The 138,058-nt window shown below is 41.0% G+C and overlaps 2 protein-coding genes across 2 annotated transcripts; both read right to left on the minus strand.

Annotated features, from left to right (window-relative positions):
* Positions 1–311: 311 nt before the first annotated feature.
* Positions 312–82,119, minus strand: LOC124148817. The gene is made up of 4 exons (XM_046520126.2): positions 81,697–82,119; positions 14,788–14,902; positions 5,599–5,879; positions 312–4,757 (listed from the first exon to the last, which is right to left on the minus strand). The coding sequence occupies exons 1-4, from the start codon at positions 81,806–81,808 to the stop codon at positions 4,663–4,665; spliced, it is 603 nt and encodes a 200-aa protein (XP_046376082.2). The 5' UTR covers positions 81,809–82,119; the 3' UTR covers positions 312–4,662.
* Positions 82,120–102,868: 20,749 nt separating this feature from the next.
* LOC124148784 (probable glutamate receptor) lies at positions 102,869–113,319 on the minus strand. The gene is made up of 10 exons (XM_046520071.2): positions 113,114–113,319; positions 112,576–112,775; positions 111,447–111,605; positions 110,935–111,066; positions 110,132–110,232; positions 109,378–109,468; positions 108,368–108,689; positions 107,248–107,465; positions 104,126–104,394; positions 102,869–103,181 (listed from the first exon to the last, which is right to left on the minus strand). Exons 1-10 carry the CDS (start codon positions 113,310–113,312, stop codon positions 102,968–102,970), a joined length of 1,905 nt encoding a protein of 634 aa, XP_046376027.2. The 5' UTR covers positions 113,313–113,319; the 3' UTR covers positions 102,869–102,967.
* Positions 113,320–138,058: the final 24,739 nt, after the last annotated feature.

Genomic DNA, 138,058 nt, shown 5'->3' on the forward strand with positions numbered 1-138,058 from the left:
TAACCACTAGGCTACCCCTCTGTCCCCATTCTTCTCATGTAATCCTGTTCATGTACCCTGGTGGTAAAAGCTTTTACTCGTCTTGCCAAACACCCGAGTTTGATTCCCGAAATGGGTACATAGTGTGAAGCCCATTCTTGGTACCCCCTCGTCCAGGAATAGTGCTCCAGGCGACGTAAAACCACACTCACTCACTCACTCACTCAGATACTGATAACCTAAGCTCTTTGGACCTTGTTGTACCGCAAACAGAGCTCGGATGATGCCTTCTGGTTCGTTCTTCGCAATATTAAAAAGTCAAACACAAAATATGCAAATTCTGATTTTATTGATTCTTGTCAACTGTAAAAAATAAATTTAATCGTGAGGAAACAAATACAACTCATAGCTGTTGTCTCAAGCACACCGATGTCGAGAACGAAGTCTGGTTATACAATCACAATTTGTACAACCCTTAACTTTATACCCATCCTCGGTGTTCAAGGTTAATTTACTATCTAGTGCAAATACCCAGGTTTTGCCATTGTCGGATAAGTGATTACACTCTTGACACAGACGTTCCTGACACCACTTAAACATTAACATGCCAATGGACGATAATTCACACAAACAAGGGCTATCGATTAATCCGCTGATGGTACGTAACAAATATCATATAGCATACAATTAAATCAAGGTTGCGTTGCCCGATATCCAAGAGATTTGGAAACAGATATGAATATATCAACCCAAGACACCGAGGATGGTTCATATCTACATTAGTAGATAAACACTCACAAAATGTACATGTACACGGACACAGGCCGAACTGTGATTCTCATAAATTGTACAACTCCGCAGTTGAGGTGTTTGTCACACGTCACCGATTGACGCAGCCCTACACCTAGTTCCATCACTTGCCGCCAGGATGGGACGTAAGGGGAGGTAAGTCATATGCCTTCTGTTCTGCGACAGGTTCATGGATTACATTTTCACGATGTCTTTCTAACACCAGTTAATATACGCATTTGAAAATATACTTGATCTGTTCAACTTTAATATGATTGATTTCCTTAGTGGTTGCCTATGGCAACTGGGGCAACTTTTCTGATTGGAAAATACTTTTTTCAGATATCTTGTAGTTGATTGTGACTATTGTCATGTTACTTTTGATATGGACATGGACGTAAACTGACCAACTCTGAAGGTGGATTACTGGGCGTAGGGTAGTCGTGAACATTATCAATGAACCGGTCACAAACTTGTATACCACAAATGTTAGTCGTGACTTGTGAACAATATGTTCTATCTACAAATACCCTTCCACCATGAACAAATATACACCAGCAGCCTCCAAGAGGCGAAGGTTTCTAGCAAAATTGTACATACCAGAGCACAAACAACAAAGGTAGATAATGTGTAGACCTACAAGTTCACAACCATTTACGATCAGCAGGTATAGGTACTACTGAACAAAATCAGGATCGCGGCAAAACAATGTTTGAAAATCATTACTGAGGAAGTTCGACAAGCAGAGATTGCATTTTCTCACGGGGCTGCGATTGTTGCAAAAGTAGTGGTGTACCGTCGTGGTTGAAGGCAGGCAGAAACGAACTGACACTCAAAAGAAACAGGAAGATAATAAAGCTGGGTGTGTATCAACACACATTAAAGTTGCTAAGGAGTAGTAGACATCAGCTTTCTCGGTGGGATTTGGTCATGACATGACGAACAATCAAGTGTTCCTTACATCTAAACGTTTTCACCAGTCTGTTTGTACGTCCCATGTAATATTCTGGGGATGGGATTTCTGTTTGAAAAAGATTCATTCTGAAAGGACAAGCCAAAGACTTTGTTTTGGGCCAGTAACATATTATATTTCACAACATCGACCATGTCCAGCGAGAATGTTATCTTGGGTAAGACCTTTTCCTCCAGGTTTCGAATAAAATCCGAGGCCCCTCCCCCAGAATACCAAATAGTCGATCACTTAATGCCATGGGACGTGAATTGCTAGAGCTATGTAAGTGTATCAGGGGGGAAAGGCGACTATGCCCGGGCCAAATAGCAGTTATACCAACCTTTTTTTAATTTTGTCACTTTTCATTTACTCAAAACCCTCGTTCTTTATGGCAATCATGTATATCAAACCCCGCTGTATTTGTCTGCTAACTCAAATGTAATGTTGTATATAAAAATGCAGCTAAAGATGGCCTAAATCACGCAGACAATGTGAACAATGTCAACAGACCTAGAATTTGAAATGGACGCAAGGCCGTCGGGCAGAGCCCCCCTTTAACACTGATTGTGACTCTTCTTTTGTGTTTCAGTACAGGAGCAGCTTAAACTACGTACATTTGCGTAATCAACGTCTTGAATAAATCAATACAACAATACATAAGTATACCAAATGAAACATGGTGAAAGCATTTGTGCAAATTGGCTGGTTTACCATAATATTCATATAAAACCAGAATTTTACGAATGAATTACATCGTCAGGTCCAATAATAACGGTTAATTGACAAACAAAATATACAAAAATATACCACAAAGCATTTAAACAATCTAACGAGATATATATATATATATATCCTTAATGGGCGGCACATACTTTGTACTCAATTATATACAGACGAAGTACCAGTAACTGGGAAATTCACTGCGTGCCATATGATAAGCGCCCATTGTCTTCATTTGTTCATCATCATAATAATCATCCTCAACATCTTCATCATCATGACCACCGTGATGTTCAACACGTAGACGGTGAAGGAACATAAAATATTAAATTAGCAATTTCAACACTCAAAGCATGTGTTACGCCGGCCACTCTTTAATCTGACTGCCCAGAATGAACAGGTTGGATCAAGCAAAAGGGATTTTCAATGCGTACAGGTATTCTAAATATTTAGAAGTAACTCAACATGTTCTTTACCTATCTGCAACAAAAAAAAATACATTTCTGATATGATATATCATTCCATATTCTCTACAAAGCCAGTAACCTTTCTCTTGATAACTGTTACTGTTTTGAACTCCTGTATTTGAGTCCGCTTTCATCTCCGACCCGTGAAGATCCGGGGTAGAATAGATCTTCAGCAACCCATGCTTGCCGTAAAACGCGACTATGCGTGTCGTAAAAGGCGACTAACGGGATCGGGTGGTCAGGCTCGCTGACTTGGTTGATGCATGTCATCGATCCCACATTGCGAGGATCGATGTTCATGATATCAATCACTGGATTGTCTGGTCCAGACCCAATTATTTACAGAGCGCCGTCATATAGCTGGAATATTGCTGAGTGCGGCGTTAAACAACAAACCAACCAACCAACCTCTTTCATCTCCACTGTGGTTACACAATCAAAGCGACAAAACCCTTCCCATATTCATAAGCAGGGGCGATTGTAATCAAATCTTATCGTCCAAAAAGGAATTCCGTCCCCGATCAAATGACTTTGATACCTCGATACACTTTCTGCAGTACAATCAAAGCATTTCTGTTGTGTTCATATTATATAAGCATTATATTCTCGGATCCCCTTAAAATTGTGCGTTTGATTTTATGTAAGTGATAATTGTTTTAGTTGAATTAATTCACACCAAGCATAGCTTAATCGAACAGTTCTTAGTATAAATAATACATCTGTTTGGTAACAATCATAAACATATGAAAACAAAACATGAATATATTGGCAATTACGACATAGTACGTTACTGCATTCATGCATACACACGCATATATATTAACCCTTGCAAACATACATTTGTTAATTGGTCCCCAATCAATCTGGAATTACAATGTTAGTAAACAAAATGACCTCGAACTGAAACAGGGTGGAGCTCTCTACTGGGTGAGTCAATAAGGTCCCAACAGAATTAAGATATAATATGGTAAGAAATGAAGAGAAAAAGTTCCAGTTTTCGTAAGCCGTTTCACTTCCTGGTGAAGACACACAGGCGCAACACTACCATGTGCACATCTGCAAATGTTATCCAGCTTTATTTAAAACCTTTTGATGGTTGTAGCAGAAATGTATATCACGAGCAGATTTTACAGCGCCGGAGGCTTTTTACTTTCTTTATAAAGGTCTTCATGATCATGGCTGATCCCATGGTTTTATAGGCGCGAGATGTTTAGTACCCTCTCTAAGGGTTGAATGATTTGTCAGTGAGAGAGAAAAACGTGAAAAAAAACTTTGTTACAAGTTGTCGACATCAGCTTGAACGTTTTTCGCACGAGGTCTACAAAGGAATGTTTAAACAAGGCTAGGAAACTCGATTAATTCATGAGAAATGCTAATAACATTCTTTTGCATGCCAAAATGTGTAAACGTTGGTTTACGTCAGGTATATTTGACCCCACCCTGATAACTGAGTGATATGTATGAAATGATAGATAATCTAATTACACAATCGTGACTGAGTCTGTTTGATTAACACACGAATGAAAAGCGATATTAAATTACTCAAGGCTGAAGTCGCAAAGCCAGACAGTTCTTGTGTTGACCTTTAGGTCAAGGACACACCTCCGACATGGCAATTGGTCAGTTGCAAAATAAACCACCAAAGTAAATGTCCGGTCGTATGGAACATACACGTAATGAGGTCCTGTTCATGTTTTCTCCAAATCCAACAGTCAGACCATATCCTGAAGACATTCAAAGTATATCCACGGATAGTTATAGCACCGGAAGTGTTACCGGAAGTGTATGCACCAATATTAGCAAGCTCAGCAGCAAATATGTCACGTGATCACAGCTCTTCACCACAGAACCTGAAATAGAAATGAAATGTTATATGAAAAATATCAGAAAGTAGAACCTCAAAGTGGTACCAGTCTCAGCGGGCGTCTACGCAAAGTTCATATTAGTACATTAAGGTCTCACGTTCTTGTGGCTAGTTTAGTGTACTGAATTGGATTAATCTTCTAATTTACAGGCTCTGGAGTTATCGATATCCCTTTTCATTGAATCACACAGGCTGGGACAATAATCTTTAAAATCCAGAAACAGATTTCAATGATATATCATTTATATATGGGCAGTCATACACAGACACACGTATAAAGACCATTTAAGCTAACATATTAGTCGGACACAGTGATTCTTTGACATATACTCAATGCTACAATGCTCTAGAGCCCAAAGAATATCCCGTAAACAATAGACATCCCCTCACTGATTTGCCGACATTATAGTATGACTAAGCTAAAGGGAATGCCTCGAGTAATATACACACAATGTTAGCAGAGAGAGCATCCATGAACAGAATAAAGTACAAGAGGCTGGTGCATTGCCTTGTCACACCGAAGATCCGGTTTCGAGTCCCACATGGTTACAATGTATGAAGAAGATTCTTCGCGTCTCCGTCAAGCTCGAGCTGGAATTTTGCTAAAAGCGGCGTCAAACCACTCAATCTATTCCATATAAAGTCGTCTTGATCTACTAACATTCCCCGGACCTAAACTATTCAACTGATTCAATCTATTCGAGAAACAGATCCCAAAGTCTTTCAATACATTGGCAAGTTTTGGAAATGAAGAGATTCTCTGGACTCTATTTTATATTAAAAGACAATTTTAAAAATCGCTTCAAAGACAATATGTCAGAGCTTACCCCCACTGTTGGGTTGTCCTCCCTGGTGCCCCACGGTGTAGCCAGGGTCGTCCTCGTTACCCCCTTTAGGTGGGGGTGATGGGGTGGCGGTGGTGGTGGGCGTCGGGGAGGTACCCCCATTCTTCTCGTTCTCTCTGATGATCTCCTGTATCTTCAGGAAGTCATCCCTGCCCATGCGGCAGTTGTGGGGCGAGTGGGTGAACGCCTGGTGGATGGCGGTCATGTTGTGGAAACAACGGGGCACGTTCTTGGCCACGCAGAACCACAGTTTGTGCAAAGCGCTGAAAGGTAAAAGGAACAAACTTATCAAAATGTCAGTCAAAACTTCAGTTCACATTACGTCCAAGCGACATTAAAACAAATCCGATGTTATTCAGACTTGATTCTTAAGCGGAACCTTAGGTCTGGAAAAGAGTGGGTGAGTGAGTGAGGTTTTACGCCGCTTTTAGCAATATTCCAGCAATTTCACGGCGGGGGACACCAGAAATGGGCTTCACACATTGTACCCATGTCGGGAATCGAACCCGGGTCTTCGGCGTGACGAGCTAACGCTTTAACCACTAGGCTCCCCGACCGCCCCGTCTGGATAAGACGTCTCTACAAGCTTATGAGTTATTGAAAACACGTTCTCACATAGTCTCCTTCATACGGTTACTCCGCGTATAGACCACCATGTATATATCAGTCCGATATTATTCAGAAATAATCGTCTCTACAAGTTGGTGTCGCAAAGCCCCAGTGTTAAAATTCAATCTTTGGCTTTCTACAGACCCATCTCAGACTCGTATAATTGCATGTTATTGTACTGTACATTTTTTACGGCATGTTAACAGGTCATTCATTCTGTTTAGCTATAATTCACACGTAATAGTATGGTAGCCAATATTGGCCATTTTCATCAACAGCGAATATCTTGTCACTTTGAAATCTGAAATAATATTATGCTACCTGGTTGTGTGTTTGGTTCCAATGCAGTCAGGGGTGTCGGGTAGCCTAGTGGTTAAAGCGTTCGCTCGTTACGCCGAAGACCCGGGTTCGATTCCCGACATGGGTACAATGTGTGAAGACCATTTCTGGTGTCCCCCGCCGTGATATTGCTGGAATATTGCTAAAAGCGGCGTAAAATCAAACTCACTCACTCACTCCAATGCAGTCTGCATTGAAAGTACTTTACTTAATACATGTAAATTATTAAGGGGGTACGACACATCCTTCGTAGTGTGGCTCAGCACATTTCAGCCAACCCTCGTACATAAACAGGCTATAGCCCATTGACTGATATTGATTAATGATACCTCACAGGTAGCCTCATCAAAGACTACACACATATGCCTCATCTCTGCAGACTCACGATATGAATATGATTCCTGTGACATGCAAGGTGCATATAAACAGAAACTCAGTATAAACGGCACTGCATCAAATCATATCTATACTCAGATGCCACTAACTCAAGAACTCAGATGAGGACCCCGACTCCATGCTTCCCGTACGCATCGTGGTTACGATGTATAACCCGTCAAGATCCAGGGTAGAATCTGTCTTCAGCAGCCCATGCTTTTCGTAAGAGGCGACCAACGGAATGGGTTGGTCAGACTCGCTGACTTGGTTGATGCTTAGATCCATGCTCATTATGTCAATCACTGGATTGTATGGTCCAGACTTGATTATTTACAGGCCGCCGTCATGTAGCTAGACTTATGCTGAGTGTGGCATTAAAACAAAACATCAAATTATATCCGTGGGAATGTTCATGCTTGTCTACACTAAGATACCAGTGAACTTCGTGGGGAATCCTGGTCTGATTGGGACCCCAACCCCATGCCTGCCATAAGCCGGTTACAATGTGTTACCTGGCCGAATGTGTGTCGTCATGACCTGACGTCATGAATCAATGCTCGTGTTGTCAACCACTGGGTCACCTTGCCCAGATTCTATTATTTACAGACCGCTAGGACATATATAGCTGACCTAGGTGCAAAACAACATTCACTGACTCACTCCAAATCTAAATCTTAGGTACCAACGGAGGAAGCTGGATGGAGATATTTCCTGACATTATACCCCTCGGGGGTATTAGTCAGCGATGAGGGACAAGCTGGTCAGACCGCCGTCATGCCCAGGAATCAATGGTCAGTTCACGAGATCCAATACCACTCGGATCAATTGTCTGGACTTTGATGGATTGTCGATCTCTGCATCTCATACAGAGTCTAGACCTGGTGCGGTTATGGCTGGAATCACATTGCGTCTGTCTGGTCATCCGCAAGTCCTGCCGAAACCAGGGAGATCTCATGGCCTTCATTTTGTATATCTGATATTGACCAGCTTCTGTTTGAGTAATACTTGTCCTTTTATAGTAATGAATCCATGATATGTAACACGTCCCTATCTGCGTGGTACTGGATGTCTTTGACAATATGCTGTTTATGGTAACAGAAGCAGAGAGGATACGACGAAGTAATGAAGATCACATTTCTGAATTACCTCAAAGGGCGATCGATTGAAATATACGTTCACATAATGTAGGACTTGCCTTTACAGTCATCATGTTTTACTTCGATTGTTAACCATAGTGAAGGTAAATATATAAATATATATGAAAATAAATCATATTAGTGTCAAAGTGTTATCGCATATCCCCAGTGCTGACCAAGGAGCGAAATCTACCCATCCCTATCCCCATCCCTCACGGTAGTTAGAAACACCAAACTGAGTGGCTCAAGGCTCATGTCACAGGTATGTCAGGATCCTATTACACCTTTGCTACCCGTGCCCGTGGCTTCCACCAAAAGAGGTGGAAAACAATACCTGTATAGTAACACAATTTCATGGCCAACCAATACGTGACCAGTTGGGTGACTGACATGTCATTTCTCAATGACAGATTCCAGTTTCCAAAGATTTTGTACTTCAATGTTACCACAAGTGATAAAGAACTTTGTATCTTCATATGTGACAGCAACATGGCGGTCATCGACATCCAATCGTAGCTTGACGTTCCTGGCTTGTGTCATAACTGGCCATAATGATATTTACCGAACTCATGTACTTATCCTTTTGGTAGTAAAAGGCAATGTCTAACAAATACGATCATAAGCTACTTACAACAAATACAAAAGCATTATCAAAATCCTTATCACATTCCGTATCAGTCAATGTTACACACACGCAAACACGCAAACACGCAAACACGCAAACAAGCAAGCACACGCAGGCATACACACAGATACAGCTTACACACCTGATAAAATGATACAAAGTTTTTCATCATCCTCGAATGCCAGTCGGAATTTGCCTTAGGAGATAAGAGCAATTGTTGTGACAAACGTTAAAAAGCTTAAAAGTATTGACACAACATTCTCTATAAACATGCATATGAACACTTTTGGTATGTTACCAAGGATACACATTTATTTCAGCTAGTAAATATTCAAACTGTGTATGTAGTTTACACATGAACATACCAACATGCAAGTAAAGCTATTAAATGGCACTAAGCGAGCCATAGATAGCAGGGTGTTACACTCCTGGTCGAAGCAAGGATACATTTCCACAAGGTCGTTAAAATCTCGATGTTCCATCTATGTGATTCTTAACAGGCTGCATGTAACCCAACATATATGTTGTTATTTACTTTTCTGTGTATTTTGTTTTCTCTTAAAACCTGCTGTAACAGCTCAACATGATGGGGTAGGTCGACGAGCTAAAAAGCACTCGACAACCTTCAAGTTGTAGATACAGTGGCAAACTTCCAAAGTAGATTTGAAAAAAAATTCAAAATTATCTTCGGCTTGATGCAGAATCGGTAGTTTTGCTTATGGTTAGGCGGAAAAGGTGTCCTATTGTTCAAAGGCTGCAATATGCTGCACAGATTCGCATCCCTTTGTCGTGTCAGGATTCGCTGGATGTGGGTTCGAATCCCAGATTGGCCTTGAGTATGTGTCCAATAGTAATGTTCCAGGAACTCAACAAGAGTTTAGAGCAATAGATTTGATGAGTTAAGTTGTGAATAAAAACACATTGTTTACTTCGATCTTTTCAAAAGGCAACCGCATCTAGAAATATTCTGATATATTTCCAGTAACAGTTAACAGAAGGGTTGCTACACTGTACAAAGCTAATAATAATAATAATAATAATAATAATAATAATAATAATAATAATAATTGTGCATTTATAATGCGCCAGATTCCATTCACCAAGTGGATGTTCATAGCGCTACACTATTATTACCCCGGTCAATGGATCAATTTTCATTCTCAGCTCCCTGGGGAGTATGCAACCCAAAGCTAACCAATTATAGGGCATTTAGCACAACGGCCATGTCCACAGGATTATACAAGCAAAGTTCTATAAACACACATTCTGTAGGAGGGTGACTGCAGTCCTGTCACAAGCTCTAGAAATACACCATGAAGCCAAGCAGAAATCACTGTCTCCTGATACAGTGTCTTATAACCCAAACCATAGGGACCTGTGTTAATACTTAGTTTCCTTTTTCTTGAGCTTTTACAATCAAACTGAGAAAATAAGAAACAATTCTTGCATTGTTTTAAATATCCTTTGCATAAATAACATCCCTGATTACAGTTCAGAGAGTTGGTTTTACTCTTAGTCTGAAAGCATAAATTAGAAATAGCTACTAACGCACACAATCAACGCGTCAACATTTTCTCATCGCATCAGAGCGTTGATGGCGACACCATTATTGGTCATCCGGGGACATGACTGTCGGCTAGACGTGCCACGTATTCCCGCCATATGGATGAATGGTCCAACAGACGACAAAGGTTTTCCGTATTCACCACGAAATATTGCTTGTTGGGCCGTGAGCGATCAAACAAATGACTGAATCATTGCAGTTCCTTATAGTTCCTTAGTTACCTCAGCACGTTTTGTTGTAAATGAGGGAGTGATGTCATCAATGAAGAGTCAACATATGGTTGTGGTGATTCATAGCAATTCATTACGGATATTAACCTTCGTCCTTATAAATGATCCTGACAAAGACATGGCACATACATTTCAACATCCAGTTCTGACATTTTCACCTATTTGAGTCATTGGGATAACTGTTATCTGTTTAGCATCGACAATATGGAGCTCTAAACGTAAGGTTCAAGAAAATCGATTACAGAATCTTTTCGTGAGTAATAACGTTGCATGAAAACAATGGCAAGTTCTGCGAACTATAATTTAGGGTTCTATTTCTATTTCCAATTTGCAAAGATGTAGCATAACAGCATTTCTTGAAAATCAATATCACTGAATTATACATATTTGATTATTTTCACGTGAATGTTGAACTAATGAAATAAAAAAGTTTGGGTGCAACGAACCGAATCAGTGAACACAAAATGTAATCAGTTAAAATGGATTCAGCGGGAATGAAGTTAATGAAAGAGTGCTATCATATGAACGTTGCAGCAGATTAATACAGCACTGGACCAAGATGAAGACACCAGTATCAACAAGAGACCACCCAAGACTGAACATACAGAAATGAACCACGACGGTTGTATAGCTTTATGGCGTATAGACGCTGTCATTCTGAAAAAAAGTGTACACCTTCATTCGAAACTGTATTTGATCTACTTATCTAATGATGCCCTTTTTGTCTAGCTACTGAACGGGTTCAAATTAATAAAAGCGACAAAATCCTATTTGCATTTAGCCAAAGTAATTTGACATATGAGCTGACAAGAAGCCTTTACCATCAGGGCATAGAGATGCTATCATTTGTTCATCCGAGCCTTCTGCTCAATGACTGTCACAGTCTTGTACTCTGATCTTTTATCCGGAATCGGTCAATAAAAGAATATCCGACAAACGTGCGTTTTTGTGCAGATGGCTCACCATAAACTTAAAGATCAGTTACGAGAAGGACCATATCTGGGTACTTGCATGAATTCGTAATCACTTATTCGGCTGTATTTCATTACATCTCCCATGCCGACATAAGATGTTTACTACAAACATTTAATGTTTTGCTCCTAAAGGAATGAAAAACGTATATTTATCAGCAAATGTTCAACGTAATTGTAGAAAGTGTTGCAAAGTGATTCAAGACAAATATCTTTGTGTAATGTTCGATGCAAAGATAAGTCGGAGATTAAACTGCAGACCCAAGATAAGGGATACAACTGAGACAAGCATCTTACTACTATTTGAAAAACACCCACAGAAACTGTACATAGAAACAAAATCTTATCTCCCCCCCCCCCCCCTTGTGGATCCGGGTCAGAATAGGTCCCCGATAACATGGTACTGGTTCAAGCTTCATTGTCTACAGGCCACCAGGGATGGGCTTCACATATGGACTCGAACCCACAAGGCTGCCATACCACCCCTAGTCAGTACTTAATTACTGTAGTACTGATCCAGTCATCATTATAACCTTGTAGGATACTAGTTACTATTGCACTGCAATAACATATCTCTGCTATTTCTGTATCTGAAAGACATCTTTGGGATTTGGGAGAGTAAAATAATTCGGTAAAGACAGACTGTCCACAGTTTTCCAGAATATTTGCAGTAATGACATGCAGATCAATAGCTTCTGAATGTCAAGGCTATGTTTTATTTATTGAGATTAGTATCTTCCTTTGTCGTTGCCACGTGAGGCTGATAGAAGCTTGTGGACTCATTGATTCAGTGAAGCTCGTCATACATGGGCGGACCGAGACACGTCATAGACACGGATTTAGTAGCACACGTGACCCTCATCTGCAGATTCTGGGTTCTCCTTGATAGTGAGACAAGAATGTGATTCTGAGTATTAGACGTCATTGTCAACGGTAACAAATTACAAATGATAAATCTCCGTATAATGTATCACCGCGTGCCAGCTTGGTGTGGGAAGTGATGCTCGTCTTAGACTTTTACCACGTGGTGAAGCCCACGAGCACGGGTATGGTGCTGACAACAGATAATCATAATCAGGGCGAATATGGGATTTAAATCCACGATCATAGTGAAATGTTCAAGTTGTTAAAAAAAAGATAAAATCAAGGTTGGGGGCATAAAACAAGACATGAACAAGCCTAACCAACAATTCTTTGTATTTTCAAAACTGTAGTGAATAACTGAATCGAGTGGAATTCTCTGTCTGGGGAGGCTTCAACCTATAGTTACAGTTGCATTGTGGACACGCTAACTGGATTGAATTATGATTGAGATGTATTTTATATATTTAGTGATTGTATGAATATTTTGTGTTAAAACAAAGAGATTTATTATTTTTGTCAATTGTTTTCAGAACTCCTTCATCAGAGTAAATAAAAAGGTGTTCGGAAGCCCTCCCGTTTTCCCATTCTTCTTTGTCCAAACCACTAACATTCTTACTGCTATTCCAAATGCCTTATGATGCTGCTGAAATGTCTGGCCTCCCTGCAACTCCTCGCATTCAATGACATGGCGGAAGTACAAAACGTGGATCAATATTTAATGGTTTAGGCACGTTCCTCTTTATGAAGCATTCAGCACTTGTTTGCAAACATCGACCAATACTGTCTGTTGCAAGAATTCATTCTCCAGGGGGAAATTTGCGTTTTCTGATTATTTGACCATGTGTTATTATCATGCAAAAAAGCATTAACATTAATTATCAGTGATATGAATGAGCACCAATTTCAAATGAAAAGTATAAGTTTATACGTATTCAGTTAATTCCCGCATGTACAACTCAAAAATAGACATCTGTCGTCTTTTACACTGGCAGAATTATTTGAGAAAAAAATGTCAGTACATGCCGATCATGAAAACAACAAAAAACAATGTCAATAACATATCAGGGAGGACAAACGATACATAATGAAAAGTGGAATTTGTGTTCTCTGGCAAACAAATAAGGTCGACTATTTCAGCTGTTGATGCAATCGACAAGGGGATGCGGTACTTTCGCGCAGAGCTTAACCTCTACTGGGAGCCATGTAAATGGTGTTAATAGTTTAATGATGACCTTCGAGCACACACAGCTGACAGGATGGCGTGTTTGATTGACAGGAGGTGGGTTTGTGTCTGTCCATCAGGTATCATACACTCAGAAAAATAAACAACTGTCAGTCAGTTATTAGTTATTATATTTTGGTGCTTAGAAGCACACAACTCAATTACTCTGATGAAGCTAAACCCCAAAGTGAGGGAATGATTGAGTATGGTTTTACGCCGATTTTAAGCAATATTCCAACAATAACACGATGGGAGAAATCTCACTTTAAAGCACATATTGATTTTTAAGAAGTTGTGTTCAAAGCATCTGGTTCTGACACAAGTTATAATTTAAAGAAGGAAAGAAACGTTTTAAAGGAAACGCATTTATGAAAAAGAAAAGAACACTTTAAAAGAGTACATGGATTGTTATCACATCTGTTAAATATCCCCGGTCTATGCTCTTGTTAAGTTAGACTAAGCCTCGCTGTTACACATCACTAAAACAGTAATAGATGATTAGTTATATGTCATGAGTTCGAGTTTTACGAGATGATATGCAAATTGTGTGGATGGCGGGTTGGCAGGAGGGCATGCTCACCCTTTTCGGAAGCACCTGTTGTCGTCACTGAGTTTGGTGGTGCATGCATATAGTTTTCACATCTTGTTCGGCCTTTGCACCAAATTGTAATCTGTTTCGGTGGATAATCTAGACTGGTTATTTTCATGCACCACGAGACCGAATGTAGAAGGAGGTAAACGAATGAATTATATTAAAATGTTTGTGTCTGACAATAACATTTATCCTGTGACCACCATCGGACACAAAATGAAGTGCGATCAATTGTGACGTGACAAGCAAATGACGTCATATTCAAACTTAATGACGTCATGATTTCCGTACAGGCCGTCATGTAAAGAAAATCAGATAGCTAGATTCGTTAACGTGTAATGGTAACTTGTGTTCTATTAGATAATAAATATTATGCATGTTTGAATTTCTGCAAGTGAAACAGCCTTCGAGGAACAGGAACTGAACTCTTATACCTCGAAACATATCAGGGGCGGTCGGGTAGCCTAGTGGTTAAAGCGTTCGCTCGCCACGCCGAAGACCCGGGTTCGGTTCCCGACATGGGTACAATGTGTGAAGCCCATTTCTGGTGTCCCCCGCCGTGATATTGCTGGAATATTGCTAAAAGCGGCGTAAAACCATACTCACTCACTCACTCGAAACATATCAAAATGAAAAACACTCACTTGCACAACTGGCTGCTATGGTTGGTCCCGATGTGTTTAACGAGTTCATCGTTCTCCGCCCGACAGGGTTCCTGGATACTCATCAGGTCACTGGACGTGCAGGTCAGACATGCCACTGGAATAGAAATAACACATAGTCAGGGTGGTAACATGTACAGTACAGGTGAGGGGAGGTTTAACGTCGCTTTCCGGTTTATATCACGTATATAGCCACGTGCATGCATGTGCGCGTGCGTGCGTGTGTGGCTGCTCGTACTCGTCCGGACCAATGCCGATTTTTTAGTGCTTGTTCACAAAGATAACATGCCGCAGTTTAACCGATAATACCTACACATAGTACTGATTCCATGTCGACCAGTCCTTGTTTTAGCCCAACGCAGGGTATCAACAACTGCGATCTTTTAACGTCTTTTGGTATGATGCGGCCAGGGATCGAACCCTCGACCTTCCGCTCTCCGGGCAGACGCTCTACCACTAGACCACGGAGGCGGTCTTGTACGGTACAGGTAATCAAAATTGAATAACTGAGTACATGACGTTTTATGCCGTAGTCAGCATCATTTACCATTATCCATCAGCATGATATTTCTCAACGGCCTGTAAACAGCGGACTCTAGGCCAGGTCAATATCATTAAAATCAGTTCGTTCTGACGTGGAGGTGCGGATGGCCTCAAGTCTTTCATCAGCGGTAGCGAGAACCAAGATCTGATTTTGATGAGATTGAGGCCAGGCAAACCAGTGGTTTACTGCATGAGAACGTCCCACCTCGGGTCATGGTGCCACACAATCGAGTTTCCCATTGTCCCCACCCGATCCACATCAGGCGGTTCCTACAAGAAGCCGTTAACGCGCTATCGTGTCACTGGATTGTCTGGTCAAGACTCGATTGTTTACAGGCCGTCGTCGTATTGAGGGAGTACTGCTGTGCCGCGTCAGGCAAGAAACATACACTTGCTTTGTTGTACAAGTTGTGTGGGTGGCGGGTACTACCGGTGGGTCAGGACATGCTTACCCTTTTCGCAAAAACCTGCAGTCGTCACCGGGGGCACGGGTGGCCCAGTCGTCTAAGGCGCCGCGATTCGCTGTGCAGAGTTGCGTCCCTTGGGCACGCCAGAAACCTATGATTGAGGGTTCGAATACCGGTTCGCCCCGATTATGTTTCTAGGTTTGTCAGCACCATACCCGTGCTCGTGGGTTTCACCGAAGTGGTAAACGTCTGAGACCTGCATCACTTCGGGCTTTCCTCCCACATTAAGCTGACACGCCGTGATATAACTGAAATACTGTTAAAAGCGGCGTAAAACCCAACTCACTCACTCACTGTCGTCACCGATATGTTATCTGTTCATATGACTTTCGCCACTATTTGCCTTTTGCGCCCGATGGAAACTTTTTCGGCAGATGATCTTGACTGGTTGCTGTGTGGCGTTGACGTGTTATATTGACATGTCGCCACGATATAGCTGAAATAATGCTGACATGACGTAAAATAACACTCACCCACTCTATTGATACAGACACAAGGTAGCTTCTTTAAATATAGTCGATATAACGCCTAGCCAATGAAGTCAATTAAGGTTGTATGCAATGTATGCAATAGCGTATGCAGAGCCTTATTTAACACATGCACGTCTCACGTTGAGGAAACCAAACGAAAGAACTTTGCCTTGAAAATCTATATTCCTTTCTTCCGCTAAGTCTGAACATAACTGGGTCAAGGATACTTCAAATAGCTGCAGTCACAAAATCTACATCTGCCATAACAGGAAATGCAGCATATGCATTGCATGGTGGGGTACCCAATTACATAACATTGGCATCCCTCAGCCAGCAGGGTTACCAGATACAGACAGTATAATGGCGGTCTACGGAACTCAGGATGCTTGTCTCTGTGGTGATTGACAGGCATAATATCAAGAAACAAAGACGGTCTGTTTTTCTTACAAACATAAAAGACATTTTTTGCAGGATTGCGTGATGGATGATTGCAATTATCCACATTTTGAAACGTCTTCCGTTGTTTCTGATAATGATCCAACTCAACGACAGACACAACCAACAGCACTGGGAGAGGCATCCACACCATGTCTTAAACGGACAATCCTCGTGTATTCATAGGCCATTTAGCCTTGCACCAAACGAAATAATTGTGACGTAAATACAACAAGTTCAAGTGCCAAACTGATATGGACAGGCATGCAACAGACCTGGGAAGTTTAAACAAAAATACATTAAAACTACTTGGCTTTCCGTCCTGACTTTGTTTAGCCAACACATCACACGATCCAGATTCACAATTCTTAATGCTCAAAATACATGCTTCATTCTAAATCAAGACGATTCTTGCCCTGCCAAGTGTATGTACTGTTATAAAGGGATGTAGAATACGAGTGAAGAGATTTCAGCGTACACAATGAGATCCAGACTACATGATAGCGGAACACATTATTATCTGAAAAACTGTGAAGAAACAACGTAAACACGAATTCTTTAAGCATCGAGCATTTCCTCTCCACAAGGTGGTAGGGAGGGAGGAAAACAATTCACTAATTGGGCAAAGTCAGCCGAACGTTTTTACCAATTCATGATGAATGGTTTAAAAAGGGTTTTAACATATTCTGAGTTCCCAGATAGAAGTTGTTGATGACGCTAAACGTAAATAACACAATGAAAGTTTACAATGATCATGACCGTGCCTCGTTAACGCATTTGGGTCATCGTAGATTGCAACTGAGACTGATACGTGTTTACGCCAATATTCTTCTCCAAACGTCATTATGTTTTATGATTTAGGACCGTCTCCGTGGTCTAGTGGTAGAGCGTCCGCCCGGAGAGCGGAAGGTCCGGGGTTCGATCGTCATACCAAAAGACTTTTAAAGATGGTACTTGTTGTTACCCTGTCTGGCGCTCGGCATTAAAGGGCTAAAACAAGGACTGGTCGGCTCGGAATCAGTATACTGTGTCTGAGTGGGGTATTCATGTTAAACTGTGGCATGGTATCTCAGTGTGCTAGCAGTATAAATCGGCATCAGTCCGGACTAGTACAAGCAGCCACACACACGTGCATGCACGTCGCTATATAAGTGCAATAATCTTGGACGCGACGTTAAACCCCATTTAGCCTCACCTTTTACGATTTAGCATGGTTAATGTGACGAGGAACCACTTCAAATCATGGCTACCCATGTATGTGTCTGGCAGATCATTTCATATTTCTTTTACACTGGATGAAAATGTGATTTTTCACGTCATGATTTCATTAACGCCGGTCTTCCGTGTGCTCTGATCACCCTTGTTATAAACCTTGAGTGTGCAGCAATGCAGGTCTTGGGTAGTATTTCGTACTAGACACACACCATGTTTGCGTTGCAAAAAAACACATGTATCTGGTTTGTAGCAAACACCGGGTTCACTCGTATGCTTGAGTGTCACACGCGTGAGAAAGCCAAAAATGGAAATTTCAACAAACTGTAACTTATCCAATTAGTGCCAATGTCCTATGTGGAACAGGTGCGTTAGACTCCAATTTGTTTTCAATAAGGTTTAATTCAGTCTTTCACGGGCGAGAACACCATGAACTCAGCCTCCGTCGATAAGATATGAAATATCCCCTTTCCTGGAAACGCGCACTTCATCTCGGGACGTCATGAGAAACAAATACGTGCCACTTGTGTCAAATACATTCACATGATGGAGAGGGGTACTGATCTCGCTGCTTCATTAGCTCCGTTACAGTCAGTTGGTTAACGTTACCCAGTCGCCTGGAAATATGCACCCGCGAGGTTCGGAAATATTCACAATATTAGCTTAAGATATTGTTTAGAGAGCCTGCCATAACAGATGTGTTCCAGGGAAGCGTTCCAATGAAACAGGAGATTCCAGACGTTTATTTTTTAACTTACGCCTAATGTAGCAACATATGTGTCGCAAATAAACAATGGACCCACCGCTTAGAAATTTAAGATAACAACGATTTGTTTTGTACAATGACACACAGTGATCGTGAATCAGTGATTGATTTCACATTGCGGGGGTTATAACCGCAGGTCATATTCCGAAGTGGTGGTAGGTACTAGATATTTACCAGTTTGATGAACACCCGAGTAGGTGCTGACAGACCAAGGATAATACTAAGGGCGAATCAGGAAGTCGGATCCACGATCAGAAGATCCTGACGTGGTCAAGGGACGCAACTCCTCATAACGTATTACGGTTTCTAGGCCACCCGTCGCGCCCCGAACTTGACTTAAAACCTAATCTTGAATTTTGCATTTTGAATGTTATTCTTATGTTCGAAGGTGGGCGGTGGAGTCGGACTGACGAAGGTGTAGACCTGGCATGCAGACCATATCGCCCAATCTGGGCTTCACATTAAACTACCATGGAACCTGTAGAATCCCACGACAAGTCGGGACGGATGATGGTTGAGTAAAGATAACTAACTCAGTCAAGGAACATGATCCTCTGTTGACATAATTGTTTAAAAGCGAAACGTCCTAAATGAACGCTGAAACTGCGTATCTCGTAAACGTTATAGAAGCAATTATTCTGAAAATTTTGCTGAACAGTTGAGTATTATGTAAGTGAACGTAGAAAAAAATTATTAGGAAAATATGCACGATTTGGTTTAATTTTCTATTTAAAGTTTACGAACGTGTTAATAATAATTTGATATTTTAATCGTGCTTTGTACATTAATCCCTGCACTTAAAGCACGGTGACATCGCCATACCTTTTCACACCGCAGTCAAGTTCCCAATTATATCACAGTGTGTGTGTGTGTGTGTGTGTGCGGTTGTGTGTGTGTGTGTGTGGGAAGAAAGTGTGAAGCCTATTTCTGGTGTCCCCCGCCGTCATATTGAGTGAGTATTGCTTAAAGTGGCGTAACACCATACTCACTCACTCACTCACGACCAGCACACGCTGCTGGGGACCAATTCTAACGCAGAATCACCATGGGGATATGTTTTGTTTCTTTGTTGTTTAACGCCACACTCAGCAATATTCCAGCTATATGACGGTGGTCTGTAAAATAATCGAATCTGGACCAGACAATCCAGTGATTGACATCATGAGCATCGACCCATGCAATTGGGATCGATGGCATGTATCAACCAAGTCAGCGAGCCTGACCACCCTATCCCGTTAGTCGCCTTTTACGACAAGCATAGTCGCCTTTTACTGCAAGTATGGGTTGCTGAAGACCTATTCTACCCCGGAATCCTCACGGGTCTGGGGATGTGTGACAGCGACCTGTGAATACTGGAGTGCGTGCTGGGCAAAGCAGGGTTTGAGTGCATGAGCACGACCTCCATCCCCGACTGGTTGTTGAAATTACCACAGAATCCACACAAGGAAAAAGATCCGCCAGGGCAAATAATATATTTGGATTACCCCGACGCAATTGAGTTAAAACATACCGATATATCGTATTGTTGTATACACTTTCAAAAGTGAGTCTAAAATATATAACGAACAGCCCAGATTAAATCGCAATGCAGCACAACTTGATTAGCTTTTAATGCAACCCAAAACCGCTTGTAAGCCAACACAGCTATCATTGTTTCGTTGCCTTCATTCATTCATTAAAGAACATGCCCCTGTTAATGGTAACCCAATATCCTTGTATGGCCAGCCTGCTGTTCTATTTGTGTTATAAGCATCTGGTGCCGCCCAGTGGGTTCCTCAATTGAAGTCCAGGGCTTGACAACGGGATGGTACCTCTGGTTGCTGCCTGCCATGGTCTTTAGCAAAACTATTAATTTCAGGAAATGGATGAAGTTTTCTATAGATGATTTTACACTTTCGGCGTTTCGTAAAAAATCCTTCAGAGGGAGTTAAATTAACGTTGCCATGTTACACATCTTGCGCGGGAAAGTGCACGAGACTGTTACTATATATAAACGTCAAGCATGAAATACAAATTATACGCTTAATTTCAGGTTATAATATCCGATACATTAACATCTGTCCTTCGGGACCCACCATTTTTTCATATTAAAAACTACGAGCCTGTCAATTTTGTGGCAGGCAATTTCCTTGAATTTCAAAGGTCTGTAGAATATAATATTTTTCCAGAATTTTCAGAGACTATATATTTTCGATTAAATCCCAGTCATAGACCCCTGGCTGAACCTGGCACATGTGTATACACTATAGTCCCGTCAATACACACTGTAACAACACTCTGGCTGAACCTGGAGCATATGTATATACTATAGTCCCGTCAATACACACTATAACAACACTCTGGCTGAACCTGGCACATATGTATAGACTATAGACCCGTCAATACACACTATAACAACGCCCTGGCTGAACCTGGCGCATATGTATATACTATAGTCCCGTCAATACACACTGTAACAACACTCTGGCTGAACCTGGCGCATATGTATAGACTATAGTCCCGTCAATACACACTATAACAACACCCTGGCTGAACCTGGCGCATGTGTATAGACAATAGACCCGTCAATACACACTATAACAACACACTGGCTGAACCTGGCGCATGTGTATAGACAATAGACCCGTCAATACACACTATAACAACGCCCTGGCTGAACCTGGCGCATGTGTATAGACAATAGACCCGTCAATACACACTATAACAACGCCCTGGCTGAACCTGGCGCATGTGTATAGACAATAGACCCGTCAATACACACTATAACAACGCCCTGGCTGAACCTGGCGCATGTGTATAGACAATAGTCCCGTCAATACACACTATAACAACGCCCTGGCTGAACCTGGCGCATGTGTATATACTATAGTCCCGTCAATACACACTATAACAACACCCTGGCTGAACCTGTCAATACACACTATAACAACACCCTAGCTGAACCTGGCGAATGTGTATAGGCAATAGACCCGTCAATACACACTATAACAACACCCTGGCTGAACCTGTCAATACACACTATAACAACACCCTGGCTGAACCTGGCGAATGTGTATAGGCAATAGACCCGTCAATACACACTATAACAACACCCTGGCTGAACCTGTCAATACACACTATAACAACACCCTAGCTGAACCTTGCGAATGTGTATAGGCAATAGACCCGTCAATACACACTATAACAACACCCTGGCTGAACCTGGCGAATGTGTAAAGGCAATAGACCCGTCAATACACACTATAACAACACCCTGGCTGAACCTGTCAATACACACTATAACAACACCCTGGCTGAACCTGGCGAATGTGTAAAGGCAATAGACCCGTCAATACACACTATAACAACACCCTGGCTGAACCCGTCAATACACACTATAACAACACCCTGGACGTGGGAGCAGACAGCATCAGGAGATGGAGGTTGCACCCCGACTGCAGCGTATCCTGTATATAATGTCTTTCATCTTCACAGCTGGTGATTTACAGAATATTCGGGAAGGACTCAACTTTCATTCTTCAAAATCCATCATCTGTTTTCATTCTAGCAGTGTACACGAGGAGTCACACACCAAATCATAATTACAGAATCGTGTGGAATGACAGCAAGCTGATTAAAGTCGTAGATTTATTGATACGATCTTTGTTTGAGTTTATTTGTTAAACAAGTTTCCATGGATACCGAATCATGTTTAATACAGAGACGAGTGGCCTGCCAATAGCGCGACAATGTCATAGCACACCAAACACAGCAGTCATGGGCGTTAAACGTAGGCAGTAGTTAATCTGATGTAACACAAATCCAATAGATGCTGTGTAGACTATTGGGCATTTCATATACATAAACAACCTGAAGTTAAGCCCATCCCAGAAAGTAACCCAAGGGCTTCCAGTTGGTGTCATCTTCGTGTTCAAGGGTGCTGACCTTTGCCACAAGATAAGGATTTATTACATATGAAACGTCAATGCCAGAGTATAACCAGTCTCGATTATCCGACGAAACAGACTCTATTGGGCAAGAAAGGAAAAAGAGGTGACAATTAGATTGCAATCAGTCATTGACTTCTTTTGGATATATGAAACGTACGCCATTGTACCAGTCTCGATTATCTGCCGTAACAAATTCAATCGGGCGAAAAAGGTAAAATTGCGGTGAAATTTATGAATGGATTACTGAAAATGAGTGATGACACCAGGTGTTCGCGAATAAAAGGTAGGGTGAGCAATATTTGCCAGTGTGCAAGCACACAAACTACTCAACTATTAACCACGAACTTTGCCCTTTGCACACATGAACTACTTTCAGTTTATCAGAGGAATGTTCCTGGTTAAAATAAGAACTAAAAACATGTTTGTGGAAATACTGTCCTGATATAAAACTCCATCATACACTTGACGTTACTGATTAATAGAATCTTTCCGAACAGATACTCTAGGGTTATTGGAAAAGCCGTAAATGCCAATGTAGTGAATAGGTGATGAAGTTGCGTTTAATGTCACTTGCAAAGTATTTCAGTTATATCCCGGAAAGCCCAAAGTGATGCAGGCCTCAGACGTTGACCACGAGGACGGGTATGGTGCTAACAACCAATGATAATACTCCGGGTGAATACGGACATCAACCCAGGATCAAGATTTCTGACATGCGTTAGGAGTGAAAAATATGCACTGCGAAATACTGCGCCTTAGACAACAGGGCCTTATTTCTATTTAGAATACTGTCCATCCTGCAACACAGTAAAACTAGAAAAGAGTGCACTAGCTGTTAGCACATACATGCTAACGAGAACTCAGTGCAAGCGCATGGCAGGGGTCTCGTATGCTGGCTTCAGTTTGACTCTGTGCCTCCATCGCACACACGAGGTGTGATAATCACTGGCATGTTAATTATTTATTTGGAAACTGCACTTTCCATCGGGGTGAGCTAAAACTCCTTCAACATCCACTGCATGTCAGGGTGGTGCCTCTTCAGATCCCGGGGGATACAGTGGACCAAGTGGGTAATAGAACATCAAGTCTTTCATCTTATGCCATTACTTCTCTGTCTTGGGTGTTCTCGTGGTGGTGTGCGTGGCATTAATGCAACATGTTGCAAATACTTGAATTGTGTTTCAACATTTAGGACATTACACCAGATCCGAAAAAAATAATTTGTTTACCAACGTCTTCTGGAACCCATTCATGATCGCCTTTGAAGTGCTTCGGGGAATTAATATTAGATTCCCTTGCCGCCTAATTGGAAATTAATCGTGGTTATAGAGTTCTCAAATAAATGCTGATCTTGAAACCAGGTAGTTCCTTGTGACGTTCATTGACAGACTCACCATAGCCTCGAATATATCCGTCGTTATTGCATACTTGCTAAAGCATTATTTATGGCATAACCAATGACATAAACGTGGCACTTAATATGAGGGGACCCCGGTTTCCATAAGAATGGGCGATGCATGCATGTTAGACGGATCCTCTGGTTCAACCTATGAGCGAGATATAGGAACTCAACATTGTTTTCGAAACAATAGGTACTCATTGTAAGAATACTTAACATGCAACTTAATAATGTCGTGATCATGTATGTGGTATGTCATCTTACACTAGCCTATTAGTTCGAAGGTGTCCGAGTATCGTGGAGTGGCGTGAATATGTAAGAAAACGTACAACTTTATGGATAACAACTTCTGGTTTATTGCATGTAGCGACGTTTTGTTGTAGATTCTTACACCATTATCAAGCTGAAGCGATAACGGTGTAAGATTCTGCATCGAAATGAGGCTACATGTAATAAACCAGACATTGTTATCTATAAAATTGTATGTTTTCTTACTTACTCACCAACTTCTAGAATGCCAATCAAACTGTTAGTGACGTCACAAGAATTGACTTGGTTGCGAGGTGAAGTTAGGTGGAGTGATATGAATAGTTACATCAGCTGTCTATGGTTGTGATGAACTATCACTGCAGATGAGACCAATTTGTATCTCTCTCCATCTCACCACGCTGACTGAATGTAGATCTGTCCCAGGGAGGTAATCAGGTAGGATCTCGATGACAAGGTAGTCTCAAATGCTACTTTTCATCCCAGCTCACCGCCCACTTAAACCCTCCCATCTGTTTTGACGCGGTCTTGTAAGATTGTTTTCCTACTTATTACATCCCGCTAGGTTCATAACGTGATGAACCTGGTTTACTTACGCTCCAATTACCTGGTTAGGGAAATATGGTATTTCACCTCACAACAAAATTAACCTCACCCGGTGATTTAATGCACATTTGCATGCTCAAAAGAACCATTGCACTGTTGTCAATATGTGATTAGCTCCTATGACACCCAACACGAAGATGGAGAGGCTGCTGGCTGTCTCAAACGTTACAAGTACCCGTGGTACTCAGTTGATGGTTATTACACCGTGCACGATGTTAAATGGTTTCTGAAAGGAAGGAGAGTTTATTATCTCACATTACGGGGCTGTGTAAGTTCATATCTTCACTTAGTCTAAGTAACTTCTTTAGAAGATGAATAGGAACGAGCGCAAGTGAGAGGTCTTATAGTCGAGATGTGTTTTTCATTGCGTAGCCATAAAGGAATGCATGATCTAGAATAGTAATCTAATAACACGAAAGCTCGGTGTGTCTCATTAGAAACATGTTGAGACAGTAGAGTGCGTGGTATGTCGTAATGGCAGTTTATGCCTTAATGTTTTAAACTGTTGGTCTCCGGAGGGACTCTTTCCCACGTGACATGTAATCTGTTCGAGGACACTCTTCCTAAGAAGGTTTTAAGATTCAACAACGTACATATATCATCGCAAGAGGTGAGTACTAACTGACAAGATATAGGAGCGTGTACGTTTTCAACAAAGGATAAAAATATACTTTCCTGATTAAGCTGATTTATGGTTTTAATCAGGTGCATCTCGACTCACATATATTTTCATAGAGCAACGTCAACACTCCAGGAATGCAACATGATAGTAGGCAGAAATATTAACTGAATCTGTGAAAATGAACTTTTATATCGTGTTGCTGGAAGCTGGTAAATTGATGTTTCCGAGTTCGTTTGTAAAATATAGCGTGTGTTATGGTTTAACGCCGCACTCAGCAGTATTCCACATATGACGGCGGACTGTATCCAGTGATCCAGACAATCCAGTGATCGATATTGTGAGCATCGATCCCAAAAATCCCTTCTTTCAGCAAATTATAATCCAGTACAGTAGGGGCATTCTACATTTAACGAGCCCCAAATATTGTGCAACGTGGGTCATCATAAGCATGCATGAGGTCAAAGTTCAGATAACACTCAATAAATTATTTAACTTATCTACCAATGTTGACTAGTTATAGAAGGTTAGACAATAACCAAATATTATTCAAGAAAATTGTTCGTGTAAGGCCACACTGTCGGCCTGGACCTGTGATATGCAGTAACTATCGTCGTGAAGGAAGTGTCTGGTGGCTCGTCCCTGGGCACACAACCGTACGCGTGAACGTGTGATAATGTCCTCCTCGTTATGGAGATTATACGCTGCATTGGACGGAATATGACATGAAGCGTACACCGGCTTACCCACGATAACGAAGTCCAAAAGCAAATCAAGGTGAATTACATTAATAAGCGCAATTTGAAGCACGCACATGCAACTATAACAGGGCACTATACCAGAGTACCAACATTTATCACACACACACACACACACACACACACACACACACACACACACACACACACACACACACACACACACACACACACACACACTGGCATATAAAGCGGGAGATATAGTCATCATCTGGTCTCTCCGTCTGTGCGTCCATATTTCGTTTCCGGAGCATAGCTTGTTAAGCGTGATTTTTCATCCAAACTTGGTACATTTATTTACCAGGGGCTGAAGTGGTGCCTTTTGCTCTTGTGGGGGTCAGGGGGATTTGTCATCTTTTGGTGCCTCTTGTATCAATGGGTACTTTGTTTTAAGTACAATGAAGGCTTTTCGCCGAACACGATTGTCCTGTACTATAAATGTATCTACAATTACGTGAAGTCATACAATTCACACATAGGTTTAAACTGTTATTTGTCCCGAGCCTTTAGTCAAACCACATTTCTATTCCTTTAACACAAATAATTTACGAAAGGAATAAGATCAAAGAGTTTCAGTATGAATATTGAATCGAAACAAATTTCATGAAACTAGGGAAAAAGCAGAACACCAAGTAGCCTTATTAGTAATTTGGTTTTCAATCTGATAAGGATCAAACTGAAAACGTTTTATGACAAGTAGAGTAATTAGTGATACATTTCAAATCTCAAGTGTTCCTGTGCGTGGTGCCTACTGGCATATCAAATTGCCATATCTTACACAAAGATTATGCTATAATTTATCTTTTAAAACCAGTAATTGCTCCACACGATCATGACAAGTTAGTAGTATTTTTTGTAAATCGTAGTGTATGCTTAAACACCTTGTACTCCCATAGAAAAGGTTATTAGACAAGTAGGCCTTATCAAAACTTACTACATTTACCGTGCACCTATACAAAAATCAGGTATTGCAAATCCTGTGCCATAACCTTAACCTTGACAACTGCTTAACTCATGTAGTCCATACTGAGCTATTCACATGCTATATTCCTGTAGGCAAATCGGTATTGTTACAGGTTGGCTCATTTATTTCTCGTATCGTTTCTCATACTTTTGCAAGTCCCTCCCGGGCAAAATCACATCCATAAATATGTGAACCTTTGTTCGTTATGAACATGCATTTTATCAAGCTTACTGTTTGGTCAGAATGAAGTGATTCTGGCCGTCAAGTTTGTGAGAACCATACGTATTTATATTAGATCAATACGACCAATATACGCTATCCGGCAGGTTGTTTGGATAGTATGTTTTGTGTTTTAAAATTATCATTGTTCGTTTAACGACCAGTCCAGTGACGATGTTAATGCACATTGGTGGACGCTGAATGTCCAGCGAGGTCGTGACCAGCGCCCAGCCTGTAATCCACATGTATTCACGATGCCTAGTTGGCCATCTGAAGTGGCCAGCTGGGAATTATACGACACTGCTGCCACGAGGCATGCACGCATGTGTATTCTAGTAATGACATTAGCCTAATGTACACGTCTTTGTCCTCTCGGTGATACTGCGGATGGCAGCGTAGTTAGTGGGTGAAATATACGAGTATTGTCTATTAGCGGCTGTGATGACCGGAGATTGAACTAATTGGGCAGAACGAGGACTATACTTACCTATTACAGCCCTCGTTACATATAACTGCCAGACATGTGGATAAATAAAGAGCTGCTATGTCAGGGGGGAGTACACGATGAAGAGAACGGCCATGTGAACACTAACTACAACGCTAATGCACTGGGAAGTGATACTAAATTAAGTCAGATAGTCACATATTAATAATAGCTGATGACCATTGCAATATTTCATACACGTGCACATTGGAACCAATTTAATCATGTTCCGTTTTGCCCATTGTCCACATAAACAAGAGGCCTGTGGTGACAAATTGTAAAATCAGCTGAATCTATTAAACGAGGATCTCAAAGCAACGACATTGTAGAGTGCAAATTCCATTTTTTCTAGGTTTACATAACCTACACTATACCATATACATCATTAAGTAATCTAATAGATACAGAGTATACGTGATTCTGTTTCCATCGCAAACACAGTAACGTCATGGTAATATCATTCATGCACCCTCAAACACTTGGCTTTGTTATGTTTTCATGCAAAGAAAATAGCTACCAAATTAAGAAATCTAGGATATGACCAAAAAGATAGACATGGTAATGTTATTTGTAGAATGTGTTCACTTAAAGACCATATACATCGAATGTCATTGGAAGGCCTGGAGAAGTTTTATTGTTCTGATCATCCCAATGGAATGTGTTGCGCCGACCTTAACATGCTAAATACAATGCCATTTTTCAAGACATACACTAAATCATTTGTCATGAATATACACTATAACATATACTCTATTGTAGCCATCTTGGATATCTGGACGTCCAAGTTCATCGGTTGATATCCATAGGTATGATCCTACTTACCTGTACATCAGAGGTCGGGTACATAAAACACACGGTAGAATCAACTCTCTATCTGACAAGGGCTCGCTTGCACAGAACAATCTTAGCGCTACGACTAGTATTATAAATCCTATACTTTAATATAGACTTACAATAGTTTAAGTGTAATGATCGTATTGTACATGTCGGACCTACACAGTTAAAAATAACCTGAAGTAGCCTTGACAAAACGTGTTGATACATATGTGATTCGTGCATGACACTACTGGTTGTCGACCGCAGGTACTGTTCATCTGTAAACCGGTTGCTCAAGTAATTACCTGCTTGTCTGTGGATCTTTATAGCTTAAGTAATTTACATTCTCATGCATGAGCTACAGCACGGCAACAGTTCCAGTGAAAAAAACATCCTCACTATTTCTGTCTAACTCAAAATACCTTTGTGTTTTAATAGCGTAAATTAAGAAAGCATCATGCTGCCTGTTTAACTTGTTCTTTCAGTTTTGTTGCGTTCTCTACACAAAACGAAGATGCAGTTCCAGCGGCCATAACCGTTTTACAAGAACATGAGTAAAACTCTCCCAGTACAATACATCTGCATCCATGTTTCAAAACGGGTTTTCCAGAATACATTGCAGCCACTGCTTGTTGATCTTCCCTTCGCACAAACCATACAATTGGTTTTGGCAGACGGCAAAGCTTCAGATAAGCATCAAAGGACGGAACTTTAACATGGCGTAAAGACAGTTGGTAGAACAAGTCGTGGTCTCTTGTAGTAAAGTTAATGGAGACTTTTTATTTTTTCTAGAAGCATGTAAACATGTTGCAGAACTTGAGAGAACGTCACTGTTGTGAGGATACTGTCAGAGCAATTACATCCTCCACATGTTGTAGTGGAACCATTGTGTGTACTCTGACTTCGGTCGACATGTCTAACATAGTTCATGTGTGGAAGTAGATTTCATGTTAGGCTATATAATGACATAGCTTATCGTTTGCAGTTCATATCTAATGCGTTTTACAAACTATGACATGGGTACATCCATGTCACAGAGGACAGAATTTATTGCAAACATGAAATGACAAATGTAAATATAAAAATAATTTAGAGACTAATTTAATTAATTCAGAGACTGTATGGCATGTAAACAAGTGCAAAAATGACATGCGAGGACGTGGCTATTCCAAAGCCAAAGTGCAGCCACAGAAACGTTTGTTTCATCATTGGAAGAAGCTGTAGTCATTAGAACGTTTCAAACTGCACGTTTCCATGAAATTCTTAGTCTCTGAAGTCAAATGATACTTGAAAACTAAATTGAATACATCGTTTACCCGTCAAAGTACCATTCCTCTCACTTATCCTGTTTGTTTCTACTAGGCTGATTTTTTAGAAGGGAGTTTTGTGAAAGAATACTTTCAGTTCACACATAATATTGCTTTAGCAGAATACATCAGTGAAACGCCCACGTTATCTAGGCATATATCAACTCGGGTATTTATAGATGTGATATGGATTTTCTCTTGTGATCTATATCCTGTAAACTCTCCCACAAAATGATGCCATCTTTGTGTCTAGATCACGCCAACCTAGACAGGACATAAATACATAACCTTTACTCCGATCCTTTACGGCAATTAGCAAATAGATAACGATTATCCGCCGAAACAGATTCCACTGGGGGTAAAAAGAAACAGGTGAAAATTATATGAATGGATCACTGAACATCAGAGATGACACCAGGTGTCTGCGAAAAAGGCAAGCACCTGTTCTGTTTACACCATTTAACCATAGTATATCGGACACCAACTGACTACACTGGTACTTAGTGAGCATGAAAGACGACGTGGGTACAAGAGAGTCGATATCACAGTACATATAGATTTCGCGATGGTCTCAAAGCAGTTTACATCAGTGACACATCACTGAATAGCTACCTGCATTAAGCCTCCAATAAACTTATTTACATCATAACACCACAGAACATAACACCCTGTGGCAGTAATAAGTCCAAAGAGTTAGTGCATATATCGCACATACACACATAAACATGAAACGCAAAGTAGTTAAATTATCAGGGCGTACTCATTGGCTAAACGTCAAAGTAGATGAAAACGAGAACATTTAATATTTAACTTTGACATGGAGGAATATGACCATGGATCACACATACAGACACTGGTTGTGAAACGAGAAGTGGATTCGGAGCCGTGCATGCAGGAATATAGTCATACCTTACTGAATAGTCAGGTGTCCACCGATATGGAATTGTGGTTTAAAATAATGACAACCTAAGAAAACATACAACTTTGTGGATGACAACTTATTTCTTGCTTTAGACTATAGAATCTTACATCGTTCTCACGCTGGAAATTGGTTTCCATTAGTTCCCAGTTATTATGAGGGATACATGATCAACCCTTAGTTGTGTCAACACTGTTCTCAAACACTTCATGTTCATGAGTCATTGGGGGGGGGGGGGGGGGGGGGGGGGCGGTCGGGTAGCCTAGTGGTTAAAGCGTTAACTCATCACGCCGAAGACCCGGGTTCGATTCCCGACATGGGTATAATGTGTGAAGCCCATTTCTGGTGTCCCCCGCCGTGATATTGCTGGAATATTGCTAAAAGCGGCGTAAAACATACTCACTCACTCACTCACTCACTCATGAGTCATGGAAGCGAGTCACAAAAAACGTCCGGTTACACATCGTTTCCCTGTACCAATTTTTGAAAGCTTTGTTAGGTCTTGACTATTGTAATAAGACATGAATCAGTGAAGGGCACTCACTAATATAAGCATACGAGTTTTGGGCATGAGTGGAACATGCGTATAAAACACATTGATCAGTGTTTTCGCTAAATCCTGATGTCATCACTGATCTTTGATCCATTCACACAATTTTCATCACTATTTTTCCGTGTATGTAGATTGAAATCTGCGATGACGTCTCATATTTAAAAACCCATCATTGCTATAAGGCATTACCTTGCAAACATATTATTTAAAATACTGCTACCACATTTCACCTTAAGTTTCAAAGAACAGTTGCCTTGACATAAACCTAATTGTACTGAGGCGCTATCCCAGAAATTACGCATTGGTTCTAGCCTACCTGTCTTTGGTATTTTCCAAACACATTCTTTGACGAGCGCATACCAAAACAGGTGGAACATATTCAACGGCAAAGGGAAAATTGCACTCCTGAAGTATTAACAATGTTCCACAAATATACCTGTCTGTTTTCTTCAGTATTGTTGTGAACTAAATACACAACATAACACAAGTTTAAAAATATATATGCCGTGAAAGAGTTTGAACAGTTTTTCTCCAAAGTATATCTTGGCCGACGGACAGAGCTTGTTTGTATACCCGTAGCCAACGTCGCTGTGCTGGTTGAGACAGATAAACAGAATGCATTTCTGTATCAGAAACACAAATTGCATTTTCCTGTCAAAGATATAAGACGTAAGTAGCAAAACAAAACCCCATTGATAGCGTCGTCAAAACTTTTATATCCTTGAAAGATATCATTTATCTTATCCTAAGTACCGGTATATAACGCCACACACAACAACACACCTTGCATCACTGTTTTATATCTTTGACAAACCCACAATCGTGTTTTCGGATTATTAACTCTATTTTAGACTTTCTCTGACAACATAAAAGTGTGCTTCTTATGTACCGATGTTGCACAGCCCCATAACTTCTAATTAGGGGGGCGGTCGGGTAGCCTAGTGGTTAAAGCGTTGGCTCGTCACGCCGGAGACCCGGGTTTGATTCCCGACATGGGTACAATGTGTGAAGCCCATTTCTGGTGTCCCCCGCCGTGATATTGCTGGAATATTGCTAAAAGCGGCGTAAAACCATACTCACTCACTCACTCTAATTAGATAATGACCGAAGAAATACAAAGCACATGTGCTGACATGTCGAGACGGCATCACAGTAACAGCACACGGTACTGTTAGTCGCTAGGTACATCAGTGAAGTGAAGTGTGTCAGAATCTGGGTTCTTATTCACATTGGATTTCGTAAAAGAGAAATCAGATTCCCGAAGGGGAAAGTTGATTCTACTCGGGGGATAAACAGATTTCAGTGATTTCTTCGACGTAAACCATATCAAGGTTGATATATAATCTCTCTATAATACTGCATAATGGACTATAGTAGCGCCAGATTTACTTCATAAAATATACAAAGCGTCAACTCCAGAGAATAACTAGTCTCGGTTATCCACCGAAACAGATTCCAGTGGGCGTAAAGGCAAAACAGGGGTGAACATTATATGAATGGATCACTGAAAATCGAGGATGACATGAGGTGTTACACAAAAAGGCACGTCAAGAATGGACAGTGAATTCCTGGATCATAAGCAACTGCAACAACAATAGCGTGACGTCATGGTTTAATAATGATTATGAATCGTAATGGTTTAATTATGATAATGGAAAGTGTTTTTTGTCGCTTTTATTTATGAAATTACTGCTCTGAAACAGTAAACACATGGCTGTGTCTTATGTGTTAAGAATGGCTGACAAGGTCACTGTGTCTTCCCAAAGATTTCTAATGTTAAGGAAGTTGAAACATGAGATATTTAATTTATTTCTTTTACCATGATCCGCAAAAAGGTGACCTGTTACCTAACAAATTGTCACTTTGCTATTTCAAGCATCTCGACATGCATGTGCATACATATAACATACGTTCATAAAAACAATCGGGTCTCAACTTGGCGAACCGACGGTTGAACCAATGTGTCAGAACCAAGCCACACATTGTAACTCATCTGTACAAGTCAGTCGGCTCTTGCGACATGTGTCGACATTGGATGCTTGGGACCTATTCTGTCCTGGAATCCCAACAGATGAATTTGCAAGTGTGAGGATTTGACCTCATGCTTACATTAGTGCATTGCCAATACGACATATAACTGATACATTATACCAAAACAACATGTATGAAAACATAGTGTTGACACATCATGTCTACATTCCCCCGACACAGGATTGTAAAATAAACAAACGCAACTAGGTGATAAAGTAAGTTCAACCGGTTCAGCACGAGTGGATGTAAAGTGCCAAGTCCGGTTATACCACTTGCAGCTGCATCTGATAGCTACTATGTCAATCGTCCACTCAGACATGGATGATATCGTGGTTCTGTTTCCTTATTAACTCTAATTATCTTTGTTATGCTTTTATATCTTACTCATACACACGTGTCTACTTTGACATTAGACCTCCGTTTTTAAGCACGGCTTGCTATCGTAAATCATCGCTCTTTCAAGCATCCTATTTGGATGTGAAGAGTACTTCTCTGTTAATTGGTGGTTGATTAGTTCTGACCCCATGGTAATGTCATATTCTCCAATACTAATTATAACCTTATGTAAGAGTGAGTGAGTTTGGTTTTACGCCGCTTTTAGCAATATTCCAGCAATATCACGGCGGGGGACACCAGAAATGGGCTTCACACATTGTACCCATGTCGGGAATCGAACCCGGGTCTTCGGCGTGACGAGCGAACGCTTTAACCACTAGGCTACCCGACCGCCCCCTTATGTAAGACCAAATAGACTCACGTGGTTGGAACAAGGCATGTGCGAGTGAGTGAGTGAGTCTTGTTCTATCACTGCTTTGACACGATATTTCAATATTCTGTCATAATGTTCGGAAATTCCCTTTGTTGGTTGTCTCGAATCCGGATAACTTGAACCGTTGTCAAGTCCCCGAGTGTTCGATACAACGAGGTTCGACTGTATACCACCTATCTGGTTCATAGCGTCAAGGAAAGCCCGAAGTGATGCAGGTCCTATTCACGAGCACGGGCATGATGTTGACAAACCTAAAAACATGATCAGGGCGACACTGGGATTCGAACCCGCAGTCATTGGATTCTGGCACTGACAAGTGACGCGACTCCAGCCAGGGCTGGAACCAGGAAGTCACTGTGTTGGAATGAAGGATAATGCTGCACACAGAAACAGGTGCGTGGAATTGAAAACTGCATGAGATAAGCAGAGGAGGAGAAGACGACGTACAGGAAGTAGTACATATTCAATCTAACATCCAAGACATTCCCTCGGGGAAAAAACACGAACATATCTGACAAAACCGATACCAAAAACAAAACACGTTTCTTTTATTCTACTGCAGACTCAACACACCGCTGGTCCTACGGGGAAATAGGTTTAGCAGGAATGACAGTTGTACCAACGCTTGGTGGAAAATACTTAGTTTTGTGAAAATATTGATAGAACCCTTAGGTAGATTACACACTAAACAAGGCTGCTTGGATGTTGTTGTAAATCAAACTGTGATTACGGAGTGATGATATGTACACACATTAGCGCCATAAAACAGAGACGCGTCTTTCACGATTGTCCTGATAACACTATAGTTACCTCCTCGTATGCTCATTATCTCAATACAGACGTTGCATACGTGTTGGTAAACCTGTCCTTTTTAAACTGGCATGTACATCGCATACTGCTCATTATCTTAATACAGACGTTGCATACGTGTTGGTAAACCTGTCCTTTTTAAACTGGCATGTACATCGCATACTGCTCATTATCTTAATACAGACGTTGTATAAGTGTTGGTAAACCTGTCTTTTTGAACTGTCATGTACATCGCATACTGCTCATTATCTCAATACAGACGTTGTATACGTGTTGGTAAACCTGTCCTTTTTAAACTGTCATGAACATCGTATACTGCTCATTATCTCAATACAGACGTTGTATACGTGTTGGTAAACCTGTCTTTTTGAACTGTCATGTACATCGTATACTGCTCATTATCTCAATAGGGGCGGTCGGGTAGCCTAGTGGTTAAAGCGTTCGCTCGTCACGCAGAAGACCCGGGTTCGATTCCCGACATGGGTACAATGTGTGAAGCCCATTTCTGGTGTCCCCCGCCGTGATATTGCTGGAATATTGCTAAAAGCGGCGTAAAACCAAACTCACTCACTGACTCATTATCTCAATACAGACGTTGCATAAGTGTTGGTAAACCTGTCTTTTTGAACTGTCATTATCATACTTCGCTAGTAATTTAAATACTTACTGTGAGTACATATCCGCATGTGTTTGTTATATATGTAGTGCCACATAGGCCGCGTCTACCTGATTTTCTTATTCGTCTCGACCGAAAATGATATTTCGAGAATAACGAGCGAGCTACGAGAACTGACGGATTGTCTGTCCCAAGTGAAAGAATGGTCCCAATCCTTGGCGAGGTGTTTACAGCATTTAGTAACGAGAGACGGATAATTCCGAATATCAAGTAGCTTTTTCTATGTATATTACTTACTGACATTTTAAGAAAGAACATGATCAAAAAGGTACGAAATTAAAACCCTACAGGGAAACGTTAGTCAATAATAAAGATGACGTAATCAATTCATGATATCATGGACAATGGATGACGTCATATCCTATTGTTCTCAACAGTGCAACACCCTCATGTCATATCGCTTCAACTGACCAATCAGCATTGAGAATCGCTTAAATGCACGCATGCAAATATCAGAAAGTTATTACACACGAGATTTCTAATCTTATGGGAAATATTGAAAGGTACTCAAAACGGAGAGTTTCGTGCAGATTTGCGTCCCTTAGCCATGCCAGGATACGACTATAGTGAGTTTGAATCCCAGTTTCACACCGATTATTATGACACTCGGTTTGTCAGCACAATCACCGTGCTCTTACATTATCAACTGCGCCACTTCGGGATTTCCTCCAACACCACGCCCTGATACTGTACAAAGCGGCGTTAAAACCAAGTAACCCACTGCATAAATCTTGTTGTGTTTGTGTGACAGTACACCGTTAACTCATATTTAACATACATTAACTGGTGAAAGTATGTCCACATAATCGACCATTGTATACTCTACACAATGTAGGTCGACGTGATTTGACTACAGGGTAGAACACAAACATCCAATAACTCATCTTCACCAAAGCAGTGAGCCTCTACAAACAGCGTCACCATGGACTCTCCGCCCATCTTAAGCTGACACGTCAGTTAATCCTAGTTTTTCAAGACTATCCCACACTGCCAACTATTGAGACACGTTCACATAATGAGCGAGAACACGGGGGGTGAGTTTATATTACAGGGCGAACTAGTATATCAGCATATTTCCACTACAGGAAAGAACAAACAAACCTTGCTGGCTTAATTACCCATGAGACAGCACAAGGCAACAGTGAAAAATAGAAGCGAAAAGACCGCTCCTGCGTACACTTCCAAAAAAAGGCATTTGAATGATAGAATATCTTACCTTTGATCTACGAGGCAGGTGTAGAAAAAAGTGTCCGGACTACTTCATTAATTTCCTTGTTTGCTACGTGGAAGGCTTGGTGAATTACTACACATCGTATCAGACAACTGAGTAAGGCGCGATGTCTTTTTCTAATTTGAAATTACACATAAATAGCTATGACTGCAAAACGAATTGAGGTGAAGAGATGCGAGGGCGATGAAATCTCGGTTGAAAGATAAAACTCATTGATCCTAACTAATTTAGATTTGATGACAACAGGAACTATATTAAATCCCCCTTTACCGCCAGCCATTAAAGCTGACCACATGTTATGTAGTATGAAATTTCAGAGGCATTATCTTTAAATGGTCAGACCCGTGCGCGTACTATGCAGCCAGGATTCAGGTGGAGATTTCCATACTATGTCCCAGCAATATTATTGTCTCTGCACCAAGATTATGTTTAACATAGAGTTACATGTGAGAGGATTTCTAGACTTACACTTTGTCTGTGAAAACATTTCTTTACAATAATTGTATTTTTTCTTTTTAAAAGAACTTTTTCTCTTCTGCTGTTTTGTGAAAACATGTCTTTAAAATGACTGTACTTCCTGGAAACAAACATGTCTCTCGTTTGTGTGTACTATGAACTGCCCTCAGTACCCTTCCACTTTCCTAATTAAAAAAACAACAAAATAAAAATATTTATAGCTAACGACTTCGCGGTCATAGTACCCACTTAGTACAACAAGAATATTGAGTTTCTCAGAGGATTAGAGCTGAGAACGCTGATGTGAATAATTTAAAGCTCGTACGCCCCTTTTAAAGCTTAGAGACGATTTATTTGAAAGTGTCACAAGTCTCTAGAGTGCTTCGGAAAACGATGGAATAATACACCCAATTCACTCGAAACAGTTAAATCTTTTCCCCTTTTCACTCTGAACAACAAACAGTAATAACACGTTGACATTTGGATCAAAGCGGGAAGCGTGACCTGGCAGTTACCCTAATCATTCAGAGTTCACGAACAATGCGCCCGAACGCAGCACATCCAAGACGACTTGAACCGAGTCCTGCATTCTTAACCTGTGTCGATTGCGGAATGTTCTGTCGGTTTACTCAATGAAACAGGGATATGTTTGTTTCTGGTGTGGAGTGGGAGGCGTGCGTTCCAACGTTTGTAAATGCTAGGGCAACCAAATCCAAGGATCTTAAAACATTTTACATATGCTGATCAAACAAAATAAATGATACCATTTGAAACTGATACAACACGTGCATACCGTGAATATCTACAGGCGGATGGAGGACAGAAGGATTGAATGAGGGTATGTGTCATGAAAGAATACAACACTACTTCGCTACTACCCAAGGTATTGTCACATTCTTGTATATACAGATATATGCACTTACAACACGTACTTCATTACTACCCAAGGCATTGTCACATATTGTATATACAGATATATACACTTACAACACGTACTTCATTACTACCCAAGGCATTGTCACATACTTGTATATACAGATATATGCACTTACAACACGTACTTCATTACTACCCACGGCATTGTCACATACTTGTATATACAGATATATGCACATACAACACGTACTTCATTACTACCCACGTCATTGTCACATACTTGTATATACAGATATATGCACTTACAACACGTACTTCATTTCTACCAACGACATTGTCACATACTTGTTTATACAGATATATGCACTTACAGCACGTACTTCATTACTACTCATGGCTTTGTCACATTCTTGTATATACAGATAAATGCACATACAACACGTACTTCATTACTACCCACGGCATTGTCACATACTTGTATATACAGATATATGCACATACAACACGTACTTCATTACTACCCAAGGTATTGTCACATACTTGTATATACAGATATATGTACATAGAGGGTTGAACAAGTACAAAACAAATATCAGACCAAAATAATATACACTCAAACGTCATACTGTAAATAAACAGATAAAAACGTGCATGAACTGAAAGAAACAGAAACCTACAATACATCATTTGCACTTGATGCCCTTTCAACATCCATGTATAAATGTCACCCTGGCTCGACAGTATTGTGCTCCGTTCTAACAATCAGAGACCTGTTTGGTACCCATGTCTTCTGTAATTTTTCTAACAATCATAGACCTGTGCGTTACCCATGTCTTCTGTAATTTTTCTAACAATCATAGACCTGTTGGGTACCCATGTCTTCTGCAATTGTTCTAACAATCAGAGACCTGTTTGGTATCCACGTCTTCTGTAATTGACTTCTGTCGCCAGGCTAACCACGGAACAGCCATGATTACCTTCGTTAACAAGATGACTAGTCGATGAATAATTCATTAGTAACGTTTAATTAGGTTTACCTCTGTGACTCCTTAATCAATGAAGGGCCGAGAAGGGGTCACATTACTGGGTAACAATGAAGTATCTCTAGTTGAAACGGGTATCATAGTAGTGTTTTGTACCTAATGTTTGCAGTGTTTCGGGAAATGCTTTCATCCTAGTAACGTTTTGATAACGTTTGTAATGTTTGGGTGCAATCCCATTTCCAAGTGTATACGGTCATTTGCCCGGCAGTACATTACATGAAGACCCACCATGTCCTCAAAGTGTGAATGGACGTACACTTATTTATACCTTACAAAAGCATTTCATCAAGTAAACACAAAGACATTAATTCTCTCTTCTCTGTTGGTATAAAGAGTAAGGGTTTACGTCAGTATGTAAGTATTAAGATATGGAAAAGAATGGTTTTAACAAGTTTTTTATGCATATGAATTACTACCCTCTCTACATGGTAAATGCCTTGAATCAGTTGAAAGCACCCAGCGTAACTTTGCAAGGTTTGTACAAGGTTTTGACAAACGTTCTCCCGCTGCCACTCTTGCTAATCTAGGACTTTGGAGCATGGTTTGCTATACACATAAATGAAGACTACAGCTGCTGGGGCGTCTCTGCAATAACTCATGTGTCTCAATCTGTAAAACTGTTTCCTACGCGTCTACGTCACTCTATTATTTTCATAACAACAATTTAAACAGTTTATGTGGAGTGTTGCTTCCAACAGCTAAGAAATATCACCTACTTCGTCATGTATTTCACTATGTTTGCACAGGGGAATTCACCGCGAAGAATAAGTGGAGAACGATTGTATTAAATGAAATAACTACCCACGAGGAAGAAGTGGAAATATATATTATCATGTAGGACTGACCTGTTTCGATATTCTAAATTTCACACAACGCTTACTCCTCATGTGTTATACAGCATTGTAATTTTATATCCAGAATTGAGAGAAGAAATACAGCGTGTAATAAGGATTGGATCCAGAAGCAAACTATCTAAGGAATGTACAAAGTACAATACTTTTGCTAATGATTATCATCACCATGTCATGTTAAACTGTGATTGTATACTTTCAGAGAGAGATGCATTCTTTTCCACTCTAATTGATAATCTTGATGTTGAAATGTATGTTAAAATGGAGATGATGGAAGACCATGATATGCAAGCATTCTTTCTTGGTGGAGATAAAAATGACATTGATGAAATAACGTGGCATTTCACTATTATAGAATTGTCAAAGTATTTATATCTAATTAAAAATATCCTAAACAACGTGTGGTAATATCAAAAATATTTCTCACTGTTTATGGCCTGTTTATATGCGGGACATTGATATACATATATATGTTTGATTATTTTGTTATTAAATAACAAAATGTTGATGTTTTGAGCATCTTTGGATTTATTTGGATGACATATAGCCATTCATTCATTCATTCATTCATTCATTCATTCATTCATTCATTCATTCATTCACTCACTCACTAAAACTACATGTACACATATATCATAAGCACCTCATACTATTTCTTCGAAATATTCCATATCTGCTTTAACAACTGAATACACTGACAAAACATGTCACGAATGAAACCAGCTTACTTACTCAATAATAATTGTTGGAAGTTGTTGTAGTCAACAATTAACTCTTCCCGTGTCTGAACCTGTTGTACGGGAGGTCATTATCAACATGACGTTTCTAAACCAGAGCACACTTGTGAAGACGTCTAGATATTTATGGATGTAACATGCCACAAAACCTCACTAACAGCCCAGTAAACTGCAAACCATTTGCAAATTCAGCTAATCTCAGGAATAGATGGGAATAAACGTGGCTAGTTCTTGTATAATTTCTCATCTACTATGTCGAGGGAAACTGGTTGAGAGATAGTTAGTTGACGGGACGTAGTTTTTATTTCAAATTGAGTTCACAAAACAACTACACTACTTTCGGTTCTTGGTATTCCTGACAATAGCTGACCATCAAACCTTCCCCTGACCACACAGGCTCGGAACCAAACACATCCAGCCGCAGACGAGGAACAATATGCAGCTGACATTTAACCCGAGGTGGGTTCGATAAGATTAGCCTTCTATCAGCGGTGTGTGGCAATGGATATACATGACTGTTTGCAAATATTTGTTGGCGTGATTAATCTATAGCTCAGTCAGGGCTAGCAGGGATTGTGTGCACTGATACAAATGGTCAAAAGAAACTGTCTGGACATCGTCTATCCCTCCGACCAATACCCAACCCACGGAGCTACCAAGATCCACATTAATGACCCTTTGTTTCAATAACCGAGACACATTCTTACATATAACAAATACATACTGACAGACGAAAGCTTTTATTAAAAACTTCATGGATGAACGTTATATGAACTTACAACTAATTACAAACACATAACTAGATATCTGTACGATATATTCGACTTGCCCAACTGGTCCCGGGCACAGGAAACATTTATCTGGCAAAATGTAACTGAATTAAAACAAAAACAACCAACAACATTCTTATGTCAAGATGGCGTTATCTAAGTTTGGATGAAAGCCATGCACCCGTCGCCGAGGGACAGACATTGCTGTTTATTTGAATGCACCTACATGTGAGTGAGTGAGTTAAAATTTAACGTCACATCGGCAATATTTCAGCCATATCATGACGAGAACATTTATAATACTGACATTAAAATTTTAAAAAACTGTCATCGACGGACAGTATAACAACTAGCATATCGCAGTTTATAAATAAAACTAGTTTAGAACAATTTAAAGAATAACCTATTAATATTATTCGACAATACATTATAACCAAAGTTAGGCTACCTTACTGGGGACCGTGGGGACTTACGATACTTCTGCTACCTGCACGGCTCCCCATCAGGATTTACACCATCCCTTCAGCTGCTGGCGATGGTACGCAATTAAGCCATAATTAAAACGAAACAAATCTACTACGTTTAAAAACTGTGGTAGGAATAAACATACTTTCAGGATGTGGCCGAGAAAGAGTTTTCGTTGTCACTAATTACTAAATTTAAAAACAGTAACTCTATAATCCTGCGCTAACAAATATGAATCGTTGGTTCATAGATAATCAGACAGGGCTAAATCTGAGGAAGACACACATGCACAGGGCCACAGTGGGCGCACTCACTTCAAATATGAATGAATGATTTCATTTTAAATAACACAATTCCAATATCTCCCATTTCAAAGTGTAGTTCAAACATGACATACACGCGAAGAGGAATTACGGAATAAATGCTTTTAAATCTCCAGCCTTGATGATGGACTTTCAACACAAATTGCTTCATTTCAGTGTCTACGTACGCTGTTTATGAGTAAATACGACTCAGTATTCATTGCCCGGGGATTATATACTTAAGCTTTACCACATCATAAACGGGGATTTATAGAACACGGTTCAGTAAAGACCTTCGTGTAATTGTTAAGGTTAGTTTTTAACACATGATCAGGAACATATATTAATTTAGTAGTGAAAGTGCAGACCTTTGAAGATGTAATAACACCTATAACTTGACTACAATTACACCTGAAAGTACCTCCTTAAGATTAAGATTTGTAATGGGACATACCAATTTTATTTAATATATAGATTTGGCACATGTAGTTTGTTATTTTTGTATGTATTCGCCCGTATCGTGTATACTGATGTTTAGGTTACACAACACTCGATATGACCATAGCCTATTTAGTGCTCCCATTGTGGTGTCTCCCGTCGTGCCATTGCTGCAATGTTAGTACAAGCGGTAAAAACCTAACTCAGTCACTGATATCTAAAACTGTTTTTACCTGTCAGGGCTCGATTTAACACTATAAAAGTTGCACCAATAGACGAGGCCCTGTCAGGTAATAGAGTTTCTGTACTTAGAGGGTTTTTCTGTTTAATTAATACTCCCAAACAGAGAATTACACCATCGCAATTAACTAGAATATACGCGATATCAAAACCATCACCCCCAATTTAAAATGTATATACCCTAGTGGAAGCGGTCATTAAAGTGATATATTGTTTGAAACAATGTAGATCTTACCCGATAACACTCCTAGTTTAGAACATGTATTTTATTTATTTGACATGCAATGCTCCAATCATGATAGGCCATTCTAAGAACCCCCAAAACATGTGTGTTGGCTCGTAGATACAGAAACAACTGTCATCTGTTTTCTCCAGGATTCAAAAGAGTTGTTTGCCAAGGATAGGCCGATAACGAGCTCGCCAATACTGTGATTACAATGTTAAGGATTTGTTCATATTCAACGGCGTATCCACTAAGGAAAATGTTTATACAAGCTTCAGTCAATATTGACACAGTATTGTTATGTTCGCCGACAGTTTGCAAGGAACAAACATTGGCATATATACACCTGTTAAGACTTTTATCCCTTGCCTGCTCAGTTGACCATGGTCGATGAATTAGGTCAGACTGGACAACAGCCGCTAGGGAACTGAGTCATTATACATGCCCTGTACAGGAATCGGCGTGTCCGTGACAGACAACCATTGATAACACGCATAGGGGACGGGTGGGTGAAGCGAATGTGAGAGGTTCAACCCCCAATAATTACAGAGGCACTGGCTCAGTCAAATTTGATTAATGCGACAAAAACGGCTGTCGGCAGTGTTTCCACAACAGCACGCCGCTACCATTATAAGAATGTACTTTTTAACATGTGTTTTAGGCTATTGCCACGACGCACTGGACTTGCACAAGGCAATAATTATTAGTTTAAATTATAATTTCAAGATTATGTAAATAATAACAAGCTGTCCCTATAAGAGACTGGAGTACTGTCCACATATCTAGACTTGCCTATTAGGAGGATAGAATTACTACATATCCATGAACTTTTCTTTCAGTACAACCTTGGAGCAAGGCTAACAGCATACTTATAATTGCCCCGACTTAACTTCTACTAGTTCTAAAGACATTTCATCACGCGTTGCACTAGGGAATGAAAAGGTAAGGGGAAGACGTAACCTTATCGCAGCTAAAGAGTGAGTGAGTCTGGATTTACTTTTAGCAATATTCCAGCATAAGACCGCGGGGGACAGCAGAACGCAACTAAAGTAATCCTTCACATAAAACAGCACGTAAGTCCTGGGCGCCTATATGTCAATCACGTGACTCAATGTGTACAATAGCATACAGTTTGAAGTAAATTCTAAATGTTAACGACCACGGACACCTGCGCACCTGCTGCAGAAAGTTGTAGATTGCCATGTGCATGACGACCTCACGTGACATTGCTTATGTTCAGGTGAGCTCATTTCCCCTCAACGTCTTGTTATGGTGTGCATAAATATATCCGGGAACGTATTAACTCAGGTGCTGGCACATTAGGTGTGTACTGAACGCCTCGTCGTTAGAAGTACAGATTACTGGGCTGTAAGCTGGAGGACCTACACTGGTAATTATTACTACGTTTTCAATACACTCCCTGCAATGTATACACTCCTATTTATATCCCATATGTTCAGGAGACCAGCGAACCAGTCGTCTAAGGCGCTGCAATTCGCTGTGCGTCTTGGACACGCCAGAAACCTATGATTGTGGATTCGAATCCAGGTTCCAGGTTTCTAGTGTTGTCAGCACCATACCCGTGCTCGTGGGCTTCACCAAATAAGTAAACGTCTAAGACCTGAATCACTCCCGACTTTCCTCCCCCATCAAGCTGACACGCTGATCTAGAATACTGTTCAAAGCGGCGTTAAACCCAATTCACTCACTCATCCGTGTTTGAGCGCATGCTGTGGTTGCCTACTGTGCCTAGCATGTTGGGAACGTCCCTGTTCCTATAATGACCTGTGTCAATCTTTAGTTTAAATGCATTCTCCAAAACAACCTCCACTATTTCAATACAAACATGTACAAGTACTGCACCCTGCACAAGGTGCAGTCTTTAATTAACAATTAATAAGAAATTTGTTTTCCAATCTGTAGGAGAGACCACATTAAACAATCGTTGAGTTGGCAGCCAGTGAACTGTGATATCAAGTACATGATGTATACAAACACAGTATAACACAGCGGTTCTCTGACATCGATGGAAACGCCAACAGGAGGACGTTGTAAACAAATTAATTCTAAAGGATAAAGGACTTCCATGGCTGAAGTGGTGTCGGCGCTGTCCACTAAATCATTCGGTGACGGCTGCGGTGGACTGACCTTGCACGACTACCAGCCGATTTAGCCTCCCTGTTGCCTTACAGACCACCACCAGTACAGAAACGACACATTAAGCCATTCTGATCTCAGTGTAATGTCTGACGAACTTGTAATTAAAGGGGCTGTCCACAAGAAAGCATGTAACTTTGATACAGAGGCAATGAATCTAACCAGCAACTATCAAAGGCAGGAGTAAAGGTTCCAAACATAATTTCTTTCACGGGCGATTTCCTTTGTAACTCAACACTCCAAGTAGCGAAATAGTATAAACGAATGAGGGTAGGGTTTCAGATCAGTTCATTGTATGAGAGAGTGACTGAATCTGCTCCAAAATGTCTGTTGATGAAGTTCTTGTACAAATTTGGTAATTATTTACATGAAGTCCTATCAAAGATGATAAAATAATGCCACTGTCTCATGCCATTTGTCTCCTGAAAAATAAATTATTAGAGCGATTGAACTTCCCAACTGTCTGGCTACTAATATCACGTCCAGAGCCAAAGTTAAGGCATATATTGGTTGGTCGCTTTTTAGGACAAGCATAGTCGCCTTTTACGACAAGCATGGGTTGCTGAAGACCTGTTCTACCCCGGATCTTCACGGGTCGTATACGTTAAGAACGCAACTTCATCATATATTCGCGTCACGGTCAGGCGGACCAGATATTGAAAGCACTACCTACAATCAGCCAGGACAAAAACTGTAACCATCCGATCCTCTTACGACGTTTACGGGCATGGGGAACTGAGGTAGTACTCTGTCCCAGAATCACCAGGCTCAAGACTCAAGGTTGTACAGACAATTATGCAGTATTGACGAACTAAGAGGATGTACACACAATAAGTTTACATTGTACATCTTACTGTTGTCGGGGGCACGGGTGGCCCAGTCGTCTAAGACGCCGCGATTCGCAGTACAGAGTTGCGTCCCTTGGGCACGCCAGAAACCTATGATTGTGGGTTCGAATCCCGGTTCGCTCCGATTATGTTTCTAGGTTTGTCAACACCATACCCGTGCTCGTGGGTTTCACCGAAGTGGTAAACGTCTGACACCTGCATCACTTCGGGCTTTCCTCCCACATTAAGCTGACACGCCGTGATATAACTGTAATACTGTTAAAAGCGGCGTTTAACCCAACTCACTCACTCACTCTTACTGTTGTCAATTGCAATTTGCACTTCTTAGAATCTGACACAAGACACGCCGTTTCACACAGACAGAAAAACCGACATCGTGCACTTAACAGTGTCTAAACAACTCCAAAACGTGTCTTTACACGCTACGAAACTACCGGATGAAGGTGCAAGTAACAAGGGATATCGAGATTAGTTATCATTTATTTAGAACCTTGAGACTGAAGTTTTTGCAACAATCTTAAGTTCACTGAGAAATCAATATGCGAAATGCTGAACTTACTCATTGATATCCCACACCACCCCATCCCCAACCTGAATATCAAATATCAAATAGTCGGCCCCTTAACACGAGTCTGGTAGTTCTAAAAGGCCACACTTTTGTACGATTTGTTGTTTGACGCCGCCGCACTCAGCAATACTCCAGCTATATGTTGGCGGTCTGTATATGTCGAGGCTGGGCCAGACAATCAAGTGATCGATATCATGAGCAACGATTCACTCTTTTGGGGTACGATGACACTCAGTAAACCAGTCATGGAACCAATCCACCAGCTCCATTTACTCGTCTCATACGACGATGTGTGAAGCCTGTTCCTGGTGTCCCCCGCCACGACGTTACTGGGATATTGCTCAAAGTGGCGTAAAACCATACATACTCACTCATACTCAACCATACCGCAATAAAAAACACCAGGCACATTAGCGCCATACAACTAATTACAATACACGATTAAGCACTTAGTGTTTTACGAAGCGTGAGAATGACCCCAGCGATATGTTCACTCCGATCATATCCTTATACTAAAACATAGTATCAATTCTATGGGGCATCCTTCAGCTGCACTTGCGTGTGTGGTTTTGGTTACTGGGCAATGCCTTAAAAAGATGTTAAACACGTAGATGAAATATGGATGTCAACACCGCATCTCAAACTACCTTAATCTCAGTTATACGATCCTATTTCCCTCGACACTGTAGACTCAATTGCTTCATCAGTTCATTTACTGCCCCATTTGAAAGGCTTCCCGTGAGTGGATATTCCTTTCTTTGAACTAAGTTTCATTAATGAGATTTAAACATATACAATGATTAATTATCACAGACAGACGCCGCCTGACTCCCTTAAGATAAACGCTAAAACATCTATAACACTTACCGTGTTTAAAAAATGTGTTGTTGCTTTTTAAAGCTACGGATTCTCTTCGCAGCATTGAAAACATAAAGGTTGATATGTTGGGCGAAATTGATGATGAATAATGACATTTCAGCATAAAAAAGCGTTCATTCTCAACACCCAGGAATGCCCCCTGGTACACAAACGATTTTCAAAGCTTTTTTCTCAACAGGCTATGTCGATATATGATTATTATCACATAAGGCACATCTTGTTCTAATGCAAAAGAGATTTTTATGCTGTCAGATAAGCTGTGCCATAGGATAACAAATTTACATCCTTATCATAATCCCATTAAGATGCTTAGTAGCTTGAACGTCAACATTCCTGTGAAAGAAAACGTTTGGTACCAACTCGTGCGTCAAATGTACAGCTGTTCACAGACTATCATCTGCGAGTGACTACTTGGTTGATCGCTACGAAAAACCGAAGTGGTCATATCAATATTTGGCGACAAAAAAATAAAAATAAACATGTTTTCTGAAGGGTTTGGGAAATCCTACTGGTAGACTTAGTGCTGTCATGTCATAGAAAAGGTCTGTGATCTAGGTTCAATAACCGGAACAAAAGAAGCTGTTTTATAACAAGACAGTTATTATAATATGTATACACACACGAAACCCCAACATTTTGTCAGGGTAAAGTTCTGTTACAAAATAAGAACATTCACTCTGAACGAAGTAAGTTGGTTCTCATCATTTTACGTCATTGGAATGTCGCTTAGATCAACAAGGGCAATGGCGCGATTTCGAATAATAAGCTTCACACATTCTCCTCTTTCTCAAGGAAAACATACGGAGCACGCAGCTCTCCATCTGTGCGCGAGAGGTCCTGGCATCAACAATGTTCCTGTTTTCTTTGTAAACAATGAGGATTGGTTCCACCTATACAGAGATGTCTCAATGAAGTGTGGTACCAAGGCCGTGACCGGTGCAGAGGAACAGCTGTGTAACACTTGAAGGACGTTGTCGTCGCACTTGTTGTGGGCACATGGGCTCATGTACCATATGCAGAAAGCATAGGAAACTACCCGTGGATTGGTAACATCAGAATAGAAAAGGAATAACAGAAGTATCACTAAATTACAGAACGTCGCCATCGCCACCATTTATATACCCTCAACAACCATCATTAATGGCAGTTGATCATTGCCAGCACTGCCAACCTCCACCTACCATCATCATCGTCGTCGTCGTCGTCGTTGTTGTTGTTGTTTTCGTCGTCGTCCTACTATTTGTTTCGCTCGTACAGACACAACCTTTCATTACTATCATTGTCATATACAGTATTTTCACAACCACGATCACATTATCATCATTTTCACTAGTGCCCTATATAATAATCCCGAACAACATTTGATCTGACCACTAACGTGTCCAACCCGTCCTCATTATCAACAGGGGCGGTCAGGTAGTCTAGTGGTTAAAGCGTTCGCTCGTCACGCCGAAGACCCGGGTTCGATTCCCGACATGGGTACAATGTGTGAAGCCCATTTCTTGTGTCCCCCGCCGTGATATTGCTGGAATATTGCTAAAAGCGGCGTAAAACCATACTCACTCACTCACTCACTCATCATCAACAAAGCCAGCATAGCACCAACCGTCTTTCACCGTCGAAAACTGTAATTGTATTTATACAGTTTTCATAATCTCCGACCCCGAGGATCCGGGTTGGAAATGGATTTCAGCAACTCATGCTTGTCTTAAGAGACGAATATGCGTGTCGTAAGGGATCGGGGATCAGGCTCGCTAACTTGGTTGATGAATGTCATTGTCTCCCAATTGTGTAGATCGATGCTCATGAGGTCTGTCGGGCCCAGACTCGATTATTAACAGACCGCAGTCATATAGCAGAAGTATCGCTAAGTGCCGCGTTAAAGAACAAATAAACAAACATAATCGCCCTTATACTGATATATGCATTGACCTTTGCGACACAGCATCAGCTGATCATAGTGGTACGTCGTGATCCAGACAGTGAAACGAAGCAGTAAAAGCCTACTGCCAGTCTCGTCCTGTAGAAGCAATGCAATCTCCGTTTATCGATACCGAAATGGAATTTTAGAAATGTCAGGACAAATTGTTTAAAGGTCGCTGTGACAAATGTACACGATCCAAGTAAACGAAAGGCATCTTATCTATGTCTTGGGTTACTAGGTTAACAATGGACTGGCAAGTGTGTTTATCTACCTGTCATTTTACATAACGTGGCAGATATAGAATAGCGACTGATATCACTGAAATACCGTCCCCTTGATCTCACATTACAAGTTTTACTTTTGAAATCGCTATTTGCCCTGGCTGATTGTAATGCATAAAGAGCGCTACATACCAATGAACAAAACTACGCTTCACGTTAATTTACGCAAATTAAGTTGTGCAATGATGAGCTGTGCAGACTTCGGTATTTCAGCAACCTATGATCGTGGTTTCGATTCCCAGATTCACCCTGATTATGTTCGAGGTTTGTCAGCACCATATCTCTGCTCGTGGGTTTCACCAAAGATTTAAACGTCAAAGAACTGCATAACTTTGGGGCTTCCTTCCTCATCCCATGCTAGAACTGGAACACTTTTAAAAAGGCTTACATGCAAATCACTCTCATTCTTATTAATAGAATTTTGTGACGAGTGTTAAATTGGTTCCCACTTGAAATGGATTCTTCTTCCTGAAGTATACGTATGCTACTACAACTACAGTGTGAGCCCATGAATATTGGGCGAGTATTTCAACAGCGTTAACCGTCACCAGGTATTGGCCCGCTCGAGGACTCCGGCACATTGATTTTCAATTATCCATGATTAATATCATTTTAAAGATGCCCCTGGAGGTCGCTGAGCCTGGGCGCCAATTTTTCCACGTTATTTCCACCAGAGTTGACATATTGCTCAATTCAAGAAGAAAACCCACTCAGGCCAATTGATGAAAAAAACACGTACCGATCCCACAACATTCCTGGGTCACATGACGTCAAACCCATTTGACGTTACACATAATTAAAGCAGTCGTTATTTGAACTTCACTACACCAACGTCAAGCATCGCTATAAGACCATATATAGACATAAATGTAACACACCATGAGAACAAAAGTATGTGCAAACCATTCAAATGTTGAACAAACACGTCAGGCTGTCACCTTTGGAATTCCCACCGCACTATATGCGGTGAAAACACACGAGACCACACGTATCGTGTTCCTGTCTTGATAGAATGTACTTTGGCTATCCTGTACAATGATAAAAACATTCGTGACAATGGGTGTCTGTTTCCTGACTAAATCGCAACACGCGAGTTTGTGTTCCGACTTCAACGTTGTCGTCATGTTATGTCATGCAAGGCTCTACCTATACAACTGACATGTTTTCTAGCAATCTGAAACTAAATGCTCTGGGATGATAATTATACATATAAACCGGTCCAGGCGTGACTACAGATTCTCTTCGGGAAACTCGGTAGTAGGATTCATTGTCAAGCAAATACCTTGAATAATTGGCACGATTGACAAAGCCCGTAGGACCGTAAGAAATCAAGTTATTAATGGATAATTAAGTCCTGCATCAAAGCTCCGATTTCTAACCCGTCATTCCTCAAGTTCACCCGGCTAACACACACCTGCTTTCGTGGGCAAATTGACAGATCATAGAGAGTATAAAAACAAATGTGAAGATTAATCCCTGTAGTCTTGATGTCCCCCTTTCAATATTACCATTGCAAAAATAGCCCAATTAATCACGATCCTGTTGTGCTCTGGTCCCAGCGTGGTGGCTTGTGTTGTTGGAATTGATTTTCGTGTCTGTCTATTCTAAGGGTCATCACGAACACACATCTTCAAGCGGAACGTGGTATATATCTAACCACTATCACGCCCCTTTATCTATCGATGTAAGACTAATGTATTTCACCATTCTGTTTGAACTTGATACTTGGTGGCAATCCGAGCGCTCGATCCAGCCAGGTTTATGGTGATAGGAGATTATAATATTGTTGAATACGGTGTTTCATTGTTGTTTAACGCCGCACTCAGCAACATTCCGCGGTGGTCTGGATCGAGTCTGGACCAGACAATCCAGTGATTAACATCATGAGCATCGATTTGCGCAATTGGGGTACGATGGTATGCATCAAGTCAGCGAACCTGACCAGCCGGTCCCCATAGTCGCCTGTTGTGATAAGCATGAGTTGCAAAAGACCAGGGCCCACTTGCACAAAGCGATCTTAGCGCCAAGATTATCGTAACACCCATACTTTAACATATGCTTACGATAGCCTTAGCGCTAAGATCGCTCTGTGCAACGGGGCCCAGTATTAAATAACTCGCATCTTCATGGGTGGAGAGAAAGACTAATTTGAAGTATACAACGGACCTTGTTATCAATGCGAAGACCCAATCCGATAAAATTTGTATCAAGTTCCGATCTATATGTAAATACTGTTAATCCTACTTCACTGATCCTATGTAACCGTCAGGGTAAGAGGGGTTTAATAATTATGTTTAGTGAGTGAGTGAGTTTGGTTTAACGCCGCTTTGAACAATATTTCAGCCATAATCACGGCATGTCTGCTTGATGTGAGCGGAAAGCCCGAAGTGTTGCAGGTACTTTGGTAACACCCTCGACCAGGGGTATGGAGCTGAAAACCCTAGAGCGTGATCAGGGTGAATCTGGGATTCGACACCACGATCACAGGTTCCTGATGTACCTAAGGGACGCAACTGTGCAAACCGAATTACCGACCGGGCCAACCGTGTCCCCTGTACTTTTTTTAAACTGCAGTGATGTAACATAACGACGATCACAAGGTGACGGCCTTAATGGAGCAGAATGTCATAGATTACACATGTGGCAACCAGCGATTCGTTAACCGACCGAATTTGACAGACATTTTCAATTACATTTTTATTGATTTTGCAAAACAGAATAACGCGATATGACAACACAGCCCTTCCTGTTTCAACTATTCATCGATGCAAATTATAAGCATTGATAGCACGGTCTCAGAAGAGTTCTGCATTGCCACCATCACGAAATGCATTCCATTTGGCATGAAATATTGATGTTCTTTCCCGAATGACAACAGGTGTCTGGGTCAAACGATAGATTTATAAAACTGGCGCAACACATTGTTCTCCGTCCTCAAGAGTGCGCTATCATTATACAGCCATATGCAGATTACAAACAGATGTCGAGCGTATATGTATTACGCGAATAACGATGTGCCCATCTACTGTCTGCTTCAGGATGGACGAATGAGTGGGGGTTGAAAAACACAGCGCCTTCTCTACAACACTGCATATAGTGCCATATACACATATGACATGATTCTGTGTTGTTTAACGATTGCCTGTTAATAATCGAGTCTGGGACAGAAAAAAACAGTGATTGATATAATGAGCAACGATTTAAGACGTCGTGGCATGTCGACACGCTATCGACCAAGTCACCGAGCCAGACCACCCGATCCGTTAAATTGCATGATACGACCAGCATAGGTTGTGGGGACCTATGCTAACACGGAATCCCCATGGGATGCACATAAGAGTGAACTTAACGCCTAGGTGAGTCAGTAAATAGACGCTAACCAAACATTCCAACACATGCACACACACTTAACCAAGGCCACATTGCTAAACGCTGGTCACTTATGAACTATACAAGAAGGTATCTGGAACCTAAGGTTAAGGGTAAAAAATGCATGTGTTTCCTGGGAAAAGATCATGAACCAGATATATCTGTTTTGAAATATTGTTGTTATATTTGTACAGACCCCATTGCTGACATTGCCATGATGTACCCACATGTTTCGCGATGGTTCTTTATGATGTGGTAAGTACGAATACCTGTACAGGAAAGGTGGGTATGGCTAAGTACACATGCAAGCACCTCCCATGTGCACATAAAGGTGGGGCAGAACAGGTCCTGTACAGAGGACCCTCGTTACTCCGGACCGTACAGTGACATGTGCAATCCGGTTAAAACCGTCGTACTGAAATCAATTTGTCGTAGGGCCAACTAATGTTCGAGGGTCATACAGAATCATAGACCAATATATAATCTTTGAAAGCTTTTATTACACAATTCATTTCTCTCCTCTAAAATTAAAACAATTATCTTTCCTGATGCCGATTTCGTATGTGCTGGCTAAAGCTGGCTAGAGCTGGCAAAACTTGCTTTTTTAAAGTTTCTATTTTTGTTTTCAGTATATAGATATAATCTACAGTCATGTTACAGAGCAACAAACATTCGTATTAGCTAGTTCAGTCATCCACAGAATACAAACTCTACCAACGCCAAATCTCTGCCTTTGTATCCTATTCAAACGCGCAGGGTCGGCGAGGCAATCTAATCGTTAATGAGATCGATTCCCAACATGGGTACATGGCGTGAATGGGGATAAAAGCGGCATACATCTTACTTCACTAACTACATTACTACATCATTCTCACGCACTATTTATTTTCGGGTTTATATTTCATTTTGCAGATGAACAAGGATTCATAAGATGTATCTAAAATGTTGATAGCATAAATTGTCGCAAAACAACTAGACAAATTGTGTATGTCGACTGTCGCCTGCTCTTGGCATTGACGAGTTTGATAATGATTGCAGGAATCATTTCTTACTACACCTCCTTGGACATCAATATTTCATTTTTTCGCGAAACGCGGTCATTGATCGTATAGGTATAGCATGTGCAAGACGCCATTCCCAACCCTCCTAACATGGCACGGGCATGTACGGCGCGTCTGGCACACACTGTTGCACTGTCAGCGCCTGTAGTTTCGCTGATAACGATCAATCGTATCTCATAATAGACATCTGAAAACAGACAGGAACTGTGCCGTTGATCCATGCACTGGCATCCTGCTGTCCTCGTCGCTAGAACCAGATGCATTCGTTCATTCACAGCTGAACGTGCTCATAGCATTGATTGGCATCGGACGGGCTCCAGTTGTGTTCGGAGTTCGGGCAACTGAGGGACGTGCAAAGAGCCGAGGTGAGCCCCCCACGTGACATATTGAGTTATGGCCACCACTTAGCCTCGTGATGAACGCCTACTGGTTAAAGAGAGCGGTTAAGCTGAGTCCTTGCTTTTCGTGACTGTTACAACGAATAAATTCGATACGTTTCACGACAAACAAACATGTATTACGTTTATACATAGTGGCTTTTTCACGTTCATCGTCATGTAACATCACAATGTGGCAATGTTACACAGGAAAGAACACGACTTCTTTCAAATGTACGTGTTGTATACATCTAATATTCATTTTCTGTAGCGTTCAACTCTTTCCGTCTAACATTCGCTCAGACCTTTCCTGATGCACGTTTTTGCTAGTTTTTATTGAAGTTCATTTCCTGGCAACCAAGAAGGCTAAATAAATATTACAATATCCTGAGTTGTTTATGAGCTGATGTTAGGAGCAGCTATTTATGAGCGTTCACTGTCGCTATTTTCCAGGAGAGGCAATGAATGTATATATTCAAACCAAATGTTCCAATCTTGGATACTGGAAAATGTCGTATACAGATCGCCCCATCCTTTATCACATTGCATGTTCGCGGCTATAAATACCGAACATTTAAATAATGCAATCGATGCACGTTATTTTGTATTATCGGCAGTTCTCTAAGTATTGATTACAGCGTAAGCACTGACGGGAATGCTGACTCGTAAAAAAATGAAGACACTTGTATGATTAAATGACGTACATAAACTATTGGTTTCCATCGAGTGAAATAATTCAATCCTGGAAGAGGTCTCTGAAACGTAACTGTCAAGCAAGTGAACGCACGCGACACCAGTCTTGGTGAATTGATCGAGTTCTGTTTTCAAAGATGCAATGAAAGCTGTCACCTTAGCTGGTGATTGTCGCACTCAACGGCACTGCATATACAGGGGTTAGTCCGTCTTACAGTCCCTGAACCATGTCTCCTTTTCAATTTGAATGTAGTTGCTTGTGTCTATCAACATTATATATTTTCAGATACTAAGTGTTAGTCTAATATAAGGGTAGAAACCATTGTTCATATCCAAACAGCGTCCGCCCGGAGAGCGGGAGGTCCGGGGTTCGATCCCCGGCCGCGTCATAGAGAAAGACGATAAAAGATGGACGGTACTTGTAGTCAGCCTGTCATTAAGGGCTAAAACAAGGACTGGTCGGCTCGGAGTCAGTATACTGTGTCTGAGAGGGGTATTAATGTGAAACTGGCGGCATGGTATCTCAGTGGGCTAGCACTAAATCGGCATCAGTCCGGACTAGTACAAGCAGCCACACCCACACGTGCATGCACGTCGCTATATAAGTGCAATAAACTTGGACGCGACGTTAAACCCACTTCACCTCACCTCATATCCAAACAGTCTCGTTTCGGAGAAGTGAGTTATGTACAATAACAAGATTTTAGGATGAAGCGATGATCTAGTCCCTCTCGTGGACGTGTGGATCCCTGGTGTATGTAATGAACAGTACATCCCCGTTCATCCTGACTGAAGTTCAAGTGTATTTTGTCCTGTTATTTAAGCATTAACCCGTGAATTCCGGATTAGAATAGGTCTTCAGTAATCTATTAGGAGTGAAACGATATCCAGGGACACCGATGCATCGCGATTCACTCAATACGATACGGTGCACGATTTGGGAGGGGCTGTATCTCGATTTTTTACGATAGCGGCTGTGCTAGCTTTATATATCAGTAGCAGTAGCAGTAGCAGTTGCAGAAGCAGACGCTCGTCCTTTGCTAGAGAAGCCACTGGGGACTTACTGTGAAAATGGCAAGTTACTTGTACTTATCTGGTCCATGTAGGACTGTTATTTTTGTGTTTGCTAGCCATTACATGGAAATGGCAGATTATTCATTGAGTTAAAATACTCATTACAGTATATTTTTTATGACTCATTAACATTCATTCACTTTCATTTAATTTTTCATTTTAATAAACAGAGTTTAGACCTAGGTGCATCATTGCAGTCCTATAATATATGCTTGCCGTCAAAGGCGATTATGCTTGTGAGTGCCTGAGTGGCGACAAACGGGATCGGGTGGTCAGACTCGCTGACTTGATGCATGTCATCGTATCCCAGTTGCGTAGAACGATGATCATGGTGTCAATCACCGGATTGTTTGGTAAAGAATCGATTATTTACAGACCGCCATTATATAGCTGTAAACAACAAAGACAAAATAATGAGCATTAATTCATCCAAAGTACCTCACTTTGGGTAACAAACAAGTACAACAAAAGTAAATGTGTTGTCTTCAAGCTGTATGATTTCTACAGAGTTGCATATGCGTCCATAAAGGATGACGTCTCCACGTGTGGAACAGATCATCATCGAGCAGGGCACCACATACCTGGCTATATCATCAGAAAATTATAACACTCACACTTCCAAGGAGCCTCTTTGACTATATGCAGTAGCGTGGCATTCCGTCTACACCGCGTGAAGCCGATTGTTTGATTGTCAGGTGCGTGTGAGGTTTCTGTGACGCCTAACAACATGCGCCAAGCTGACGGCGATAAAGGTGAGAAAACAATGTCTTGAATTTGTTGTTAATCTCAGACACAATCTGTTCCGAATTTGACAGGGCTTTCGGTTATGCATGCTTTTCTTTATTGCTTTGCCACATACGTGCCTGCATCGCTGCAGAGAGATAGCATCTACAGGTGTTACGGCGAGTGATACAATGTACAGTAAGATCTAGATTTGGAGACATGCATATTGGCGGTGTATTCTTCACGAAACAACGATCCATTAAAAAATATAAGATACTAATATAAAACACACGCACACACACACACACACACACACACACATACATATATATATATATATATATATGCAAATATCGGGCAATGATTGGAGACGATTTTTGAACCATGACTAATTAATGAAATGTTAGTACTTGACAATGCTTCACCTTTCAGTTTCAGGAATTTCAGTTACGACTACAACCACGACGTCTGACAGTTGCCTACAACTACGACTACAATCTGACAGTTGCCATTTCGTTTACTACTAATACGTCTACTACTGTGGTCCCACTGCTACTACTACCACTACCACTACCCCTACCACCACCACCACCACTACTACTACTACCGTTACTCCTGCTACTGAAGTCATCTACTGAGACAGCGCTTATGACAGTGATGCTATCACATTACGCCGACATATGTGTACTCGATACACACCACTGCATGCTGATAAATCTCATCGTTTAAGCCTTAATGCGTATTTTACGACATACCCTTGCCTGTCATCGACCATAACGTAACACACCAGTCCCCTTAACGTGGGACACCTGGGGCTAATATACATTCCTTGTAATAACATATTACCATAGCCTATGCAATGACCGTTAGCGCAATTAGTTTAACGTAATACTTCTGTTGACTTCCTAAAAGCAGATGACGCTAGCTAAATGCCAACCGTAGAGTCAGCCAGTAGGATAATCTATTGTAGCTGAACGCTAGTTCAGGAAATTGACGTACATGTATTGACAACTGCCAGAGAATGTCAAGACCTGTTATACGATCCGAGCTTGCTTGGAATTGACAACTTTCACTGCTGTGCTATAAATAAGTTTAATATTAATGGCCTCTTTTAACTTTTCAGTCTGGCTGCGTTGAGAGTAAATGGAGGTTTTATCACGGGAAAAGATTTGCAGTTTTAATGCAATTACCCCATCGCGTGTCGAACTAACCCGAGTCAGTCAAATCATAGGGTCATCTCACTCACAAAGAGCAGGGGTTGCCCTGTAACACTGCAGAACACGTAATAAGAAAGCACGAAGACGCGATGACGTCGTATGCTATGAAGGCGTGATTAGTTTCGAGGAAAAGTATCCGATGACGTCTATTTTGTGACCTTTTCATTTTGCGTTGATAATCAGTAAGTGAATTCTGCTTGTACGAAGACGGAGACATATTTACCCTCAACGTCAGAGCCACGTTATAAGCGGACACGTACAATGTTATTTTCACAGGGATACCTATCCTTCTGTTTGATTATTAACGCCGCATTCTCGTATCACTTGCGTTTGCTTCACACAAAGTGGTGGCGCCCAGTCAGGACCATCTGATCGATAATCAAGATCTATATTGTGATAAAACGAGTCTTACATCGCGAAATGCATCAAATCACGTGAGCACTTTAATTAAAAACATGAAATGATTTGGAAAATATCTGCTGACACCGAGTTGGCGGTGCACATGCTTTGCAAATCCTGCAATCTATCGAAATCTGCACGACAGTTTACGAACCGGATTTTGATTTCGGTGCGCGATTTTGATTTGACTATGCATAGACTCGTTAGTCCAGACAAAATGTAACGAAAGGGTGGAAACTGGACTTTTATAGTCAGTTTACTCTATTGCATCGGGGAATGACGACAAGCATAGTCGACTCTTAAGATAAGCATGGTCGACTTTTACGACAAGCATGGTCGACACTTACGACAAGCATGGTTGACTTTTACGACAAGCACGGTCGACTCTTACGACAAGCATGGTTGACTTTTACGACAAGCATTGTCGACTCTTACGACAAGCATGGTCGACTTTCACGACAAGCATGGTTGACTCTTACGACAAGCATGGTCGACTCTTACGACAAGCATGGTCGACGTTTACGACAAGCATGGTCGACGTTTACGACAAGCATGGTCGACTTTTACGACAAGCATGGTCGACCCTTACGAGTGCGTAGTGTAGGTACTGGAGGACTGCTGCCTAGAGGACTAGAGGGCCTGTTTTCATCACGTTTAGATGTGGATTCATAAACTCAAGCTCATAATTAGTCGGAATCGTTCATGTAGAGATTTCTTAAGGTTGTGTCAAGTTTTATGAGGGAGGAAAGCCAGAAGAATTGTGAAACTAGATTCACCATTAACTGTTACATTGATACACGAACTGACCCAGCAGAAGGACACGTGGTTTTTGAGATATGTTAAACCCAATTTGCTGGCACTGACACATAGATCTAGCCTAGTACCCCATTAATATTAATAAAAGGTGGAAAATCCCATTTCGATATGACACGTCTCTTACCCACTCTAGTTACTGACGGAAATGAGAATGTGCCCTCCTTAGAAATGAAATCGTTACTTAGCTACCATGGGCCTGTGACCCTTCAGTAATGAATCAAATCACTTATTTATGAACTCTGACTTGATCGGGAAGACTATTTCAACTGTGTTCTTCGACAAAGTACGAATCTTTAGATTATAACCTGTCAATCTAACAATCATCCTTATTGTGATATGCCTGCCTTTGGGATGTGCTCTGATTTCATGCTATAAAACGCAATTAAAACGCCCAGTATTGCCATGCATAACGGAAAACGTAGTCAAACACATATTGGTGGCATTCCCCTATCCACTATATATTGAAAGTGAGAACCACAGTTACATGATTGTCAACCTTTTCTTTAATAAGCATACTTGTTTGAAGGAATTGCATTCTTCTACAAGCTCGTAGGCGTTATAACCAATACAAACATAGTCATAAGTGGGATAAGAGCGCGTGGGCTTCCGGAAAGTGATGGCGGCGCTGGCTGTAGGTCCCAAGTTCTTCTTCCTATATTACGTCCGGCGTGGAAGCTAGCCCTCGTCCCACACACAGGTCACCGAGTACACCAGGAACGTGCAAGACGTGTATGTGGGTCAGAAATAAGTGTCACGGTCGGGGATCAATAACATAGGCTTTGTCTTGTCATTCATTATTAAGTCGCCACATATTCAAATTGTGGTCGAACGAGGGGGCGGAACCTTTAACATTCAATCCTTATGAGTTAGTGGCACGTGTCGAACATGCTAGTGGTCAGTTGTGGGGATTCCGGACATACATGTCATCACAGTAATGTCTTGTGGTGTATAATTAGACTACGCATTCTCTGAAGTCCTTCATTCCATGAAACAGGTTTAGCTTGTATAACGAAACGAGCGAGCGAGTATGGTTTTACGCCGCTTTTATGTAATATTCACGCAAAATCAGAAATGGGCTTCACACATTGTACCCATGTGGGGAATCGAACCCGGGTCTTCAGCGTGACGTGCGAACGCGTTAACTACTAGGCTACCCCACCGCTCCCAGCATTTAAAGAGGGACAGCACATTCAAGAAGGTTTACTGATACATCTGCATTTACAATATTGGGAATATTTGCGAACATGTGGTTTGTTATGACGCCCAAGTGCGCATAAATAAGGAATAAGTAGAGGTAATTAGCCGAAGAATAACAGGAGAATAACATGTTTTTGTGAGCATGACACATATTGTATATTCCTAGCATATGATATATAAGAAAGGAAACATGGGAGGGCAATAATCTCTTTGAAAATTCTTCTGAAATTACCCTTAATTTAAGACGTATTTTCAAACTGAGAAGTAACTTCAAACTCAGTGTATGAATACAATGTTTGAGTGACCCGCCTTATTTATCATCAAGTGCCAAATGATTTGCAGCCATGGTTGTCTACAGAAACCACCATCTGAACTTATTGGAACGATAGTCAATAATGTATTGATCAAGGGCCATTGCATCGATGTATGAGGCTTAAGTTTAGTTCCTGTTCGGTGACTTCATTTGCATATTTATACATCGGATCGTGCTCAATTTTATCGGATTGGTTCATCGAATCGATAACACAATCCATTATCTGATAATGTTTTAAAAAACCTTATATTAGTTTCTCTCGCAACACGTGCAGAGCGGGTTAGAATTTGCCTTCAGTGATCCATGCTTGTCGTAAAAGGCGACTAGCGGGATCGGTTTGTCAGGCTTGTCGACTTGGTTGATGCATGTCATCGTATCTCGATTGCGAGGATCGATGCTCATGATGTCAATCACTTGACTGTCTGGCCCAGACTCGATTATTTACAGACCGCCTTCTTATAAATGGAATATTACTGGAGTTAGTCGCCTCTTACCACATGCGTATTCTAACCCGGATCTTCACGGGTAATGAATCAGAGTGAGTTAGTTGGGTCTAATGTTGCTTTGGGCAGTATTTCAGTTAAATCAGGGCTTGGTGTGGGAGGAAAGCCCGAAGTAATGCAAGTCATAGACGTTTATCACAAAGGTGAAACCCACGAGCAGGAGTAGCGTGCTGACAAAACATGAAAAACTATCAGGGCAAACCTGAATTCGAACCCACAATCTCTGGATTCTGGAACGCCTAAGGGACGTAACTCTGCACCTTAGACGACAGCTTGGACCAGCCGTGACCCCCCACCCCCACATCAGTTGGAACAATGGAAACAGGAATGCAAGAATTATGCACAACATCCTACTGTTCATTCTTTAATGGGGTCGTTTTCTCACCACACTGTGGGGCGGCCCACCTGTGTATGTTATTTACAATTCCAATCAAGTGACATGGCGCAACGTTGAGAGAAACCCAAGTCAATGTTTGACCCTCTCTCCTTTGTGGACACTGTGAAACTCCTTCATGCAGTGTGTCGAAATCTTCCCTCAAAATAAACGTTTTCTCGCAGTGGCACAAACATGTAGTGATGGGTGTGTTGCGGGACAACGGGAAGCCATGATGTCGTCCCCGACGTTGTAACTCGTTGACATGGTCAGACAACATACAAACACGACACATGGTCGCTGTTAACATAATGTCGGTACACTTCAATATCTAGTGCCAGGAGGTTGCGAACCAGCGAACCACGTTCCTGTAAACATAATTTGTCAATGCAAGAAAATAACCAGCCTCATTTTCTGCCGAAACAGATTCCATTTCACGTAAAGGGAAAAATAGCTGTGGAAATTTTATGAATGGAAAAATCAGTGATGACACCAGGTGTTCGCGAAAAGCAAGGCAAACCCTGAACTCAGGACCTTTTCCTCTGTATAGTGTTTCAGATGAAGAGATATTTCACTATTTGTACACAAAACATTACTGTTAGATTTATTCTTGTGGTTTTTCAAGAATATAACATGAAACAAAATGATGAGTATACTGTGAAGAAAGGGGTAAAAGGGTAAAAGAGGATCGTGTGAGTGAATATTGCATTTGTGGATATCTGTATTGCATAGACAAAACCATACAGTATCGGGGCTTCGAGTCCCACGAAAACAACGGTTATCCATCCGAATCTCACCCTTGCTCGTAAAGAATGTGATAAATGTGTAATTAATGTTATGATATCTTTCGTAATCACTTATCATAATCTAACTTATATTAAATCATATTATACAGATTGCAAAATATAGCCGATTCAAATAAAACAGGCCAAGGGAAAACAACAGCTAAATCAACATCCCCCTTTTAAACACAGACATTTAAAAACCATTTCCTCTAAAGTTTGAATCCGTGAAGCATGCACACGCCCACAACGCGAAATGGCACCTGTCTTCTCCCTGCAGAGGCACGCGGGTCTGAGAACGGGGTTAAACACGCGCCGTAACCTTTCTTTCTTATATATCTCGTTTTGACACGAGTGAATTAACCTTGGCGAGCGTTAGGTACAACACACGACCCTTACGTATTCTTTAGGTGTATAATACCCACAGCGAGTCTATACAATGCGTGCATGTGGTGTAAGTGCGCACCCAGGTGCACGTTTAAAGTTATAATCACCCCAATCCTTGTTAATGTTCAGACAAACCAAGTAAGTATTGTATTTTCTTGTCTACAACTGACCTACTTTCAGCTACACTAAAAACAGTTACCGAACTGTTGTGGTTGGAGATCTGTGTCCTACAGGTAGAGGTGAAATGGTGTTCAACGTCGCGTTCCAGATAATTACACTAATATAGCGACGTACATGCACGTGTGTGTGTGTGTGTGTGTGTGTGTACTAGTCCGAACTAAGGCCGATTTTATAGTACTAATACCATTGGTATTAACATGAATACCGCACAGTAGACGGACTCCGAGCTGACTGACTCAGAGGTCCTTGTTTTAGGGCCTTTAAGTTGAGTGCCAGACATTGTAAGAACAAATACCATCTTGAAACGTCTTTTGGTAGAGCGCGGACGGGGATCGAACCACGAACCTTCCGCTCTTTGGGCAGACGCTCTACCACTAGACCACGGAAGCGGGCGGACGGTCTACTTCTAAACCACGGAGGAGGTCTGCGTCCTCCAGCTAATCCAAGGCTATAAATCCCCAGGTCGTTTCACCTTCGGCGAGATCGCATTGAATACTCCCGTCCTTGGCCTGGTTTCCATGTTGACTGAAATGCAAGCTTGTACTTAAACTGGCGTTAAAATTCTCACACACAAGTTGAGGTACTGTAAGACCCCTGTTCGCTAAAATGCTCTGTTTTCCACTCTGCCGCCCAATCTCCATGTCAGGGTGACCATCTCTAGCTTCCCCCACCCTCACCCCCCCCCCCCCCCCCCCACACACACACACACCCTCCACACACACACACACACACACACACACACACACACACAAGCTATGTCCCTTCTCCCCGATTCGCCCGTCCTCTTTTTTCTATTTGTATCACACCCACTACTCCTCGCCCACTGTCAACGGTTCTATGTCTCTAATTCACTAGTTCTAGCTCACTATCTCCATCCTTCGATCTAGTCTCTCCCTAAAGCCTTAATATACTCGGAAATATACTTGAAAATATACATATGTTTAGTGACTATTATATATCACCCGACGGAAATTATCCCCGAGTCTCGCACAACTTCATTCATCCTGTGCACCCATGCCCGTCGCCCGCTAATCCTACTGAAACACGAACATTAGCTGAAACTCTCTTTACGAAAAGCACATTCATTACAATCGCCGTAAAAGGCGACTATGCTTGTGGTAAGAGGCGACTAACGGGATTGGGTAGTCAAGGCTCGCTGACTTAATGATGAATTGTTTATTTGAGTGTAACGCATAAAATACAGATTAATAGCCATATAGATAAAATACATCATATTTTTTATGCAAGGCCTGGGCAGGCCGAGGAGACACTATTACTAGTATATACAATACAATGATTCTATATTAGTTATTGCATGTCATCATATCCCAACTGTGTGGATCGATGTGTTAATGATGTCAATCACTGGATTATCGGGTCCAGACCCGCAGAATGCGGCATTACACAACAAACAAACAAACAAACAAACAATCAACATTAAATGAAGACAATGCAACATAGGAGATGTGTACGCCATACCTAGTGGCAAGAGTCATGGCATTTTAATTCCTGTGATGCACAACGATCAAAGTTACAGTTTCAAGCCAGAGACCAACAAGCTGCCTCATAACACTCAAAGCTGGGGGTTTTTTTTATCTCGCAGCGATTTCCATTTGAATATGTTAATCCCTAAGACACACTGCACTCAAAAGTTCCACACGCTCCAACAGCTGCTCAACGTGTAGCTGAAATAAAACTGGTTGAAAATACACCCCCTAGTGCCGAGTTAAATTCTTGTCTGGAGAGCGTATCCCGCTTTCCACTTGCAGGGGAGAAACACATGTAACATTAAACAGCTGTAGGTGCGTTAGCTAATGTCACATAATGTTAATGTTTGTCTTCTTTCAAACTAACCCATATATCCCTGGTGTATTTCCAAGTTGTGCCCAAGTTACGAAAAACGGTTGCGTCAGTGTCAAGGTCTGAAAGCTTTCAAACGTCACTTTTCTACTTTCGAGACGACAATCTGGAGCCCCTACCCTTGACCTGCTGGAATCTTTTTCTCTCGAATTTCACCAAGCTTTTTCACCATCCCGGTATTGTCCGCATTGTATGCCACAATCGTAAATTGGTTGCGCTTTATTACAGCTAAACCAGTCATTATCTTCATTTGGGTATATGAAACGTCAACGCCAATGATTGTACCAGTCTCGAGTATCCGCCGAAACAGATTCAAATGCGCGGAAAAGGCAAAATTGCTTTGAAGTTTTGAATCAGTGATGACACCAAGTATTCGCAAAAAGGGTAAGCATGTCCCGTGTTATCGGTAGCACACGCCATTCATAGAATTTGAATTAAAAAGTGTGTGATGTTGCCTGACGCCACTCAGCAGTACTCCTGCCATGCGACATCGGCCTATAAACAAACCAGTCAATCAAGTGATGGATCAGAAAATCAAGAGACACGATAGCGCATTTATGGATTTTGTCGAAACTAAAACGATATGTTAAATTTGAATCACGCGAAGAAGACTTCTACTGACATACTGACAATAACCGTTTTAAAATTTTAACAACTAAACAAAACCAACAACAACTCGAACTTCCTACCCTCTATACGGAGGGCAGAAACCGAAAACACGCACATTTTGTGGTCCAAATTAAAAATAATTAACGGGGAGAATGTGAGATGAAGACATAGTATCAACTCAATACAACAAGATTCTAGAAAAGCGAACATTAGAAACCTACTCTCAGACGTTCGACCTTCTGAATCGCCATGCCTGTGTCATGAGAATAAAGACGCCACCGTGGCCTGTTTACGAACCTAAATCTCGTATCTGTTCGTAAACGTTCGCTGGATTTACTGTTAAACCTTCTGAATAGAGTAAACAGGCATTTACCGAAGGACGAGTAACAGATTAGAGTCACATCTTTATGGCCCTTCAGCTTGAACCGGGGAGTCTGGTAAAGCCATACCGAGTTGGCAGCGCAGGTTCGCCCGATCTGATCCACAGGTAGGCTCCCTACTTGTTACAGGTAATTAAACACCTAACTACTCGCGGCAGGCCCCGGCACGCTCTGGTGGTCAGATATTAGATCGGAAGCCATGCCCTCTTCTTGTCTGACGTCTTAGTTATCTCTTGCAGTTCATTCATTGGAGGTGGTGTTACAGGCTGCAGTGTCAAGGGGGCGGTCGGGTAGCCTAGTGGTTAAAGCGTTCGCTCGTCACGCAGAAGATCCGGGTTCGATTCCCGACATGGGTACAATGTGTGAAGCCCATTTCTGGTGTCCCCCGCCGTGATATTGCTGGAATATTGCTAAAAGCGGCGTATATCCATCCACAACAGCGACACAGGACACCGTCAATCAAGTCAACACTGATAGGTGTGTTATAGCGTAAAAACAAGCGTACACGTATCTAAAACAAGTGTGCACAATGTCCTTTGTGTGTTATATAAGGATCACTACATGTTCGTTACATGTAGTAACTGGAACTGTATTATTTGATATAAATACTAGCCTACGAATTTTCATATATGAAGCTAGTACTTTCCTATACCACCGGAAGGGGTGGAGTGGAAGGGCTATCGCTCGTCACACCGAAGACGCGGGTTCGATTCCCCACATGTGTACAATGTGTGAAGCCAGTTTCTAGTATCCCCTGTCGTGATATTGCTGGAATATCGCTAAAGGCGGTGTAAAACTATACTCACTCACTTACTAGACCACCGGGAGGGCATTGCCCGATATAGCTGCAATCATGCCATAAACGGCATGAAACCAAACACACGCACCCCAACACCTTCCCCGTGTACAGGTAGAGCGTATGGGTGATTTGTATTTTACGTGATAGTCAATGACATTCGAGGGTCCAGAGCGTCTGGGTCGAGGCAAATCAAGAGCAAAGATCCACGTGGACTGCATCGGAGTTCAATAACACAGCCAGATCACACACTGCAACCACCCGATCCACACTAGTCGGCCCATTCGACAAAGCTATAGCAGTGGGGTACACAAGGTCAATTCTACCCGAAATATCCACGGGCGTTCACCCCGGCACAGGATCACTCCCAATACACGAAACCGAACAGGAGGTTAGCGTTGTCCCATGAAACTTAGTATCTCCACACTTCCACTGTCACGAGCATGATGGTGTGAGTGAGTGACAGAGTTAGTGGGTGGGTAAGTGGGCGAGTGAGTGCGTCAGTGACTATATTTCAGTAAGGGGGCCACCAGCACATTATACAATCGTTGCTACCAGCGAGTATGGTCTGACAACGTGTTAGCTGTATTCCAGCATTATCACAGCGGGGGACACCTAAAATGGGCTTCACACGTTTTGAACCCGGGACTTCGGCGTGACGATTTGCCAAAAGAAATTTTACTAAAAATATGTATTACACATGTGGACCAGCGAGAGTTGTAGGCAGTTTAACAGAATGCAATAAACGCATGTAGGTCGTATCATTGAAACATTACATAAACAATTACCAAGATGTTCTGTCTTAACTCAGTCGGTTGGACTCACTATTGCATTGGTAAACCCAACACCATGACTGATGTTTTAATTAAATACTCACCTCTCCCTGAACAATACGCGCACTACATGCACATATGTATTATGCTGATAACCAATGAGGCCTTCAGGCTCCTGTATATGATAAATCCAAGAAGTTGGTTTCACATAAACATCCAATGAAGAAAATACCTCGCCTAGAATACCAGGTCCAACTGAGTCTACACAATGCATACATAGCCACACAGAATGTTTACCTAAAGGCAATCTGCATCTACGTATCGTAGCCGTGGGGATCTGCCGTTTTTGCACACATGTGCACATAATATCAGTTCAAATTCCCAGACCATGGGTTGCAGAGTCAGGTTTATGTGATGCGCTGTCATGTTTAACGGAGGACACTTACGTACGTCTCAGGGGTGTTCTAGGGGAGTGATTGTTGTGAATGAAGGGACTGAATGAGTGGCGAAAGTCAGCAGGATGTCAGCGGAGAACTACAGTCATAGAGAACACTTTATGGGTGTCACGTATGTCTCAGGGGTGTTCTAGGGGAGTGATTGTTGTGAATGAAGAGACTGAATGAACGCCGAAAGTCAGCAAGATGTCAGCGGAGAACTACAGTCATAGAGAACACTTTATGGGTGTCATGTACGCCTCTGAGGTGTTCTAGGGGAGTGATTGTTGTGAATGAAGAGACTGAATGAACGCCGAAAGTCAGCAAGATGTCAGCGGAGAACTACAGTCATAGAGAACACTTTATGGGTGTCACGTACGCCTCTGAGGTGTTCTAGGGGAGTGATTGTTGTGAATGAAGAGACTGAATGAGTGCCGAAAGTCAGCAAGATGTCAGCGGAGAACTACAGTCATAGAGAACACTTTATGGGTGTCACGTACGCCTCTGAGGTATTCTAGGGGAGTGATTGTTGTGAATGAAGAGACTGAATGAGTGCCGAAAGTCAGCAAGATGTCAGCGGAGAACTACAGTCATAGAGAACACTTTATGGGTGTCATGTATGTCTCAGGGGTGTTCTAGTGAAGTAAGTACTTGTTAAGGCCGAAAGTCAGCTATAAAACATTCAGAAAAATCACCCCGAAATAATATTTCCATCTGAACCATCGCACACATGAGAATTCAGTCATTTCATATACAAGATATCACCCAGTGGACCTAATGTCCAGCCTCCCCTATCATGAAACGTTGACCACAAGAGATAATCAAGGGGCTATCGGCGGAACATTCATCAAACAAGCACCACCACTATAGTACTCAACGATGTCCCAAAGTGCCTAACTAACTCGCTGCCACTACAAATCAATATGTTCCCCGTCCAGGCAAAGGAAACTGGCAGATGGTATTCGAGAGACCTATAAGTGACCTGGGAATCGTATGTACTAAAGCATATCCTCAGGGCGATTACTTAAATGCAACTCCAGTTATTACCATAGCGACACATTAAATGCATTTCTGGTGGTATTCAAGGCATCAAAGAGAAATGTCATGGACTCTATTGAACAGGTCTTTAAACCAGTTCATTGTAATCAGAAAGTTTGAGAGGCGGAACTTATTTGATCTGTTATCGACGTGTAAGGATATGAAGATTTGCATGACTGTGATAGCGCGATGTCCATTTATAGGGTCATGACAAATAAATAGATCACTTGGAATTCCCGGACAGGGGGAATTTGCATTAATACCATTTCTAGATTGAGGGTGGCAAGGGGGAATAATGTGTACGACAGACAAGCGTTAAAAGACTCACGTTTCAGTAGGGGCACAATTAAGTAATTTATACGATGGGAGAACTTTGACACGCGTAAAAACGGCATAGACCTTTCTCAGTAGCGTTTAATACAAGCACAAGTATATACTGCTCAACACTTGATAGAGATACCGAAATACTTCTCAAGAATCTTAGTGGGACAAGGAATATGAATATATGTTGATACGTAAGAAACTGGTTTGTACATAGTTGAGAATTTGATCCACGGATGTGAAGGTATAGCAAAGTTATGGGTCAAATCATAGCAATGAAGTCATTTTCGGGGATTTTGCAAACCGGGTGTACATGCTAAATTCTGAAGGTGTATTGTTATCATGCATTTTACAGAATACGATCTACGTACATGTGTACTATATGAACTATATAGATATCCATCTTTCCTGACCCAACTTTTACAAACCTACAAAAAAGATAGTGACATTATACTACATTTCAAGTGTTAACGATATAACTAGATTATTGAGGCGTGGAGACAAGGTCGGTACTTTATGAAAACCAAATCGTTAACACACACTTTTGATTAAGAAGCGTATCGTAAATTAGGTCAAACGAAGGGTGCAAGCTATTTACGTTCACGATTAAAGTTATTGCTGTTAACCCTACATAAGCTACCGAGGAAGGATATCTGTAATTCAATTAGTAAGGATCCGTTATTTAGACGCAGAGTATATATATTTGTGTATGGTCCTGTGTGTGGAGTGTGTGAGGGGGTTGTGGACTACGTTCTTGTCTGTGGTATGATACAGTATCGATGTGCTCATATCATGATATGACACATCTTCCCTAGGCAAGAGAGTATACTGACTATAACAGTCCAGTTTCCACCCTTGCCGAACTAGGCTGGTATTATGGCGTTACACTTTGTCTGGACTAACGAACCTATGCATAGTCAAATCAAAATCGCGCACCGAAATCGAAATCCGGTTCGTAAACTGTCTTGCAGATTTCGATCGATTGCAGGATTTGCAAAGCATGTGCACCGCCAACTCGGTGTCAGCAGATATTTTCCAAATCCTTTCATGTTTTTAATCAAGGTGCTCACGTGATTTGATGCATTTCGCGATGTAAGACTCGTTTAATCACAATATAGAGATCTTGATTATCGATCAGATCGTCTTGATTTGAAGCAAATGCAAGTGATACGAGAAGTGGAATCTGATTGGTCCATAGGAGAGGCATAGAAGAGACATAACTTGTAATAGCCACTTGTGGCCCTACGATCGAGCCCAGGAATTCCATCCTAGTTCGGCAAGGGTGGAAACTGGACTTTTATAGTCAGTTAACTCACTTGCCTCCGTAAGATGGGTATGACATGATATGGTGTATTGCAGGGCTCGATTTAACTATATAAAACGTGTACCAGTGTCATCTATTTCTGAAAATGCAACTTACCATTTATGTCTACACGCACCAAGTGCAAGTTGATTAAATTCGGGTTTTTTGTCTGACTTAGCCTTACTGTTCCACTCAACAACCTGGTCTAGTCTGGTGCAACAAAGTTTTCATATTAACAAGCTCTTGTTACAAGTTAAATCAAGTTTCTTAAGTCAAACCCTTTATTGGCTTGGTGAGAAAGCTCTTACGTTGTGAACACTTTCATATGAAAGGGGGGTTAACGTCTTTTTGAACGGAATACCTTATTGGAGAATGTGTAAAGGGAGTCACGTTATTGACATTAAACAGTTTTGCAAACTCACCCGAACAGATCTGGTCAGTCACATCAAGGATCAGTTGCAGAGATTTGGATTCGAACCCACCGAATGCTTAGAAGTGTCAGCGAGTTGGGACAACTTTGACCAATGAGTCTCCATTACATAACCTTGTAGGTGAGATTCCAATGCCTAGGTAATCAAAACGTGTCTTCTTTTACAGCATCGTGATTGAAGACATGAAACCTTAGCCAATAACATAAAATCCACCAACTCCGTGGGTGTTTGACTTGTATGAAGTCGATCAGATCTCAACTGATTGATTTTTCAAGATTGTCTTCCCGAGAACTGACACCCATCGTGGCTTACTGATTCATATTATCGTTATATTTGAATGGGATTATTTGTCATGGGAAAGCCTATGGCTTAAGCTTATCTGACAGAATGGTTCTGTTCGGAAGTTGAAATCTATTTCAACAGAATATATCTCTCCACTGAGAATATTATGTTAATTAAACGTCTTGGATATGTTCGAAAAATTAATTCGGGGGTGTTGGGTGGGGTTGAGAGAGAAAACAGACAAGTGAACTCCAGCCATCACACATATTAGACACAGATGACCTTCCGAAAAATATTGTGTCCTTGGTCATGCCTTTACAGTAGAATATCCCAAGGCCATGTAGGCGTTCAGTTAATTATCCCGAGGCCAAGAAGGCGTTTACAGTCAAATATCCCAAGGCCAAGTGAACAGTTTCTAGATATCCACACCCCTGGTTTTCTACCCCGAGAGAATTCCTGATGTTGATAAGGCCCATGAGAGATTTACTCATAACGACCTTATGAAAGATGTAATGCTCACCAAACCACGTTTATAGGAGCAATAAACCCATAAAACAATATACCCGCTGTGGCAGGACATCGGCGTCACTTGACATAGTTGCGGATGACAGAGTGAGCAGGGACCTGGTATACGATCCGATATGACATGACAGCTGGATTCTGATAGTCGCTTGCGATATCTGGGGGATTACATGGATATCGTACAGAAACAGGATTCAGTTACAGATCGTATGTTGCCCTCATTCGTAATACAGGGCGCGGCTGTAACATGATATTGTTTAAGTGCGTTTGTGGTACATTGAGAACGAACGAAAAACGCCGGTGAGAGGGTGGGTGGGTGAAAGCAGGTATTCTGTACATATACGGTCTTAGGGGAAGCAACGCCGGTGAGGGGGTGGGTGGTAGTCCTGCACCATGACCGTGGAATATATTTATTTTATGAAAAACAATAATCTAGAAACGCATACAAAAGCAAGTCTAGCCAGCTCAAGCTAGCTCTATTCCACATCTGAAATCAACATAGGGAAATATTTTTTTTTATTTTTAGAGTCAAGAAGGATATTGTATTGTGTAATATAAGATTTCAGAGACTAAATGTTAGTCTAGGTGGGTGGGTGAAAGCGGGTATTCTGTACATGTACGGTCTTAGGGGATGCAAATAAACGTATATTTTCTAAGGCACAACTTCGTATGTCAACATTCAAATATCTTTGGTATGAACTTTATAAGAGGCCATTGTATCGTAGTGTGATAATTGGGCAGTGGGTTAATCGAAACGTCGAGGTGTTCGCTCGTCACGCCTTAGGCCTTAGGATTCTCAACTTCGGTACAATATGTGTGAAACCCATTTTGTGTCATTCCCACCGAGTTAAGTTGGGAATATTGGTAAAAACAGCATATTCGTTTTGCCGTGCGTATTGCATCGCGGACTAGCTACGTGACGTGCACGTGGCATCTATCGTCATAATCTCATATCAACTGCGGAACGCCGGCCTAAACTGCCCACCCCTATGATCTTCCTGTCCTACACACAGCTGGTCTGACAGTGTACTCTTACTTGATACATGCTACGTGCCATCATGAACCGTATGATACTAAAACTGCTTGAATATAAAATATTTTCATTGCCATAAGACGTTTTGGCATGACCCATTTTATCATCATGTCATCATGTGAAACAAAAGTCCGAGTCAGAACGTTGTCACTACATGTGACAGGAAATATCCATTAATATGTACTTACTCTTATCTCCCATATCTCGCTCACCGTAAAAAGGAATTGTCTCATTGTTCGTGTTTAACTATTCTTGTACATTACGACATATGACATCTGTTGGTCAGTGGTTGACAATGGGCACCTGTTTCGGATCCTAAAAATAACGCACCCAGCTACTCCAGGAGCAGCGCAACACAGTGCATGAACGTGCTACTGCTTTACTGAATGTGCAAACGTGTCAAGACGCATATATACATACGATTAAACACAGATGTTCACAATTACTTCAAAACATGTCGAATATCGCGTAACTCTGTAAATAACACGTCATGATAAGGACCAGTTACATGAATGTAGTTGTGCATTAAGAACTGATTTGATAAAACAAATGCAATGGATGTTGATAAAACATAAGATGTTTAAATAAATATTTATTTCTTAGGAATCAGTGTATGCCAGATTGAATTTTAAAATATCAGTGTCACATCAAAACTGTATTTCGTTGAAATAAATAATAGATGGATAAAACATTAATTTAGAAAATTCTTATGATAGATTTCGAACTGTGGGTGTGTGTGTCTGTTAAACATCTTCATAAGGAAGTAGATGGAGCTACACATGCACCATCTGACATGCCGTCTACTCTCTGCATTCCTGTCTTCACGTGCATGGAATGCCAGCCTGTCAGGCACGGAATGTAAAAGATATTATGGACTGAAATGGGCATTTCGGAGCCACTCCTAGGTGTGAGCTTCCTCCATTCAATCCCTCTTCATTCTGCTACTTCCAAAGAAGAAATCTTTTCAGTTTGGAAAATCCTTCATCGAGAAGATAAACATGCCCAAGGGTTGTCAATACACGACCATTGAGACGATGTTGCTTTTTCTACACGTGGATCACGTAAATCAGCCGTGATGGTGACAGGGCTATTGATGTCACTGTGGTGGTCAGCGTATAATGATCTTCTACTGGCCCCGCCTGAGTAATAACTCACTGGCGTTGACAGGATACAGAGGCCAGAAGCTGTGGTTCTCCGGGGATCTATTCTGATACCAGTGTTCTTGATGTACATGGGATTAATACTGCTGGAGCTAATCCCCCCTTCACTTCAGTAGGCTACCATGAAGTATTGAGGCGATTTGAGTTTACGCAAAAATTGTACGACGAAGATTCGATGAACTCCCAATCCGAGCTTTTTACCACAGAACGATTTTAACGTTATCAAATACTGGGGTCGAGTAAAGTGCCTCAGATATGATTCCGTTTATATATAAGTATGCATCGGTGTGAATATATATGGTACATAACGTATTGCCTCCATTAACAGCAATTTTCGGCAAATTTTAAGAGTTCAAAGTGAGGAGGATATTACTTATTTAGTGCATCCGTATGGAAACAGGGTTATTACTTCATCTTAACCTTGCTCAGGTAAACAGGATTACTTCCGAAAAGTGTTAAAGGGGTATATCATGTTAAGATTCTCTTAAATATTGTTTCCATATTAAGGATCCTCACTCACGAAGATTAGCTATTTTATATTACTGTTTTATAAAGATATATACATTTAACCGTTCTTTGCCGTTCTCGTTTTATAGTGGGTACACTTAATGACACATCATGAAATACGACCCTTAGATAAAGGATAGGAAAGTATGGCTTACTTTGACTTCGCAGCATAGATATTTATGAACCCTTGTGAATGTGTGATTTGGGGGTTTTGGCAATATTCCAGTCACGCCCGGAGACACCAATAATGTGCCTCAAACCTGGGGTATCAAACCCAGGCCTTTGGCGTGACAAGTGAACGCTTTAACCCCTAAGCTAACCCACCGCCCCTGTCTACCATGTATCTTGTCTATCTTAATGTGTTGGAACAACAACATGTAGTTTGGTGATAGGGATGAAAGCCCTTGACTCCCAACTAATGGGCAGGATGTTATAAGCTTGCCTCTCCGCGAACACCAGGTATCAACAGCAATTGGCATAGTGAATCGTAAACATACGCTTATCATATAGTCGGAATCGTACAACAGACTTAACATTTATCAGAGATTTTTCAGATGATGGAATGGGTTTTTTCGCTTTTATTTCGTGATAGTAACAGATATATAGCCACAATTGAGATACCAAGTTAATTTAGTCAACTCCGAATCTCACATACACATCAAGACGTTACACGGTCACGATACAGACATGAAAGGTGCTTCTTAAGATTGTCAACAGGAAATGCGCTGACATGCACTGAATGCGTGATAACAATACTCCAGGCTAAGTGTCTACTTATGCATATAAAAAGCAGGCCCATACCTCGATGAGATTGGGTTATGCATTGCAGCATGGGTGGTCTTGACAATATCGTCTTTATACCGTCACTAATTACTGTTATAGCTATCGGAACAGTATACCAACGACAGTTCACTTGCAAAAGTGTTCCATTATGCATACACAGTGACACACTAGCGTCATAGAATATGTCCCTTTCAACCTGAAATATGAGCGTGAAATAACGACACATATTACTAAACCCATTTACCCAGTGTGCTATCTTCATAGGGTAGGTGAGGAGGGGTTTAACGTCGCGTTTAACATTATTGCACTTACGTATTGCACTGCTGGATGCGTTTTATCAGTGGTTTAACTGACGATTTTAGTGATTTGAGATTTCAAAGAATAATGAATAGGCATGCATGTTCAAGAGTTTTAGTGTGTTAATATGATTTCAAGAAACCGTTTGCAGTTATACAGCAATATCACGGCAGGGGATAGTGGGGAGATGCCGATTATGCCGATTTTACCCTGGGCAGCAATAACATACCTCAATCAGACAGTATACTGACTCCGAGCCCGACCAGTCCTTGTTTTAGCTTTAATGCCGAGCGACAGACAGGGTAACAACAAGTACCATCTTTTAACGTCGCTTGGTATGAGTTGCCGGGGATCGATCCCCGCACCTTCCGCACTTCGGGCGGACGCACTACCACTAGACCACGGAGGCGGTCCACTAGAAATGGGCGTCATTCATTATACATATACAACGTCAACGCCAGAGCATATACATAACCAGTCTCGAGTAGCCGCCGAAACCGATCCCAAAAGGCTAAAAAGGTTAAATAGCGGAGAAAACTATATCAATGATCACTGAAAATCAGTGATGACACCCGGTGACCCACAAGCGGAATCAAACACGAACCTAGGGCGTAAAGAGCGAGCGCTTTAACAACTGGGCTACCCTAGCGCCACCAACGTCTATTGGGATACGTAATTCCTAATATAGAAAGATACGGGGCTCGGTTCTGGAACTGGCAATCGGAGGTTGACATTAATTTCCATGAAAGATCCGTCTCATCCTGAGTTTTCGATGACTCATAGTGGCACCATATATACGTAATTTCCAGTGGCGATCTACGATGTGGCTAATATCAGTGTGTCGTAATGATCTATCACTTTCCACTTCCTTTACGTGGCCAGTAACATTGAGATCCTGATCATCCCATCACGTCTTTAAATGATTGTGACGGATATTCATGACATTGCGACAAGCTATCTATTCATAGATTAGGTACATATCACTCCACACCTCATGCTACATAAATGTAACAGAATATTTAATCATTTTACCCTGAGCAACGGATGTTGTGTCTTGAAGTGATTATGGGTAGCATAGTTATCTAAGCATTCACTCTGTACGTGGAAGACCCGCTTTAGATTCCTAACAAAGGCTAGACAATAAATATAAGCAAGTCAAGAAATATATGCACATCGCAAATAGGGAAATGTCATTAAAGAATATTCTTTTTCATATTTTGAGAGTATGAGCGAGTTAGTACGCCGCTTTTAGCGATATTCGAGCAATATCACTGCGGGGGACACCAGAAATGCGCTTTCATGTTTTGAAACAGACAACATTTATGTAGATTAAAATATGTTCTGGGCTCGTCTAACCGTTTCTATCTAAGCCCTTGGTCAAGACTGTAGTCACGGTGTCAGAGAAACGATCATTTCGGAATATTACACAAAAAAGTAAATATGACATAACAAAAAGACATAACTTAAGTCTTAGATAAAAAGAAATATAAATGTATCTCACAACACACAGTATATAACTGCGGTTCTAATTGAGGCACTACGGTGTAATCGGCGTGACCGTTATGCATATTTATGAAGGATCTAACAAGTGCATTGTAATCAACTGTGACATTTGGGATAATTCTTAGTTAAACTTGTCACTTAACCTGTGGTTAACTTCATAATCATAAGGGGGCACAGATGGCCAAGGTGTCTGGGGCGCCTCCATTCTCTGTGCAGAGTTGCGCCCCTTCGGCACGCCAGAAACCTATGATTGTGGGTTCAAATCCTGATTCGCCCTGATTATGTTTCTGGGTTTGTCAGCACCATACCGTGCTCGTGGGTTTCACCAAAGTGGTAAACGTCTGAGACCTGTATCGCTTCAGGCTGATATAACTGGAGTACTGTTCAAGGGGGCGTTACATCCATTTCGCTCACTCATGGTTGTCAAACTAAATGTGCTTAGGACTTAAGACTCATTAACACCCCAACAGTTCACACTGATCCACGATGGTACAGTGATAGAGCAGTCTGGGGTAGTCTTATTCATTCGAACTCGGTTGTATCGAAATGGGATGTGTCGAACACTCTATCGAAGTGATTTTCCGGGAATACCTTCCAAGTTGATCTTTATCTTTGTAGAGTGTATATTGCGACATATCTGAAGTTACAGAATTAATCAGAAACTGTACAGAACCAGTTGTTGGGTTGGCAGGGTAACTAAATAGCCGGAGATATTTTCTACTTGAGGGCGGACAGATATGGTCAAGTGGTATTGGTGTATAGCGTAAAATCAATGCTTGAGCGAAAACACGGTGAAAAATGGCATTAAAATCTTGTTTTTTGGTTCACATTTTCTGCAGACATAATATTTGGTCAATAAAACAACAACTGTCCTTAACACTGTGACGCGATGTGAAATAGCTCTAATTCTGAAGACATCATAGTTGCTCGACAGTCGCAACGAGAGTGCGGGTATAACTTAACAGTCTGTAGCCATGATGGTATATTTATATGTCCTATTGCCGATACACAACTGCTTCGCCAATCGATTGATCGAGTGAAAACTTGAAACGTTTGCACACTTTTTTCATAATGTTATTGGGCATACGAAACAAATATGCAATTACACTGATATGGAACAATATCACTTCACTGGAAAAACACCATAATAAAAACATGATCTCTTTTGTCTGTTCGATGTATCTGAATCTATGAATTAACAGTTAACGAGCACTAACCGTTTTCTCATATCACACTGCACGATGCGTATCATAAACAGGTGATGACAAGACGAGCTGCTAAACATACCTCGCTGGCTATGAACACTGATAAAGAGAACATTCCTACCTGAAACACGAGCAAAACCACCATCGTGTCACGTCCTGAGATGTAAGTCTGTGGCAGATGGCTGATCACAGATTTGTACAGGGTATTATCCTCTTGTCAGCTTAAAGAAACCTAATGGAAACGATCTGTGTCTGTGTGTGTGTGTCTGTGTGTATGATATGTGTCTGTGTGTATGTGTGTGAGTATGGATTTGCGTTTGTGTGAATATATGAGTGTGTATAGATATGTGTTTATATATGGGTATGTATATGTGTGTGTATGTGTCTGTGTGAGTGTGTCACTGAGTATGTGGGTGCTTTTGTGTGTTTATATATATATATATGTATGTGTTTATGTGTGTGTGTGTATATATTTATATATATATGTATGTGTGTTTATAGGTATGTGTCTGTGTATGTGTGTGTATGAGTATGGACCTCACCGCCCCTGTCCACTGAACCTGAAACTAGTCCACGTACCCTATAAAAGCAGTAACAAAAGGTGAGGTATGTTAAAAATGCTGATACAGCTGTTTGAAGGGTCGTTGGACAGAAGATCTATTTTGATGAACACTCCAAATTACCCACTGCAGATAATATATTCAAAAGTACACTTCTCACTTAAGACCCCTTACTTGCGTGTACGTCAGTTCCCTGGAAAATCATAAATGGAAGCAGCTGGGACGTTGACAACTGACAATTTGACCTTACTGAAGAACCGACCCTGTTCCCAACCGTGACGAGATAGCGTATTCCGAACATGGGCACTAAATCTCCCAATAAATAAAATAAGGGCTGACACAGTCTCCTGTATTCGTTATGTCAGGAAGATGGAGCTGCAACAGCCACACAGATGGGCAATAGTAAACAGAGCGTGTGTGTTGTACGTTCGCCGCCACTGAAACACTATTATTAGCAGTGGGGAAGGGTGTTGTGGTTGGTTTGTGTAGAAACACGTGTACACTGATGTAACACTAACACGCATGATTCACACACAAATTCCATTGATAACATCCACAGTCCATTCCCGTCCGCCGCCGGTGATGTCATCCCTGTAACGCTACATTCATTGAAGGTGTATCCCTAACCTCAAAATAGACACACGTCTCGGTAATTATTACATCCAAATAAGGAACAAAGAACACACAGTGTTAAAAGGAAGAACTCATTACAGGCTCTGACAAAGTGATGGGATATGTATTCTGCATGGTATTCCTGTAATTATCCTATAGGATATTGCAATATATGTTTAATATCACGGCGTGTCTTAATATACTGCATGTATAATAAATGTTTATACGTGACACGACCGTTATGTGTTATTACTTTACATGCCATGTATGACCAGATGTTGCAGCCATGTGTTCTGCTTTGTCTATACAATAATCCGGAATATATAAAAAAATGACTGCTGAGTGGAATCGGATTCCAATATCATGTATATCTTAAGAAAACATTCACATATTTATACACCAGTTATAAATCACTTCATTAGGGTCAGTGACCACTTATACTGGCCCTTACGATACTTCAGTAGCTTTTCAACTGCCAAACAGAAATATTACATAAGAATCGTACAATTATGTTTTAATGAGGTAATGAAACTAACTTTGAATATTCTCGATGAGAATTGTCATGTACAGAATATAATCAGTGATAAACAATTGCTAACAAAGAATCGGGATAGTGTCCAACAACATTTGACAAGTCAAAGTCTTTATTTTACGATGTAATAGATCCTTATACTGGCGGGCAGGTCACTCTAGCTTGACAACACTATAAGGATCAGTACCGAAACGTCGCTATTACAGAAAAATAAAGAGGTTGTTATCCCTGCATTGTATTTTTTTTGTTATTTTGTCGTCTTCAGCATCAAAGAAATGGTTATCAAACGATTCATTTGACAAGTCCTTAAGCCTCTTTACTAGTCTCGGACTAACAGGCCAGCGTTGGTGCACGTGTCGCGTGCTGCTTAAAATACACGTGTAACACTTTTTTCATGTTTTAGAAATTCAATCATAACCCCACTGCTTGCCTGTAACACTGTAGGATCCTGTTTATACAGTAAAATGTCACATTACATTCAGATGATTATTGAACTGTTATCGAACATACAAACTCGCATGAGTGCATGTGGCTCGACAATTAATGCATGCGCATGATCGTTACAATAACTATATAGTGTCGTTGTCATGTACATTATTGTAACACATGTGTTCCAAACAAAAGGTCGTGCCATTCACCGTAAAAGTCAAATACGCAACCAGTGGTTTAGCGTACAGCAACACTTAGCACTATCAAATCTCTGCAAGCATGTGCTTATCGCCTGTTGGAGGAACCAGATAACCGCAATAGGTTAACTGATAAATATATACCATACAAATAACAAAAGGTATTTCTGCTGAGATCATCTTCAACATATATTAAATATGAAGGAAATATATCAGATATATAATATTCTTCTTCACACACAGAAATAAATAACGTTGTTGAAAGCTCAGAATAAGGCTTCTAAAAATTCTACATGTGGAACGAATGTATTTTTCATCCCATTCAAACATTTCAGATAACCTGTTTGGCTAAGCTACGTCGTAACCTTGCTATTGAATTAAAAGCAGACGACACCATTGACATGTCATCCGGCGACGAAACGAAAGGCGCGGTGTACCAACAGCTATTTGTTCGATAGTGTATGGATATACCCGCCTGGGGTGAGACATGTATCGCGGACATTATCTAGTTCATGCCTGTCATGGGTTAAAAGATAAAGCGGATCGACTCACCTGAATTAAATCCAACAATCGCGGCCACGACTCCCCACAGTACAGTTTGTATCCAATTCGGTTTAACCGGCGTCCGTAAAACACAGTGTGTCTTCCCCGGGTTTGTCATCATTCCGAAGTACCATCCAATATATGTAATGTGTCGTCTGCTCACAAGACAGGATTGTCTACCTGCTTCGCCTTCTGTGTGGGTAGATATACAGACTGCGTTCGGGTCATAACTGACAACTGACTCAGAAAGCAACTCCCGTCCGACGAGAGGTTTGGTCCTATATTGATAAGGGAAGTATTCACAGGTAAAGATCGGCGTTCCCAGCGCACAGGGATATTTACTGAGCTAACATCACGGGGACGATACACTGCGAGGGATTTCCCCGCTGTCAGGCTCCGCGCTCCATCAGCCTCGGTATAACACTGTGCGAATCACCGGCTTATGAATATTCATGAGTTCGTGCTCCAGTTCCGCTTCGTCGCTGTCTGCGGAATCGAGGCATGTCAACGCGCGGGGCATGTTATTCAAACACTGCAGGCATTCCGTACGCTAATTATATTCACAGAGCTTTACCAAAGAAAATATATATCTCACATTTCTGGGATATTTTACTTTTCAGTGTATTACGATAGTGTCACGTCCTTACGCTAAGTAGGCCGTCCTCCAGTCAAGGAGCTCATCGATCTTCCCAGGACGCGTACTCAGGGAAATGCAGCCTTTCATCGGCTCGTTATTGTCAATCCATATTGATCAACCGGTTGTTTAAAACCATTTACTATGAAAACACGTGCTTACATTCATATGCATAAATCGTATTGTTTAAAGAGTCATACATTCAAGTATGAAATTCCTTACTGAAACAATTTAGCCGTTATGTATGGAATGAGGATGTTGTTTGAAATGGGTAAAGGATTGTCACTCTATATGTTGATAAAGTTCTATGATGCGTTTGGAAATGCGAAATCAACAATGACGAACATCGCAGTTATTGATCCAAGGGGTGCGTGTGAGAAAAAAAAGAAGTTCAGTTCAACAACGCATGCACCCAATCTCAACCGAACCCAACCCAAACCCAACCCAACCCCCACCACCCCACTCCTCCCCCGTAGAAATTCAGCAACTGGTCGTAAGAGGCGGGAAATGGATCGGGTGCTCAGGTTCAGTGACTTGGATGAATGCATGGCATCGTACCCCACTGCTCACAATATCGATCAGTGGTTTGTCTGGTCCAGACTCGAATACTTACAGGTCGCCGTCATATAGCCGGGACAAACGATATAGATGTACTGTATTAGTATATACTAATACAGTATATATATTAGCTTGATGAGACTCGTACGTGGTACGAGTTGAAAGCGCTAGCCTATTAAAACTGTGTTCAATCTTACTCCACTTCTTTAAATATTACTATATATACTAATATATATATATGCCTTATTTATACTAATATATATATATACAATATATAAATGCCTTTCACTTTCATTTGTATATATATATATGCCTTTCACTTTCATTTGTATATATATATATATGCCTTTCATCTGTGTTCATCCGCGATATACAGTGTAGTATATCTCCATACCATGCCGATGTACTTAATTAAGATATAAACCACTAGTGGGAGTTGTTTATCGTTCAATAAAACACTCCCGGGAGAATAAACCACGAGCTCGAGGCCCTGCAGTGGAATGGATATATATTTCTTATATGAGATATCAACAGTGAGTATTAGCCTCTTGAAGGTTGTTGATAAAATGTACAAGCTTTTAAAATAGATACCTTAATTTTAATAATGATGACTCCCTGAATAGAAGCAGGCCTCGGCAGTGTCGGGCAAGTCCATTTTATGAACAGGTGAGTAAAGTGTTGCATTTCCCGTATATTCTCACAGTCCTCTCATCGATTACCTGTACCTTTTCTCCTAATACCGCTTGTCATATCTCTCCCAGCTTTGGATGCGATCGTTTGGCCATCTGCGTACCCCAACTAAATCTATGGGGAACAACTCACAAATAACGTCGTCCAATATGTGACGCCATCAAATTGCGAGCTCATGTTCGAATCTCCAGAACTGACGTCAAGAGAGAACAATGTAAAAAAAAACACGCTCATTCTTCATTATTTTATGCGATTAGCTATCTTATATTGAAATATAATTGAGATGTAATACATGGTATATAATCTAAAACCTGAACATTACTTGCTTAATAACGATTCCATGTACAAGAGGATATATTTAGCTCCATAGGGGGGGGTGTGTGTGTGTGTGTGTGTGGGGGGGGGGGGGGGGGGGGGGGGGGGGAATCTATGTACATGGTTGGCAAAATGTTCACAAAGAAGACAGAAAGTGCACATTTGGTAATTTAAAAATGGTTGAAGATGAATTTCATTAAAAAGCGACAAGAAACTATTATATACCACAAATGAATAGTTGACTGAACATTAAACTCATTTCGTAATTTAATGTGTGAAAACAGAAGCTGTGTTTTGTTAACCTCATGAAGTTATGTAAACTAGCAATACTGTTATCATGAAAATTACTTATTTAACAATTTCATTTCAATATATACTTACGCGACACGCGAATACCATATTTTACTCACATTCAAGAGGTATGAGATTGGACTGATTCACAAACGAACATACTCGGATGATGTGTGAACCGACGTTCATGAACGCATCACATGTGACGTCATAGATCCATGACTCGAGATGCACCATTTGACTCGGACAGGATGAGGTGTAAAGTTTGTCAATCACCTGCATCGTATAAAGACACTGTGGTTACACTTGACTGGTTGTTAGTTTTGACATTAAGTGGTACACATTGGAAACATCTCTTCTTAACGCACACACTTCTCTATATGTTTCTATGTTTAGCGGTGAGTATATGTACATCCTTTGTATGAAGGCCAATGGTTTCAGCAGCGTTCGGTTTCAAATGTCAATGTTTTCTCTAAATATCAGCTTCCATGGTGATGCCGTCGTCAAATCACATATTTCAATCAGAGGTGCTTATTGTTATTTGAAACCTCTTATTGACCAATCACAATTGAGTGTTTTTCAAATTCATGGTAAAAATGGTCACTATGTCAACGACATAGTCAATACAGTGAAATCATAAATAAATGTGGATTTTCATACACACATATTTTACACAGCATAGATGATAGCCAGTTTAATTGTCTTGACTCGCTAATCACAATCAATCAATTTCCAAATTCATTGTAGAGTTATGTATTAAACAGTCAGTGAGTGAGGGCCGCGTTGGACAGTATTATATAATTAGTTATATCTAGCGTATTTTCTTAGAGATTCACATTGTCATTAATACCTGTAAGAGTGAGTGAGTGAGTTGGGTTTAACGCCGCTTTTAAAAGTATTCCAGGTATATCGCGGCGTGTCAGTTTAATGTGGGAGGAAAGCCCGAAGTGATGCAGGTCTTAGACGTTTACCGCTTCGGTGAAACCCACGAGCACGGGTATGGTGCTGACAAACCTAGAAACATAATCGGGGCAAACCGGGATTCGAACCCACAATCATAGGTTTCTGGCGTGCCCAAGGAACGCAACTCTGCACAGCGAATCGCGGCGCCTAAGACGACTGGGCCACCCGTGCCCCCGATACCTGTAAGAAGACCCTCGAGACAATTTATTATTGGTGTCAAAAGTACCTGTATCTGTTAATAGAGGTTCCTGCCTGAGTGTATAAGTTCCTGAGTTGCAGTCATATGGCGACGGACATGACTGAACAATATCTCACAAACGGTGTGTAAAGGATATTTCAATGTAAAGGACCGCTTGTTCAATGCTTTACAAGGTAAAGAAAGCTGAGAAGGACCCGCCAATGTCATACGCTGCCACTTAAATGTAGCGGAAGCAGCTGATACTGTTGTAAGAGACTATTTTTCACTCACTGTCACAGGACATATAATTAAACCCGAGGCCAATGTGTTAAGTATTTCACGAAATTCCCAACCATAGAATATGTCCCCAGGAGGCACGTATAAGCCTCGGTACCCCAGCCTTCCTTGAGACGCATCTGTAGACGCTAACCAGTTTCTCTCTCTTCTGTGGCGTAACTGATTGCGTCATCGCAACCATACGGCGTGAGGCGTTGATCATGATATCAACCACTGGTTTGCCTGGTCCAGACTCGATATTTTACAAATCGCCGTGAAATATTCTGTCTGGCAAAGGGAAGCATACACCTGTATTGATGGTGGCTGGAAATGAAATAAATCAAGAAATGGTTATTTGATGGTGATGTGTTTCATACGGGTATCATAGTTATGTTTTGGACCTTAGGTTTGAGTTGTTTGGCGACTGTTTTCAGCCTAGTAACGTTTTGATAGCGTTATGTTTTTGCCAAATCCAATTTTCAAGTGTCATTTCTTTTGCCGACAGTTTAGATGGAATACCCTGTGTCTTGACTGATTGAGTGACGTCATACCTGCAGGACGGATGACGTCGACGATGATACAAGCTTGTGGTTCGCCTGGTCAAGACTGATTTTTTTCACTTTTTAGAAATAGATAGTGAGTGAGTGAGTGAGTATGGTTTTACGCCGCTTTTAGCAATATTCCAGCAATATCACGGCGGGGGACTCCAGAAATCGGCTTCACACATTGTACCCATGTCGGGAATCGAACCCGGGTCTTCGGCGTGACGAGCGAACGCTTTAACCACTAGGCTACCCACCGCCCAGAAATAGATAGAATACTGTAATACTTTTCATAGATTTTCATTCTCTCAAATTTGTATTGTTGATAAACACAATATCTGTTTTACAATCAAGTGAAAGACACGATTAGTAACTAACAAATTCATGGCTTTCATGTGTTAATGCATCCAAAACAAATGGCTCTGTTCAGCCACGTTTCTGTTCAGTATAATGTCTGATAATAAACACCAAATTAGCGTAACTCGGGATAATCAAGACTAATACATATTCCAAAACAATATTTTGAGTAGCAGGAAGCACAAATCTAGGATTGGCATTCGATAGTATGTGTTGCATGCTGCTCAGCGCTAACTGCCATTACTTTCCTTCCCCGTGACACGCGTAAAGCGGAAGTGCCTTGGCGTCCATTCCACCAGGTCGATACGTTGTGTGTATCCAGTCTGTCCTGTCGTCACACGTGTGACAGCGGTAGTATATGGCCACGTGTTGCCACTGTCAGACTCCTGTCATGTACATCTGTGTTGTGTTAGATAAAATAACCGGTTACAGAAGGGAACATGTGCTTATTGACAGTATTGTTTGAGGTAAACAATTCTGGTGCATATTCTGAAGGGTAAGAGTGAGTGAGTGAGTTGGGTTTAACGCCGCTTTTAACAGTATTCCAGTTATATCACGGCGTGTCAGCTTAATGTGGGAGGAAAGCCCGAAGTGATGCAGGTCTTAGACGTTTACCACTTCCGTGAAACCTACGAGCACGGGTATGGTGCTGACAAACCTAGAAACATAATCGGGGCGAACCGGGATTCGAACCCACAATCATAGGTTTCTGGCGTGCCCAAAGGACGCAACTCTGCACAGCAAATCGCGGCGCCTTAGACGACTGGGCCACCCGTGCCACCCTGAAGGGTAAGAAGTTGATATTAACTTATATTATAGGGTTCAAAACAAGCGCATTTATGAACATCCGTATAAAACATGCATTGTGTAATTTTCCCACGTGAACAACAAGCACACACACACATACGCACGCACGCAGGCACACACGCGCATATTTCATACATCCCTGAAATTTAAAAATGTTTCCTATTCCCTGGAATATTCCGTAACGTGGGTCTATATTTCTATATATTTCAACCAATATTGCAGAATGTTTGTTCACTTTAAAATATTCATATTTCTTTCTGTATTATGCCATGTGCATCTACTGTAAATACTATTATCCATGGACCTGTATTTATATCTAAAACGCAAATCGGGATGTGACAGTTCTCTACCCAGTTCGCCCTGCTGTACATCAGCTGACGAGTGCAAACCGTCATTAGTGAGGTCTTTGCATCTCTGTAGTATTCACGTTGTGCACACGCTGTTTGCCGTATCTCCCTACGTGTGTTAAATGGGGGCTTATCAGTGTGAACCACTGATTATACTGAATAACATAGATATTTTTTAATGTTCATCTTTGCGAGTAGCAGGTGCAAGTCAAACGAATGAACCAATTTGGACAGCTATAGGTCAATTCGAAAATGTCAGTTCATATTTTTGTTTGAGTTATAGATATTTTGATAATTTGTATGTTTGGAGTGGGTTGTCAATCTGAGCTAGGGTAACACCGATAACAGCCTCTAATCTAAATAGGGTGCCCTTTTAATATTACAAAGTACACTATAGACAACGTTTCAGGATGAAGTCCTTTTCTATAATTATTAGCTTCTAAGATGATGCTGTGGTAAATTCAGCTGTTTCAATCAGAGATTGTTAACGTGATTTGAAACCTCTAACTGACCAATCAGAATGGAGTTCTGTTATAATCTGCTGTCACGGTGAGCAGTAGGGAAGAAGTAGTGTCTTTTCATGTCTTTTCATGTTGGAACAGATACCTATCATAGTTGTTCATTATTCCTTGATTATTCTTTACATATGTATGGGTGCGTGCATGCGGGCGTGCATGCGGGCGTGTATGTGTGCGTGTGCGTGTGACTGTGTGTGTATCGGCCTGAATGAAGGCCGCAATACGGCGTGCCTTGTGGCGTTGTATTGATGGAGGCTAGGGCTGGTCGTCAATGCCGCACTCAGCAACATTCCAGCTATATGACGGCGGTCTGTAAATAATCGAATCTTGACAAGACAAACCACTGAGTGACATCATGAGCATCGATCCATGCAATAGGGAACGATCACATGCATCAACTAAGTCAGCGAGTCTGATCACCCAATCCCGTTAGTCACCTCTTACGACAAGCAAAGGCTGCTGAGTATGCTTCTCTGTTGGTTAACTCCTACCGGGTTTCACTGACGCTGTATAATCGTGTACAATCTGCGTCAATTTGGGCTTTGCTCACACGTTAAGCCTGTTAAAACGACGTGTTATAACTAGAAAATATTGTCATACCGATATAGAGTCCAATCACTCTTACGGATATACTGATGCTTTGAAAATATTGAAAAAGCCCCCTTCATTAATTTTATTTTTATTTTTAAGCACTTTTAAGATAAGACTTTTTTAAAGAACAACTCAAATATCTTTTGGCACCTGATACTAATTTAATCATAAAATATTAAACCCGTGCTTGGAGTGAAATATCTTGCACACAAGAAAACATCAGGAGTTATGGCCATTTCACCCAGTGAACATTTAACTTCAATAATCCTAGGTAATCCAGAATGAAATCCATCAGTATACAGACATCAATATCCAGAATGTTGCTACAAACAACGCAAAGAAATGTAATACATAATTATAAAGTGCACATGTACAATCACCACAAACAAATTAGATACAGGCGGGAAAGAGTTACGATGTCCAATTGCCTTAGTAAACATATGATAGAATGCTGAAAGTATTGTTCCCTGAGTGTGAACTATAGCATTTCTTACACCAATAACAGAGAGTTAAAAGGATGCACGGGTGGCCCAGTAGTCTATGTGCTGTGCGAAAAATTATCCCTTTGACGTACCAGGATCCACTTCTCACAGGTTCAAATCCATATTAATCCTGATTTTGATCAGTTGTCTATATCAACACAAGTTTTAGGGTTTCACTAAAGTGTCACAGAGATTCAGTGCGCAGTTGGCGTGCCATAAAGTTTACCTTTATAGATTTATACCCTACTGGACAAAAGAATACTCTCCCTGTTTATCCTTCAGTTTGGAAAAAAAACGTAACGTGAAGCAAGACTGTCTTTGAACTGGCCTTATTTGATGAACAAATATCATTATACAGAAACCATCGAACAATAACCATCGTATCTAAAATAAACATAACGATAGCCACAAAAACATCTTGCACTCATGATCAGACGGTGATTCTTTTCAGATCTGAGCCCAAACAAAGCGGATACAAGATCTTCGATTTGTGCAGCCTATGCGGGCACATGCGATGTAAATGTAGATTTATGGAGTGGTCGGAACACAATCAGTGTTTTAATCGAAGGGAAATGTACAGACTGATATAATATAAAGGATCTTTATAGCATCATTCTCATGTCTGGCTCTTTTTTGTTTCGGGTTAGGTTTCCCATAGCGTCGTGTTACCGTTATCTTGGACGCGTACATCCTCCATTATAGCCAGTGTATATTTCTATTATTGTAATTACTATGATCCCGTTCGCTATAATGGCTACATTTTGATCCCGATTCAAATTACATTATGCTTCAAAGAGACATCCAGTCACATTACAATCATTAGAGAGAGAAAGTCTAAGCTGGGTTAGTGATAGGCGAGACTGACGTCCGAACTAAAGCAATGGTGGCGAATGGGTCCAGGGTGTTTATCATTTTTGAATGGAGATATAGTACCCTGGCTACTCGAGGATGGGATGAGTACCGTCATACAAACTCATTTGTATTCACATGTCTCGTTAAATAAGGTTAATCAATTGACATTCACCACCTACATAATGATTTTACGAAAATAGAGCCACAAATATTGAAGGCTACATTCATCCCCATTTCACCTTAATCTTATAAGGATATAGTTTTTCTAATGGCATACAATGTTTCCAATCGTGTCACAAACAACACACTACAATCCCAATGATTTGAACAAAATATGATGTTATCATAAATGCCAACGTTAAGGTATCATAGTCTGGCAATATCAGAGATGATGTTTATGGAACTGTATATCCATTTTGAGAGAATTTAAAAGTATTTCATTTTGAGCAGAAATGGCTGAGTGGTGACTCGCAATAGTTATTTTATAAGCCTGTTGTAGCAGAATTTGTTGGTTTGTAGTTTAACGAGCCACTCACCAATATTCCAGCTATATGACGGCGGTCTGTGAATAATCGAGTAATATCATGAGCAATGATCCACGCAATTGGGACACGATGACATGCATCAACCAAGTCAGCGAGCCTGACCACCCGATCCCGTGAGTCGCCTCTTACGACAAGCATAGTCGCCTTTTACGGCAAGTATGGGTTGCTGAAGACCAATTCTATTCCGGATCTTTGTAGCAAAATTGAGACAATTTTGGAGCATTGTCGAAGTGCAAAGTTCTAGTCAATTGCAAAGTTCAACGTTAAAAATATAAATATTACTCAGAATGGCCATAAATAGTTGTTCTTGTCAAATATGGCTGTCTGTGTTGCTTGTTTAACGATAGCACAATTGCAAAGTGCAAAGGTAACAATTCGAAATATCGCGAAGAATGGAACATATGTGATGCGTCCCACGACTAACTATACCAATTATTTACCAAATTTTAAAGAATCATTTTCACCCTGACTATACGACTGAAACATGTTGAAGAGCATATTCCGCGATGTGTTTACGTTTAAACAATATACTAACGTGAAAAAAATAACCGTTTAAATTAACAACATTTCATTTAGACATTCGTCTGACCACTGTTTTATCATGTACATGCACGTGCAAGTTGTGAATCTTCATAAGATGTCTTGAAAGATGCATTATTTAATTTCAGAATTAATTGAATTTGACTTTCATTGAACTTTATATGAAGCACAGTTACTTTTTTCCCTTACTGTAAATTTTCCGTAGTATAGCGTTGAAGTACTGTTCAAAGCAGCATAATACCGACTCACTCACTCTCATAAATATTCTCTCTATGCGAAAGTAGTTGATCTTTACCATTGCGGGTAACTCTCGCGAGTAAACAAGCCTGTTCCTGTTCGTGACACTTGATTTGTCGCATCCCAACAATTGCGTAGGTGTAGTGAAACTTAAGCCAAAAAACAAAAGACAATTGTTTGACCCAATGTACATTTTACATCCTCGTCATCACACGGACACAACTCCCACAACAAGGGACAAGCGTAGGTAGGGCCGCCGGATAGGAGATCACCTGACCTTGGGGGCATCCATATTGTCTGTTATCCAAAGGTTACATGCACAGGGTAAATAAAATACACGATTGTATTCAAGGATGGCCTCCGCCCTTCCGACTTTCCATTGTCAACCGACACTGGCCACCATGCACGCTGAATGATGAGAAGTGGTAGAGGAAGGAGTGACCATGGGACAGGATGTGCACAGATCATTAGCTGAGTAGATTAGTTATTGATAGACGTATTGTGTCGTGATGTGCATGGCGACTCGGCGTTTGGTTCTGCATGCCTACAATTGTTCACTGACAATAAAGTTAATCATCGTAGATATGGCATTGCATGTCAAACACAAAAAGAATTTATCATCTCAAACTTGCTTCCATGGGAGATATCGCTTGAGTGAGAATATAATTTCACCACAATGCTTGCAGACTTGTGACGTCATCGATTACCATGACGTCACAATCAAATGACATCACTAATCTACCAGCCTTAGATGTTGATTGGCTGTACCATTTTACACTCGACCCGTGAAGATTCCGGGGTAGAACAGGTCTTTTAGCAACCCATGCTTGCTGTAAAAGGCGACTATGCTTGTCGTAAAAGGCGACTAACGGGATCGGGTGGTCAGACTCGCTGACTTGGTTGATGCATGCCATCGTATCCCAACTGCGTGGATCTATGCTCATAACGTCAATCACTGGATTGTCTGGTCCAGACTTGATTATTTACAGACCGCCGTCATATAACTGGAATATTGCTGAGTGCGGCGTTAAACAACAAGCAAACAAACATTTTACACTCACGACATTGCTTATTTTTTTTAATGTGTTTTATTGTTTACAAACCGAGAAAGTTGGAGGAATGATTTCTCCATGACAAAGCCTTGTGTCCTTTGATTTCAAATGTATCAACACTCGTCGATACAAGTTCAATAAACGCTTAAAAATGTTATTGACTTGTGTTGATATATTTGATATCAAAAGACACGAGGTTGAGATTTCATATATGTTACGATAAGTTGTGTACTCCTTACGGCAAAGCCAATTAGTAGCAGTAGCCGCCAAGTTCTATAAACTACGACGACATTGTACCTTCATGATCAAATATTTCAACAAGTTAAATACCATTAATTATACTTTTTTAAAAGTTGACGGTTTTTTATATAAGCTTATATTAAAGTGTGAATTTGGCTGGTAATTAACATAGTGCGCCTGGCCCAACAGAACACATGCTAGGCCACTTACTTGTATCAAGCATCATTACTCAAGCTTTGTCGAGGGTTGTCCAATGTCACAAAATAGCAACAGTCATTGTACACAAACAACGGTAATCTGGTTATTTTACGAACGCTTCAGTTGATAAACAAACCCGATTTGATAAATGCATGCTCCCAAGCCCATAAAGCCATATTTTTTACTTCGATACGATACCTCTCTGCTTAGTGCAGAGACGTGTCATATTGGATTAAAAGATCTGATTTTAATGAGAGTGACATAACACCAAGTGAATGACTGCATCAGCTTGTTACCATCACTGATTGTGTGTAACTGTGTCTGGACGGCGTGGATCTGCCGGTTACCAAGGAGACACTGATCTCATTTTAACCTGCAGGTGGAATGAGAACACGGTATTTCTCCAGGCGATCGCAAACAGTCACATCATTTGATACCGGTGATTGAAAACACTGAGTTACATCATTTGTTACCGGCGACCGCAAACACAGTCACATCGTTTGAGACCGGTGATTGGAAACACAGAGTCACATCATTTGTTACCGGTGATTGGAAACACAGAGTCACATCATTTGTTACCGGTGATTGGAAACACAGAGTCACATCATTTGATACCGGTGATTGGAAACACAGACTCACATCATTTGATACCGGTGAATAAAAACACAGAGTCACATCATTTGATATGGGTGATTGGAAACACAGAGTCACATCATTAGATACGGGTGATTGGAAACACAGTCACATCATTTGATACCAGTGATCGCAAACACACAGAGTTACGTCATTTGATATGGGTGATTGGAAACACAGAGTCACATCATTTGATACCGGTTAGTGTAAATACTAGCATATAATCAGATTATGAGCGGTGAATTATAAGCTACGCATAATGACAGTTGATAGCATTGTTATTTGTCTATCGTCCGAAGTAAACATTCACATTTTCAAAAAAAAATATAACCAGCTCATGTCGTGTGTAATCAATTCTTGTACATCTGCTCTAAAAACGCAATGCCCATGTGACTTCCTAACTTGCAATGGGTTTAATTGTGACAGGACATGCAAATATATTGCTCCTGTTTTTCTTTTTGGCTAAACATCCAGCATGTTTACAAATCCAAGTTAAAGGAAGTAACTGAAACGGTCATAAAATACTCAAATCGTTTCCAAATGCTTCTCAATCGGAGGTCATCAAAGTATCTCGACAATGAAAAATGAAAACATGTCAACATCGTTTGTTTCCTACTTTCTGTTATTTAACGCCGCATTCAGCAATATACACTGATGGATCCACGAATCCTTTCAACAACAGTGCTGGTTACGGGATCCATATCCACAGCTCCAAACCCCAAGCACATTCGGTTCACCTGCCTGATGGTCAGTCAGTATTCACGGCTGAATTAGAGGCAATCCATCATCCACTCAAACTCATACCGGAACTTCCGGAAGCAAAGGCAGTCGTCCTATCAGACTCGCTAAGTGCACTTCAAGCCATCAACTCAAACTCCAGGCCAAACACAGTCAACAATATTCTATACGAATATACAAAACTATCGGACCAAGGGCAACAGGTGGAGCTGTGTTGGATTCCCTCTCACATAGATATTCGTGGAAATGAAAAAGCAGACTCACTGGCGAAGCTAGCTCCAGACAAAGCGGAGATACAGCCTATTCCCTTCAGTAAACTAGAGATAAAAATCACATCAAAGCCTCTATAGCAGAAAGATGGCAAGCCAAATGGGACGCATGTAAGATTGGCAGATGGCAGATTCAACCCAAGATTCGACAAAAACCAAACTCATACTCAAATGAAAGGAAAATTTAAATTGCCATCTCACGCCTCAGACTCGGTTACAAAAAGCACTATGACATGTACAAGGTTTGTTCATCTTGCAATTAGGCTGAAACCATTGCTCACGTGTTACTAGAATGTCAAGACCATGCCCAGCCCGGGCTAAAACAGGAATTGCATTTAGATCCGCTATCTGTCATAGATCTCCTAGAGCCAAGCGATGCAATAGCGAAGGCCAAACTAACTCTATTTCTGAGAGATGGACAGCTACTCGAACGTATATAAACAGAGCAGCCAAAGATAAAAATGAAATTATATCAATATGAGAAAATAGAAATATCATCAATACAAAAACAGAAATTATGTGAATACCAAACTCACAATAGATATGTGTACCCTACTCACACACATGAGTCCCAAGGAGGGACAGGTCAGCCGAAATTGCTTAGGCAGAAGGCGACCTCCTAAACACTTAATGCAACATCAACAACATCGTCTCTTCGCCCATCCGAGTGCGAAATCGGCAACATCGGAAGCGCTCGTATATCTCCATCATCATCATCATCATCATCATCATCATCATCATCATCATCACCCATCAGGTCTCAACGTACCACAAAAACAAACAAAGGGACGGGACTATAACTAGACTCCACACTGGTCACACAAACCTATACAGCCATAAGCACAAAATTAAAAAGCATCGTACAGGCCACGGCCCTCACTGTCCAAAAGTGGAGGACATTAACCACGTCATTTTCCAATGTAAACACTACAACATACAACGCAGCAAACTCTGAAGTGAAATAGGCACACAAATTACAACAATTCAGCAACTCCTCACTAATTCATCCAACTACTATCACCTAGGCAATTATCTAATTAAAAAACAAATTAAACAGTAGGACCTAAATGTCCTACCCGTAAAAACAAACAAGAAAAGGCAACTAAAAAATCACACTACCACATCCTTTCCGTCAGCTAGTTTTCAGGCCCCTATTCCAAAATAACCCCATTACTCTTGAGTAATCACTCATTTCCCTTTCACGCCCGTCATTGGAAAAAAAAATTGGCATACATTTGCATTTAAATTTTTTTTAAATAATTGCATCACATGTTCCGGTGTTTCCGAATGCGAAATCGGCAATACCGGAAGCGCTCGTTAAATCTCCAACATCATCCTCAGCATCATCATCATCATCCAGCTCAGACTTCGTTAAATCGTTCACGATTATCTCACTAGTAGAGTGGTTACGTTCAAAACTCAGGTTTCGTCAGTAAGCAGGTTCGGGTCGTAGTCTGGTTGTACTGAACTAAACGTAGTCACTCGGGTTTGTAATACTTAGTTTTGCTAGTAATCCGTGGATAACCAACTTTCCCGTGATTTCTAAACTCGTAGTAACTAGTGTTTCTAATACTCAGTTTTCTAGTAATCCGTGGATAACCAACCTTCCCGTGATTTCTAAACTCGTAGTAACTAGTGTTTCTAATACTCAGTTTTCTAGTAATCCGTGGATAACCAACCTTCCCGTGATTTCTAAACTCGTAGTAACTAGTGTTTCTAATACTCAGTTTTCTAGTAATCCGTGGATAACCAACCTTCCCGTGATTTCTAAACTCGTAGTAACTAGTGTTTCTAATACTCAGTTTTCTAGTAATCCGTGGATAACCAACCTTCCCGTGATTTCTAAACTCTGTATTGTGAATATGATATATTTCTGTGGATGTAATATGAATCGGTTGATGTGTTGGAAATTTGGCCTGGAGTCGGAAGTTTTTATTTGAATATGTTTTGCTTTGTTATCCCAATAAAATTGTCAATTTTGAAAATTCTTGTTCAATTCCAGTTTTGTCTCTGATCCATTTTGAGGGGCGGTCGGGTAGCCTAGTGGTTAAAGCGTTCGCTCGTCACGCCGAAGACCCGGGTTCGATTCCCGACATGGGTACAATGTGTGAAGCCCATTTCTGGTGTCCCCCGCCGTGATATTGCTGGAATATTGCTAAAAGTGGCGTAAAACCATACTCATTCACTCACTCACTCACTCTGATCCATTTTGCAGGGTTGTTCCAGACATGTTTTACAATTTCTCACATTTAAAGAACACTAAGGTTTGTCTTTCTCATTTACAAAAATTGCAAAGAAATGATTCTTTACATCCCATTTTGTACAGTAACTCGTTTGTTGGTATAATTCTGTGAATAATACTGTATTGGAACCATTTTGGTTTGAGGGCACGTTATATCGGTGGGGGTTACGATTGATCGTTTGCCACTCTTTTTCCGTCGTGTTAAGGCCAAGATCTAGTGATTGACTTTTTGGGCGCTGTAGTGTGTCCTTGACTATTAAGACTAGTTGTTATTCTGACGCAATCGTCTAGTTTTGTAGTCTAATTGAGTCATTTTTTATAAGCTCTCGGTGTTTATTTCCGCTTTGTTTACTGAGCCGAGGTCATTCACTCATTTGAATGTCGAGTTAATTGATTCAGGTGTTAATTGGTCGCAGCCGACGTAATTGGCAGTCTACGCATCCGGTCCGTATCTTGACAAAGTGTTGTTTTAGCTTCCTACCTTCTTATAGCTGTAATGCAGATGTTTGGCTAATACGTGATTGTATATTTACGCTGATAGAATTGACTTGTGATCTGTGTAAGCGCAGAGTGGATTCAGTTTTAATTGTCAACCATTAGTACAATTAGTAGTTATTTAATAAACCTGTGCACATATTACCACGTTTTCTTTATCACTGTATTCTTATTTTATAACACCCATGAGTATTGGAGCACAGCCCGTGACAGGTTGGCAATATCAACAACATGGCGGTCAGTACAAATGATTATCATAGAGAAATTCAACAATGACAAACAACAGACACGCAAAAGAAAGCCCACAAAAATCTTCTTGATGGACAGAATGTCTTCATGTCCATTAAAACTGGCGGTGGCTTTGGTTTCTAGGTAATACCTCCCTTACCTTTTCCCTTATGTGAACGTTTGTTTGGTCGGTAAAATGTGAATGAAAATCAAGGACGGGTAGTTTGCGATCGCTTGAACCATGAGAATGGATCCAGGGGTTTACCGAAGTGCAAGAAGCGACTAAATGGATTTGGGCGTCAGGCTCGGTGACTTGGTGGATTGCATACTATCGTATTGATGCTCATGATGTCAATCATTGGATGGTCTGGTCCAGATTATTTACAGACCGCCGTCATATAGCTGGAATGTATCTGAATGTGGCAATGACGACACACTACCAAGCTCTAGCTTCAGTCAATACACCTCCACAAGGCACGTCTTATTGCGCGACAAACAACAAACAAACCATCACAGTACATACTGGCCATCAGGAACAGCCTCTTTTTGTGTTTAAAACTCAAAGTGGTCACATAATCAAGCCCGTGGTAATGCGCCCTCAATGGCAATCAATTTACAGGAAATATGCATGTAAGGAAGAGAATATATGGATGTCAACTTCTTTATTATGAGGAACTCAACGTTTTGGAGTATATGCTTACTCCTTCATCAGGTGAATGAATGCCATTAGGCAGAGAGCATATACATGTACATGTAAGGACAACAAAATTAATAAGATAACAAAAGGTGGAAAATAACAAAGGGTACAAGCTAACAAAGGAAGCCAACAGATGACTGGCGCTGATAGGTGATAAGCAATAGACAATGGAAGTCAACACTTAAGTTATCATAGCCAAGTAATTTGTAATGGATACTGGGCAAACGGGAGGCCGGGATAATTAGCACTGATAGGTGAAAGAATGGACATTGCAAGGGTCACATTGAAGCCAGCTAGGTAATGAGCCCCGACAAAAATCAAAGCAATAAGTCCAAGCACTAGGCAGATAGGTTCCCTGGCACGGTTCATGTAAAACCAGACAATTGTATTTCACTCAAAACCACAATTTCAGAACATCTAGCTTGTCCTGAGATCATTTATTTGTGTTGCAACATCTGGGAGATTGTCCGGTATGAATAAGCAGAAAGGTTTTATAGTTGGAATCGTACAATGGACTGGAAAGGGTTCTGTCGTGTTAAGTAACATGAACCATGTCGATTTGTCTGTTGTTGGCCATGTTGGACACGAGACATATCACTAATTTGGCAGGATTTTACTAAAAATGTTGAACAGACAAAAAGAAAATGTTTAGACAAGTATTCAATAGTCTTAAAAGCGACCGTATAGGATGTCCAGAGAAAAACATGGATTCTACTGTTGCGTAAAGTATAGTTTTGCCAGTTAATATAAAACGTCAACGACAGAGAAAAAAACAGTCTCGACTATTCTCCGAAACACGAGGACGTCTGCTCCCGTTGTAATAGTTTCAGGCAAGACTATACTTCATTACACTATCCGTGGGAGTGAACAAACTTCAGTAATATTGTCTGAGATGTCAAATTAAGCCTAACCTTGGAGGTGGGTTTAAAACCATATATATAATAAGCGGCTCCGTAAATTGAAAATCCTTGAATCGGGTTAACTGACGGGCTCTTTCAGCAAATTGCCTTTCTAAACCTTATTGGTAAGTTCAAATTAACACTGCCCCGAGTGAGGTTTCCGGGTTGGTATAGGTTCCCAGCATCCTATGATTTCGCTCGGTCAGTCCACTCTTTTCGTAAAAAATGGTCTCCAACGAGAATGAGTGTAGTATTCTCCACATGAAACATTAAACAAATTAAGGACATGTACAATTGTTAGGGCTTTATGTGACGTTGCCTTGAGGAGTATAGGCTGTTTCATGCATGGTATCTTATAATGGTATGATCTCTCTGATAGAAGGCCATAGCTGCCATTACAAAACTTGCACATATGGCATGGTACTCACACATTTCATGTCAAGGGATCGGCCAAGCAGATATTGCAGAAGAGTTTCATCATCTGCTCTATGGAGAGTGCATTGCAACTCCAGAGGGAGATGACATGATAACATTGTCCAAAACTGGTCGTAACTGTTCCTAAGAGAGTAACATGATGTCAGAACATGCCTGTCGAGATCCTGATACACCTGGTCGCAGAGGTCACATATTGTCTCTGCATCTTGTGGCACAGCCATCCACAGTTGCATACTGCTTGACATATTGTCTGTTTCTAGCGAGTTTCCGCATTTTTGCTGGTCCTGGTCTCTGATGTAGATCTTTGAAGCGGATAAAGTCGCGATCTGAATTAACATGTGACAGCCATTTTGTAGTGATGTCTGCCTTGGGTTTATCATTCACCGGAGCTTTACAAGCCTGTTTTGACAAGAGTCTGGTCTCAGGCAGGTAATCATTAAGAAAGTGTGTCAGGTCATATAACTGGAGAACTTGTAATATGTGGGGTATGAGGACACTCTGGGTTCTTTCTGGGGTTTGAATGAAGTGGAAAAGCCTTCTATGGATTCTATAGTTTCTATAGATTTCCTGGAGGTAGAGAACACAGTTTATAAAGGAACATCAGTTGACGTTTAAGTACTTCTGCAATGATTGTTAGCCAATCGCCACGATGAAGGGAAATTACTATTGTCCAGATATGCATTTAATAGTGTTTCTAAACATGAATCAGGTAAATAATATGATCAGCACCTGTAGCTGTATCATGCGCTTGTCCCAAGGCAGTATGCAGCTCATGAATGAAAACGACTTCATTATAAACCTCACCATTATCAGAGTTAAAGTTAATTTCTTTCTTAATCATTTAAAACGTCAGCAAAAAACCTGCATAGGATCAGCAACATCACTGAAACACTCAGGTTTTAGTTTCTTAGTGCATAATGTTTGAAAAAAAGGCCAGGTAGCCTTTTGTACAATCTCGTTTTGTTGGTGGCATATCAGATGGATTTAGTGTTTTAATGATAATTGGGAAATGATCACTTCAACAAAGGTTATTGTGTACTGACCATTCAAATTCTTTGTGTAGAATCAGTTCGAGAAAACTTTTGAGAAGAGTATGTACCAGTTGCAGGGTGTAGATAAGTGCTTCAGTCATCATAAAATGCACAGGTCATTATTGGAGATGAAATCCTCGAGTATTTTACCTTTAGTGTTAGTGTTTGTACCACCCCGGAATATGATAACACAGGGTTTGCGCGGCGCCTTAGACGACTGGGCCACCCGTGCCCCCCTATAAATTATAACGTAACAAACAGAACATAACTGTAGCTTTTGCCAGAACAAGTACGTTTGAGAAACAGAGGAGTTCACAAAATGAAAATCAGTTTTGGATGATAAATTACGTTACACTGGAACGTATAGCTCTTTGTGGTAGTAATAAATATACAGCAGGGAAAATAACAGAGTAGTAGAACTGAATTAAGTGCTTTTGTCATTGATCACTCCGAAAACGCTGACATGTCATTACTGCTCTGAATTGTTTCACTTTATAGTGCGATCATTTTAGTAAAGGCATTACAAGTAATTGTTCGTTCCATATTTGTTCGGATGTTAATGTTTTATTGATTGTTCCCGTATGTTCGTTGTGGAAATGTCAAATATGATGATGATTACAATTCATTTAATGCCACTGAGATGTAAATAGCGGCGACTATTTACCCAATAGGCGAACCATGCACTATAGTCGATGTCCATTGAGAGCAAAGTGATGTACAAGGTAGGTTCTAACAAGGACCAGGTGATAAGTAGGGGAGGTGAAATTGGGTTTAACGTCGCGTCCAAGATTATTGTACTTATATAGCGACGTGCATGTACGTGTGTGTGTTTGTGTGGCTGCTTGTAATAGTCCGGACTGATGCCGATTTATAGTGCTAGCTCACTGAGATACCATGCCGCAGTATAACATGAATACCTCACTCAGACACAGTATACTGACTCCGAGCCGACCAGTCCTTGTTTTAGCCTATTAATGCCGAGCGCCAGACAGGGTAACAACAAGTACCATCTTTTAACGTCTTTTGGTATGACGCGGCCGGGGATCGAACCCCGGACCTTCCGCTCTCCGGGCGGACGCTCTACCACTAGACCACGGAGGCGGTAGGTGATACGTAATTTACATAGATTTACATGTTTGCAAGGGTGTTCTTACTTACATTCAAAGAAAACATCACATTTGGAAATGACTCTTTTAAATTTGCAGTGTGACTAAACGAGAAAACATCATTTCTTGTCTTTAATTATATTCAATTGGTTGCTTTCAATATTATTTATTTGGTTTAATTGTACTCATATGATGAATCAGCATCATGGCATAAATATTGTCTACACTAATTTAAGCAATAAATTTCAAATATGTAATGTGTTCGTTTGAAGAAAGATTGGTTAATTCTCAGCACCCACGGCTTCTAAATCAACGTACCTATAGTACCTACAACTATGAACTTTCTATTAATCAATCGGAAAGCGTTTGCTCTTTTGGAATAGGTTCCTACGGTTACTAAACGGGGCTGGGTCGTCAGGCTTGTTGACGTGATAGTTTGCCTTTCGGCGTAGCCTGACTGCGTGGGACGTTGCTCACAATATCAATCACCTATTTGTCGGGACCAGACTCCCTTGCCCGACGTCATATAGCTGAAATTACTGCGGCGTTAGACAACAACACACAAACCCTGTCACAAAACAAATAAAGGCTCAACAACAGCGTCTTTACTTTAACACATATCAATCCATAACTCGTTCCTCGTAACTCCGTTACTTGTTAACAGACCGCCTCCGTGGTCTAGTGGTAGAGCGTCCGCCCGGAGAGCGGAAGGTCCGGGGTTCGATCCCCGGCCGCGTCATACCAAAAGACGTTAAAAGATGGTACTTGTTGTTACCCTGTCTGGCGCTCGGCATTAAGGGGCTAAAACAAGGACTGGTCGGCTCGGAGTCAGTATACTGTGTCTGAGTGGGGTATTCATGTTAAACTGCGGCATGGTATCTCAGTGAGCTAGCACTATAAATCGGCATCAGTCCGGACTAGTACAAGCAGCCTCACACACACACACCTGCATGCACGTCGCTATATAAGTGCAATAATCTTGGACGCGACGTTAAACCCTATTTCACCTCACCTCACCTCACCTCACCTCACCTCACCTCACCTCACCTACTTGTTAACATAAAAGGCACGTCTTCTTTACATTCAGTCCACACACAAATCATAAACGTGCACTCAGTGTACATGTGCGTGTTGTACGCTCTAGTTCCAGAATTAGATCAGCACTACAAATACATTTACATACAAAACCCACAAAGTAAATTGATTATGAAGCTTTCTCAAAAGATAACAAACAACGAAAAGTCATATGACCTAAAAATGTGTCCAAGCATTGTCTACATTCACGATACACATTTCAGAAGTAGCGTTCTCCGTACTTTTGAAAAACTTTCTCCAGGATGAGACACATAAGGGACATGCCCAAACCAGCCCCGCAAACGATAAACGCTGACAACAGGTCTGACACTGCAATAGGCTTTGTTTTGGAGTCAGTTACACAACTCTTCTTCTGTGGTGCCCATTTCTTATTCCATAGTGGTATAAGACCCGCTTCAACCAGTGTTTGGATTCTGAAAGAGAGACACCGTTAGCCTGTGTTACGCATTCACTACACTATCTATGCTTTGTTTGTTGTTTAACGCAGCACTCAGCAATATTCGTCAATATATATGACGGTGGTCTGTAAATAATCGAGCCTGGACCAGACAATCCAGTGATTGACATCATGAGCATCGATCCACGCAATAGGGATACGATGACATGCATCAACCACGTCAACGAGTATGACCACCCGATCCCGTTAGTCACCTCTTACAACATGCAGAGTCACCTTTTACGGCAAGCATTGGTTTCTGAAGACCTATTCTACCCCAAATCTTCACGAGTCTGCATACATATCTATACAGCAACTTACAAGCAAATTAGTAAATCATTAATAGACTCATAAACAATTACATACATATTCCTATAAGTATACCAACATACATTTTAGAAATAATGCTGCACAAAATATATAATTGCATACAATATATTACTGCATAACATATAGCATGATTAAATATACATTTTCTTGGTCCCTTGTTCACTGAAGTCAGAGTTTGTGCACACATGCTAATTTATTATACATACACACCACATTTTGTATTGTGTTTAATAGTACGGGGGGTGGGGGGTGGGGGTGGGGGGTGGGGGTGGGGGTGGGGGGTGGGGGGGCACGGTGGCCCAGTCGTCTAAGGCGCCGCGATTCGCTGTGCAGAGTTGCGCCCCTTGGGCACGCCAGAAACCTATGATTGTGGGTTCGAATCCCGGTTCGCCCCAATTATGTTTCTAGGTTTGTCAGCACCATACCCGTGCTCGTGGGTTTCACCGAAGTGGTAAACGTCTGAGACCTGCATCACTTCGTGCTTTCCTCCCACATTCAGCTGACACGCCGTGATATAACTGGAATAATGTTAAAAGCGGCGTTAAACCCAACTCACTCACTCACTCACTCACTAATAGTACAAGGATATACCTGTGTGACATCATCAGTGCTAGTGGAGAATGACGAGGGAATACAAAGCTTGAGAACAAGGGAAAGATTCCTTCATCCATGATGTGCAGCCCGCAGTGCTCACTCATGAAGAAATCAACATTGGCTCTTGACGATATCAGGGCAAAGCCGCCACTGTAAAGTTTGTTCCTTTGGCGCGTCCACTTTTGGTGTGAAGATTCATTGGCATCAGCTGCTTTTGATACTGATATCTTCTTCCATATTGCTTGAAAATCTGGATTAGAAGACGTCTAGAAACAAAACGATAATACTGTGAGATTAGTTCCAACGTGTGACCTGGCTCATTTCTGTACTATCGCGTGGTACAAGCATGCCTGGTACAGGAACTAACAGATGATACAATTCAACCATTTGATATAAATACTTATTAGCCTTATATTATAACCGATATATTTAAGTGCTGGTTTTCGACAAGGATGTATATTGTCACCTATGCTGTTTATATTATGCATAGAACTTGCATATGAACTTTTAAACGACGTGACTCGTGAAGATCCGGGGTAGAATAGGTCTTCAGCAACCCATGCTTGCCGTAAAAGGCGACTATGCTTGTCGTAAAAGGCGACCAACGGGAGTGGTCAGTCTCGCTGACTTGGTTGATGCATGTCATCGTATCCCGATTTGTGTGGATCGATGCGCATGATATCAATGACTGGATTGTCCGGTCCAGACTCGGTTATTTACAGACCGCCGTCATATAGCTGGAATATTGCTGAGTGCGGCGTTAAACAACAAACAAACAAAATGTAAACGACGTCATAAATAGTGACAACAGAAAAAGATTGATCTTTTAGATATGGTGGCCAGATATTGAAACACAGAAAGTGGTTTCTTAGAAATGACAAATTAGAAGTTGTCTCTCATTATAAGTACCTGGGAATTACATTTCCATTTAATTGTATTGGTTGGTTGGTTGGTTGTTTAACGCCGCACTCAGCAATATTCCAGCTATATGACGGCGGTCTGTAAATAATCGAGTCTGGACCAGACAATCCAGTGATTAATGTCATGAGCATCGATCCACGCAATTGGGATCGATGACATGCATCAACCAAGTCAGCGAGCCTGACCACCCGATCCCGTTAGTCGCCTTTTACGACAAGCATAGTCACCTTTTACGGCAAGCATGGGTTGCTGAAAACCTATTCTACCCGGGAATCTTCACGGGTCTTTATTGCATTGGCATTTACAAGAGTATGTGCTGTGTTATGCAGACAAGCCGAGAAAAGTTTATATCCTGTGAAGACATGTATTTGTAGCTATAAAAGAATACCTCGTGGTGCGGTATCTAAACTATTTGAGGGCAAAATTCAAACAATACATCTTTACGGGGGCGGTCGGGTAGCCTAGTGGTTAAAGCGTTCGCTCGTCACGTCGAAGACCCGGGTTCAATTCCCCACATGGGTACAATGTGTGAAGCCCATTTCTGGTGCCCCCCGCCGTGATATTGCTGGAATATTGCTAAAAGCGGCGTAAAACCATACTCACTCACTCACTCACTCACATCTTTACGGCACACACATAGGCACCACACATCGCCGTGACATAGAAAATGTTCAAACCAAATACTACAAATATGTTTTAAGTGTGGTTTATCGATTACCAAACAAGGCTTTTCAGAGTGTGGAAGATATCCACAGTATGTCAACTAAAACTGGATTTGGTTACTTCGACAACCAGATTGCACGGTATTGACAACGCTGCTACAATACTTACATAGTGAGATGATAATATGAATGTTAATTGCACTTAATGCGAGAAATGTTATTCAGTAACAGATATGCTTTGTCTTGGACTGTTCAAGTATTTGGAAATACGGAATAGCCTCTAACGATGTTTAAAAAAGCGTTGTAAAGATACGTATTTCTAAGAATGGTCGTCCGATATTTCAAACTCAAAATCTGTGTGTACATACTCCACATTCAAAACTGAAACGAATCCTCGAGTGATATTTACAACATACACACTGCAAGGTGATTAATTGTATAAAAGGTCATGTGACCCATTGTACCAATTATATAACATGCATATCCCTTGAGAGTTACAATACACCACACTATCTATGCATACATAGCTATACAGCAACTGACAAGTAAATTAGTAAATCATGAATATAATATCGACATATGAAATGTGTGCACAATATGTAACCAGTTCCATAAACGTAGACAAAAGCAACTAAGTATCACTGGTTGAACACTCTTGTTCATCCAATGAAAACTAAAACCGTCCAAAAGCGATGAATATTTAAAATGTTTCTATTCACTATGGAGTGTAACATTTTATAACATTGGTATGGATATATATTCTGTTTCATACTAACTACTCTTAGCCAGTATTAGATATATTTCATGTGGTACACAACATGTAAAGATATCTTTTAGTCGCCATACGTTACAGCATTTGAAGTTCTAAATCCCACATGATGCACAAATTTACAGGATATTCTGAGTACAATTTATATATATTCTCTTTTCTCAAAACACCAAATTTCAGCTCCATAAGTTAGAGTCAGTACAATCATTTTATCAAAAACATAAAATGTTTCATACACATTTTTTACAGTTCTATGTACAAGATTTATTGTCTTTGCAAATACGATGGCCCTTAACAAAATTCCGATGTGGTATTGACAACCTCAATATCAAACTTTATAGAAGATCAAAAGATAATGCTATTTACATATCAATGTGTCTCTTTTGCGTAAACTTTCATGAACATGAAATCAACGTATTGTTAAAGTGCCCTTTACATGCCGAAGAAAGGGAATTTTGGAAATCACAGTTATGCTATTTTTGTTAATAAAATATATGTTATTAGAAAGTAACTCCCCCCAAAAATAAGTGAATAAAAATATGCCTGTCAATATGAACGCTTTTTGTAAAAACATCTTTGTCATGGCCAAAACTATGAATATAACTTTTTTATGTCTTATTTGCCTTAGTTCTAGATATAACATTGCATATTAATCACATCTACATAACAAAAACTTATTTGCATCAGAAACAGTCAGGAAGTAACATTTATAATATTGCATAAGTGACACATTAAGGTACATGGAAAATGGTGCGTAATTTCGTTACCTTCATAATGTGCTTCAGAACGCTGCCATCTTCAATGTCAACCCCAAAGTCTTTATTTGCTGCCAGTTCTTTAAGTGTTTTGAATGGGACTTCGTCATTATTGGTTGATAGTATTGCGACAAGACTTCCAATGTAGATGGACGTCATAATCATGGCGTACACGCACCAGAAGACCAGTACCAGTCTACCTGACGTCGAGCTCGGTAAGTGGGGAATACCTAAATAAGATTGAATAATAACGGAAAAGTGAAGAATCTATTTTGATTTGTGTTCCCGTTATAAGATATACCAGCGATCAGTTATAATGTGACAGAACCTCACAAGAGGTTCATTCTCATGAATCTGTAGATGTGTTTACCCGTTAAAGGTCCCACGTTTAGCTGGTACAGACAGCACTACGTGACACAACGTTTGTGGAAATATCCTCAGAATCAAGGACATTGAAAGTTTCCACATGTCCACATTGGAAAACCTGTCTGCATAAAAGTAACCAAAGCTGCAATAGCTATTGAAGCTGGTACAGACAGCACTACGTGACACAACGTTTGTGGAAATATCCACAGAATCAAGGACATTGAAAGTTTCCACATGTCCACATTGGAAAATCTGTCTGCATGGAAAGCACCAAAGCTGCAATAGCAATAGAAGCTTGTGAAACTGCTATAGTGTTAGGGGAGGAATTCTGGTACCAGATGAGTTTCTTTCTGTCAGATGACAACCGGAAGAGGTCTTTATGTCCCCTATGCGGGATGACCATGACAAACACACGACCAGCGATGTTTGCTAGCATATATCTTGGGATATCGAACTTGGTAAAACCACTATGTAGATACGACCAGCGAGGAAACCGTGTCACACTTCTGTAAATTCGCTCTTCTTGAGACATGCAATATAAATCAGAGGCACCCTCGTGCATATATTGCCAAACAATGCCATTACAAGAACGGCTTATGTGATTATACCCATACAGTTGTGTGATCAATATAAATGTACAGTAGTGATATTCATTGCCCCTGTAGATGTTCACAAGGAGGTTCTTTCCCTCACAATATCAAGTGGCTTGAAAATAACTTTTGAAATTTTAAAAAAGAAAGAAAAAAGAGTAATGGACGGTCCATACCTTGACGGAGGGGCACAGCTATACATTCCAGCATCATTTGATTCAAAGTAGCCCAAATTGTTGGCTTGGATTTACTCTCCGTATAGAAGATATATGCCGATTCAGAAACAACAAATATCAGATACACAACTATAGCAGCGATCAGTCCGTATAGGTACACGTTTGTCTTGAAGCAGTTTTTAAGAATTCTCCATTCCGATCCTGACTTCATCTTACTCTTGTAAACAACAACTGCGTCTTCATAATTGAAAAGGTAGCCAAAAGACATAACTTTCATTCTGGCCTCGTTGGGACTGTATGGCGAAATGCATAGATCCGCCTCCTGCAGTATAAAGGATTTCATTAGATAATATCTCTCTCTCTCTCTCTCTCTCTCTCTCTCTCTCTCTCTCTGTTTCTCTCTCTGTGTGTTTCTCTCCATCTCTGTTTCTCTCTCTCTGTGTGTTTCTCTCTCTCTCTGTGTCTCTCTCTCTGTTTCTCTCTCTCTGTTTCTCTCTCTCTCCCTCTCTCTCTGTCTCTCTCTCTCTCTCTCTCTCTCTCTGTCGCCCTCTCTCTCTCTCTCTCCGTTTCTCTCTCTCCATCTCTCTCTGTCTCTCTCTCTCTCTGTCGCCCTCTCTCTCTCTCTGTTTTTGTACATCCAATGAATGACAGACTTACTGCAAACTGCAAATCTATTACTATACATTACGATTTCTACCAAATTGAATGACTAGGTTTTTGGCGTGGAAACACCCCACTATATGAGCAATAGTTTTGCAAATGTGATCCAACGCTTTACCTACAATGCTTTGACCCCTTTATTTGCATTGAATAATAAGCATATGTACAACACTGTGGTATTCCTTCTAATAAACCTCATTTGGATGTAGACGGTATTAGTCGTATATGTACGCCGATACAGACTAATTGTTTTGCGAGATGAAAAAACATATTCATACCAACATAAAAAGTAGGTGACAATACCCTACGATTTCGACAAATTTTATATTTCATTTAAGTAAAACCTTTACCCTTCTCTGCAGCATGCCCACAACACCCGTCCAGTTCCCGTCAGGTTGTAATGCTCCCCACGACCTGTCGGCTGGTTGAACGAACCTAAAACTTTATAACATTTGATTGATTTAATTTCTGGATATGTGAGTCTTAAATGAGTGAGTGAGTTATTTGGATATAACGCCGTGCGTAGGACGGTATTTCAGTGATATCACGGCTTGATGTGGGAAGAAAGCCCGAAGTGATAGTGTCATAAGCATAATCGACGCCGCACTCAACAGTGCTCCAGCTTTTTTTTACGGCGGTCTGTAAATAATCGAGTCTGGACCAGACAATCCAGTGATTTACATCATGGGCATCGATCAACGCAGTTGGGATACGACGACATGCATCAACCAAGTCAGCGAGCCTGAACACCCGATCCCGTTAGTCGCCTCTTACGACAAGCATGGGTCGCCTTTTACAGCAAGCATGGGTTGCTGAAGACATTTTCTACCCCGGATCTTCACGGGTCCATAATCATAATCAGGCCGAATCCGAGAGTCGAACCCACGATCACAGGTGTCTGGCTTACCTAGATGTAACGTACAAAACTCTGTACTGGAAATCGTAGCGCCTTAAACGATTGGGCCACGGTGTGCTCCACAGTTAAATCAACAATCGGACATTATCTATATATGGTACAGTAGGTCTATCAGCATAATGGTTAAGAACACATGAAGCCGTGATAATTATACGAAAAGTGTTCGTCATTCACTATCTCAAACCTACCTGAAATGCATGTGTTTAGCTAGGACATCTAGAACATCCCTGCATATCCCTGTAATATCAATGCTTCCATTGCTTATATTTTCTTTTGTAAAAGGGCCCCACTGAAAGCAGATATTCTTACCATCATTTGCATGATATGATTAGGTAAGCCATTTCGATTGTCACGGTATTTATTTACATCAATAAAGCACGATGTGGACGAGGGTCATTTTTTGGTCCTCTGGATATTTCAAATTAATAGGGGCGGTCGGGTAGCCTAGTGGTTAAAGCGTTCGCTCGTCACGCCGAAGACCCGGGTTCGATTCCCGACATGGGTACAATGTGTGAAGCCCATTTCTGGTGTCCCCCGCCGTGATATTGCTGGAATATTGCTAAAAGCGGCGTAAAACCATACTCACTCACTCACTCACTCACTCAAATTAATAAGAAATGAACATTAACAGAATGTACAAATATTCGACAACAGTTTTTTTCATGTCAATGTTTTGGACATATGACATGTTCAAATACTCAATATGGTATCCTTACGTATGTTGTTAAGAGTTAAACCATTACTGAAGTCTGATTCTCCTTCATGCCAGTACATCTGGTATCTTTCACAACTTTTTCAAAACGTTGAACGCATCCCATAAAATATTCAGAACTTGTGAGGACCCTTATGATATTTAGTTCTTTAAAGAGACTGTCTTTTATATTACATATTATATAAACATAGCTGTACTGGTTGTATAATCATACTTTTATGTACTTAATAAATATTGTTAAATAAAAACTTTGATTGTCAATATGTTTTCATACTTTACCTCCATGGCAAGCACTGAGAGAGTTTGTCCATTAAGATCATATTTAATGTTCTTAAAAATATAATCGCCTGGTTTCATCACAGCTTTTTCCCAGAACGTTCCTTGTGGCGTGGATTTCAGAATGTTTACTTCCTGCAACAAAATCATTTTATCACCATCTTTGTGGGGATCATACTAAGAAAATGGTTCTCATGAAACTATGGGGGCGGTGTTGTAGCCTAGTGGTTAAAGCGTTCGCTCGTCACGCCGAAGGCCCGGGTTCGATTCCCATATGGGTACAATGTGTGAAACCCATTTCTGGTGTCCCCCGCCAGGATATTGCTAGAACATTGCTAAAAGCGGCGTAAAACCTCACTCACTCACTCTCACATCTAGCCCAAAACTGTTTTGGTAAAAACGTATCGTAAGTAAATGTTTTTGCATCTCTGTGCTATGCTATCCATGCACATGTGGTGGTGTCATTACGTTATTAGAATCTCTTTTCACTTTGTTTTAAGAGTTATAAAACTTACCTCTTCACATTTGAGGCCGGGGCTCACAGAAACAGCAATGTTGTTCAGGTTTACACTATCATTTGAGGCTATTGAGAGATGCTGCGACAAAAGAAAGAGCCACCGTGATAGGCGACTTAGGGTTGTATTCATACCAAACTTCTCATCCACATATTGAATCTGAAAAAAAGGATTCATATTTTATGTAAAATCATTATTAATCATGGAATCGTTTTTAATATGTTTAAACCAGTCAATATGGATGTTCATAGACATTTCCTATCCTTCTTACGAATATGTACCACAGTGATTAAATCATACCCGTATTGTACTCAGAAAGATCCGATAAAGAATATATTAAGAATATAAGTGAATAACTCTTTTCAGGAACAGCTATTATTTGGAGGTTCTGGCTATAGAGAATATTATAGTGGTATGCGCGATAATAAGGTACCATCAAATTAGAGAGATAGGGGTCGTTTCTTGATGCAAATAAAATAATTTAGTAGAACAGGTTGGGAACCATTCATTCACCTTGTTCAGGTGTCTAAATTTGTACTGACAATACTCCATTGAACACTTCGTTGTCGGCTTTGTTCATTCATGGAAGAATCGAAACAAACCTACTATTGATTTAAAGTTTGAAAACACTTAGATTGTTCAGTTCAGATATATCAATTACAAATTGTTATTCACAGGAGACAGTTTACATTTATGAATGTTTATGTATTTGTTTGGGATATTAATTGTAATTTGTGCCAATGGCTTTGGAACTACATACATGTAGTTAGATGTGTAATCTATTCAGTTGAAGTTACTATATATCGTTAATAACATGTTTACATGAGGACAGACCCGTGAAGATCCGGGATAGAATAGATCTTCAGCAATCTATGCGAGCCGTAAGAGGCGACTATGCTTGTCGTAAGAGGCGACTAACAGGATCCGGTAGTCAGACTCGCTGACATGGTTGATGCATGTCATCGATCCCAATCGCATGGATCGATGCTCATGATATTAATCACTAGATTGTCTTGCTGAGACTCGATTATTTACAGACCGCCGTCATATAGCTGGAATATTGCTGAGTGCGGCGTTAAACAACAAGCAAACCAACCAACATGTTGTATATTGCTGTGTGTACACATACCTCTTGTATTACTTTCTCCATCGGGTACTCGTGCAGGAGAACAAGAAAGGTCAAGCTGTTCCTCATCGCCAGTAAGTTTTCCCCCTCCAACAGCTGTGTGACCCGGTCGGCTAGGTGGATATACATGGAAGCCACATCCAGAAGAATAACTTGCACTCCGTGACTATTGATGTACCGCGAGGCTTCACATGCCTGTTGTTCTAATAAAATCAATGAAAATCACAATACAGATACGAGAACGTAGTGTACAATAGAAATCCAAAAGGCCAAGATGTTTAAAGCCAAACTTTTATTTTTCTCATTTAAGACCAAAGGATTTTGATAAAGTGCGTGAGAGTATTGCCTTCAACGTCGCTTTGAACAGTACATAAGTTGCATCATGGCGTTACAGCTTTATAAAGATCTTATGCGTTTACGTTTGTGAAAATTAGGAATGGTGTCAGTACGTTTGTTATATAAAATGGTGCTTTATTAATGAAGCCTTACTATTAAGGGTCTGAACATATGTTTATATTTGTGGACAGTAAGTGTTTCTTACCTGACTCATGGTCGAAAACTACTGTTATAAACTTGACATCAGCTGTAAGTAGTCCGTGATACCCGCATCCTGGGGACGTGTTTTCCGACAGAATATGTTCACACCTACATGTACAAAAGCACATCATAATAAGATACACTTGAAGCGTTAACACTGACGCATTATTACACAGCAAATCTGCCTCTCTACCACCTGCCATGGCAATTTATGAGCGTTAGAACGTTGGCGAATATAAGTAAACATGTTGAAATCAATAATACCTTCACAGAACGGATATTTACCCAACTGCCCCAATTATCGCCTGATCATGAAACGCATGAGTTGGTAACTTGTAATTCAAACGTTTACAGTGTGTTGGTGGTCCCTGGCACAGATTACATTTAGGCTCATTCTCCCGAGAGCAACATTTGGTGCAAAATGGATACTTTTCAGAAGGGCCCATCTCGCTCTTGCGAGAAGGTACTCACCTCGGCAATCGATACCGTATTAACTACAACAAAGGAACCAATCGACCATTACCTCATCATTAAATTCCTAAGGCAAACAACACAAGTCAACTTCCATTTAGTTTTATTTTATTATAATTTCAACATTCATCAAATTATATTTCACAAATCGACATAATACATTTCAGAAAGTGTCTAGATGGAGAGCATTGAACTCTCGTCAGCGTACTCCATCCGTGAGATTGTTCCTGTCTGAGGTCTCTCTCTGCATGTGTCATCTGTATCTATGCAATACATTCTTGTACGTGCGTTGTTTGGCTGGTTGTCACCCAACAGTCTGGTTCGGGACATGCATAGTTTTATTGGTATGCTGAGGGGTTTTCTGAATGAACTGCAGAAATGTGTACAGGCAATGGCTGGTCTTGGCGGAAAGCTTGCGTAGTTTGTTCAAGATCCTTTCCTCAGCCTGTTAGCCGCCTCCTTGTACATTGATGATAAAGGTGATGTCCTCTCAGGCATCTTATTCTTGACACGGGGTATTGAAGTGCTGTATCTTTGACTTCACTCAGTGCCATTGTTCATATTGTAATGTTAAATGTATTCTTCAAGCACTCACAGTCAAAACATTCATATAAACTGACGATCATAAACAAGTGATAAGTTTTTCAAAATGATGAAAAAACACACCCGTTGATGCATGTTGTATTACAAAAGTATGATCATTTGGCGAGATATAAACTGATGAACACACTGTTGACCATCAAGTGTCAGTATCAAAGATCCCCCTGTGGGTACAATGGGCAATTTCACAGATTACACTCAGGGCGACATGTGAGTTTACATGATCGTTATTGTCACTTAATGAACGTCACGCCGTCTATAATGTCTATGGCCTCCACATGCAAACAAACAGGCGTGTACACGACGTCTGACAGAGCTCGTTGGCGTCTAATGACGCAACAAGAACTGCCCTCCATTCCCCTCTCAGTGTTTGTACCATCTGATTTGTGTTCATTGGAGGATTGGGACGGCGTCAGATGTTCTGGTCAAGATGTTCCTTGAAGAGTTTCTGTGGGTGACATGTCTAGTGAAAGGGCAAGACATTGACGTTGTTCGTGGCCAGAAACTTTTGGACATGTTAAGATGGTGAGGTGAGGTGAAATGGGGTTTAACGTCGCGTCCAAGATTATTGCACTTACGTGCATGTACGTATGTGTGTTTGTGTGGCTGCTTGTACTAGTCCGGACTGATGCCGATTTATAGTGCTAGCTCACTGAGATACCATGCCGCAGTTCAACATGAATACCCCACTCAGACACAGTATACTGACTCCGAGCCGACCAGTCCTTGTTTTAGCCCCTTAATGCCGAGCGCCAGACAGGGTCACAACAAGTACCATCTTTTAACGTCTTTTGGTATCGAACCCCGGACCTTCCGCTCTCCGGGCGGACGCTTTCCCACTAGACCACGGAGGCGGTCGTTGGACATGTAAAGAAGTATGGACATACAAATATAATAATGTAGAACTGACCTGTCTCGATATTCTAAAACCCATGCAACGCTTACTGCTCATGTGTTATACAGCATTATAATGTTACATCCAGAATTGAGAGAAGAAATACAGATTGTAATACGGATTTGATCTAGAAGTGACGTATCTAAGGATTGTACAAAATGTAATACTTTTACTAAGTATTATTATCACCATGTCATTAAAAACTGTGAATGCGTACTTTCAGACATATCTTCTTTTCGACTCCAATTGATAATCTTTATGTTGAAATATATGTTAAAATAGAGATGATAGAAGACCATGAAATGTTAGCATTCTTTCTTGGTGCAGATAACAATGATATTGATGAATCAAAGTGGCATTTTACTATTATAGAATGCTCTAAGTATTTATATAACATAAAGAAAATCTTGACCAACTTGTGGTAATAATATTATCAATATTTCTTACTGTTTGTAGCCTGTATAATACGAGGGGCACTGTTCCCAACCCTGGGATATATATGTTTCATAAATATATTTCTATAAAACCTTTTCGTTCATATAGTTATTTTTTATAAATCCATGCGACTTTAAACTTGTATTTACACCTTTGTATACATGTACATTTCAAGGACATACCTGACAGTTCATTTCAAGTTAAATTTCTCATTTCTCCCCATTCTATAAAGGGCAAGGTTTGAACGAGATAATAATCATAGATAAATGAAACTATTGGAATCATTTGCCATGGAAAGAAAGTTTTTATATTGGACTTCGAAAAATAAAACCTGCAACATTGTTAATGGTTTCGGTAATAATGTGTTAGTTGGGTTTATAAAAAATATATATTTAGCCTAGCTTAACTAGAGCATGGAGGGAACGTACATATTTTAAGGTTGTGAAAAACAAAACATCGAAACCCAAAAATGCATTCATCTTGTTCTTTTTTTTATTACTTCTAATGCACAGGCAAAATTAATTGAATATTATTAAATTCATTATGTCACATGGCATTGAACTATTTGATAATTAAAGTAAAGCAGTGTAAAACCAAATTTAATGTATACATTTTAAAATATCAAAACAAAATCAAATTTGCAATGCAAACACTTTCAGAATTCATTCAGAAATCAATTATCTATATTGTGTGTAATTACTATTTTTTGTATTGAACCATTCGAGATTTTTCTGTGTGGATAAAATATTATCAAAAGGCTGTTTAATCTTGGGTCCATTGTGACAGATTTCTCACTGTAAAACTTTCCATTTCCTCAACTAAAAATAAACACATAATTGTCTTTGAACATTGTGCCTTAAAACAGACATGAAATGTACATGTCGACATACCAAAACTAGTGCCAACATCTACAACACGGTATTAGTCAAGCGATGAACGGTTTTATGTATCCTCGCGTCACCGTGGAAATCTTCCTAATGGTGACGTACTGAGTTCTAGTTCAGTCCAAGAGAATATTGTAATTATTTATAAACTATGTATCCGTTCTGCAACTGCAACATAGATCCATGTGACAACACGCGAAGTCAAACGAAGGGGGGGGGGAGGAATCACCGACCTATTACGTAGTTTTTGTGTTGTTGTCTACCGGAAAACCTTGAAACGTAAATTCTCCCTACCTAACGGGCAGGTACATTTCACCATCCCTTGTCATTGTGACTTAAAAAGGAGACTTACTTCGTTTTGCAAAATATTGAGCAATTTAAAGAAAGTAAAAAACATATTTGTGATATTTGCATATGATTGTATACAAAATCACCGTCAACAAAAAATATTCTTGAAAGCTACGAGACCGATGTTAATCGAAAGAATACACGCTGGTTAAGTAACGAAAGTGGCGCTATGCGATTATTTTGCCTTGTCAATGTGGACCTAACGTGAAAAGGAAATCAACAGTTCGTGTACGGGCTAGACACTTACGATGAAGGGAGATAATTTGCAGGGAGGTCACTCTTGTGTGGCAATAGTTCCGGCAAAGTGTTATGTTATGTTCACTGCAGTGAAATACGTATCATATCAAGTGTTATGTTCACTGCAATAAAATATCACTTTTCTCAACTTAAGAAAACTCAGTCTTTTACACAACAGTATATAACAAATTCAATTTTCTGAAGGGATTCATCATTTGTCTTAGATCTGATATATATACAAACATATTTATCAATTTCATTGTACAATCCCAGCATGTTACATGCACACAGACACACGGAACATGCTAGTTCAGCAACCAGTCAAAGCGCCATTATCACAGTTTCAAGGAAAGTAAAAGCAAATCGAAATCGAACTTTAACAGCACATGCTGTCCATAAGCGGTAAATTCAAAAGCAAAAGGGTAAAGTGTTTGGCATCTTAATTTACAGTTGAACAGGGTCATTTTGGCGGGACCATATATGGTCCCGTGGCACTGAGGGTGTGTGAAAAGTGAGGGACCAATAGGGTTAAAAAGATGATTTAAATAAACGCTTGCTTCTTTCTAATAAATTATTAAGGATGTTTACTATTAGCATTTCACGCAAGGCAAATATGACTGTTAAAAACTTCAAAACATTAAAGCTAGAACTATTAAACTGATAAAATAAGATTACATCAAAAGTCTTAAAGTGAAACTCAAAATGTCAAGACCAAAAAGCCAAATACTAATTATTGTCTTCCGAATTGCATGATGCAAAGTTGTTTATCCCCAAGACAAGCTGAATAGTGACTGAATAAAATTTGAATATACGACAATACAGACTCCAGATTGCATATATTGCAATGTTAAATGCAACACATGGTAACACTGGAACATCGTCCGTTGCATCGTAACATCGCATCATATCGTAACACCGTAACATTACCTTTAGTGTGGAAAGGGGATGCCATGGCCCTCCTCGACAATCACACCGAACAGGATGCTTTCCTGACATTAATCAGAACTAAAATTGTGTTAGAATGGATTTATCTTAACAAACTTTATTTTGTCATGTTTACATAGGAGCGAGTGAATGACAATTACTTTACACCGTAGTCAGCATCATTGCAGGTACAGCAGGGCATTATTGCATGACGAACGATCCACAGTCGAAGTCGAGGAACAGTGGTACAAAACAGTCACATAGTGAAAGTTGACTTTCTTTGTTTGGCGTTTGTAAACTGTTGCGAGCTGTTGTGTTACACGATTATAAGAAACGTGTTAAGGTATACTGAACAACAGGGCGGTCGGGTAGCCTAGTGGTTAAAGCGTTCGCTCGTCACGCCGAAGACACGGGTTCGATTCCCGACATGGGTACAATGTGTGAAGCCCATTTCTGGTGTCCCCCGACGTGATATTGCTGGAATATTGCTCAAAGCGGCGTAAAACCTCACTCACTCACTAACTCACTCACTGAATAACAAAAGTGCCTGTGACATTGAATAAGATTTAATGCAAAGTTATGTTTTTCACCAAATCTGAAACAATTTCGGTTTGCAACAGATAAAAAACTCCTGTAAGTGTTCAAATGGTTTATTTGCCATACTGACTTCCGAAAATGCGTGATTTCATAAAAAAAACATTAACATGCCAAAATGTCAATTTACAAATCAATAGCGTGTGTGTCCACCTCTGGTTGCGATGCAAGCAACACATCTTCGTCTCATGGAATGGACCAGGCGTCGCGCAAAGTCCTGTGGGATATCTGTCCATATCTGCTGGAGCATGTTTCGAAGTTCCTGGAGTGTCTGTGGAACACGTGGTTGACGTCGAAGGCGCCGATCCATCTCATCCAACATGTGCTCGATTGGTGAGAGATCAGGGGAGCGAGCCTGCCAGGGGATGACATTCACGTTGTTTTGTTGAAGGGAATCCTGAATAAGTCGAGCAACATGAGGCCGGGCGTTGTCATGTTGAAAGGTAATGCCTAGGCCATGACGACGCAAAAACGGTAGAACAACAGGGCCGATGATCTCGTCGCGGTAGCGCTATCCGTTGAGATTTCCCTCTACCACTATCAAACGGGTCCCCTGTCTTGCTGTAATCCCACCCCATACCATAATGCTGCCGCCCCCGAACCGATCTTCTTCCATGACACAATGATTGACGTATATCGTTCACCTCGACGTCGGTACACTCGAATCCGTCCATCGTGTGGCTGAGGCGAAAACGAGACTCGTCAGCGACTAGAACTTGTCCACACTGCATGGCATCCTGCTTCAAGCATACCAATGGCTCGCAGACGCTCATTTTCGGACAGGCGTGGCATTTCGTAATGTTGAATAATTGCGTAATTTTGTTGTTTTTCGGAGTGGTTGTTGTCAGCACGATGCTAAACAATGCATATGGAATCCCGTTAACGCACATGTTTTTTATACCCTTTCTTGGGTAGTCAAATGCATGGGGCTTGCATAAAAGTCAACTTTTGCATGGAATGCATGCTTTTCTGTAGCAGTTGCGTTTTTGTGACTTGATTCCATACATGTTCTACAATATTGAAAACCAAACTTTACTTGTTTGAAAAATACACTAAAATATTGGTGTCACAGGAACTTTTGTTGTTGAGTATATATTTACAATACATAAATGGTCAAATACCCGTTATTCAAATACGTAACTCAATGCTATAAGAATAATTCACTGTTTTTACCTGCTTCTCTTGGAAACAGAATAACGTTTGTCGGAAGTGGTCTGTCTCTTTGGTATTGATTTACGTGAGTGATTTACGTGAAGGCCGCTTTTAACAGTATTCCAGTTATTTCACGGCATGTCAGTTTAATGTGGGAGGAAAGTCCCAAGTGATTCAGGTCTCAGACGTTTACCACTTCGGTAAAACCAACTAGCACGGGTAAGGCGCTGACAAACCTAGAAACATAATTGAGGCGAACCGGGATTCGAACCCACAATCATAGGTTTCTGGCGTGCCCAATGGACGCAACTCTGCACAGCGATTCGCGGCGCCTAAGACGACTGGGCCAAACATGCCCCGTATTGATTTACGTTGTATATAACTATGGAACGTGGTCACCCATGTGTTGAAAAAAACACTGAATATCGTGATTATTGACAAACAATGTTTCACCCCACCAGGGAGTGGGTTTGTCAAGCAACTAATAAGAATAGAGTATTTTCCTAAGTGTGTTTCTATTGACATCTAACAGGAAATCATTGCACTTGCATTAGGTTGGTGTTATGTGTGACTATTTAGATTGTAATATCATAATGTTCATCGATTCATTCTGTTCCCATGTTAATATCGACCTCAGTTCCAGCATAGATGTTCAAAGTTATCACGGTCTAACTGCTTGTCATTAATGGGAATGACATTCAAACTATTGATTAGAACTACTAACGAGGACTATCAATATAGAGGGTATGACAGAGGATTATCATGTTTGATTTGTGCATCATGTGCAGAGGGCAGACGCAGGAAGTAAATGTTGACATGTTTTCTATTTCCAACAAGGAATATATCTACTCCACTCTACCAGTCAATAAAGCCACCAACTCATTATATTCAATTTCCCGGACTTGCCAGATGCCCTAGAAGGAATGTGCCGCGAAAAAACTGTTTGGCCAAAAACTGTTGCATGAAAAGATTATCTGTCTCAAACAAAATCCCCGCTCCCCATCCCCCATTCCCCATCCCACACGCACACACACACACACACGCACGCACGCACGCACGCACGCACACACACACACACACACACACACCAAAATGTAAAATGCGTCATGTAATTAAATACACTAAGGCTGAAATATCGACAAATCAGGTGTACATATCTTCAGTGCTGTACGTCAAATATTCAAATATGTAAATTTTCTAATAAAATGTATATTTATATACTTATCCTATCTCACACTATGTATTTCTTCTATTCTTCGATCTTGGTGTGGAAACGTCCTTGAACAGAGTTTCCAGCTTCAAAAACACCACTCACCCAAACACATACATCACCAAATCACCACTGTGATCATGGTTCACGCACCACTAAAATCCCGTGCGACACGACCCCAGCGACCTGATCACCTGACATATCCAGCACCCTCATTCTCAATCTAGAGCTACAGGCTGGTTTAACTGTGATGCGGGGATGGTTGGGTGGGCATTTCGCGTGTGAGATAGGATAAGTATATAAATATACAATTTATTAGAAAATTTACAAATTTTAAAACTTATCCTATCTCACACTATGCTTTTATCCCACGGTTTGATGGTGGGGTGCAGATACCATAGCCTGTAAGGGCCTCAACCGTGAGACGTACACGAGGAAGCTGGAACTTATCAGGAAAATTCAAAGGATTTTACAGGGATAAGTGATAAACTCGTGTAAAGGTTGCTTCAAAAAACCCTCTTTGTGCTAAAAAGAGATATTACATCATGACATCGGGGAATCATGTGTTCCATGGTTTTACACTGGACGCCGTTCCAAGAACGACTGCGTAACCATGAGTCAGGCGACACCTACTCGGTCATGACTTAAACCTCATCCCGGATTGAATAAGGTAAGAATCAGAAGAGGAAACGATCGATGATACCCGTTTATCACACAGGCCTTCAATCAACTACTGAGACATCACATGTGCAAAGACAAAGGTGAGCAGGTAGAAGATCGGGACACCATTTAAACAAATGGCGGCATCAGATGGTGACTTCTGTTGATGTAAACCCGTTTTTCACACTGGTCTTCAATCAACTACTGAGACATCACATGTGCAAAGACAGAGGTGAGCAGGTAGAAGATTGGGACACCATTTAAACAAATGGCCGCACCAGATGGTGACTTCTGTTGATGTAGGCCCGTTTTTCACACAGGTCTTCCATCAACTATTGAGACATCACATGTGCAAAAGACAGAGGTGAGCAGGTAGAAGATTTGGTCACCATTTAACAAACGGCCGCACTGGATGGTGGCTTCTATTGACGTAGACAGACGAGCAGACAAGTATATATACCCTCCCTCTGGGAGCTTGTCTGGGAAACCCGATTAACATAAGCAATAAGACCAGACTTGGGACTTGTAGTCCGCTGGGCTTCCTCATCAGCGCTGTGTGGCTGCTGTGACATTGGATGTCGGCGACCAAGATTCCGAAAGGAGTAGGAGGCAAAGACCATATCAGAACGCCAGAACATCCCTCCATGATGGCTGAAAGTGTTCAATACTATGCAACGCCAAGGTGGAAGTCACTGCCCTCGTCTCATGAGGATTGGAAGCAGCTGGGGTGGTAGTCCCTCAAAGGTGTAGACCCTGAGGATGATAGAATGCAGCCAGTGGAGATGGTGGTTCAAGATACATCAGAAGTTGCAGCCATCGACAAGTGGATGAAAAACATGCTTGCGACAGCAACGGATGGTCTGAGATGTCTTCAAGTAGATCTTGTCTTCCACGACATCAGCTCTCAATCAATGAGAGTGGTGGAGGCTGAAAAGACGATCCGTTTGAATACTATCTAATTGAAGACACTGGAACCGGCCTCAACCGACGTCTAAGTGACATAGGTAATCTGCTACTTGTGGTGTAGTAGCTTGGCTGCAGAAAACCCTGCGTCTTGCAAACTGGTGAAAACTTTTCCATTTATCTTCATAAAGATTCTCGTTGATTGACGAAGTGCTAAGGAGGCTGCCTTAGCTGCTCTAAAGGAAAATCCTCTTACGAGACTGCTCTCGATATACTCCATACGTGAAGTTCATATAATGTAAACAGGGAATTTTTTGCGACCGTTTTATTATTGCGAGTTTTGCGAACAAGACTCAATCGCAAAAATTAAAAACGCAAAAATAAGTATAAATAATTCATACATACTTTATTCATTGCAACACGTCATCAAATGTTGAAATCATCAACCAGAACCACAAGTTACTCAATAAGTTAAAAACACAAATGAATGCAGAATGGTCACACAATACATCACAAATGACAGTGTAAACAGACCAATTAGTGTCACTGTAACCTCACGGTAATCCTGCCTTCTTCCAACCTCGCTTGATTGCGTCAGTGTCCTTTGCAATTTTGTCCACACAGGAAACAAGCCATCTTGCGTGAATCGGTTTCATGACACTGATCTTCAAATCCACATTGTCACTTCTCTTATCTTTCAAATTTTCAACAACCTTCTTTGAATACCAGTCAGTGAATTCGCTCTTCAAAGCCTTTTTGAATTCTGCGTTGACTGACAAATCCAATGGCTGTAACTCGCCAGTACAGCCATCTGGGACGAATTTCACAACAAAGTTCCTTCTTTTCAATAGTCCAAGGAACGATTCACACCTGTGAGCGGCAAAGACGTCAAAGATAGGCAAAGATTTTTGTTTGACGGGAAGCTTCTTTTTTTTCTTTATTTACTTCACGTACGGGACTAACACACTGTCCACATACTCGAGCATGGTGTCCTCTGTGCTCCAGTTTCACTCCGCGTTTTGTTGTCTTTTTTTCTTTCTCCTGACATTCTTCAATGATAGTCTTGTTTGTCGCTGCCATTCTCGCTGATTTCTCTTGAGTTTCAGCTTTGGCTGGGTCAGGTTAACCCAGGGTCTCTGGCCGTTACGTATCTCCACATTGTCACAATTTGTGAGTGACGAACTTTCATTAAAATCCTTCTTGTATAGTTTGCATTCAAACTCACAGTCATGACACTGAGTTGAGTCAATTATCGTATTTGATAATTGGTTGCAATCCCTTCCGGTCAACTTTCCTGCCAACTCAGATTAACTAGCTTCGGAGAGAAGCTGTCTATTGTTTGGTAATCGAGGGGTTATCTCAACACGGCAACTCACAAAAATATCTCGTCGCAGTATTGTCTTTGGTGTGGTATTCGCACTATTTTAACGGCGCAGAAATAAAGCTGTTTACAGTAATTCTGGTCTTGGATTGATCTGATTGGAGGGATGATGTAGCAGTAGATGTGACCAGTTTGGAAGTCTTAGTAGTGGAATCCCTGTCAGTTCGACGAGCTCTGGAACCCAAGTTCTTGTCAGTCAGAAGGCGCTACCAACAGCAGTTGTAGGTAGCTCGTGTTTAGGATCTTTGTAGTATCCGTGGTATCAAGGCTGGTGGGGGAAACGCATACGCGTTTAAGCCCTCCCATGATATTGTCAGAGCATCGACTGATCAGGCTAGTGGGTCTGGTGCTGGTGACACAATGTTATCTGATGCAAATAGGGTTATTAGTAGACAACCTTTTCTTTTATTGCCAGTTGGAATGCTTCGGCCGTAGCTTCCATTCTGTTGGTGATAGTCTGGCTGGTCTGGATACGGTGTCTGGTAATCCATTTGCCGCTCCCGGTATATGTCTTGCCTTTATCGGTAAGTTGAGCTTGTCTACCAAAGGTGAAAAAAGCCAACTGCAGGAGGGTCTCTGATTTCATAGTGCCTTGAAGGTGTATAGTGTATCCCACCGTTGAAATGGGTGTTCCGATCATCAGACGTTGGTTTCTTGACTGGGGCCCAATGAAATATTGGCTGGATTACAGCCTCGTACTCCGGATAATTGATGTGGCAGAGCTGTCTGCTTCTGACCATAGGCCTGGTGTTGCTTCCAAGTTGAAGTGAGCTCCCCGACCTTGAAGTGAGGCATCCATGAACAGGTGGTTGTTGTATTCCGGCTTGTGTAACCAAGTTCCTGTGCAAACAATCGATTCAACTGTCCTTCACAAGAGGTGTTTCCTCATTGTGTTTTGGTACTAGGATGTTAGTCTGGCTAATTAGACTTGATCCCAAGGAATGGAGATCCTGGAAAGGTTGTAAGTCGGACTTCTGATAATGTATTAACCAAAGTAGTTGAGTTAATAATTTCCGGGTAAAAGTTGTAGTCTGAGTAATTGTTGATATCAGGGCTTGAATCCCTTCATCCAGGTAAAATGTATTACGGATTCCTGTGTGACGAACAGCAATTGGTTTAGTCACTCGTGTACAAAGCCATGGGTCGAAGGCATTCCAAAGGGTAGTGTACCGCAAGTAACATGAGGGTGGTTCTCCTTCCAGTTGTGGAAGTCCAAGCTGTCGTCTGTTGACTGGTGAGGTGAGGTGAAATGGGGTTTAACGTCGTGTCCAAGATTATTGCACTTATATAGCGACGTGCATGTAAGTGTGTGTGTTTGTGTGGCTGCTTGTACTAGTCCGGACTGATGCCGATTTATAGTGCTAGCTCACTGAGATACCATGCCCGGTTTAACATGAATATTCCACTCAGACACAGTATACTGACTCCGAGCCGACCAGTCCTTGTTTTAGCCCCTTAATGCCGAACGCCAGACAGGGTAACAACAAGTACCATCTTTTGACGTCTTTTGGTATGACGCGGCCGAGGATCGAACCCCGGACCTTCCGCTCTCCGGGCGGACGCTCTACCACTAGACCACAGAGGCGGTCCTGTTCACTGGTGACTGTTGGAATGGGGTAGCGGAGAGGTCGTCCGAAGTGTAATAGCTATTACCATACATCGAACGTTGAACTTCCGAGTTGTCTATATGGAGAGGAGTTCGCCTGCAGATCGACGTTCAGGCACACATAACACAAAATTTGTGTTCTAAAGCGATGGTAAAATCTTGAAGGTCATGCGTGTGATCTAGTATCTAGTAGAAAAAACGAGGCTGAGATGTAGTTTACCGGTTGGCTGATCGTACGAAGCTGGGCAATCGGGACCACATGGAAGAGCAGTAGTAGCAGAAAACGTGCCTTGAATGGACGTGGAGAATATTAGGATCATATACCGAACCAAAATGTCAATATTCACCAACTCTCGTCTTGAATAAGTGAGGGATGACTTGTCCTGCCAGGTTGATCGGTGATGCGTAGAACTGGAGAAGAGACGATGGATTCCATCTCCTAGGCACCGGTAAAAGCGCTGTGCATTCCGGAATCGATGCGACGATAAAGGGAGTTGTGAAGATGTGACAGACCGTACGTCTAGTCATTTACTACTACTGTAAATGCTTCGCACGCCTCGCATCAGCCTGATCAGCCTGTACCAAAGTCAGCATGGTAGTCTTATTTACAAACAGCAATCTCGGCGTGATGTGAAATTCACCCTTGCGCAGAACAGGAAATACAGCAGGCTTTCCGATCATGTGGTCAAAACCTCCCAACACACGAGCGGTGTCCTGAGTAGCGAAACACCGTTGTATAGGCAGTCAGTTCCTTGTAGAATATGGGACGAAACCGGTGTAGTACCTAGGCGAGCCCGTATGACGCTAGATACCATCTTCAGGCATCGAACATCTGCCGTTTGTATCGATGAAAGTCCGACGAACTCCCCCGTCGAATCGTCTGTTAGAATGGTGTAGGTTGACCACGGCGAGGGCGGATAAGACGTGCCAACTAATATGGAATATCAGGCTGAATTCAAGGGCGTCGATAATAAAGGTCGGCTGCGATGATTTCGAGCCTCAGGATCTCAAGCTCGCCATACGATGTGACTGTGCCTGTAGGACATCAACGAGACCGGTTGGTCAAGTTCGCTCATATGGTTGGTGCAGGTCATCGTATCCCAAGACGGATGCTCATGATGACAATCACTGGATTGTCTGATCTAGACATCGGAATGCAGCGAAGGCCTTGTCCAAGTTCGCGTATAGAAGTCCGATGCACGATGAGAGAGAGGTCTATGGATTCCATGGAAGAATGACGATCTTATGACTGAGGACAATCAGTCTTTCGTCTGTTTTATATAACAAAAGTTATATCTGGTAAAACATCTTCTCAGTAAAGTACATGCTCGTACTTTATGGGGTCGAGTCCCGTCCGGGATTCGAACCCACACTGCCAGAGTAAGGGACCACAAGGTCAGCGATCTAACCCACTCAGCCACCGAGGCTTCCTGCAGGTAAAGTTGTACTAGCGGACGAGCTCTTGGCCGGACGATGTGTCGATGTGTCGATGTATCAATTTATCCATGTGTCGATTGTATCGATGTGTTGATGCATCGATGTGTATCGTAGAATGGAGATCCCTCGGCATCGATCTGTAGGAGAGGCGAAACTGTCGATCCTCCGAGGTACGATCTGACGAACTGTCCATCCAATATCAGCGTCTTGTCGATAATGGTGATGTATGTGGATAATGGTGAAGTAAGGTGATCTGTCGATCTGTCGATTCCCCGGCCGTCTATGATCCAACGAAGGATGACGATCCTGTCGATCCTCCGAGGTATGATCTGACAAACTCTCCGTCCAAAAACAGCATCTTGTCGATAATGGTGAAGCATGTCAATAATGGTGAAGTATGTCGATAATGGTGAAGCATGTCAATAATGGTGAAGTAAGGTGATCTGTCGATCCCTCGGCCGTCTATGATCCAACGAAGGATGACGATCCAGTGAGTGAAGATCCGTTGTCAGTCGGCTATCACTTCCTCGCCGACCATTGTAGTGTTTTCGGTCAGAAGGGTTGTCGCCATTAGAAAGCCGGAGAGGTGCTGTATCCTCAGAGCGCTGCAGAAGCGATGACCGAGTAACAAGCGTGTTGGGGGAAGGGGCAACCATCAGTTGACGGCTTGACGTCCCAAGGTGTGTAAAGGGCCGTAGTCCAACACGATGACTGGAATATTGTTATTTTATGTGAGAAAAAACAACAAACTAGATATGTATACAAAGGCATATTTAGCCAGTTCTTGCTAGCTTTATTTCAAAATATATCGGCATCGGGAAATTATTTGTTTAATAAGATTTCATACACAAAAAGTTAGTCTAGGTGAAGGGATACCATGGGCGGTTACAGCTCTTTTTTCTTTTTCTTTTCTTTTTTTTTTTGGGGGGGGGGGGGGGGTTGCACAATTAAGTTCTATTTATTGTCTTTGGTGGTAATTTATACAGAAATAAAGATTTTTTTCGAAATAAAAAGGGGGGGGGGGGGGGGGCGTGTATTTAAATTTTATAAAAAATATATAAAAAATTCTCTGTTCAAGTATAACGTCCGAACACCATAGCGATAGAATTGAGAATGAGGGTACTGGATATGTCAGGTGACCAGGTCGCTGGGGTCGTGTCGCACGGGATTTTAGTGGTGCGTGAACCATGATCACAGTGGTGATTTGGTGATGTATGGGATGTATTTGGGTGAGTGGTGTTTTTGAAGCTGGAAACTTTGTTCTAGGACGTTTCCACGCCAAGATCGAAGAAAAAGAATAAATGCATAGTGTGAGATAGGATTACTTTAAAAATTGATTCCATCATAGGCCATTGTTTGATGCATGTTCAAAATGTTGGAGGTACATGAAGCTGGTTGATTACACATTTTCTGAAAACACTTTTACTTGGCGAGTCAGCGTTGAACGATTGATTTTAGATATCGCAGGCATGATATTCGAGATGCAATCGAACACACTTTGTGGGTTTGCTTGTTTACAAAGTGAATCATTTCCGCTTTGTTCTGACAAATTAGTTGATGTCGCACAGATGCATTAAGTAAATATTGACATGTTTTCTTTTTCCAACACACCTATTGACACTGATCCACGTGCATACTATACATGCGCCTATAATGAATAGCGTATTTGTTTTAAGCATACCATGTGCACTTATTGTGCAGGTATTGTCACCGGGGATGACTTTTTCTCATGTCACAGTCCAGTGCAGCTATGTTCCCCGACTTTATTTCCAAAGTAGACACAAGTTATGGATAACAACTTCTTTAATACTGTAAAGGCGACGTTTCGGTATAGATCCGTATACCGTTGTCAAGCAAGACTGAATGAGGGGCATTGTACAGAATATATATACAGTAAACTACGGTTATAACGAACTCAAAGGGACCTCTAATTTTAGTTCGTTATAACCGTAGTTCGTCATAAGCATATATACAGCATAACTACAGCAAATAGTTGGGACAAAAAAAGTAAGTTCGTTAAATCCGTCAGTTCGTTATAAGCGTGTTCGTTATAAACGTAGTTTACTGTCGTAGGTGGAGGAGTAGGTGATTAACAGTAACAGCAATTGCATACATGAGTGGGATAACGTGTGTAAGTAATGACAGCAGAAGGATAATACTGTCACAACAAGATGGACAGAGAACACATAGGTGGAAGCAAATGGGACATGAAGCCTATTAAACAGGATAAGTTGCATAGGTGTTGTGATTATTGCTTAATGAGTTCATGGTAGGCGGATAGGATAGGTTGAAGTAGCCTTGATCTCTGTTGATTGATGGCTTGTGGCGACGAATGTGAACTGCTTCTGTTCGTTTTCTTTTAGTGTAGTCATGAAGGTTGTTGGAGAGGATGAGGATTTGGACGTTGTCCCAGTTGATGTTGTGAGTAGGACAGCTGCTGATATGGTCCTAGATGGCTGATTTTCTGTCTGATTTGTGGTTGAGGTTTTTTGCTCTTTGGTTCTGGACTTTATTTCCGACACTGTTCGGTAAACTCCTGCGGACGTCATAGTACAGTGTGTGATCATTTGGTGTTGGAGAATTAGTGGCCCAACTAGTTTTCTCTCTTGTAATCTAAAGGCACTCTCAAACCTTGTCCGGACTGATGCCGATTTATAGTACTAGCCCACTGAGATTACATGCCGCGGTTTAACATGTACACCCCAGTCTGACACACTGAACTGACTCAGAGCCGACCAGTCCTTGTTTTAACCTCTTAATGCCGAGCGCCAGACAGGTAACAAGTATCATCTTTCAACGTCTTTTGGTATGCCGCAGCCGGGGATCGAACTCATACCCCATAGCTCTGCTCGGATGGCAGTTATAGTATAATGTGTGTTGTGCTTGTTGTGAACTCTGCCATCGGTGTAATTCGTTTTTTATTTGTTCCATGACCTAACATGAACTTGCCACTTGACGTTAGTTGGTTGGTTGGTGTCTTGTTCTACGCCGCACTCAGCAATATTCCAGCTATATGACGGCTTGCCACTTGATGGAAATTCAAAATGAATACGGCTATTAACTAACGATGTCATAGAGAGAGGGCGACGCGTAGAGATTGTATAGTTAGAACGATTAGAACGGAGTGTAACAGGTGATAACGGGTGTTTACGAAAAAGTGAGGGTATCCTGACCCTCTGGTGGCACTCGTCACAAACACATGCAAAAGCAAGTCAATTGTACACATGGAAATATGGTACAAGTCAAAATAGGAATTGCATCGAACGACATTCCATTCGCTACTACTGTTGTAGTAATAAATCAATCGATTTATACTGCAACAAGAAAACACACACACACACACAAACACACACACAACAACCAATGTGTGTATGGTATTTCAGTCAGTCTCACAGCTGTTGTCTCGAGTGGGAGAAATTCACAAGTACGGGTATGGTGTTGACATACCATGTCACGTAAAGTCTGCAAACTGGAAGATCGTTTATGCGCAAATGAAGAAAGCCTATCGTATCATCATACTGCTGCCAAGGACAAAACTGTGCTTCTGAACGTTCACGAGACGAACGGCGAAAACGTGTCAAACAAGGTCATTTCTGTGATCAGAGACGGTCTGAAGCTTCACAACATTAACATGGTTAAAGTTACGAGGCTAAAATCCAAAACTGACAAGCCTGGGGCAATCATCGCTCAGTGTGAAAATCTAGAACAAAAGAAGAGCATTTTAGAAAAGAAGAAATCGCTTAAAAAGTACAATGAACTTTAACGATGTGTACATTGCGCCCTACCAAAGAAGAAGCGAGCAACGTGAAATTCAATATATAAGCAGACAAAGATATTTGGTCAATCGTAAAGAATATTAAAAATATTGATAAATCCAAATGGCTCGTTTATTGGCCAGGTAGTGGAACTCGTCACCAAGTGCATTTTTACCACACAGTGGGCATAAGCGATCTTCATGAGGTATACCTGCCCATATCTACCCGTCTCTACTGGTAATTTATGGTTACATGTACGGAAGGAAAGTAAAGGTTGAGAAATATTTCGAGGCAGTAGTAAGTAATTTTCAAATAATGGGAAGTCTTTAAGATACTTGTAGTAATTCCCTTTTGAAGAGTTGACGACACCACTTCTCCATGACTGGATAAACTGACGGCGGAGGGTATTATGACATAAATAAAATGTACCCTTTGTTATAATCACCAGGGGAATCAAGCATATACGTAAGACCGCAGTTATCAAAGATACTTTTGATATGATTAAGCATTACAGAGGGGGTATCCTTTGTTTTATTGTGATTTATCACAACCCTTAACATATGAGACGCAATATTTTATTTTTATGTTGCGAAGGCTGATTCGGCTTGCGCCATTAACTTACCATTCTTTTAGCATTGTTTGTGCTCAGCGGTTCGCGCCCGAGTTCGCCATATACCAGGAAGTTTGTCGTGGACCGTCTTATACCTGCAGCTAGTTTAGAGAATTTTAGATGTACCCTTTCGATTATTTCGGTGTAATGAAAGCCCCATATTTCAGAACCGTAGAGAAAGATAGGGACAACAATTGTATCAAACGTTTCTATAAGGCAATCCTGTGGTAAATGTAAATTCCTGGCACGATTTAATAGGCTCATTATAGCTTTCACGTCGATTTCAGCAATATATTATTTTGATTAACAGATGTATTTATTTTTCTATTTCCGTGTAAAGGGATACCTAAATAATTATAGATTATTTATAAATTAACTTTGTCTTTAAACCAGTTAGCTGATCGAATTAGCACTTGTTTGGTAGACAGGTTTTGTTGAAACTTGCAATCTATTTGTCTCTTGCTTCCCCGGACTTCCTTAAAGCCAATGACTAGAACCACCTTGACTCTTAAATGGTCTATTTAGTCTACACAGTCAGCAATGGTAGACCCTCTTTTTCAATATTTACTAGGGCTCCTGTTCGGTTATGCTAACACATCTCATAAGAATGAGTTAGGTATGGTAGTCAAAGCTATCTGACATGTTTTTATTGACAGTTTATGAAGCTACACACCTCCAAAATGTTGGGGTTTTTTTATGCTAACACACGCGCTGTCCATTTTAAAGTATTCTTGGGGTATGAAGGTTGGTGTGTGACCTCTCCCCTCCCTGTTCTGAAACATCTTGGTAAATATAACTAATGATATATGTTAAAACTAGGATAAATCAGTATATTCGATGTTATGAGTCGGGGTAGATAACCAACGTTGCACATAGCACCGTGTCCTGATGTTGGTTGATAAAACGCCATATCAACTGTCAACATTAATATTCAGAGAAAGAAGAATGGCAAATCTTAACGATCGTGACATGTATGTGAAGTGTCATTAATCTGACTTGAGGTGATTAATCCATGCTGTAGTGTAATATCATCTGGAGAGTAAAGCAGTAGAAGAATGTGCAATAATTATTTCAGGACATTTTCCGGTGTTCATGGTTATTCACAGTTACAAATCAGTATTATGAAACTTGTATACGGTTGAAACGTAGTAACAATCACCAGACTATCCTTGTCACAGCAAAATATTTCTTTCACGGCTTATTTGTAAAATTGTATTGTTTGTCCACTGCACATCTACGTTCAAGTTGACGACATAATTTATTCATCTAGTGTATTTTCGTTAGGCAAACCAAAGTGGTGCATTGTCAACGAGAATCGTTGTATGAATTGTGCTACATTTCAGTGCATTTTAGTGTAAATATTTTAACAAATAAATCATATGAAATCTATACCTAGAAATATTCCTTGCTGATGTGCTCTCTGTTGTACAGTTGTTTTGTTGTTATGGTTGTCTCAAACAACAAACCATTAGAATCGGTGGCGTTGTCTTTCAGAGGCGTAATTGAGTGCCAACGGCCATGTCGGACTGAACAAACCAAACACTTCTGATAGAGACTATGTTGAGAATGTAGAGGGAAAAGGACTTCACTTTTGAGCACCGTGTTTTCTTTAAATATTGTGATCTGAGACACTTTAAAGTGACATATAAGTAGATATTATACTAGTTTATAGATGTAAACACATTTGATAATACATCTGTGAGGTTAAATTTGATTTTGACAGCCCGGGCCAAGTCGGACCAAACACACTTGACAGATTTTCTTCAGAAACTACAGTAAAAGTGCTTGAATTTAACGGAGCAGTATTCCTTAAATGCCATGCACCGTGACATTATAAAGTGGTGTATAGGTAGATATAATACCAGTCTATAGATGTAAACACATTTGATGATAAATCTGTGAGGTCTAAGTTGATTTTGACAGCCCGGGCCAAGTCGGAGCGAACACTTGTGATATTGTTGAGAGTATGGGGAGAAGAGCTCTACGTTAACCAACGTGTCTGCTTTTAATGTGATGAACAGTGACATTATAAAGTGCTTTTTACTTAGATATAGTACTTTCCTATAAATGTAAACGCTATACCGACAGATGGAAATTAGTATCACGATAGCTAGAAGTATTTGATACGTTTCAAATCCTATTTCATTTAACGATTGCTCTTTTACATGTTACCTTGCTCAGCGACGCTTACTCACAGCTCAACCTTTTGATAGTCAAGTGACTTACTCTCAATCACTTAATTATGGTGCTAGTTTTTGGTTTGTGACTGTTCACTAATGGCATGTGTGTCTGTTGCATCAATAAATCAATGGTCGTCGATAATCGAGTAATTAGCCAATAAAACTTTGTCCCGTCTTCGTCTTCACTTTGAGCACTGTGTTTTCTTTAAATACCGCGATCTGAGACACTATAACGTCATATATAGGCCACGACAGCCCTGTTGAAAAAGCTATTTATGGTAATTAATTAGGCATTATTGTTCAAAATGTAGTGAAATTTGGTACATGCGTCTTTAGTGGTGGCTCAACAAAATTGGTTCATTTGTTTGAGATATTTTATATATTTTGACCTTGATTCGACCTTTGTACATCGACCATACTGAACGCTAAAACTTCATACGGCCACAATACAGTCATTTTTGTTCCAACTGTAATGAAATGTGCATCCTTGATTTCATCTTTCCTCTTTTACCATGCTCCCACATTCTCTCAAAATGCATTCACCATTTTGTGTGTGCGTCTGCTAAACCTTAGTTTCAATACATCATTAGCTCATCAATACTTTAATGTCATCCTGTCATCCTGAACATTGCTCATATGTACACTGCTCTTCAAGCTCCAACATGTATTAAACAATAGTCTCTGGACAGAAATATCGATTCATTCAGGTAAACATGACAGGATTGTACTTAGACTCGCTTAAGAACTGTTTGCTTCGTAATGATCTGATCTCCACGATATTTATGTAGATCACGTTATTAATGGACTCATGTCGTAGTCGATTTATTTGTTTGTTGGTTTGTTGTTTAACGCCGCACTCAGCAATATTACAGCTATATGACGGCGGTCTGGAAACAATCGAGTCTGGAACAGACAACCCAGTGATTGACATCATGAGCATCGATCCACGCAATTGGGATGGATAACATGCATAAACCAAGTCAGCGAGCCTGACCACCCGATCCCGTTAGTCGCCTCTTACGACAAGCATAGTCGCCTTTTACGGCAAGCATGGGTTGCTGAAGACCTAATCTAACCCCGGATCCTCACGGGTTACATGTAACCACCCCCTAAGAAGATGGATATCTGCAAACCTTGCATCTACGCAACCGGTTCCTGACAGTCAGGGAATCGGCAGCGACGGCCTTGGGCCACCGTGTTAGCCGCCATACAGTGAGAAGCATGCTTTTGGCATTAGGGCATACAGACCGCTCCGTGGGGTTGTGTTGGGGCTACAACATCGCCAAGACAGACCACGATGGGCTCGACGTGTACAACGTTGGCAGCGGCGCGAATGACACCGTGTCTTGCTCACCGATGAGAGCAGGTTCAACCTATTCCATGCAGACGGTAGGGCCTCCGTAGGGGTGGGGGTGGGGGGGGGGGGGGGGGGGAGTGGTCTCTTGTTGTGGGGCGGAATCTGTGACGACCAGAAGACACGGCTCTTATCAGTGGCAACCTCAATGCACAACGGTAGGTTGATGAAATCCTGTGACGAGTTGCGGTGCCATTTCTGCAGCAACAACCAAGGGGGATCCAACAGTACAACGCTCGACCAGACAGCGCCCGGTTCACGCAGGAATTTCTCAACAACGTCAACGCGCCCGTACTGCCTTGGTCCTCACGTTCTCCCAACATGTCTCTCATCGGGAAAGGGGCGGTCGGGTAGCCAAGTGGTTAAAGCGTTCGCTCGTCACGCCGAAGACCCGGGTTCGATTCCCGATATTGGTACAATGTTTGACGCTCATTTCTGGTGTCCCCCGCCGTGATATTGCTGGAATATTGCTAAAAGCGGCGTAAAACCTCACTCACTCACTCACTCTCATCGAGCATTTGTGGCAACATCTGGGTAGACAGCTTAGGAGACGACCCAACCATCCAGACAACTTACAGGACCTTGAACACGCCTTGCAGGATGTTTGGCAACACATTCCGGCAATCGTCATCAGACGTTTGACGTCATCCATGAGACGGAGCATTGAGGCGTGCATCCTTGCTGGGGGAGGTCATACGCGGCATTCACGACGTCGCCCCAATGCCACCTTATTGTCCGCTGATGTTTCCGCCCACTTATTGGCCACAGCCTTGGTCACGAACTTTGTGAAAACTAATTTTTAATACCCCCAGTCATATACAGTGACCGCCAGCTGACTGTATGCGTTTGATATTTGCACGATTGACAAGAAGTGAATTGAAAACACAGAATCACTTGCATCAACATTTTACACTTAAAGTTTTGAACTTTAGTTTACATTGCGTTACCTATTTAACAATGGACACAACTTTTTAATGAAAAAAGTTTTCTTTAGCTTTACCTTCCATGGCATCAGCAGACTATCTTCTTAAAAAAAGGGGAATATCTTAAATTTTATATCCTTTCCTGCTGTGCATTTGTCGATGTGAGCGCTTAGGGGATGCACCTTGTTTTGGGGGCCTTTATCTGTTGTTTATGGACAGACATTCTGTCCCTTAAGCACTCAGTTTGTCAAATGTATTCCTCATGACACCCTTGGCATATAGTGAGTGAGTGCGTGAGTGAATATGGTTTTTACGCCGCTTTTAGCAATATTCCAGCAATATCACGGCGGGGGACACCAGAAATGGGCTTCACACATTGTACCCGGTCTTCGGCGTGACGAGCGAACGCTTTAACCCACTAGGCTGCCCGACCGCCCCCTTGGCATATAGTAACAAAAGTGAGCGGTGCAGGTTAGAGCGTACATGAAATGGTTGTTTCCTGTTTTTGAACTTTATACATGGATTCCACAAGTTCCCCGTTTACATTTTGAGACACTGAATTCTGTAGACTTAATACACGAGTCTAATTTGGCGTGTGTTAATATTTTTTTTAAGTTCCGACTTTACTTTTTATCATTGTTACATTAGCCATTATTCGATTTATATTAGTACATGTATCAGCATTTGAAATTGGAAAAAATGTCTAATGCTATGAAAAAGTTCCGGTTTGGGGGATTGTGCGTAGATACATAGGCTAGATTGATAGTGTTGTTAATTTACTTATCACGCACTTTCAACAATGTCTTTCTGTCTGTGTTTGTTGCTTTCTTTATCCCATTTTCGACAAGTAGAATCGGATATCCGCGGGATGTTGTAGATATGATTTTAGTTCTGCAAGTCGTATGTGCTGATACGCCTTGTTAAGTCATATGGAATGCTTTTCTTTGTATGACTCGGTGATAAGATGTTGTAGCTATTGCAAAGTATCTGTAGGTTTATAGTATTAATATCTGCTTCTAGATCACGTATAATCATAGTGATTTTACGAATGATTCTCATTCTGATTATTTGTATACCGTTGTATATGAGCACTTAATCAATTCAGCTGCAGATCAAAATAGCACAAACATGCCTGTGAAATCTGCTGACATTGAAGAAAGTCCAGTCATTAATGACTCTGGAGCATAATGGGTCCAAATACCTGGGATGTGCTCAAGTGAGATGGATGAGGTTTAGGAACACTAACTGATACCAAACGCAGATTGTACTCATATAGGTCGGACACACCATTGCCAGTAATTGGTATTGTCAAACTGCCCGTGATACAGGTAGATATGGAGTGTGAATTCCATGTCGTTTGTCATTCGTCGGAAATATTCTTACCTTTAAATCAGCAGAAAGTTTGGAACTCTTGCAAATGGTAAGACATATTACATCTAAAGACATTGCAGATGAATTCCCCAAATTTATTCAATGGCATTGGCAAGTCAAGAATGTGCAAGTTAAATAGCATGTTGATGAAAATATTCAACCACTGAGGCAGTCACATCGCAGAATTTCTTGTCATGTGAGAAAGGGTGTTGAAAATGTGGCAAGAGAAGTAAAGTAAGCGACTTTGTTTGAAATCCAAATGTCCAATAATTCATATCATTGGAAAGTTCATACCCTGGCGGTGATAGACGAATGATATGTATGTCAAACGACACATTGATTGAGAATTTTTTCGTGATGCATGTTTACCGATAAACATTCCGATGAAATTGTCAATGTTTTTGACGTCAAAACAAAACTGACGAGAGTGGTCGTGATTAGTTCAAACGCAGACTGTTTCAAAGGTTATGTTACAATACGAATGCCAATTTGGAATGTACATCTTGAAGAAATCCCGGTTACGTCCATGTTGATATCAGTGTCAGTGCTCATTAGTGATAAAAACAACTTAGGGGTAATTGACATCAGACATTTTGTGAAAGATCGCTACACAGCCCTAACAATATTTAAACTGGCATCGCTCAATATCGGACACCATTCTTATTTCATAATAATTAACAAGATTATACTAACGAATTACCACCCAAGAGAAAGTACAAGTAAATTCAATCAAAATCAAAATTCATGAAAGGAAAAATATATTTTTGGCATTGAACATGGAAAATATATGAAAAAAGCAGCAGTTATTTGCCCAGCGAGCATGAAGGACAACTGGTAGACGACAATTTGGATCACAGCTATGATCCGAACGTGCCCTGTTTACGTTCCTGTTTACTTCCTGCCCATAACTATACACTATACCACCTTAATTTAACGATCATAGTGTTATGTTTTTGCCTCATTTATATAAACAAACAAATACAAAGCCAAAGTTCATGAAGGCAAGACCTGTGCCATAT

Source organism: Haliotis rufescens, unplaced genomic scaffold, assembly GCF_023055435.1.
Source record: "Haliotis rufescens isolate VD_foot unplaced genomic scaffold, xgHalRufe1.0.p SCAF_6, whole genome shotgun sequence".
NCBI lineage: Eukaryota > Metazoa > Mollusca > Gastropoda > Lepetellida > Haliotidae > Haliotis > Haliotis rufescens.

Excerpts from the sequence above, each read along its gene's own strand:
- LOC124148817 (XM_046520126.2), bottom strand. The coding sequence starts at position 81,808 with ATGATGACAAACCCGGGGAAGACACACTGTGTTTTACGGACGCCGGTT. Across the intron at positions 5,880-14,787 it reads CATAGCAGCCAGTTGTGCAA|CGCTTTGCACAAACTGTGGT; the intron begins GTGAGTGTTTTT and ends TTTACCTTTCAG. Across the intron at positions 4,758-5,598 it reads AGGACAACCCAACAGTGGGG|GTTCTGTGGTGAAGAGCTGT; the intron begins GTAAGCTCTGAC and ends TTTCTATTTCAG.
- LOC124148784 (XM_046520071.2), bottom strand. The coding sequence starts at position 113,312 with ATGGCAGGTGGTAGAGAGGCAGATTTGCTGTGTAATAATGCGTCAGTG. Across the intron at positions 111,067-111,446 it reads CCGGCCTCAAATGTGAAGAG|GAAGTAAACATTCTGAAATC; the intron begins GTAAGTTTTATA and ends ATTTTGTTGCAG. Across the intron at positions 103,182-104,125 it reads GCACTGATGATGTCACACAG|AATCCAAACACTGGTTGAAG; the intron begins GTATATCCTTGT and ends TCTCTCTTTCAG.